General features: G+C 43.0%; 3 protein-coding genes across 7 annotated transcripts in view; all 3 read left to right on the top strand.

Moving 5' to 3' along the window:
- The window catches only part of LOC147027763 (interleukin-17 receptor A-like), a 72,827-nt gene extending 71,448 nt beyond the window's left edge, over positions 1-1,379 (top strand). For both annotated transcript variants that reach the window (XM_085877347.1, XM_085877348.1), the window contains one exon: positions 1-1,379. This exon is cut by the window's left edge and continues 623 nt beyond it. In XM_085877347.1, coding sequence (XP_085733473.1) covers positions 1-535 — 535 coding nt within the window. In that variant the 3' untranslated portion in view covers positions 536-1,379.
- A 24,024-nt stretch (positions 1,380-25,403) lies between these two features.
- Positions 25,404-102,617, top strand: LOC147027762 (uncharacterized). 3 transcript variants are annotated; one of them, XM_085877345.1, is made up of 17 exons: positions 25,404-25,547; positions 37,075-37,181; positions 42,521-42,737; positions 56,352-56,465; positions 67,056-67,151; positions 67,240-67,386; positions 71,704-71,823; positions 74,592-74,709; positions 76,959-77,016; positions 78,687-78,822; positions 81,714-81,821; positions 82,064-82,224; positions 91,532-91,651; positions 93,337-93,448; positions 95,470-95,569; positions 100,579-100,678; positions 101,898-102,617. In XM_085877345.1, exons 1-17 carry the CDS (start codon positions 25,466-25,468, stop codon positions 102,096-102,098), a joined length of 2,097 nt encoding a protein of 698 aa, XP_085733471.1. In that variant the 5' UTR covers positions 25,404-25,465; the 3' UTR covers positions 102,099-102,617. The 3 variants fall into 3 exon arrangements, with proteins under 3 accessions (XP_085733471.1, XP_085733470.1, XP_085733472.1); XM_085877344.1 differs by having other exon boundaries at positions 78,684-78,822; XM_085877346.1 differs by lacking the exons at positions 67,056-67,151; positions 67,240-67,386 and having other exon boundaries at positions 78,684-78,822.
- A 15,436-nt stretch (positions 102,618-118,053) lies between these two features.
- Positions 118,054-120,000, top strand: part of LOC147027761 (uncharacterized) — a 29,469-nt gene continuing 27,522 nt past the window's right edge. Inside the window, exon 1 of one of the 2 annotated variants that reach the window (XM_085877343.1) lies at positions 118,054-118,181. The gene's annotated coding sequence lies outside the window, so the exon portion shown is untranslated. Of the gene's footprint in view, positions 118,182-119,135; positions 119,336-120,000 lie in introns of those variants that run through there. The other variant, XM_085877341.1, reaches the window with a different exon arrangement.

Genomic DNA, 120,000 nt, shown 5'->3' with positions numbered 1-120,000 from the left:
GAGTTACATAGAGCAGAGCCCATCCCAACCGGAAAGATGTATTTTGTCATCTTTACAATCCACAGGAATGATGTCACAACAAGGCATAAGAAGTGAAGCTGCAAGAAACATGTTTTGTATTGATGGACTCCTCTCTGCATCAGAGCTTGCAGCATCTTCTCTGGATGACATGCACATCCATCGAGCACAGTTTGGACCTCGGCTAACTCGGGCAGACCAATTGTGCACCTCTGACCATAACCTTTTGCCTCCTGTATCCCAACCATGCAGGACTTCGGACATGCTACCCAATTCATGTGAACCTTCATACCAATGTGAACTGTTGGGTGAAGATATGATAGTTTCAGCAAGCCTAGCTCAAGCTCAATGTGGTGAATTTCCGACTGAATATGACAGCGGAATGGGAATGAGCATCGAACAAGAAATGACGTCAGCAAATGCTCCCCTCCTCAACCGAAGCTTGTTGAAGGAAGATGTGGAACAAAGGAAAGGCCCAGCATTTAATTTTCATAGTTCTACTGAGATCCACATTTAGACTTTTCTGATCACTGCCTGTAATTTGCAAGGATGTGTACACTGCACTTGACCAGCTCGAAATAGCTTAAGTTAGATACAGCCAGTATTTTTGTGTTTGTACTACTGTAGTTTGGGGGTAGGGGGACACAGATGATGGATGTGTATGTGGGGTAGGGAGCAGGGGGATGGGGGGAGAGTTAGGATGTATGGGGATTGGGGAGGGCAGGGTTGAGGTGAGATGGGATGGGGCCTGGTATGTCAGGGGAGTTAAAATGCCAATTAATAATCATGACTACCTCATACAAGTTTATCATATATTAATTGAAAAATATCTTTTGAATACTTTTATTTTGTCATACTTAACTCTTTTAAAGGAGTTGAATTATTGGGGGAGGATTATTTGACAGCTAAAGGATACAAGAAAATGTTCAAGACAGTGGAAACATAAAAAAGATAAATTGTCTCACCATTCCTTAGCCGTATTTCTATCCTCGCACTCTGGTATACTGCAGGCTGGTACGTAAGAAAGTAAATTTTAAAAACCAATGAAAACGCTGTACAAATTAGAAAATAAAAAGCACTTTTATTCTTTATTATGACTTTTCCAAGCAGGTCATTGCATAATTTTTATTTTGCAAATCTCCCTAAATTATGCTTATTTTAATCCCGAAACTCGACTTGCTCCATAATGGTGTCCTTTTTGCCTTGTGTCCACGAGGAGGTTTGGGCTCATGTAAAATGTCAACTCCCATGAAATAACCGCATTAATTTGTTTGGGATTTGAAAATGTTTGCCTGGCAAGCCGACTTGTTTGAGTTCACTTTGTGCTTGACATTTTCTTTTATAAAAATGCCTATACATTGCGTTTCTGTGGCAAACGTCATTGCGAGGATTTCTTCACAGTCTTTTGGCTATGGTGGTTTGTGGACACAAAGCATTTCACATGTGGAAGTGGACTTAAATTATGCAGTGAGGATGCTGTCACCTGTCAAGCTATTGCAACAGACACATCAGTAAAACAAGATATCTTGTTTGTAAAATAAGGTAAGTTGAGAGAATATGAATGAAAGGGGAAGCTCTTGGTGCAGAAGTTTTGATAGAATTGGGGTTTTGTGAGGTCTCCTTTTAGGGTAAGGGAACCGTCCATTTAAAGCATCACAGCAAACTACCAGAAACCCATCATAAAAATGCCATGATATAAGAAGGAAGCATTTTATTCTTGTGCTGGTTGAAAGAGCTTAAAATTTGCAGGTTACTGTATATATTTCTTAACAGCAAAGAAAAATTTTTTTTTTCTGGGAGTGATCGAGGCTCTGGTCAGTTACCTATCCACCACCAAGGTTCACTTTTGTCTGAAATTTTTTTATAATTTTTGTCTGTTTGGAGAAATTTGAAGCAGCTTTCACTTAATAACTTTTTTTTCTCTCCGAGGAGTGTTTCTGTGTTTCAGGTTTGAACAGACAGACATCACTAGTCCAACATATATATATATATATATATATATATATCCAGCAATCTCTGAGTGTGCGTCTGTCTGTCTGTTTGTTTGTCTGCGACCGCCGTTTCTCGACGACCGCCGGTCTGATCTGATTGAAACTTGCCAGGAATATTGCTGGGGACCTGCAGATGTGCCTTTTTGAGGTTTGATATTAATCGGACGAGCGGTTCCCAAGTTACGGCCATTTATCTGTCGACCAATATCTGCGAGAGAGGGGGACGGGAGAGGGGAGGATGAGAGTGGGGGCGAGATAGAGGCGAGAGAGGAGGGGGGAGAGGAAGGGCGAGACTAGGGGGAGAGAGAGGGGTGGGAGTGGGGACGAGAGAGAGGGGTGGGAGTGGGGACGAGAGAGAGGGGGTGGGAGTGGGGACGAGAGAGAGGGGTGTGAGAGGGGGTGGGAGTGGGGGCGAGTGAGGGGGGGGCGTCACAATTCAAGAGAGGGGGAGAGAGGAGGGGCGAGACTAGGGGGGAGTGAGGGGGCGAGAGAGAGGGGGCGTCACAATTCTTCTTCGTTTGATATGACGTCACGATTGACGCTGGGGACCTGAGTACGTTTCCCAGGTGTTTCCCAAGTTATGGCCATTTATGATACGGTTGGTCCAATCTAAGTGAAATAATGCCCCAATCCAGTCGTCGTTTACGCACCTACGGCTCCGCCCCTATGGGCCCGTACTAGTATATATAAAGTATGGAAAAATAGTGAAGGTGGAAGTTGAGAATTAAACTGTGAATAAAGCCAGCATCAAAATAAAAATGTGTGGCACAATTCAGAAAGAACAAAACCATGACATGTTTGAAACCTTAATGGCAGCATCACACCAAAAACTCTTCTTTCTTTACTTGTTTCTCCCTCTTGCACTTTGGTAGACCCAGCTCTTACCCTGGTGTTGGTGTTGCTGTGCATGTTCATAATTCCCTTCTCTACAGCTCCTGGCCCCCTCGGTCTCATGCTTCATCTCTTTCCATAACAACCTCTTGTTTCTGTGTGTGGTCTACTATCCCCCCCCCAAAACCCCTCCCTCACCATCTATGAGACTTTTTATTTCAGACATGGATTATTTGCTGTCCTCCCATTGCCAGTTCCCTCATTCTCAGCTGTGCAGAATTGATTTGCATTCATACCTGTGGCTGTGAGTCGGGTCTCAAACTGAACTCCACAGTTTTGCAACTAAGGCCTTTTGCCGACCAGCTGCCCTTATTCCATCTGTCAATTTTCCGACTTGCATATTTCCAAATAGCAGTCACTTTTTTGTTGCATTTCGTCATTTCAATCTTCCCCTGAAGCCCAGCTTGTTCCTTCTCTGATGGTCTTTCTTTACGACTCAAGTCCTTGTGAATGTGCTCGTCTTATTTGTGGTCTTCAGAGAGTCTTTGGGTGCTGGCGTATATGGCATCACTAGTTTATCCCTTCATGCCTCCAAATGTTCAACATTCTGATACTTGTATATCATGAGAGAATCCCAAAATAGCGCTTGTGGAAAACAGTCAACCAATGGGAACCTAAAGTTCCTCCGCAAAGCTTCATGCCAGTGTGTATCAGTCCTTCGACAAGGCGCAGCCCAACATCAAGCTGGTCTGCTGTCAGAGTTCTTAAATCTTTCATCTCTCACTTCCTGATAGCAGCTGGGGTAAGTCTGTTTCTGGTCTACATTTCCTTTCTGTAGCTTCATTCCTAAAGGATGGATCCATGTCAGATATGTCTTCTGGGAAAAGCTGAATATCTTGCTATGCTTTACTGAAAAGACAAAGTTCCCCAATCCCTCCTCACTTTCCCACACTTTCCACCAGATTTCTCTCTGCAGTGTGTGGACTTCTCCACCACTTGGGTTGATCAGTTCATCGTCAATCCTGATACCACCTCTTCATCCGGACATGATACCATTTTCACTGCATTCCTCAAGAACTGTGATTTGGCCCTGTACACTTCTTTTTACTGACTATTCTGAAAAGACTTCTCCAGTGATATTCCACCATTACCTTGAAAATGTGAAAATGTCACTCCTCTTCATAAGAGTTCTAAATTTGAAACATTCAATTACAGTCCAGTCTGACTTATCCCCCACCATAAGCAAAGTGATGGTATCTATCATGGCTGCAGACTTCAGACGTCATCTTTTCTTGCACCGTCTAATCTCCGATTACACTGAACAACAAATTTCAATTTTTTTTTTTTACTGGAGATGTGTAAAGTGATTAAGACTAATTTGGGTACGCTGATTTCAAAAATCATAACCGTTTTGCTGTATCACGTCAGGATTTTCAGGAACAGAAATATTCCCATTGCCTAGAAGTCAGGATTTCAATGAAATTTACATATGTCTTTAACATGTCTATTTCGTACAATTGTTGTTAACTTGTGTTATATTTCTTTCTTTCAGATAAAGATGAGTAGGCGTTCCTGTACCAATCATCCTGACAACTTCTGTTATGTCTGTGGTCGGTATACCAAAAAAGATCAACAGCGAAGTATATCTACAGCAGTGAAAATGAAGGCCGCCTACTTTCACTACTTCGGGTGTAAGGTGGGGGACCAAGAACAGAGCTGGGCACCACACATCTGCTGCACAAGCTGTCACACAACCTTGACTCAGTGGTTGGTGGGCAAGCGCGCGAGCATGCCATTTGCGGTGCCCATGATATGGCGTGAGCCGCAGAATCATCATGATGATTGTTATTTCTGCTGCACAAGCATCGCCGGCTTCAACAAGAAGAATAAAGGTCACATCAAGTACGCTGACTGCGTCTCTGCTCGTAAACCTGTGCCTCATGATGACGAGAACCCCGTTCCAACACCTCCAGCTGATCAGAACATAGCTGTAAGCAGTGGTGAAGAGGATGGTGATGATGAACCTTTTGAACCCGACACTCAAGAATCACACCTTCTGAACCAGGGAGACTTAAATGATCTTGTAAGAGATCTCTCGCTGTCAAAGGCGAAGGCAGAGCTGCTTGGATCAAGGCTGCAGCAGTGGAATCTACTTGAACCTAACACCAAGATATCCTTGTTCAGAGCACGTCACAGAGACATGGCTGAGTTCTTTGAGATGGAAGACACGATGACATTCTGCAGTGACATCAACGGTCTGTTGAAAGAACTTGGGTGTGATCACGATACTGCAGACTGGCGCCTCTTCATCGACTCGGGGAAGAACAGCTTGAAGGCTGTTTTGCTCCACAATGGCAACGAGAAACCATCAGTCCCACTGGCTCACGCGTTCGGCATGACAGAGACCTATGAGACTATGCGGCAGCTGCTTGATTCCATCAAGTACAATGACTTCAACTGGCACATCTGCGGAGACTTGAAAGTGGTGGCGCTGTTGTTAGGGCTGCAGTCAGGCTACACGAAATACATGTGCTTCCTTTGTCTCTGGGATAGCAGAGACGACAAGAATCACTGGACGAAGAAAGATTGGGAAGAGCGAAAAGAGCATGTACCTGGTCGACACAACGTGAAGCATGTCGCCCTTGTCGACCCAGCCAAGGTTTTCCTTCCACCACTCCACATAAAGCTCGGCTTGATGAAAAGTTTTGTATGGGCAATGGATCTGAATGGGCGTGGGTTTTTATACCTCAAGGAAAAGTTTGGCAACACCTTGTCGGAGGCCAAGATCAAGGCTGGTGTCTTTGTTGGACCGCAAATCCGACAGATTATGAAGGACGAAACTTTTCCGACAACTCTAAACCCCAAAGAGCTGGCAGCGTGGAGGAGCTTCAAAGCTGTGACGGACAACTTCTTGGGGAACGAGCGCGCGGACAACTATGAAGAAATAGTGCAGCAGCTGCTGGAGTCCTTCAGGAAACTTGGCTCCAGGATGTCCCTGAAAATCCATTTCCTACACCAGCACCTGAACTTCTTCCCTGACAACTTGGGAGCAGTCTCGGACGAGCACGGCGAGCGATTCCACCAAGAGATTTCACTCATGGAGACGCGTTACCAAGGGCGGCACAACCCGAACATGATGGGCGATTTCTGCTGGTTCCTGCATCGTAAAACTGACACAGAGCAGCACAAACGCAAAGCCAAATGCCTAAAGCATTTTTAATTACATTCTAGTGGAGTTTTTCTGTAATTTCTATAATTTTGAAGCATTCATGATGAAATAAATGAATAAATGAATTTTTGTAAATTTCATTGAAATCCTGACTTCTAGGCAATGGGAATATTTCTGTTACTGAAAATCCTGACGTGATACAGCAAAACGGTTATGATTTTTGAAATCAGCGTACCCAAATTAGTCTAAATCACTTTACACATCTCCAGTAAAAAATTTTTGTTGTTCAGTGTTATCAGTTTGGTCCATCTCTGAACATTTCTCATACTTTCAATACCATCCATCTCTCAACCTTGCTCAACAAGCTGTCCACGAATGGTATTCAGGGGTGTTATTGAATGGTTGTCAGATTTATCTCTTTGAGTGGAAAAACAGGTTGCTCTTGGTGTTATTCTGTTTTGTGATTTTCCACTCACAGCACATTACAGCTTAAAAGGCCTTAATCTGAAGATACCACAGAGCGTGAGTCCCCACTGGATGTAGCTGTATCCTTTCTTGCTCCACTGGAGATGATCGAGTCCAAGGTTCGATCTGTAAACTATAGTTAGTAAATGGCAGAAAAAAAGGGAGAGACATTGTCAAAGCTTTTCATCTTGCAGCTCGTCAGGACACACGCAAGAATACAAGATATTCAGCTTCAATGACAACATGTATACGCTTGCAGATGGAGTAGCGATGGGATTACCGTTAGGTCCACCACTTGCATACCTTTTCGTCAGCTTTCATGAGAAGCGTGTTTTCCATGAATTGAACATGAACGTTAGACCTACGGTATACTACCGATATGTGGACGACATGTTTGCAATCTTCAATACTCTCACCGCCTGCACTGACTTCTTTGTACATCTCAATGCTCTCCATCCTGCATTAAAGTTTATGTTTGAGACCGAACAGTCAAATGGACTTCCCTTTCTAGATGTGTTAGTCGAGAAGACTGAGGATGGATTATTGATGACAATCTACCGCAAGGCTACCTTCACTGGGCAGTTCACACAGTGGGACTCCTTTAGCTCAACATGCTACAAGATTGCCCTGATGAACACACTTGTTAATAGAGTGTGGGCCATATGTTCACCCTGTCAACTTGCTGCTGAATTTGAGCGTGTTAAAACAATTCTCGGTGACAATGGCTACCCTGAGCGACTCATCTGTGGGTTCATACAGCACAAAATGGCCAACCAGTCCAAAGACACTGTATTTGGACCAGAAAAGTGTCCGGTTTATCTTAAGCTGCCACGTAGAGGTAAAATCTCTCAAAAGTTTGAACAACAGGTGAAATGGTCAGTTTCACAATGTTAAAACTCTGTTACAACGAGAGTGATTTTTACTCCCCACAAACTGCTCCCCTCATTCCAGAAAGATGTGCTCCCTACCATAAAACTGAACAATGTTATTTATGAATTTCAGTGCTGGTGTGATGCCAGCTATGGAGGTTGCACATCACTCGGACTAGAGGATCGGATCAAGCAGCACATTCCATTGGCAATCCGGAACAACTTGGAGACTGGTCGTACACAACCATCTCGTACATGTAAGAACACAACAAGAATGCCTACTCAAAGTGATTCGCCATTGGTCAGCACCTCCTGAACAATTCCGAATGTTCCCAGGACTGTCGTGCTGAATGGTTCCAGATTGTGGCACGTGCACGTACTGAAGCACATTTACGTGTGATTGAAGCCACATTTATACACACACGAGATCCTGTTCTCTCCAAACAAAAAGAGTATGTGGAAACACTGCATCTGTTCTGACCTGGATCCATAGAAAAATGGCAAGTCACAGGTTCCATCGGTGCCTCAAGGCCATGATGTGTATGTTCGTGTCAGTAACAGTCCAAAGAACCAATCCCCAACTGTCTGAACAAATAAATTGTTTCATTTTGTGTCTGCATACCTGGTATTCTTGTGTGTGTCCTGACGAGCTGCAAGACGAAAAGCTTTGACAATGTCCTTTTTTTTTATTCTATTTCAAATTTTGGATTACCAATCGTTTATTATTGTTGTTTGTGTGTCTCTAAAGGAGGGTGAATCCCAAAATCTGCTTCTCATTCATCACAGGCAGGGAGGTTGACTCTCAATTTTCTATTTCCTCACTGCTAAAGGCGCTGTCACACCTTGACGATTTAGCCAGCAATGGCAACGTATAAAAATGTATGTAACACATTGGCGTACGCTGAAATTTTGATGTTTTTTTTTTTAAGTTTTGGTCGTATTCATAACGTGTTGGTCGTATGCATAACATATTAGTAACGGGCACAGAACGTTTCGTTATCTTATAGATAACTTATACCAACGAATGCTTAGCCTGTTGTCGGCGTTCACAACCTATGCCCAACGATAGTTTAACTTGGTCATAGTGCGCTGCACGTATCGCCGACGAGCTCGTGGCGTTCTCTGTTAAAAAGTTGCCGCACGCCGATTTAAATCATAACCGCCTGAAAATTGGAAGTGTCAACATCGCAGTCACACCTTGACGATTTAGCCAGCGTATTCCGACCTATGAAAAATTTGCCGAACCAAGCTGGCACACGTCGAATACCTAATGGGTAAGTTGTGTATACGTTAAGAGCACGCTAAAAAACGATGAAGTGCGCTGTCATATATCGTGGTACGTCTCATACGTCGTGAAATTTCAAGCATGCTGAAAATTTTACGACGTACTCGACTTATGGCTCACAGGTTCCGCTACGCTGAGAATAAGTTGTCGGCATGATTTGCGATCGTTGACACACGTCGACACAAGTTCCTTGTAAGTTACTCATAAGTCGAAACACGTCGAGGTAATGTTTAGCATACCCGAAACTTATTTTCTCCGTCAAGGCACATTTTCTTTTTTTCTCCTTGGCTCCATGAAGGCACGTGACGAAATATCTGAACTTGTTGTTGTTGTTTTTTTTAGTCTATCATGAATTTTAAAATATATTCGGACATTTGCTTTTAAGTTTCAACGTCAACGTTACAATATCCTCAAACAGAAAATATTCACAGAGGAGGAACGAAGAATAAGACATGAGCAAATTGAAGAGGCAATCGGACGTGACGTAACAGCACGTGACGAAATATCGGAAGTTATTGTTGTTGTTGTTGTTGTTTTTTTTAACGCTGCCAATACGCCATTATACGGTAGCTGTAAATCAGAAACACGTTCAGTAAGTTCTGTGGTCGTCCGGAAGACGTCAATCAAATACGTCTACATACGTCAATATGCGTTGGAGGTACGTTACACATAGGTTCAAAGCACGTTACTCATAGGTTATAAATAAGTTTTGGGTACGCTAAACATTACCTCGATGTGTTTCGACTTATGAGTAACTTACAAGTAACGTGTGTCGACGTGTGTCAACGATCGCATAACGTGCCTCGACATGTGTCAACGATCGTGTAACGTGCCTACAACACGTTACTCATAGGTTATAAATAAGTTTTGGGTACGCTAAACATTACCTCGACGTGTTTCGACTTATGAGTAACTTACAAGTAACGTGTGTCAACGATCGCATAACGTGCCTACAACTTATGGCCAGCGTAGCGGAACGTGCGAGTCATACGCCGGCATAAGTCGTAAAATTTCAAGCATGCTAAAATTTGAGGACAACCACAAAGTACAACGTTCAAAGCCAGCGTACTACGACGTATGGCAGTATTTTTCAGCGTGCTCTTAACGTATACAAACTTACCCATAACGTTTTCAACATGTGTCACCGTTTTAGACAAATTTTTCATAAGTCGGCATACGCTGGCTAAATCGTCAAGGCGTGACAGCGCCTTAACCTCGTTCCATCCTTCTCCTACGCAACCAGGTCGTACCATACATTCTTCCAGAATGGCACACCTCGTTACCCTTCCCAATTCTAAGTTTAAGACACCTCCATCCCTTCATCCCTCATTTTCTCTCATCTTGGAAAGTGACTTCCTGTGTCTGTCTCATGTGCCACCCCCATCTGTGTTCCCCCCTCCAGTCCATCAACAGAGTTTCTCATCATCACTTCTTGCTTTCTCCTGCACCCACCCTTGACCTCTCCTCAAGCTAATCCCTTCTCGCCTTTTTGCCACTCACCCACCAATGTGTGATATCTTTCACTCCATATTCCCCTTTGATTCTGATCCTGATTCTGATCCTGTCAGCCTGTGAACCTGCTTATCTCTGTCCTTAAGATCGTCCATGAGACTACATATCGGTATAAAAAAAGAGCTAGTCAGAGCTAGTATGGTTTCTAGGCTCAAGCTATAGATTCTCTCTGCAAAGTTGATTTCAAATTGTTTATACGAACTGTTTCAAATCCGAGTCCTTAATGTAATTGACTTAATGACCGTTTTTTTACAGCCATTTTTCCCTGCTGTGCAGGGGTTTGGCTTTTTCTTGAGGCAATGTTTTATGGCCGGATGCCCTTCCTGACGCCAACCCTGGTCGCCTCTTACGACACACAGGGATATGGTACACCTATTCTAACCGGGGCATACACCGGCCCAGTACACTGGCACTCATTTCGCCGACCTCGGAAGGATGACAGGCTGAGTCAACCCCCGGTGTTAATTCAGCAGCCAACAGGGCTTGAACTCAGGACCCTGGGATCCCAAGCCGCCACCATAACCACTAAGCCAACACCAGGCTAATGTAATTGACTTCAAATATACATATGTCAAAGTCAAAGATAGTAGCGGTATTCTGATATTTTATTGAAGTCTCAAAGTCTGCTTTATATCTTTATTTGCACATAATGACTGTGTATAATATTAGGATTTTTGTTGCGGTGCACGAAACCAGGATACAAGAAGTGTTTATCATAAGCGATGTAACGATCTATGTCAAAATTGTAATGCAAGTATTTTAAATTACAAACACAGAATTGAGGCATTCAAAATTGTAATGAAAGATCAGAAAGGAAGAATGAGATTGAAGAGAATGTGAAAGTTGGTTCCACAGGTGGGAAAAAATGAGGAAGGAATGAGTGGAGGTGAGCAGTGATCCTGGATTTAGGGAGTTTAACCAATAGGGGATTGATGGTGGACCATGTGTGCCTTGCGAAGAAACCTCAGGGGTTGGGGTGAAAAAGCATAGAAAGAACAGAGGGTGCAAGACCAGAAAGGAGGTGGAAGAAGACGGAGAGACCACCGACCTGTATGTGATGGCATCGTGATCCATAGATTCAGCTTCATCATGGGAGATTCCAATGATCTTGAAGGTCTTGGTTTTCACAGCGTCAAGCTGAGCAGGATGTGAGGCAGGGAAGCCAGCCCAGAGGGGAGAGCAGTACTCCATCAAGCTTCAAATGGAGCCCTTGTAGGTGGACAGGAGTTCAGGTGTGCCAAAGTTCCTCAAGAGGATTGTTAAGAAAGCAGATTTGGGGAGGGGGGTGGTTTTACCAGATGGTCCTTTTGGGGAGAGATGGTGAGATTGAAAGACATATTCCAAGTGATTTGACCAGCTTGTGATTTTTGTCAAGATCTGAAGAGAGGGAAGAGGCTGCAGCCTACCTGTCTGAAGGATGAGGGATGTCACGGCACAGGTTGGAGTCATCAGCAAATAGAGAGAGGATTTCCAGAGATCATTTATGAAGATCAGGAATAGGACTGGGCGCAGAACACTACCTTGGGCCACTCCAGCCTTGACAGCGAGAGGAGATGAAAGGATTCCAGCGAGTACCACACGTTGGCTCGGAGAGTAGAGGAAGTTGGTAAGCCTTGTGTGAAGTTGGCCTTTGATACGAGAGGAGAGGAAGTCGGTAAGCCATGTGTGGAGTTGGCTTTGGATGTCATAGGCAGAGAATTTGGAGAGAAATGCAGGATTCCTGAATGTATCAAAACCACGAGATGTCCAGAGAGACAGCCTGATCTCATGTCTGACATTGAGTACCTCCATCCATTGTTGGCCGAGTAGTAGCAGCATGTCCATGGTGGAGTAACCTGGTCTGAAACCAAATTGGTGATACGAGATGAGATTGTTTGAGAAAAAGAAAGGATTTAATATCAACTGCGATGATGGATTCCATGAACTTGCTTGGAAGTAAGCTCATCGGTCTGAAGTCAAGTGGATCAGTTTTTGCACTTTTTTAAGTAAGGCAGTGATGTTGGCTGATTTCTAAGCAGATGGAAGATGACCTAGGGATAGTGACGGGGTGAAAAGGGCAGAGAGGGGGTGTGAAATAGCAGCAGAGCAGGAATTTAGGACACTTGAGCTGATGCCATCCGGTCAAGTTGCACAGTCAGTCGAGGGTTGAAAGAATCTTCACCTCAGGTGAAAAAGACAGCCCAGCAGCAGTTGGGTTTGACAGCGAAGGATGGGTACCGATAGTGAGGGGTTGGGACACAACATTTGGAAACAAACACGGAATTGAGGCATTCAGCTTTCTCGTGAGCGGAGCTATAATGACTGCAAATGATGCCATTTTGAAGTGAGGAAAGGGATGGAGGGAGATCATATTCCAGAGACAGACGTATAAACGTGCCACCAGGTTTTAGAGGGAAAGTTTGAAAGTTCATTCTTGAGGTTGGACAGATGTTTTTCTGGCTTTCCTGAAAAGTGGACACAGTTGTTGCGGACCTTTTGAAATGCAGAGATTGGCTTCGGTCGGATTTGCCTTTCAGGAAGAGAAGGCAAGTTGTTTCAGAGCAACTGCCTCACCACAGGGTTCAGTATACCATGAGTGCGAAGAGGGGTTGGATAATTTAAGATGAGGTGAGATGGGATGAATCTGTATACGAGACAGAGCAAGATCCTGTGGAAGAATTCCCAGGCTGAGTGAACATCAGGGGCAGTAAATATGGGAGACCAGTCCTGAAGAGAGATTGCTGCTTTCAGACCCTGCCAATCTGACTGAGTAAACTGCCAGACTCGCTGGTGTTAAAGAAGCTCTTTAAGAATAGCCAGGGAGATGTTGACTTTTACGAGGGCATGAACCAAATGGAGCAGAAGAAGAGCAGGAGAGATTTGCAATAAAGTTAGTCATCACCAAGTCCAAAAGGGAGGATTTGCCATTGACAAATCTGGGTTGGAAAGTTCACAGATTGAGTCAGTCCCACGGAGTCACAGAAGTCCTTTACTGAAGTGCCATGGCTGGTGAGAGAGGTAGCAACACACAGCCAATTTGCATGATGACAATTGAAATCGCCACATATGAGGGAGAGAGAGTTTGGATGAGTGATTAAAAGTTTGTCCGAGAGAGAGAGATAGATATATATATATATATATATATATATATATATATATATATATATATATATATATATATATATATATATATATATATATATATATATATATATATATATATATATATATATAGGTAGGTAGAGATGAAGCCGTCACTTTTAGGATGGTACAACGCACAGATGAACAATAGGTGGGAGCAGAGGAGGAGGTCACTGCCAGAGTTACTCCTGGGGAATTGGAGGGGTAAGATTGGTACATGGACAGTAAGAAATTGAGTCCTTGATGTAAAGTGCAACCCCCGCTGCCGGGCGTGGTTCAGGCCGATCTAACCGAGGAAAGTCACAACAGAGTCAGGGACATACTGTCAGAGAAAGAATTCTGTTAAATAGATGATTTCTGGTTTATTGGCAGCATCCTGGATTGAGAGATGTCAGATTAGAGTGGAGACCTCGGACGATTGAGGTCCACACAGTTTGTGATGGGGGGGAGGAGGTGTTGGAATGGTGCACGATGGAGTGACTTTTCAGGGGCAAGGTGAGGCTTTGGTGGGGGAGGGGGGGTGCATGGGAAGGTTTGAGAGGGTGGGATGATGAGGGGGGAGCATTGAGGGGTTGGGATGAGGAGGGATGTCGAACGGGGGGACGTGAAGCTTTGAGCGAGTGGTTTGGCGGTGGGTGCTTATTCTGATTCCAGATTTGCAACTTTGACAAACGGAGATAAAAATCATGGGATGGAAGATAAGATACCTTGCTGAACACATAGAGAAACACAGTGCTGTGCGTGTGGGGGGATGATTGGTGGACCAAGTGCCGAGCATACAAACACTTTTAAAAGAAGAAGAAAACAACAACAACAACGACGACGTGTGTCCGGAGCATTTCTTAAGGAGATACAAGGGTTGAAATGCATTTTCAAGTTGATTTTAAATACTTTTAAAGGAGAAAAAAAGTGTTTGTATTTAATATAGATTCAGTTTGGAGGTATTGAGAAATGAGGGGGGGGGAAATGTACAACCCAGAAGCCAAAGGGAATTTCAAGTTGAAAAAAATAGCACCATATGTCCTGAAGCTCACCTGGATCAGGAGCAACAGTCACTCAAACCCCCTTCAGACTCTCATAGACCCTGAATTTTTTAATGCCGTGTACACACTTTGGTACATCATAGGTGATGAAGGCTGTGGTCAAGTTTCATTGAAATGATGTGTGTAGTTCAGAGAAGTAAGGAAGTACCTGATATATTTTTTTTTGGGGGGGAAGGGGGTAGACTCCCTTAATGAGTGCAAATTCTGATGCAGTCACTATGCTTTAGTACATAATGGGTGATGAAGGTTGTGGTCAAGTTTCATTGAAATGATGTGTGTAGTTCAGAGAAGTAAGCAAATACCTGATTTTTTGGGGGGGGGGGTGGGGGAGGGAAGGGGGTAGACTCCCTTAATGAGTGCAAATTCTGATGCAGTCACTATGCTTTAGTACATAATGGGTGATGAAGGTTGTGGTCAAGTTTCATCGAAATCGTGTGTGCAGTTTTGGAGAAGAGCGGAAATACATATTTGGGGGTGGGGGTCAAACCCTGCCCCGTCGACCCCCTTAATGAGCGCAGATCTTGATGCGGTCAATAAACCTTCCTTAGACATCAGATATTTATCTCTTGGCCAAGTTTCATCAAAATCATATTTTTGGTTCAAACTATAATGACTCGAGTGTTTACGGAATGACTGACTTGCTGACTCTCACTCACTCACTCACTCACCTACGGACACTGCTCGATCACATAAGCTCACCTTGACTAAAGTCCCGGTGAGCTAAAAATGAGAATCATTATGGAGTGAAAAGTCTGTTTTATTTATTTCAAGCGAGGAAAGGAAATAGGAGAATGTTGAGGAGGTAGAAGCAAGATACCCAGGAAAAAGAACACAAAACGAAGAACGCGCAGACAATCAAACGGAAGACCAAGAAGGAGCCTGGAGAAGTAAAGAGCAAAGCTGGAGTCATCAGGAGGAACCTGGATAGGATTTGGATTTCTGCTGCTCCTCCACAACCCTCAAACCCATCCAGGCGTTTTGAGCTTGCTATCCAATCTATCGTTTTGCACAAATAATTTTTGTTGCGCGACTCCTACAGTTCTGGGCCAATTCCATCCAGACTTGCTCCATGTGATCAGCATGACCCCAATTAGTGTATGCTGGTGGTGTTATCTTTGCCGGTGATGTTGGGAGGAGGGGGAGAGACTCAAATCCTCGACGTAAATGTGTCTCATGTGGCATCACCTCCAGGTGGAGGAGGGTAGTACAAGTCTCCACCATTTACAGTACAGTAGTCCTGTCCCCACGTTTTCCAGTACAGTGAGGTGTTTTGAATTATAAGCAGTAGATATGTTTTTGCTTCATGTACGTAACCAGGGTTATATGTTTTTAAGCGGTGAAGCCGCTTCAATGTTTCGTTATGTCCTTTCATCAATCAGTAAAGTCCCAACTGGCTTCGAGCTACAGCTCGGCAATTGATAGTTTGGGAAATTTGGAGTGTTGAGAGCGCAAGAAGAAGAAAAAATTCTTTCTAAATGTTGGTTTAGTACTCCGAAGGGTGTTATAAACTCTGTGGTTACATTAAAAATTGTGGGCACCAGTTGTAGAAACAAACCCTACAGCAGCACTAAGCTTTCACATATCCTATAGGAGGAGGCTAAAAAAAAAAATGGTGAAACAGCAAAAGGTGCTGCTATGTTAAAAGTTGTGCGTGTCAATTGTTCAAGGTGTTGCAGAGAACTTAAAGGTGAATCAAGGTGAAACGGTGAGGGCCTTGGCAGCCAACGTTCCACCCCATGGTCATGGATGATTGTGGACACCAAACATTTAGCAGAAGGACCCTCACTCGCAGCTGCCTTGTGTCCCTTGCAAGAACATTCTCTGGTGTTTCGTCCATTTCCATGTTTGATCGAAGTGACGACGCAACGTCGTACGGTCAGTCAACTTGATGAGCATCAACTTATGCTTGGCATTTGTTTAATAATTCCAGTCTATGGAAACCTAATTCAGCGGAATCGATATATTAGCATCGGCTTCCCAACATGTTTTCATTTCTAACTCTACGGTTGACCATTGTGGTAGCTGTCCTGCTATCAGCACAAAGCAGGTGCTGGATGTGGTTTTCCGTTTGATTTTGATGAATGTGACCTGAGAACACCAGCTTGGCATGTTGGTGAGTCTGGGTCTACATCCTCGTGATCTGAGTCTGAATCCGTGGCACGACTCCGGTGACGAGTTTCAACTCTTGAAAAGCCCTCGAGGATTAGGAACTTCTTCGTTATCAGCTCATTGTCCTCAAATATTGATACAAGGGTTGAAATAATATTGATACAAGGGATATCAATATTTGAAATCAAATATTGATACAAGGTTGTGTGTGTGTGTGTGTGTGTGTGTGTGTGTGTGTGTGTGTGTGTGTGTGTGTGTGTGTGTGTGTGTGTCTGTGTGTGTCTGTGTGTGGTGGTGCCACTCCTGAACCACTGGACAGAACGAGTTGAAAACTGGTGGTTGTAAACGGTCACGTGTGGGTTCTCGGTAAGTTTTTTTTTAAAGGGTAAACAAAAATTCATAGCACCTGAGGTTCAGGGTGGGAAGAGGATCCCCAGGACGAGGTTGCGTGCGTGCGTGTGCCGTCCATCGGTGTAAATGTGTGTCCCGTCTCTCGGAGTTGGTTAGTGGACGTGAAAGATTGCACGTTGTCCTTCATGAAGAGTAGACGAGCTATCGCCGACACCTTGACCAAATTCCTGCTCAAGTCTACAGGGGGCACTGCATCAGCGGCAAAGCTGTGCTCCTAGCCAATGATGCTATCTACTCCCAGCCTTGTGATATATACAAAAGAAGAAAAACCCCCCCGGTACATCGCTACACAAATGTTTATTGTGTATTGCCATTCGTGGGGTTTTGGGGGGGTGGGGGGTTGGAGGGGGATTGTGGGTATTGCGAATAATAAAATGCAGTACCCCAATTCTGGGGGAAAATTGACTCGTCCCGAAGGACAGGTTCTTCGTTAGGACTGTTGCGGTTCTAAGAACCGCATCCCTCCAAAGCAACAGCAACCATCATACAGCGGTCCCTAGACAGTTATTCCATGAATGTACGTTCAGACAGTCCCTTCCCTTTTGTCTAGCAGGACAACGGGACAGTGCGTTGTGTGGATCTCATAGCTACGTCTGTTTACACCACTCGAACTTCATTTCTACTCAATTTTTCTGCTTATTCCTGAGGTAAATCCGAATTTGGGTCCTTGTGGAGCCAACCCGTGCAGCACGTGCCGGGGGAGGGGAATTTGGAAGCTGCGACACCACCACACGAGCATCGACAGCACAGCTGCGAGGATACAGTGATACCCTCGAAGGAACCTCCACCACAAGCTCGAGATGATCGTCTGACGTTTCCCATGATCTGGGATGAGATTGCCGGTTGCATTGAAAAGGCATACGAACGAATATCTCCGAAAGAAGCTGCACGGATGTTGTTTCTCACAACACAGAAGGAAATGACCCAATGTCGGCGAGAGCGGGGCTGGCAGCTTGGTGCCAATAACTACATCGTCAGAGGCCGATAATATAAAAACAACAACCACGCCACGTTGTACAGGACACAAGTGTGCAAGATACGGGCGGTGCGTTCTTTCTAAACCATTTCTGGATTTAATTATATCGGCATCCTCTTTTCCCTCCATTTCTCCATGTGATACTAATACCTATTTTCTTTTTCATTCCAAACCTCCATCTAATTATTATATCCGATCGTTCCCCTCGATTCCCGACAGATCGGGGTTGGCCCCGCGCACACGATGGCAGAATCGGGTGAACGCGAGTGCTGACCACATGGGTCACGGCGGATCCGCGCGTCCTGTACGGAATGTGCTCTATGGCGGCCAAAACCGGTTGCAGCCATGATACCTTATCATCGCACAGAGCAGGGCACGAATGGCACACATCTTGTTCCGGTTTTGGTGTCTTGCCCATCGTTTGTCGGCTCATCCCGTTCTCTGCCCGGCCTGGGATCGATCTCTCCGCCCATCTGCTAACTCCGCCTTCTTCACCCGCCCATCTTCACCCACTCGCTCTTGACTCCGCCTTCTACTCCCGCCATTTTGTCGTCATCGCCTGCGACTCCGCCTCCTCCTCCCGCCCTTCTCCGCCCACATGTCGCTGACTCCACCCACCCACCTGGTCCTGTCAACCACTCCGCCCACTTTCTCTCGACTCCGCCTTTTCCACCCATTCGGCTCCCGACTCCGCCTTCTCCACCCAAGTCCTTCCCTTCATGCTCGACGGTCGCATCTCATTCTCTGGACCGGCGTTAGCTGCACGAAGTGCCATGAAGCAAGAGACGGCGCGCCGGCTGTCAGGGAGGTATCGCCCAGTGGAGCATCCCCCCAAAACGTATTGGTGGCACGATCGGGCAATCATGCAAGGTATTGAGAGACCGTTGGCCAAATCTCCTCTCCTCCTTTTTCTCTTCATTAACTCCTCTTCATCAGGGTGTGTGTGTGTGTGTGTGTGTGTGTGTGTGTGTGTGTGTGTGTGTGTGTGTGTGTGTGTGTGTGTGTGTGTGTGTGTGTGTGTGTGTGTGTGTGTGTGTGCCCGTCTGTTAAGTAGAATCGTTAAGTGCTTGCGGTATTGTACATTGGAATATATCCTGTTGTAATCTGCTCTTTGTCTCCCTTCCCGGTTTTTGCCCATTATTGCAAAAATTAATTCCCCTCTTCTTGAATGTCCCAGCTCATTCCCTGTCATTTCTTTTATTGGTTTAGTACGATGCGAGTTGAGAAATAGCGAGGCAGTAAATTGTCATTTAGACCGACGAGCCTTGGTAACCATCCGCTCGGGTTACACATGGTTCGGGCACGGTAACGGCTCTTCCCGCTCGAGGTCTGTTGAGGGTGTGAATTCCCCGGTAGCTTTACTGCGTGGGTACTTAGGTATATTGAAGTTTGGCAATTGACCCTACCCCACACGGTCGAATTATTGGCCATTCATGGTCCTGCAAGTGACCCATGCCTTTCGGACTTATCCGAAGGTCACGACCTAAATTCTGGGTGTTCGGTGGAGACGACTCAACTGCTCCCTCTCGCGGTCGTGCTCGCGACCGATACCTGGCCCCACAACAATATGTCTCGGGATATGGCTCTAATTTCATGTCCAACATTGTTGGGAGAGCAGAAGCAGCATATCCAGGGCGGAGTGACCTGGTCTGAAACCAAATTGATGATCGGAAATCAAGCCATTGGAGAAGAGGAAGGATATAATGTCTGAAGCGATGATGGATTCCATTACCTTGCTGATGATTGGAAGAAGTCTGATTGGTCTGTAGTTGCAGGAGTCTTTTTGCACCTTTTTTATGCAGGGCGGTGATGTTTGCTGATTTCCAAGCAGATGGCAGATGACTTTGAACAAATGAGAGGGTGAATAGAACAGAGAGAAGGTGAGCAAGAGCAGAAGAGCAGGTTTTTAGGACACGTGGGCTGATGCCGTCTGGACCGGTTGCAGAATCTGAGTCGAGGTTTGACACCACGCTCTCCACCTTGTCAGGAGAAGAGGACACAGAGTGCAGGGACAGTTGTGTGCGACTGGGTAAGGTGGGTACAGAAAGTGATGGGTTTCGGACACAAGACTTCAATGCAAACACCGAGTTTAGGCATTCAGCCTTTTCATGTGCGGTATCAGCAGTGTGGCCATTTGAGGTAAGGGAGGGGATGGAGGGGGAACATACACCTGAAACAGATTTGATTTGATGCCACCAGGATTTGGAGGAGGGAGCGAGGTTTGAGGGTTCATACTTGAGATGAGAAAGATGTTGTTTTCTGGCTCTCCTGAAGGTAGACACACACTTGTTCCGAGCTTTCTGGAAGGAACTGAGATTACCCTCAGTTGGGTTTGCTTTCCATGAGGCAAAGGCAACTTGTTTCAGGACAACTGCCTCACCACAAGCTTCAATGAACCAAGGGCGGAGGAAGGGTAGGACAACGGAAGATGAGAGGGGATAAATCTTTGCATGAGGGAGATCAAGTTTCTTTGAATAAATTCGCAGGATGAGTTGATGTTTGAGAAAGTAGTGATGGGAGACCAATCTTGAAGTTTGATGGCTGCTTGGAGACCCTGCCAGTCAGCTTGAGTGAAATGCCAGATGCAACGGTGCTGAGGTGGTTCTCTGATAACAGTCAGAGAGATGTCCACTTTGACAACGACATGGTCAGAAGAACCGATTGGAGCGGAGAAAGAACAGCAGATATTTTCAGGGAAATTTGTCAAAATCAGATCCAGAAGAGATCCAGAAGAGATCCAGAAGAGAATCAGATTGGTTGAGATCCGGGTCGGGAAATTGACCAATTGATTCAGTCCCAATGAGTCGCAGAAAGCTTTTGCTGAAGTGCCATGACAGGTGAGAGAGGTACCCACACCTCGCCAACTGGCATGATGACAATTGAAGTTACCACATATGAGGAAGAGAGAGTTTGGATGAGAAGATAGAAGATGGTCCATGTTTTTGGATAATGAGGGGAAATGGAGTCATCACTATTTGGCAGACGGTACAGGACACATATAAACATGAGGTGGGAGTGGAGGGGTAGCCGTTGTCAGAGGTATTCCTGGGGATGCATGAGTCTGAGGGCAGTTCATGGAGAACTAGAACGGACACTCATAGAGTGCATACTTTCGCCGCCACTACTTTTTTTGTTCTTGGTATGAGTGTGGGGAACTGGTTTCATATGAATGGTCTTATGACACATACCACATATCTATAATGTCATGACCCCCCCCGACTTTCGGGGGCTACGGACTAAACAACAATCAACTCGCGTCGTTTTGGCGAGTCTTCACTCGCAAGCTCGGTGAATACAACGTTTCAACAAGAGAAGGTAATCTCGTTTGATGCTGGTTTCATGCAAATCGAATAAGAATTGACTGAGTTATGCCGAAAACCGCATATTTTTCAAGGGCGTGACCCCCCCCCCCCGACATTTTACCCCAACCAGTGACGTGTTATGACGTCATTGTGTCACATGATTGGGCATTAAATTCTGAACATTTTGGTGCTGGGTTCATGTAAAGCGGACAAGAATTGACCGTGTTATGACAAAAACCGCATATTTTTCAAGGTCGTGACCCCCTGACCTTTGACCCCTAACCGGTAACAAGAGTATGGGCGTCATTGTGTCATATTGCATATCACAAGATGAGGCGTTGAATTCTGAACATTTTGGCGTTAGTCGCATGCAAATTGAATAAAAATTGACCGTGTTATCGTAAAAAGACGATTTTGACCTTTTCGTGACCTTGACCTTGACCTTTGACCCGAACGATCCCAAAATCTAATCGAATGCTTCCTGGCTAATAACACTGAACAACAAAAATTTTTTACTGGAGATGTGTAAAGTGATTTAGACTAATTTGGGTACGCTGATTTCAAAAATCATAACCGTTTTGCTGTATCACGTCAGGATTTTCAGTAACAGAAATATTCCCATTGCCTAGAAGTCAGGATTTCAATGAAATTTACAAAAATTCATTTATTCATTTATTTCATCATGAATGCTTCAAAATTATAGAAATTACAGAAAAACTCCACTAGAATGTAATTAAAAATGCTTTAGGCATTTGGCTTTGCGTTTGTGCTGCTCTGTGTCAGTTTCACGATGCAGGAACCAGCAGAAATCGCCCATCATGTTCGGGTTGTGCCGCCCTTGGTAACGCGTCTCCATGAGTGAAATCTCTTGGTGGAATCGCTCGCCGTGCTCATCCGAGACTGCTCCCAAGTTGTCAGGGAAGAAGTTCAGGTGCTGGTGTAGGAAATGGATTTTCAGGGACATCCTGGAGCCAAGTTTCCTGAAGGACTCCAGCAGCTGCTGCACTATTTCTTCATAGTTGTCCGCGTGCTCGTTCCCCAAGAAGTTGTCCGTCACAGCTTTGAAGCTCCTCCACGCTGCCAGCTCTTTGGGGTTTAGAGTTGTCGGAAAAGTTTCGTCCTTCATAATCTGTCGGATTTGCGGTCCAACAAAGACACCAGCCTTGATCTTGGCCTCCGACAAGGTGTTGCCAAACTTTTCCTTGAGGTATAAAAACCCACGCCCATTCAGATCCATTGCCCGTACAAAACTTTTCATCAAGCCGAGCTTTATGTGGAGTGGTGGAAGGAAAACCTTGGCTGGGTCGACAAGGGCGACATGCTTCACGTTGTGTCGACCAGGTACATGCTCTTTTCGCTCTTCCCAATCTTTCTTCGTCCAGTGATTCTAGTCGTCTCTGCTATCCCAGAGACAAAGGAAGCACATGTATTTCGTGTAGCCTGACTGCAGCCCTAACAACAGCGCCACCACTTTCAAGTCTCCGCAGATGTGCCAGTTGAAGTCATTGTACTTGATGGAATCAAGCAGCTGCCGCATAGTCTCATAGGTCTCTGTCATGCCGAACGCGTGAGCCAGTGGGACTGATGGTTTCTCGTTGCCATTGTGGAGCAAAACAGCCTTCAAGCTGTTCTTCCCCGAGTCGATGAAGAGGCGCCAGTCTGCAGGATCGTGATCACACCCAAGTTCTTTCAACAGACCGTTGATGTCACTGCAGAATGTCATCGTGTCTTCCATCTCAAAGAACTCAGCCATGTCTCTGTGACGTGCTCTGAACAAGGATATCTTGGTGTTAGGTTCAAGTAGATTCCACTGCTGCAGCCTTGATCCAAGCAGCTCTGCCTTCGCCTTTGACAGCGAGAGATCTCTTACAAGATCATTTAAGTCTCCCTGGTTCAGAAGGTGTGATTCTTGAGTGTCGGGTTCAAAAGGTTCATCATCACCATCCTCTTCACCACTGCTTACAGCTATGTTCTGATCAGCTGGAGGTGTTGGAACGGGGTTCTCGTCATCATGAGGCACAGGTTTACGAGCAGAGACGCAGTCAGCGTACTTGATGTGACCTTTATTCTTCTTGTTGAAGCCGGCGATGCTTGTGCAGCAGAAATAACAATCATCATGATGATTCTGCGGCTCACGCCATATCATGGGCACCGCAAATGGCATGCTCGCGCGCTTGCCCACCAACCACTGAGTCAAGGTTGTGTGACAGCTTGTGCAGCAGATGTGTGGTGCCCAGCTCTGTTCTTGGTCCCCCACCTTACACCCGAAGTAGTGAAAGTAAGCGGCCTTCATTTTCACTGCTGTAGATATACTTCACTGTTGATCTTTTTTGGTATACCGACCACAGACATAACAGAAGTTGTCAGGATGATTGGTACAGGAACGCCTACTCATCTTTATCTGAAAGAAAGAAATATAACACAAGTTAACAACAATTGTACGAAATAGACATGTTAAAGACATATGTAAATTTCATTGAAATCCTGACTTCTAGGCAATGGGAATATTTCTGTTCCTGAAAATCCTGACGTGATACAGCAAAACGGTTATGATTTTTGAAATCAGCGTACCCAAATTAGTCTTAATCACTTTACACTTCTCCAGTAAAAAAAATTTTTTTGAAATTTGTTGTTCAGTGTAACCAATCATCCCACCAAATTTCATGCAATTCGGTTTTATACTTTTTGAGTTATACGAATCACAAGATTACAAATAAATAAATAAATAAATAAATACACGCCGACCAAAACATAACCTTTCGCAGAATGCGAAGGTCATGAGGAATCGAGTCTTTGATGAAGAGAGCAACTCCTCCACCAGGACGAGGCTCAGGTCTGTCGTATCGGCGGAGGGAGTAACCAGGGAGAGATACTTGGGAGTCAGAGACGTCTTGAGGGAGGAAGGTTTCTGTTCGGCAGATTATGTCTGGTTTGTCAGTGTCAACTTGTATGGAAAGATCTGTAAGGTTTGAGCGAAGGCCCTGGATATTTGAGGTTCACACTGTTAATGAAGAGGGAGGGGAGGAGGCTTTGGGTGCAGGGGTGGGGGGGAGGGGAGGGTAGGGCAAGGGATGAGGGGGGGAGGTAAGGAGAGTTGTTGAATGAGTGTGGGGGATTACAGAATAGCTAGGGGAGGGGTTGGATGAGGAGGAGAAAAGGCTCTGTGGTGCTGGGGGAGAGGGGGCAGGTGAGGGCAGAAGGCAGTTGAGGATTTGAGGAGGTGGAGTGATGGATGGAGGTGAGGGGGCAAGGGAAGGAAGCAACTTTATGGATGTGTGGGGGGGCAACTTTGAGAAGGATGAGTGAGGGGTGAATGGTGGGAGAAAGGTGAGTGGGAAGAGTTGAGGGAGAAAGGTGAGGGGGGAGTTTTTTAGAAAGGTGAGAGGGAGGTTTGGAGGGAGAAGAGTGTGATGGTTGCTTTGAGAGGGAGGGGTGAGAGGGGTGAGTTGGCACTGAAGTTGGAAAAAATGAATGGTTGATGGAAATGTGAACATTCATAGAAAACTGGGGGTTTTTTTTAGTTTTTTTTTAGGTTAAGATACGTTTTAAGACGTTTTTTGATGGATGGAATAAAGGCAAATTTAGAGAATGGAGAGAAGAAATGCTGGAACAGTTGGATTTTTTTCGGCAAGGTATGAGGGAGAGGTCGAATTGAGAGCAGTCTGTTTAAATAGAAGAAGAGTGGTGAATTATGATACAGTAATGAGAACCACGCATGTGAGACAGGAAGATGAAGCATTATAAGAGATCGTTTTTACCATTATTATTGTTTGAGAGAGTTTTCATCATATTCGGTCATGGAAAGGTTGTATAAAAAATCGTGAGGTGAATGGTGACTTTGGATCGGAAAACGCAGAGGATGGAAACAGATCACGTGGTTTCGAGAGAAGCACGTGGCTGTGGGAGGTGTACTGCCAAAGGTGGATTTGTTTATTTATTTATTTCAAATAAGGATTGCATAACATTAGGAAAAGGGAAGGTTGAAATCCCCCAAAAAAAAAAAACACGATAAATGGTCTTTTTATGCAATTATAGCTGTGCTTCATTAATATGATCCAAATTTAGTCAATTATAATATAATAAAAAATAAAAAGGGTGTGGATTAAGTTTATATAATTCCTACATTTCGACTAACTTGTACATCTTATCATTAAACATCTGCCATGTTGTCATGGTCACGTATGCTGTGATGACGTCTTTAACACCCAATGGGTCATTTTGTGCCCTTACCTTTCATGTGACCAAATTTGAGGTTTTGTTTCCATCACGTGGTGCTTGGTTGGTTGAAAGTGGGAGGACATTTGGAAACTGTTTAGTTTTGGTTTTGCTCACTTTTGTGATCTCGTGGAAGTTGCAGCTGCGTTATGGCTCGAAGAATAAAACTCGAGCATTGGTTCATTCTTTTATTTTCTGCTTCTTCAATGATTCAGTCAAACATTGCTGCAGGTGAGATAACTATTTTGCTGCAGGTGAGATAACTGTTTAAAAACCTGAAATGTGATAATTTATATTGCGTTTTAAACGATTGTTACCTCCACCACCGAAGGTGAACCGAGGTTACATTTTCACACCTGTCTGTCTGTCTATCTGTCAACAGGATGTGTCAAACAGTTAGGGACGGATTCGTACGAAATTTGGTGGACAGGTTGGGAGAGGGACAAGGAAGAATTGATTCGATTTTGGTGAAGATCCCAATGCGAATCCTCCAATTTTTTTTAATTTAATTGATTCATTACCGTTGAGAGATTGAGCCAAAATGATACATAACATGATATTTCAAAAAGTTGTTGACTGATGATGACGAAACTAGGTGGATGAGTTGGTTAGGTGATAACAACAAGCAGATTAGATTTTGGTTCAGGTTCCGATCCAAATCCAGACTTTCCGTGGATACAAACTTAAACTGTTCAGCCTGGTGGAGGTATGCCCTCTACCGAGTGTTTTATTTATTTATTAATTAATTTGCAAGATCGAAGCTCAGTTCTTATGGATTTTGAGTCTTGTATTTCAAAGCACAGAAGACAACTCGTCGATATTCATTTTATTCAAAATAAATTACATCCCCCATTGTAAATACATTGCATCTGATGTCATGTAAAGGCAAGTTGTATCCTTGGAAAAATATTTTTAACAGATTGTCAACATGTGTTATTGGGGTTGACTCAGCCTGTCATCCTTATGAGGTCGGAAAAATGAGTGCCAGCATTTTGGTATCCTGCGTCGGAGTGGCGACCCATCCAGGGTTGTGTCCAATAGTCAAGGAGACTGCTTAGGCAGCACCAACACTCTGCACAGAGTATGGTCCCGATGGATGGATGGGATGGAATATGGGTTATGGACAAGTGGTACCCTCATGATATTAGTGACAATTTTATTATTATATTCTTATTTGTATCACTTTTAGAGTTGCTTTGGTTTATTCACTTAATGTCCATGCTTCTGTTGCTTATATTTATTCCCCCCCCCCTTATTATTTTACCAACCCTCCACCTCTCCAATATTCAAAATCATTCTCACCCTCACATATGCCCTGACCTCACTCTGACGCAATCTTACCTTATGTCAAGCCTCACGACTATTCAGTCTCACCTGCTCCGATAAAGGCTTAACACTACATCGGTCAACTTCTCCCTGCTTCCCATGGCAGTGAGCATACCTCGATTAACGTTGATTTGATCCATTTTTTCCACCTGGCTGAACCAGTTCAATCGTGTGTGTGTGTGTGTGTGTGTGTGTGTGTGTGTGTGTGTGTGTGTGTGTGTGTGTGTGTGTGTGTGTGTGTGTGATATGTACACACACACACACACACACACACACAATGGCAGGATACCCATCTTTGACAGACTGGAGGTTTTTGGCTTTATTACATGGAAGAACTTCTGGGTATACTGTAAAATACAAGGAAATCAGACACAGGTGGAGGCCATTCAGCTCATCCTGCCTGCGCCACATCAACGCCACACTAATTTATTTATCAACAAAAGATCCAAAGAAGAAAATGCCAAATATATTATTATTATTATTTTTAATCATGTTTTTGTGGGGTTTTTTTTCTTTGTTTGTTTGCTTTTTCATTGTAAAGTTTTTGTAGCTTTTTTTTTTTCCTCCTCAGGGGAGGGGGCATGGGCTTGGTTGAAAAAACACACAACATCAACCACAAAAAACTCCTTGACAAGTTCCCCACCACCAGCACTCCGTACACATGCACACAATCACGCATGAATGCTCAAGCCACTTAAAAGTCCTGCTAACATCCCTATACCCCTCTCTCTCCATAACTTCCAGGTACCTATCTAATTCTAACTTAAACTTATCTCCTGGTTCTGCTGCCACTTCCTTTCCAGGGAGACCATTCCATGCATTAACTATTCTCTGAGTGAAAGTCCCCTGCCTTACTACCATCTTAACTCTTCTTCTTATCTCTCAGGCTATGGCCCCTGGTCCTATCACTGTCTGCTCTGTTGACTAATTCATCTGCACTTATTTTTTTCTATACCTTTCATTTTCTCAAACATCCTTTCTCATGGGTTAATTAAAACACCCCTTTTAAAGATAATTAACGGCAACCTTAATTAATTGTATCCTTCATCAGGCGCATCATCGGTCACCGCTCTCTATGGAGTCTTAAGTCTTATCCTAGGTAACCTCGCCGGGGTCTGACGCCGCCATGTTTTTTTGGTCTGCTCAACCATGCCTTGACTTGTAACAGGCCCCACCAATTTCTTAACGATAAAGTTTTTTTTTCACTTTCCTCACTCATATTATCGAATGCCTCTGCATCATAGCTAGAAATCGCTGTATACATCGCTTTTGTAAGTGCTATAGTTTTTTTAAGAAAGGAGCTTGGAGCAATTTCATGCATTGTATGATGCAATTTTCCACGATCTCCTCTCACAGACTAATTAAAGTACATCATCAAAATATTATTTGGGCTTTGAAGATTGGATATCATCTGGACTAAATAAGTGTTGAAATCTGGAGTGAAATCTGATAATTTAACAACAAAAAACGAATGTGATAACGAAGCCAATTTTCCTATTTCCTTTAAGCAAGCAAGGCTATGGTCCCTCGTTCTCCATACTTATACAAGAAAATGTGAAAAATTCAAAGCATTAGACTTATCCTTCTCTACTGTTTGGAGAATTATATTGAGTGAACAAAAAATTGAGGAATGTGCCCAAATTAACCAGCTTCATTGAGCTGGATGATTTAATGCATTCACTGCTTGACATCGTACCATGTCCCTCAGAGGGACTGCTTATCCATCGTGTCTGCCAAATATGTGTCTATTTCTCGAGGTTTCGCGAGGTGCTCTGCGGGGAATCAAAGCAAATCTGGTAAAAAAACTGACATTTTAAAATAAAGCTATAATGTTTATGTGGACAGCGAACCGATGTACCACATGATGTGTGCATGGACACGCAGGGAACATGGCAAATTATCTGCAATGTTTATTTCAAGGACGGTTAAACTTTGAAATGTCTCCAGGGTTGTTCTATATTAAACAGCAACTCTTTTGTGGATGAAGTAATTATTTGAGCAAATTTATTTGATTTCTTTAACTGCTGCGGGTACGGAGAAGACCGGCTTTAATGTTAAATTAAGGGATCCTTCATGGTATGCAGCCACAGCCTGGACAGCAGTTCCTTGTCAACCATTTAATTGGAGTGCTTGCTTAAGTGCTTAAACCACTTGCTGAGCACCCCATAGTCGATAGCAGTGTGGTTCGTGTCCTGATCGGGATGTACAGTTGGCAGTTGCTGCAAGGTAGTACATGATTTGTGAGTTTCAAAGCAAAATAGATTTGATAACATCCGATTTCCGAGCAGTTTGCTGTATTAACGTGTTTTCTAAATTACAGAGCAAAATTTTTTCCACCCGTCACATGATGATCGGCAGCTGTTTATAAAGATTAACTAGTGATACCCGTGCACATTCACGGGATAGCAGTACAACATATCTGGTGGCAGACGACAGACCATACACGGGGAATGACAAAAATACGCATTGTGTAAAATGCAAGTGGTACGATGGAACGCCAAGACTTCCCAAACATTGTCGGCATGTCCGCTAAGTGCCACAGCGATTTCATAGGGATCGTGTGACTGCGAGCCAAGTTTTTAGTGTGCAAGCTTGGTATTATAATCGAGATGATGATGCACATCTCCTTGAAACGTCTATAATAAAATGTTGTTTTTTATCATTTGTTTACTGAAACTCCTGCAAAACAAGGGTGAAAGATACTCAAGGTTTTGTGTTGTATATAGTCCATACTTCAGTCAATAATAACACTGACTCAAGTCTGTCGATTCCTGAAGAATTGCTGAAGTCGGCCAAGCTCGTGTGTGTGTGTGTGTGTGTGTGTGTGTGTGTTTCATAAAGCATAACATTTTCTATCTGCGAACTCCTCTCCTCCCAACCCACCTGCCTTTCCCTCTCCCTCTCCTCTCTCTGGGCGGGAGTTTGTCTCCGGACATGTCCAGGCGGGAGCTTATCTCCAGGCAGTATTTATCGTATGAACGGTAGAAAATGTATTTCAGACATTATTTTGTTTCCATCTTCACTGTTATTCTGTGCAGAATCATTTTGATGCGACAATATGAATTGTAATTAATGCTCCACCGTACGTCTGCCTTCCCTTCCTCTCACCTCTCACTGCCTTCCCTTCCCCCACTCCTCTTCACTCTCCCTCTCCTTTCTCCCCCCCCCCCACCTCCTCACTCTCTCCCCTCGCTCTTTCTCTTTTTCTCTTCTTCCATGAGAAAGTCAATCAACTCACACCTTTTTGATGTGGGTCAAAAATGCTGTCTCGGGCATCATTCCAGAATATCCCATAAATGCTTGATTGATTGGGTTCAGATCTGGTTACTGAGAAGGCATAAACATACGGATTACGTCAGTGTCATGCTCATATCATTGGACGAACACACTTGCTCTTGGGATGGTGGCATTGTCATCATGTAAGACAAACCCTCCTGGCAGGAAAGAAATGCTACAACATGGGGTGAAGATGATTACTCAATACCATAAAGTAGCAATTGGCATCGACCTTGCCTTCAAAGGGAATGGCTGCATCCAATCCATGCCAGGAGAATGCATCACACAACGTGATAGAACCACCAGTCCTTTTGCTATTGGAACCAAGAAATCAGGGTTGTGGAGTTCTTTAAGTTGGCACCACACATACACTATTTCATTTGTCAAGAACATGCTGAAGGATGATCCATCTGACCATATCGCATTTCTCCACTTTTTGGTATTCCATTGCTTGTGCTCTTTGCACCACTGGACTCACAAACATTAATTGCCAGGTGTGAAAAGTGACTTGTGCATTGTAACCCGATTGATATCCCGCTCTGAGGAGTTATTGGCAGACCATCCCACGTTTAAATTTACCATCAATTGATCTGCATTTCCCGCCTGCTTTGCCTTGCACTTCAAAATTCATGCACGGATATCACGATCCCGGAGTGTGCACTTCCGCCCACTGTTGCCCTTTGTTGATGATGTCTTTCCCTTGGAGTTCCATGCCAACATCACTTGAGACACCGTTGCTTGTGAAACGTCATCAAGTTGGGCTGTCTGTCACTGAAACTCCTTGCCAAACGTGCCCACCAACTAAAGTCAGCAAGCAAGAAGCAGAAACAAGGTCAAACAAGAATCAGACCAGAAATCAAAAGCAAGAAAACCAAAAAAATCAATAAACAGAAGAAAAAAAAAATCACCTTCCCACATGACTAATCCCCATGGCCTCCAGTGGAGGGGGAACAAAAGTGAGGTTGGGGGTCCTTCTCTGAGGAGAGTGAGAGCAGGAACAGGTGTGTCCTTTCCCAGTTTTACCCTGGCCCTGGATGGGCCACCTCGTGCCACACAGGTCTCTTTATCCTAAGTCTTTGTCTGTAAATGGCATCTGCGGCCTTGCCCTGGGGAGCCTTTCCTTTATCCTGACCCCTCCTTCGGGGCTTTTTCACTGTCCATGTGTCTGGATCACCGAGGTCCTTGGAGCCGGAGGAAGAGCCATCACCTTCAACCTCCGGCAATGGAGTTTCTTGAACGGTCGTCGTTTCCTCCGACCCCACCACCGGAGCAACCACCTTTCCATTGTTGTCCTCCTTCCCCCTCCCGCATTCCCCACCGCAGTGGGCCCAACACCCGGCGTGAGCACATCCAGGTCCAAGTTGCTCTCCTCCTTTCCACCATGCTTTCGCCTTCCTCCTTTTCCTGTGGGGGTGGGGGAGGAAGAGGAAGAAACAGGCACATCAATACTGTACTTGTCCCTCGGGCAACACCCCCACACCCACACACAGATGCATGCATAGCTCTGTGAGCAGGAGCGGAAGGTGTGCCCCAGTATGCCACAGAGGTTTCTCTACACTTGGGCAATGTAATGCTCCCTCAAATGTCTTAACCGGCCACGCAGAGCAAAACTGTTCTTTGCACCCATGCGCAATGTAACCTGATTGACCCTACCTGTGACATATTTATGGCAGACCAGCATAATTATCTACCCATGGTCCATCACCATAACAATCCCCTTTGGGATGTGGGTGACTGTGACATCCACATTGACCAGGAACTTCACATGATACTGCCAAGCCCCAGTCCATATACTCAAACCATTTTGGATTAAATGTGATGGTGTCTTAACATCAATATAACGAAACAACCAATATCTACTATCGTAATCTGTTACGGTCTCATTGTAGAGACTGACCATCATGACCCTCTCATGGACAGAGAGGGCCTTCACCGCCCAATCAGCCAGAGACCGAGCTGACTAAGCAGTACTCCACCGCACCTAGTACTCAGCAAGCCTTCCAGATGTCTGGAGGGCCATCAAATCAGTGGGCCAAGAAAATGAGGCAATAGAAGTCTTCTGCCTTGAACTCCAGTATGTCAAACAATACTGTCCGACGAAATACCTTACTTGGCGGAACGGGTCCCTCATTAGCAAATTTGAAATGGACGCAGTTATCGACCTGCTCGCCATTCTGCAGTCCTGGGGATGGCGGGGACAACACTAGGAGAGAGAGAGGGGGGGTGAAGGAAGTCATAGCTGGGAAGTGCAAGGCTCACCATTCAGGAGGAGGATCCAGGGAAAAGCAGAAAGGGAAAGACGAAGAACAAAAACACAAGACTAACAATACAAAAAGTAAAAGATAAACAAATAGAAAAGATGGGGGGGGGGGAGGGGAAAGAAAATTGCACAGAATAAACACAACAGCCGAGCAAGCAGTTTGAAGCAGGAGCTCAGCGCAAGACCTCACACCCTTGCAGCCCTGCCAGCCATAATTGTAGGCAATTAGGCCTGTGCAGCATTTTTACATGTGACCCAAAGCATGCTGGGATGTTATTTGCTTAATTAGCACATGGGCCACACCTGTGTGGAAGCCGTTGCTTTCAATATACTTTGTGTCCCTCATTTACCTAAGTGTTTCCATTTCTTTTGTCCATTACCTTATATCAATGGGTCATTTCAAAACAAGGAAGAAACTTAAAAAAATAATCATATTCACAGCAACATTATCTCTTAAATACAGTCCTTATCATGAACAAATAAGTACAATGGACTTGGAGTCATTGTATTGAAAACTTGTTTGTTGTGTTGAACAACATGGAGATCCACCCCTTCCCCCACCTTTACAAATTAAAATAAATAAAAGGAAGGAAAATCCTCTATAGTTCCGAGTTATTCCTTACAAAATCAGAACTACTCACAGCTTACAAGGCTTGATAAAGTACTGCTCTCCCTTTATAATGGTTGGGACCCCAGAATCATGTCTCTCCTGGATTCTGTTGCATCAAAGCTCTCAGTATTACAAGTAATTCCAATAATGAGACTGAAACACAAGACTTTTGTTGTAGCTTTAACATCACAAACGAGTTGGTGGCTTTTCTATTTTACTGTCTCGGGTCGAGCTCCGTGTGGTCACTCTCTCATCCCTCTGACCCTCCCCAGTTACTCCAGGATACACATGTTCTTCCAGTAGCCCCTTCCTGATTAAACCTTCAAGATCTGGCCTTTTCACCCACTACCATGGTTTTTGGGTGGTCGCGAGAGGCTAGACTACCGTTATTCTCAGATTTTCCGTCTGTCTGTATGTATGTAAAGGCGCTGTTACACCTTGACGTTTTAGCCAGCAATGGCAACGTATAAAATGTATGTAAAACGTTGGCGTACGCTGAAGTTTTGAGGTTTTTTTTTTTTTTAAGTTTTGGTCGTATGCATAACGTATTAGTAACGGGCACAGAACGTTTCGTTGTCTTATAGATAACTTATACCAATGAATTCTTAGCCTGTTGTCGGCGTTCACAACCTATGCCCAACGATAGTTTAACTTAGTCATAGCGCGCTGCACGTATCGCCGACGAACTCATGGCGTTCTCTGTTAAAAACCTGCCGCACGCCGATTTAAATCATAACCGCCTGAAAATTGGAAGTGTCAACATCGCAGTCACACCTTGACGATTTAGCCAGCGTATGCCGACCTATGAAAAATGTGTCTAAAACGCTGGGACACGTCGAATACGGTATAGGTAAGTTGTGTATACGTTAGGAGCACGCTGAAAAACGAGGAAGTACGCTGTCATATTACGTGGTACGTCTAGTACGTCGTGAAATTTCAAGCATCCTGAAAATTTTACGACGTACTCGACGTATGGCTCACAAGTTCCGCATACGCTGGCATAAGTTCTCGGCACGCTCCACAATCGTTTATACACGTCGGCCACACGTTACTTGTAAGTTCCTCATAAGTCGAAACGCGTCGAGGTAATGTTTAGCATACCCGAAACTTAATTTTTAACCTATGAGCAACGTGCTTTGAACCTATGTGTAACGTATCTCAAAGGCACATTGTCGTATGCAGACGAATTTGATTGACGTCTTCCAGACGACCACAGAACTTACTGAACGTGTTTCTAACTTACAGCTACCGTATAATGGTGATTTGGCAGCGTTTAGGGGAATTGGTATATACAAATGGGCTTCACAAGAAGAACCCGTCAGTGTTGCAGACTCCATGTTGAGTAGATGTCAATGTCAGTAGTATCAGTAGTGGTAGTATTAGGTCAGCGTGTCAGTAGTAGTAGTAGTAGTAGTAGTAGTAGTATTGGTAGTAGTAGTAGTAGTAGTAGTAGTAGTAGTAGTAGTAGTAGTAGTAGTAGTAGTAGGTCCATGTCAGTAGTGGTAGGTGAGCGAGATGGGGAGGGTGTGGGTGATGATGGATCCTCGTTGCGTCCACAAATAGGAGACTACTTTGCACCATTGTTCAATGTTCTTTTCAGCTAATTTATTTTTCTCATTCCCACGATGAACTATTTTTTTTGTTTCAGTTTTTTAAGTATTCAAAACGACTTGGACAAATGCATAATGTACTAGTAATGAACACAGAACGCTTCGATAACTTATAGATAAGTTATACCAATGATTGATTAGCGTGTTTTAGGCGTCCACAACCTATACCCAACGATAGTGTAACGTATGCATAGCGTGGCAGCGTATCGTCGACGATCACGTGAGGTTTTCTATTCATACGAGCCTCGACCAAGGTATACAAAAAAACAAAAATAGGCTGCAACTTCACTTTTAATAAATGCCCGTCACTCGCCTATTGTTTTTGGACACTGGTGCTCGGCAATTGAAATCGTTTCCATTGAACGAGTTAAATCGCTTCCACAGCACTGCAGTCACGGCACCAACAGCAGCAGGCTCAGTGCCAGCCTCATGCCAGGCTCAAGCGGATCCCTGTAGAAGGTGTACTGCTTGGTTATCCTTGGACCCACTCTGGCTAGCAGTTCGTCGAACATCGCTGGGGGCATTCGCAGGAAGGTGATGAAGAATGCATGATCCTCGTTCCGGAGTTCCACCATGAGCTGGTCATATATGTTGTTATGGCGTCGCCTCCCGATCCACGGTCTGACCCAGTTCCTTCTCCTCCGTTCACGTATTCTTCTCCCGGCTCTATTGGCACGCAACTGGTGCAGTGTCAACTCGATGAGGTCATGTTGATGTTCGAGTACAGGTAGGTATTGTCGTCTCAGCCTTGCCGGATCCTCCATCTCTCAGAATGATATGGGCATGTACTCACCACGGTCTAAAATAAAGACGGGTTCCTCCTGTGAAGCCCCTTTTTATATACCAATTCCCCGAATCGCTGCCAATACGCCATTATTCGGCATCTGTAAGTTAGAAACGCGTTCACTAAGTTCTGTGGTTGTCCTGAAGATGTCAAATACGTATTTGTGCGTAGGACATGCTTTACAAATAATTCCCAAGCACGTTACTCATAGGTTATAAATAAGTCACGGGTACCCTAAACATTACTTTGACGTGTTTCGACGTATGAGGAACTTTCAAATAACGTGTTGCGAAGTGTGAACAACGTTCGTGTAGCGTGCTTACAAAACGTTACTCATAGGTTAGAAATAAGTTTCGGGTACGCTAAACATTACCTCGACGTGTTTCGACTTATGAGGAACTTACAAGTAACGTGTGTCGACGTGTGTCAACGATCGCATAACGTGCCTACAACTTATGGCCAGCGTAGCGGAACGTGTGAGTCATACGCCAGCATACGTCGTAAAATTTCAAGCATGGAAAAATTTGAGGACAACCCAAAAGTACAACGTTTAAAGCCAGCGTACTACGACGTATGGCCGTGTTTTTCAGCATGGTTTTAACGTATACAAAACGTACCCATAACGTATTCGACGTGTGCCAGCGTTTTAGACAAATTTTTCATAAATCGGCATATGCTGGCTAAATCGTCAAGGTGTGACAGCGGCTTAATGGACAGCTCTGGAGGCCAGAGGAGTCAACCGATTTTGATGAAACTTGACTGGTAGGTTCATACCAGGATCTAGTTGTATGCTTTTGAGCACCGTTGCTATGGACGCCACTGTTGCCTAGCAACGGGACTTTGAAATTTTTGAAAAAATCCGAAAAATATTTTTATATATTTTTTTTCAAAAATCGGCTTCCACGCTTTTATGCGCACTATAATCAACCTTTTTGTCAAATTTTCCAGCCCGATCCGTCAAAAACTGTATGATGTTGTGGATTTTCCCCCCACCCCGTTGTGATCGTTGAAGGATTCTGGGTTGTGGAATCCTATTTAACTTCAGGGCTTAACGTCTAGCCGATTCGGTTTTAAATGTATCCCTCGTACACTTCATTCATGAACAAACAGAACCCCCATTTGTTGCAATATTATTTGGTTCTATTTTGATTTATGTTACTTTTAGTTAACCATAAAACCAACCCGATTAATTCACTTTCCACAGCTTAAGTACATTACATCAGAGAGTTTTATTATTACTTGGTACTTGGTCAGTCCCAAGGAGTACAACGCACTGAGATGCCATACCTCCTCATGTGCTTGCACTCAAACAATTTTACATTTCAAAGCATTTTATACTTTCATGGGAGAGTGGTGGGGGCTGCCAATTCAAACTGCATACGTGTTTTCTAGGTGAGAAGTACACGACGTACATTTCAAGGCAAAGGTTTGCTGTTTTCAGCCCAGGTCACACCGCTCCAGAACAAGACATTTTATCAACATTTAGGGAAAAAGACACTTGGCTAAAAAAGACAACCAATTCGACTTGTAGCATAAAATTAACATTTCTAAAACCCCATTTGTTACAATTTAGAATACATTAATATAATTTTTCCCCCACACGAGTACGCAATTATGTAGCGACCACCCATGTCGCCTACCGGCTTGTGTTTCTCTTTTCTCTCATTTGTGGAACTGCTTTCTGCAGGCAGTTCAATCATACCCTACACCACGGTTTTAAATTCTCCTTTTTGTGTTCGAATTAAAAATCCTCAAAAATATCCTCATATTGTTTATTAAAAATGCAGGATTAACTATTTGTACCTCAATGATAATTATTAATGAAATGTTTTTATTTAAGCTTAGATTTATGAACCTGAATGATGTTCTTTTTATTGTTTTCCCACCCATAGAGATCAAAGTGCTTGCAGGAAATGATGTCAATCTTCCATGCAAGTTCACTGAGGAAACCGAAGCAAATTTGGACATCGAGTGGTCAAAGGATGGGCTCTCCAACCTGGTTAGTTTCTTAAATGGCAACGCTTTGTCTTGATTGTCCTTGGTAATGCATTATTATATGTAGGTAGGTATGGTGGAACTATTACTGAAATGGAAAGTGAGCATTTGCTTATTTGTTCAAACTTTTATACTGAAATGTGGAAAGATTCTTGGTACTATAAAATTCAATATAGACATAAACAGAGACATTTTCAAGGACATTACCATAAAACAAACTAAAAAGAAAACCACAAAGCTTTTCGTTGTGCCTTCATCAGGTGAAATTCACACAAAGTGAATGAAGTAAGCAAGAAGAACAGTATATAGACACCTATCAACAAAGTCAATTCTGATTGGACGTTCTCCACTGAGACGTCATCACCTCCCAACAGTCTTTGTGGGAGGAGCCTGTTCAGTGTTCAGCTCTACAATTGGAGGTTGCAGAGTCTGAGGCGGAGCCACTAAGGCTGTTGTAGAATCCTCTTCATCAACATCTGTGATCGTGAGACGAGTTTGTGTTCCTCTTCTTTGCACAAATAAGGAAAAGCAAGCGGACAAACTTTCTTTGCCGACATAACGTAGGGTCCATGGAATCGATAAATGTCGCTTCTAGTAGTCGGAGATGCGTTATACTTCGTCCTCTACTCAATATCTTGAATGGATCCACATTACACTGTTCAGCACAGTTTGCATTCTCAATAAAATGCTGTACAATAACAGATGCACATGATGTTGGGATTGATGCTGGGACCTTCCTACATGCACGTAATGGCTGTATTCGCATACCAATGGTATTTTTCCTGATGGACAAAGGGACGTGCTGTTTAATTCAGTCAGTCAGAGTCTGAGTAGTTCTGCCTACATACCGAGCATCACATCCGCACTTGAACTCATAAATTATATTGCTAAGTTTTGAGGCAGGCAGAACATCCTTCTTAACTGCAGGAATCAAATGTCGAGAGGTGAAAATCACTCTTGGACGAACAGCCAGATATGTGTTTGAGACGCAACTTTTGATTTGTTCCTCATATCTTTGCGACATTTTCCCTTTCCAAGGAATCTTGATGTAGACGGGGCACTTTTCAGGACCCACCTTCCGTTTATCTATAGCAGTGAGGAATTTGTGCAGAAACCTCCTGATGATATACTCAGGATATCCATTCTCACTGACGATGCCGGCAATCTTGTCCTTCTCTGTCTGAAGCTTGGAGTTGGAACATATCCTTTTAGTTTGACTCACTAATACATTGATCAAACTAATAACTTATCTGAGGGTTGACTTCAGGTTCAGGGGGTGTTTTTTTGTCCATATGTTGGTTGAATCTGCAGTTGCTGCTTCCACCTCAATGAAGATAAGTTTTCCTAACCGGATTTTCGTATTTTTCTGTCATATCTTGGTCCCTGTGTTGCTGTTTGTGTTTCCTTAAAAATTTTCATGTCAAATCCCACCTTGTTGTACTGTATTTGTTCAATTCATTTTCATGTTGTTCAAGGCCTACTTTAGGCACTGAGCCTCTGTGAAAATTCCATGTCCCTTTTGGCTCCGTATTCCTCGTTTTGCTTTTCTTCCCAAATATGTACTAATTATACCTCCTCAACGTTGTACTGTTTCCCCTCCTCACTCAAAAACAAACAAACAAACAAGCAGTCATAGACTGGTACTTACGAAATCGTCAACTTGACCTCTGACCTTGTCTAATAAAAGCTGTCTCTCGAGAAGGTAGCGACGCAAACCAGAAGTTTCTACGATGATTCTGTACCAAACCATCAAAAATTGAATTTTTGACCTCACTGTGACCTTGACCTTTGACCGATTTTGACCGAAATCTAATCAGCACAAGCCATCACCCTCCTGAATTACCTGGTGTAATTTGACATTGGTAGCTTCTTCCGTTCTCGAGTTATCATGCCTACAAACAAACAAACAAACAAACAGAAACGGAAGTCATCAATATACTTACGAAATCTTTAGATTTCGTAAGTAACAAGCCGGTAGGCAGTGATGGGTCGCCGAGCAAGGAAACTGTAAGATATAGAGCAAAATGGATGTCATATAGCGGATGGGGAATCACCTTAAGATTATGCATATCAAATATCATCCAGTTCCATCTACTGATAACTACTCGGTATCCATTTCAATGAAAATACCAAAAATGCGGTTTGAAATCGGGAATCCCCAAAGTTTGAGGGGGCGCTGTGGGTGAACAATGATCTAAATCGAAAATCCGGCTTGATCTTTTGTGCACAATGTATTCCAGACGATTAGTGTGAATTTTCATGACCATTCCACAATAACCCTAGGAGGAGTAGCATTTGGCGCGATGGCACCTCCAGCTCTCGTATATTATCCATTTTTTCACTAATTGACCTTTGACCCCTGACCTAAGCGAAATCGGTCAATATGTCTTGAGGCAAAGTTGTAGTACTCATTGAGTACCATGAACCTGCAAAGTTTCATTTGTATCGATGCACTCACTGGTCGCTCGGGGGCCTTCAATTTTCGCCAATTTTCGCGCATACCCTAATTGTAGGGGGCGCTGCGGGTAAAGTATTCTATATATCAGAAAAACCGGAATATATTTGATAGATCATCTCCGGTAGATCATTCGTGCCAAATTTCATAACCCTACGTGGGATAATGGCTTTCGGAATTGATTTCGCGTGAACGGTACCGATTTTGAAGATTTTTCGGTTGTTTCTAGGGAACCAAAGCGTCCCTATCAACCATCACAATTTCCAAAGCATGAGGTCATAAGATGTACCAACCACCCGAGTTTGGTCAAAATCTGCCCACGTTTACTACCAATTAAGCTGATGACAAACGAATAAACATCCAAACAAACAGACAGAATTACTGACGATAAGGGTCACCTATTTCGGCGACCCAAAAAACAAAAACTTATTTTTCCAATCCACAATGATTTCATTCCACTTGAACTTCGTTCTGCCAGTTCTTCCTGTACTCCATTATTTATCTCCCTTTTCTCTATATCTCCAAACTGAATCGTCATTGAATATAAACACTTCTCCTTCCTTTAAAAGCATTTTAAAACTTTTTCAAATGCTTCACTTACCTTGTTTCTTATTCAGGAATACCGACATCTTCTTCACCAAGTTCTATTCCTCCTCTTCTTTTTCATAAGGATTCATTTCCAAAACTGTCTGTCAACGAGGTGCTTGGTACACCAACCCGACACCACCACCTTTCTCTGTGCCTTCAACAAAAATCCTTACCTCACATCCCATGATCTTTATCTCTGTTTGTCCAATTTGGGAATTTGCAATCAGCATCCCTCCACTTTCTAGCCCCTCTTTCCACTTCACCAACCTCATCCCACCCCCTCAAAGGTTCACGTGCCTCCCTTTCTGCATGCCTTCTCACTCCACCCTCTTAACACCAGCCCCCAGGGCATCGCCAACAGCTCTGTGAAAGCCCTTGCATTCCGTCTCTTCAAGCCACTTGGGCTGGGAGTGGTTTATTTACAGAGTACACGTCGTGCTAGCATCCTTCAACCCTGTGTGGCCCTTTCCCATTGGTGCGCATCAGACGGGAGGATGGCAGGTGGTGCCAGCAGTGGAAATCCCACGTCATGGTATGGAGATGGCCCATCTCTGCGCGGGTACAGCGGGGAAGCGCCCCCGCTCCCACCCCCACATGCAAACAGTCCTTTGTACTGTTCGTATGTGTGAGAAGCATTGACGCGCATGACGAATGCAAGAGTGCAGAGAGCAAGAATGTGGGAAGGTAATTTGACCGGTCTAGAGGATCAATTGTTTCTAATGGTGAGGGACAGGTGGTTGGTGGTGAATAATAAAAGAATGAATTTGGATGACTGGTTTGGTTAATTGTGAACAATACAATAATGAGTGGATCGAGTGGTGAAGGGAATTGATACAGACGGACCGAAGGACTCAAATAAACTGACTGCAGGGTTGAAAGAAAGACTGACAGGATGAAGTAGGGAGGAGTTGTTGAATTGAGGTTTGGTGAAGTGGATTGTTTTTGGATTGAGGAGATTAAAAGCAGGTAGAGAATGGGAAGATCACATTAGGAACACACAGACTAACCTCAACACATTTCCCCCCCAAACACTTGAACAAGGCGCAAAGGTCTACCAACCACATCAACTAATGAAATAACTCATTCTGGGGAGCTCCACATACACATGAATGCTCTCCCCCAGAGTACATTCCCAAAACCATAACAATATATTTGCTGATGACTCCACCCTCTGCTGTGACATCCCTCATCCTACAGATGGACAGGCAGCAGCCTCTTCGCTTTCTTCCGACCATGCCAAAATCACAAGGTGGTCAAACACAAGGAATATGTCTTTAAATCCTGACAAATCTCACACTCTCACTCTTTCTCTCTGAAAAGACCATCTGGCAAACACTCCCATCACCTCTCTCAACAATCCTCTTGAGGACGTTGTCACTGAAACTCCTGGGTCTCACTGTCAGCCTTGATCTGAACTGGGCAAACCACATTTCAAAGTTGGCCTCCAAACCCAACCGCTCAATTGGCATCCCCCGTCGTACAAGGTCCCTCCTTGGCACACCTGAACTCCTACCCAGGCAAAAATGCTGCAGTTAGAACGATAGGAAATGAGAGTCTGCAGAGAATTACTACAGGAAGGGAATGTTATTCGTGCCTGGGTTATACATCCACAAGGCCTTCATCTGCAGCTGGATGGAGTACTGCTCTCTCCTCCGGGCTGGCTCCCCTGCCTCACATCTTGCTCAGCTTGATGCCATGGAAACCAAAGCCTTTAAGATTATTGGAATCTCCCACGATGAAGCTGAATCGATGGGCCTATCACTTCGCCATTGTGGTCAGGTCAGTGGTCTCTCTGTCTTCCACCACCTCCATTCCAGTCTTGTACCCTCTGCTCTTTCCCTGCTTATCCCCTCCCCCCCCCACCAGGTTTTTTAAGGGCTCACACAGTCTACCATCAACCCCTTTCTGGTGAAACCACCTAAATCCAGTCACTGCTCACCTCCACTCATTTGTTACTCTTTTTTTTCCCACCTGTGGATTAAATTTGATAGTGTTTGCTAGTCGTAAAGTTGCTAACAGACAGACAGACAAACAAACAAACTGGACGATTACAATATCCCACTCCCTCCCTCCAGGGGGTGGGATAATAATAATAATAATAATAATAATAATAATAATAATAATAATATAATGGGAATAGCTTCTGCATTTAATGAGAAACCCGAGGAATACGAAAATAAAAAAGTGGAAAAAATGAAATGAGAAATATTACATTTGGTCTTAATGAGAAAAAGAATATTCTAAATTGTTCTCGTATTAAGATAGAGAATATATCTTCACTTTACTTCTGTTGTTTACAGATCTTGTGGTACAAAACTTCCGATCCACCTGTGTATACCAAAGAAATCTCCAGCAGCTCCCCTGTGAGACTGCAGAACAAGAAGGACCGTAATGATGCAAGCATACAGATTTCAAGAGTGAATGCAAATCATACAGGGAATTACACCTGTAGGGCGCTGATCAAAGCTGAAAAAAAACTGGTCATGAAAATGGAATCTACCACCCTCTTGGTGCAAAGTAAGATGAGTGGAAGATGAGATGCGTCACTGATGATGATTTAAAATGCAATAATTGTTGGACACAACTTCAATGTTCATAATAGATGGCTGCTTGTGGACGCTATAACCATAACAAAACACTTCTGATGGTATTGTTTGTTAGAAATCGGGAATGGGATATATGTAGCCCCAGGCAAAAATGCTACAGTTAGAACGATAGTATATGAGAGTTGTACTTTCATATACTGTAGTTGGTAACAGGTCCTACTACAGTAGTCGGCAGAGAATTACTGCAGGAAAGGAATGCTATTTTTGCCTGGGAAGTTTTAGGTTTTTCAGCCCTGGTTGTGATGTTTACATATATATATATATATATATATATATATATATATATATATATATATATATATATATATATATATATATATATACATTAGGGTTAATGTAGCCACGGTGCGGTTGTAACATTGGTCCTAACAAGCTAAGGGGAAAATTGGGGGGGGTTTAAATATAGGAGGCTAAATAATAAGCTTAAATTTAATTATTAATATCTTATTGATATCTAAACAGGTAGAACCTGTGTTGTTGTTGTTTTTTTTTAACCTTGAGATGCATCATCGGCTCTTTCACATAATTAAGCAATTAAAGAAATCCAGAAAAGACGACCTATCTCAAGATTACCGAAGCTATTGTCAACAAACCTTTTTCAAATTGTATTTATCTGAATATTTTATCTGGAGACCGCGACAATCTCCCTCCCTGCATACCCGCATCCTCTACATAGAAAAGGTGTCCAGGGGTGTGTTCCATGAGCATGGAGCTTGCTCTCGCTTGCGAAGCCAGCCATTCCATCCCAACCACTTTGAAAGCGGTAAGCAAGCCAGTTGCTAATGGAACACACCACCAGGGGGTGCTTTGTTACCTCTGTCCACCAACGGAGGTTATGTTTTCACCCCGGCTGTCTATCTGCTTGTTTGTCCGTGAGAAGGATATCTCAAAATGTTGTGGACTAATTCGGCCGAAATTTGGTCGACAGGTTGGGTTTGTGACAAAGTAGAACTGATTCGATTTTGGTGAAGATCCAAATCCAGATCCAAGAGTTTTTAACATTCCAAAGTGATTATGTTCACCATTGAGAGATGGGGCCAAAAACGATGTATCACATGATATTTCAAAAAGTTGCGGATGAGTTGGTTAGGTGACAAGAACAACCCAATTCGATTTTGGTTCAGGTCCGGATGCAGATCCGGCCTATCGGTGGGATGCAAAACCTGAACTGTTCAGCTTGGCAGAGCTATGTGCTCTCCTGAGTGCTATTCTAGTTAATAATATTATTGAAGAGGTGCAAGCCACTTGCTAACGGAACAGTATTCCATTAGCAGAACAGGCTTGCTTGATTCAAAGCGCTCGAGCAAGCACTCCAATTCAACGGACTGCTCAACAACGCTGAAATACAACATGGCGGTCTCCATGTCAACAATGCTCGTAAAATGCCACATGAATAACTAATGAGTCAGAAGGTAACAAGGGAGAGGGAACAGAGGAGGGAAGCATGGCTTGTTGGCGTTTTGATTGACGTTCCTTTCTGGACTCCTCTGGACCACGTACGATTTGGAACACTATCGTGGGACTCGAGCGAATGCTGTCCTGGCCATCGTTTTCAGTTTCATTCAATTGTCTTGTGACAACATCTCCAAGTTAATGTAGTATTACGTTAGCAGTGGCTACAGAGTACGAGGAAGAGGGAAAGAAAGATAAATAAATGGGGAGTCAGGAGGATGACCCCCATGGCAAGCTTATCAATGGACCCAACTACTGTGAATTTGGGGGAGGGGATAGAGGGGTTTTGCATGTTTTGAGATCTTGAAAAATTGGTATGAAAAGTAGAAATCACAATTAAAGTATGAAATGCACATTTCAATCATATTGGAGTATGAGTACACATACAGTAACGGGGATGTGCTTCTGAACATTTCATTGGTTGTGTTATCATTTTGAATCCGACTATGGTGGCCAGTTTTGTTAACATGACAAAGCATCTCCTCTCTCTCTCTCACTCTCTCACTCTCTCACTCTCTCACTCTCTCACTCTCTCACTCTCTCACTCTCTCACTCTCTCACTCTCTCACTCTCTCACTCTCTCACTCTCTCACTCTCTCACTCTCTCACTCTCTCACTCTCTCACTCTCTCACTCTCTCACTCTCTCACTCTCTCACTCTCTCACTCTCTCTGCTTGCCGAGCAGTTGATATGGAATGACAGGCTTGGCAAGCAATAGCAAGCTGAATGCTAATGACGCACACACCCCTGGTGTGTTTGAAGCCAAGCAGAGTGAACCTGTGTTCACACATGACTGGTAGCATGAGTCCTTTAACCCTTCAAGGACCAAGGGACACATTTTTACCTCCACCACCTCACCACCTGTACAGGATGTCTCAAAAAGTTGTGAACTGATCTGGATGAAATTTTGTGGACAGGTTGGATGTGTGACGAGGACGAACTGATTAGATTTTGGTGAAGATCTGAATCCGGATCTACATCTGATGGTAATTTTTTTAAGTGATTCTTCACCGTTGAGAGATAGGGCTATACTAATGTATAGCACGATGTTTCAAAAAAGCTATGGACGGATTCCGAAGAAACTTGGTGGACAGGTTGGGTGTGTTATAAGGACGAATTGATTCGATTTTTGGTGAAGATCCGAATCCGGACCTGGATACGAGAGTTATTTAATTTCTAAGTGATTCTTCACCATTGCGAGATATGGCCAAAAACGATATATAGCACGATATTTAAAAAATGTCTTGAACCCGATGTGTTCTTGTGGATCAGGCATCGCATTGTGGAGGTGTGCGCTCTCCTGAGTGCCCTTCTCGTTTAATTTTTTTTTAATGAGATTTCACCCACCACAAAGGCAAAGGCTACTCAAGGTGGGGGCGACATCAAGGAAAGTATAGATCTTAAACAGAAAGGAGGAATCGGTTGACATTCCTCTTTAATTGAGGTAGGTTGGGATTGAGGGGAAAGCAGGATGCAGGTAAGCTGTTCCAAAGTGATGCAGTGTGTGGAAAAGATGAGAAGAATACCTCATAGTCCTTATTCCTTGGAACAGATCAAATGTATGGATGGGAAGAAACTGCCAAGGTGGAACAACCTGCGAGAGACCCTCAGAGCACATTCCGTGGTATTATTTATGGAAAAGGCTCAAAGAAGCAACAGAGCAGCAGACTGAGTGGTTCCAAGGATGATGCCAACTCGTGTCCCACTGGAATGGCAGCACGTCGCTGATTCTGTCAATGAGAGATAGGTGACAGGCTGGAGCACCAGCCCAAATATGGCAATGATACTCCATGACAGGTCATACAGTGGCCTTGTATCGATGGAGTATGGAAACTTGAGGAACGTGTCACCAAGCACAAAATAAGCAGCCAAGGCACTGGGAGGCTCTTTTAGCTATACCAGAGATGTACTTTTCCCAGCTGAGGTTTGAGCTAATATCCAATCCAAGCAAATGGATGACAGGAAGTTCCTGCAAATCTGAAGAATCCATAGACGAGGTTGGAAAACAAGGTGATCTTGAACTAGACACGGATAACAAGTGGGTCATTGTTTGGTTAAAAGTAACAAGCCAGTCTTTTTTCCCCAGTTAATCACACTCTCTCGGTCCTGATTGAGAGCGGTACTGGCGTGGGCGAGGGAAGGAGGAGACAAGGTTCCTGGGTAGGTGGTATACAGTGTTGAGTCATCTGCATAAATGCTTAATTGATAAAGAACACAAGCAGGCAGATCATTGATATATCACACAAATAATATTGGACCCAACACAGACCTCTGAGAAACACCAGGACTCGTATTATGGACAAGGGACGACCGACACTCACGTACCACAGAGACTTGATGATTTGCAAGGAAGTCAGAAATTGTATTAAGTAATTTTTCAGAGATGCCATGTGATTTTAGCTTATGGATGAGGCCCTTATGTCAAAAGGGAAAAATATGGAACTTATGCCACACTTTGTTTAGGGACTTGTGCCACACTTTGTTTAGGGACTTGTGCCACACTTTGTTTAGGGACTTGTGCCACACTTTGTTTAGGGACTTGTGCCACACTTTGTTTCGGGACTTGTGCCACACTTTGTCAAAAGCATTTGAGATGTCAAGAACAACAACCCTGGCATATGTTCCTAAACAAGGAAGTTTTGTATCTGCGATATTTTCCCTGCAATTTTAGATGAATTTGTGCTTGTGCATTGGTTAGCATAGTAGTGAACACTGGGTAAGAGCTTTTGGTGTTTCCATTTTTTGTTTTTTGTCGAGTATAAAAACTTGTATTTTTCGTTATGCATACTCTTGAATTTCAATTCATATTCGTGATTATTGTTGCCAAACTAATAATTAAATTGGACTTGTATATTAAAAATTATTTTCAAGATGCTTGTGGTCTTCAAAGGGATAATGGGATCATCAGGAGAAATCCATCATACAGTCAAACACTCTCTCCAGTCTTACTGAACAACAACAAAAAAAACATGAAATGGACAACACTCGTAAATTGTAACAAATGAAACTCATTTTATCAGCAGCCATTTGATTAATGGATCCAGACCAGCCGAGTTGGTCAAGGCGAATCATCTGGAACCACCCATCACGGAGTGGGGTGTAGCCTTCCAACCACCAGTTGCAGCATTTTTATCAATGCCTTGGAGGTGGCAAGTTGTGACGTCACTGCGATACAAAAAAAAGTGACGCCTTTTTGATTGAAAAGCTATCTCTTAATCCAACAGCTTTTATATCATTGAAAAAAATTTCCCTCGTACATATCTGCCGAATGGGTTGATTCCATTTTTTTCTGCACATTTGCTGATGGCTGTTCCTCCATACATCACCCACGTCATGATAAACTCCCACTAAAGCTTTTCGCAAACAATGAGGACGAGACGATTGTTCACACACATGTTGGCTTTCATCTGCAATCTGGTCCAACACATCAGTAAGTCAAACTCGAAATGATATTTTCAGACAACTCCATCATTGCACATATTCTTAACATCAGCAACACGAAGAATGTTGGCAAGTCAAGCACAGTGTTCAGCTCATACGGTTCTGCGATGACCAAGATAGTCGTGGTTGCAATACCTCTGATTCCTTGCTCATTTCGTGTTGTGTGTCTGCTTGTTCGCAACGTGGACCTTGTGTTTTCTCCAAAGCTCCAGCTTACTTTCCGTAGGAAATTTAGAGCAACAACTCTGATGCCATTTCATCTCATCATCGCTCCAGTCTGGAATGCTATTCAACCTCTCTGATTGAAACAGCCAATTCTGAGTCAAGGTATTTCGTTCTCTCTCTCATTTATAAACCTCATCAATCGTTTTCAGCTCTGATCTCTGGAAGATGCGACGTCATTTGACATCGTTGCTTTGCAAAACACACAAAGCATTTGATAGCAATCTTGTTATAGGTCGAGATGTCTCTTATGTTTTGGAATGGAATAGGAAATACACCAGGCTTTACCACCACCGTTTATTGTTCATTTGATTACAGCAACATCCAACATGAAGAAGGAAAATAAAATATCTCCCTAATTGCAATTATCAGTCTTGGACTGTAAAAAATAAAGGGTCTCAAGTTTTTGATTCCCAAATTCTTTGGAATAAAATGGGAGAGGAGGGAGAGGAAGAGCAACAGCAACATTTTCTATTGACAACATTTTCTGCTGTCACGTTTCTCTGCTTTGCAAATAATTAATTATTGGATTTGAAGATGGTACATCAACTAAAATAATGATGGAACTAATTTAACTCTTCGTAGAATGAATAACTAGTGTTGTTCTTGAAGGCAGTTGTCGATCTGTTTCATCGTACAGGTGGATCAATGCATGGAATCAACAAACCGTTGGGAACGTTGGGAATCATGTTAAACTAACCAGAAAGGGGCCAAGAACTTGACGTTCTCAGCATTATCCCTTCGTTGGAGCAAAAGAGGCCCTTTTGCTCCAACGAAGACTTGATGCCTGAAACTTCAACTTCTCCTTGCTTCCCACGGTGGTTAGCATACATCAATCAGTGTTCTGTTGCTTCTATCATTACCCTATACCTCTTAATTTGATGAGAAGGCCTTCGGAAAGCTGATTTTTAAAATTTGGTTTAAAATAATTGTTTTGAGCTCGTTTGACCCCCAAAAAATTGACCCCATTTCGTCTTTATTTGGTACATTTCCGTATAGTATCCATCTCTGCACAAAAGCTTAACCCCCATTGAACTAAATTAGGATCTATAACCGTTTCAACAGGGCTGAAAGGATGGCCTAGAGCCCTGATCTTCATTGCAAGGCCCGCGAACCACTGGCGGCCATGGTGGCCCAAAGTGCGGCCCCTGATGTGCGGCTGATAATACACAAATGTGAAAAGGCACCATCATAATCCGCCATAAATGCCATCAACATGAAAACATCGTAGTTACAGTATGTTCCTCATTTTCTTCGTGTTGGAACACTAATTTGAAACATCAGGAAACGCATGTCAAATCGATGTGAGATTGAAAACGCATGTACTTTTTTTTCCGAAACAAACAACCTTGGAGAGCGCTCGCCAAGTGTCTTCAGCATTCAGACAAGCACTCCAACAAAGCGGTCGATATGAAACGGCTCCCTTGGCACACAATTGGCAATCACCGAGCCGTCATATTAAACGTACACCTCGCGGAGACGCCTGAAATGTCACATATGTCTGAATTGGACAAATGAACACAATTCTCGGAGTCAGAACTGCTTGTAAGTTCGATTCTGGAGCTTAAATTTTTTAATTCGTTTTAGTTTAAGGATACTCGTGGGGAACGCATATGCGGAAGTGAAATAAAACAACGGACGCTGACATCTCGGGTGTTTGTTAGCATTGCAATGTACCCAGCGATTCATAGCTATGATGAACAGCTTGTTCCAAGTTGCGGCCTGTTCCAGGTCGAGGTAAGGTTGAGCAGGTCAAAAAACATGGCGGCTTCAGACCCCAGTGAGGTTACCCAGGAAACGCCTTAAGACCCCAGACAGCGAGGTGGCCGAGGATCGCCTGATGAAGGATAATATAATTAAATGAGGCTGTTAATTATCTTCAAAAGGGGTGTTTTAATTAACCCAATCACCAATTTTCACTCTTGCACTTCTTTGGAGTTTTCTTTGTATGCGTGCAAAGTTTCAGGATGCTCGGTTTGATACACTACTGGTCAAAAGTTTTAGAACACCCCCATTTTTCAGTTTTTACTGAAATTTAAGCAGTTTAATGTTTCAATGTACTCTGAAATTAAAGCAAAGAACAAACAAACAATTGCAGATAAAAAATAAATCATGGAATCGTTTTGGTGAACGAAATTTAATATAAATTTTTGACTCATCAAAGTCGCCACCTTTTGCAGATATAACAGCTGAACATACTCGTGGCATTCTTTCCACAATGGAAATCAAATATTGTTTGGAAAGTTCTTCCCAACACTGTTGCAGAAGTTCCCACAAATGTGTTGCACTTGCAGGTTGCTTTGCTTTCACCCTTCTGCCCAGGTCATCCCAAACCAGCTCGATGGGTTTAAGTCTGGAGACTGTGCTGGCCATTCCATGATTTGAAGCCTACCGTCTTGTTCTTTTCTTCTAAGGTAGTTCTGACATAGCCTGGAGGTATATTTTGGGTTGTTATCTTGCTGTAGGATGAACCGCTGACCAACGAAGCGGAGAACAGAGGGTATTGCATGGCGCTGCAAAATGTGGTGGGAGCCCTTTTGGTTCAGGGTAACAGTCACTCTGTGCAAGTCGCCGACTCTGGATCCAGCAAAAGAGCCCCAGATCATCACGCTTCCTCCTCCATGTTTGACAGTTGGTGTCATACACTGATGATTGATGAACCATCCTTTCGCCAACTCAATGGTGTACAAAAATCCTGCATGATGAACTGAAGATTTCAAATTTTGATTCATCGGTCCATAAGACCTTCCAGTTTTCAGTAGTCCACTGGCAGTGCTTCATGGCCCAGGCAAGCCTCTTTTTCTTACTTTGCCATCTCAGCAATAGCCCTCTTACTGCCACTCGACCTGTCAAACCTGCAGCTCAAAGTCTTCTCTTCACAGTTGAAACTGAGACTTCCTTACTTCGACCAGTGTTAAGCTGTGCTTGAAGCTGCTGTCCTGTGAGCCGCCGATCACGCAAGCTGTTGACTCTCAGAAACTTGTCTTCTGATTGTGTTGTGGTTTTGGGTCTGCCAGACCTCTTCCTGTCAGAGTTTCCTCCAGTTTTCAAGTGCCTTTTGATGGTGTGGGAAACTGTACTCACTGACACCTTGGCTTCCTTTGCAATTTCTCTGAAGGAAAGACCTACACTTTTTGGGGTTATAATGGTCTGTCTGTCTTCCATTATTAATTGTTTTTTTCTCGCCATTATGATAGCAATATACTACTTCCTGCAGTGCAGTGTTGTCCAAATAATACTTCAGAGGGTGTAGCAACACATTCTGTTCCAACACTGCTTTTATACAGACAGAGGGTTTGTAACAAATCAACAAAAGTTGTGACACCAGTAGGAATTGTTTGCATCAACTTTCAAGGCTTAATTTACTTCCATTGCTGCAGAACAGCTGCAGTTGCTAACCCATTACTTGTTTCCTGAAAAGTGCCTTTTTTGAAAAACTATGAAATTTACATGATTTTTCAGCTTTTGGTGATCTCAACTTTTTTTATTGAACCTCTGGCAGTTTACCGCTGAGCTTTGTACCATTTTCAGGTTATTCACTGGACTTGAACTGCTTAAATTTCAGTGAAAACTGGAAAAATGGGGGTGTTCTAAAACAGTTGACAGGTGGTGTGTACATATACATACATACATACATATGCACACTGTATATAGATTGTTTCGGCTTTATAAACTGCATGCTAAAATTGAAACGCACACAGCACATCGACTTTTACAATAGTTTTCTCCATAATGAACGTTAAGAATAGCTCCTTCCCTTTGGGGGTTATTATATTATAAATGTGTTGTGTTGGGAGAATAGAGGGATCAACACGTGATGACGTGTGCCGTGACAGCCATCATCACAGGGCGTGCATGTTTTATTGCCCTGGTGTTCAACGTGTGCTACATCCACCAGCCTTCTGGAATGCGCACCAAATTCTCCCATTCACCTTTATTGTTTAAAGCCCACAAAGTCTTTGTTTACCTGTTCGTCTGTATGGACGTTTACCCTGAAATGTAATTTATTTCCGTCTTCCTCTGTACTGTATTTCGTTTCCCGAATCCCCGTTTATTCCCCTCCACCTAAAATGACTGGCAAACAAATCAAGACATGAGCAGCTTCCTTGAAATGATTGTTCCATTCCCTGGCTTTGTGACATGAACATTGTTGGATGTTTGGGGTTTGCCCCAGAAGCATGGGGGTAGAAGGGATTCCCCCCATGTTCAGTGCAGAGCTCTGTTCATGTCGACAGCCAGAATGACCAAATGACTGAATATCCGGCTGGGTGGCAGAATGGGTGGGGCTGTGGGGAAACCCTCCAATGACTGGTCCCAGGCCACTTCAGGGGATCTGATGTGTGGCTCTTTCGCCCCGCCTGCCCCCAGGGCTATAAAGCTGTGCTCGACATGCTGATTTGTGCTCTCTCTCATTGCCCCCGAGCTACCTTGGTCCTGGTTGCCGGTTGCCGCGCTCTATTTCTTTTGCCTTGAGCTATCACGTCCTGATAGTGGCACACACTCGTTTTCTCTCTGTCTGGGTCGTCGCACTCATTTCTTCCATGGTCCTGGACGTGTTGGTTCATGCTCCCAAAGGAGCTAGTGGACTCTTGGTGGTGGAGAGCAGTGTTGGGGCCATTTTGGAGAGCGGTACCAAGTTTGGGAGGGTGACGGTGACGTACATACTCGTCCCAATTTGTCTCCCCATGTGTGTTTGGTCTGATGGGTACCCTGTTTTGTTAGCCAGTAAGTAAGGCATAGGTTTAGTCTGCAACTTGTACGTTTGCTTTCCCTTTTTATAAATACATCCCTTACACTCTTTTTATTGCATTTCCCCTTTTCCTGCCCTGGTTTCTCTTTGATGCCATTAAAGCCCTTAAGTGTGTTGTGTTGGGTGTAGCATTCCTCCCCCCCCCCTCCACACTCCTTCCCATACCCCTCATCACTTATTGTAAATAAATTATTCTTGTTATATTTCCAATCTGCCCATGGTTTTCCTTTCTTCAATTGATCCAGCAATGTCTGTATGTAGATGAGCCAGTAGGTTATAATTCCCCACTAATGGGTTCTCATATCAGTTCGTCATTGTGCTTGCAGAAAGCTCGGCGGCATTCATCACACTCCAATAAAGCTAATGGCGCGATTCCCCGATAAGGAGATAACATGTTTTTCACTAAACTGTCAGACTGAGAATCCTAAGTCACGTGGTCAAGTGATTGGCGTTAGTGGTCATTTAGCGAACCGCCACGACACAAAGTTTTTCGTGTGTGATTGCCTGGGATTCCCGGTGAGTCAGGGGAGAACCAAGGATACCTCACCCACTTCTAGGACCTCCGCGGCCCCGGTTCCGCAACAACATATATATATATATATATATATATATATATATATATATATATATATATATATATATATATATATATACATATATATATATATATATATATTGTTGGGGGTCGGGTGAGAAGGCCACTAAGGGGGGGGAAGCTGTCTCGGCTCCCACCAGACTCCCCGGAATTGTAGGTCATCGCACATGAATAATTCTGTGACGCGGCGGGTCGCTAACCGACCGTAGATGCCAATAACTCAACCGCGTGACCTTGGGTCCTCCTGTCTATGGGTTAACAGAGTTACCTAAAGAATCACGTGATTTAATTACCGGGGAACATGCCCTCGTTACACCTTGTCCGAACCGGATCACTTTACCAGATCGGATGCAGCCGAGCGACACTGCTAAGGACGTATTGGCTAAAAGGAAAGGATCGTTGGGAATAAAGTCCCGGCTATGCTAGGATTCGGACCATGCTGGATTAAGGCAAGAAAAGACAAAAACGACCTGGGAACATTTCTCATAATTTATTTACAAGCGAGGAAAGTTATGTGGCACAGGGAATAGTTTTATTGGGGTGTGTAATGCAGGGATAGAATGAACAGTGAGAGATGCGGCAAAATTACAAGCAATTTATGAAAGCAGACACAGAGCAGACTTAACGAGAAATAATAATCTTCTGCAATCTTAACTTATGGGGATAGGTGCCAGGACAAAACACACACACACACACACACACACACACACACACACACACACACACACACACACACACACACACACACACACACACACACACACACACACACACACACACACACACATACACACAACCTTATGTAGAGAAGTTATTAAAGCAATAAGGGGAAGGAGTTAAGGCTGCGGTCTCTCTGTACCTTCTACAATTGATTTCCCAAACACGCCACCAATACGTTTGGGGAGCTGCTCCATGTTGCGATACCTCCCTGATAGTTGGCGCGTCGTCTCGCTTCATGGGGCTTCGTGCAGCTAACGTCGAGACGCGACTGTCAGCGTGAAGGAGAGACTTGAGCTGGGAGAGCAGAGTCCAGGCGATGGCGACAGGAGGGCGGAGTCCAGGCGATGGCGACAGGAGGGCGGAGTCCAGGCGATGGCGACAGGAGGGCGGAGTCCAGGCGATGGCGACAGGAGGGTGGAGTCCAGGCAATGACGAAGTCCAGCGCGCACGGGAGATGAAAAAGGGAAGAGAGAGAGAACAAATGGCCCCGCTCCGACCTTTATAGGCCCCGCGGCGCGAGGCAGAGCGATGCTTCCTCACCCAAATCAGGTGCTCTGATTGGTCCCATCTGCCTGCCTGCCCAGCCGCAATGGCCGGAAGCAGCAGCATTTGACTTCTGGCAAGGTGGCCCCCAAGCCGTGAAAATGTCTCGCTCCAACCTCACGACATGATATGAATCGCCCACACTGAACTCCGCATCATGAATTGCCTTGCAAGAACCCCCAGGCCATGTCCTGACTACCGGGCGAGGGTGGCGTCCGTCCCGCATGCCTGCCCAGTTGCCTCCGATTAGCGCTGAACAATACCTGCTCCATGATGCGTTATGCGGCCCGAGCGATCAGGACTGCGCAGCACGCCTCAGCTTGAACGCGGCTTCGCTGGCCGGAGAGGGGTGGAAACGTCCGCCATCTGTGGGTAACACCCGTGGCCGCCAGCGAGGACTGACGGTAAAGTGTTAGGATAAATCCATACATCTTTTGCGCAGTACGCGCAGATCCGCCATGGCCCACGTGCTCAGCGCTCGCGTTCGCTCAATTCTGCTATTGTGTGTGCGGGGCCAACACCGATCTTTGTCAGGATTTTAGGGGAACAATGGGATATAATAATTCGATTGAGGTTTGGAATGAAAAAGGATACAGATATATGTGTGTCAGATGGAGAAATGGAGAGAAAAGAGAAATCCGATATAATTAGTCCAGAAATGGGTTGCAGAGAACGCGCCGCCCGTATCTTGCACACTTGTGTCCCGTACATCATGGCATGGTTGTCGTTTCACTATTATCGGCCTCTGACGATGTAGCTATTGGCACTAAGCAACTATCCACGCTCTTGCCGATATTGCGTCATTTGCTTCTATGTTGTGCAAAACCACATCCGTATATCCTCTTTAAGTGATATTCATTTGTATGCCTTTTCAATGCAACCAGCAATCTCATCCCAGATCATCAGAAGCTTAGAGTCGATCATCTCGAGCTGCCGAGCACACTGTATAACTTGTCACAAAAGTTGGGTTGAGAGATCGCTTGAGGACGGGAGCTCTGTGCTGTGCCGCGCTCGTGCGGTGCCGTCACAGCCTTCCAATACCCCTCCCCCAGCTGCGCACGTGCTGCATGTGTTGGCCTCCACGAGGACCCAAATTAAGATGTACCACAGAAATAAGTAGAAAATAAGAGTAGAAATGAAGTTCATGGTGTAAGCAGACCTCGCTTGGGGATCCCCACAATGCACGTCCCATTTGACACACCAGACAAGAGGGAAGGGACTATCTAAACGTATATTAATGGAATAACTGTCTCGGGACCACAATGTGTTGGATTCCATTGCCTTGGAGGCATGCGGTTCCCAAAACCGCAACAATATATATATATATATATATATATATATATATATATATATATATATATATATATATATATATATATATATATATATACACACACACATCACAATATCTCAAAAAGTTGTAAACGGATTCGGATGAAACTTGGGTGGACAGGTTGGGTGTGTGACAAGGACAAAATGATTCGATTTTGGAAAAGATCCAAATTCCGAACCGGATATGAGGTTCATTTAATTTTGCGAGTGATTATTCACCATTGAAAGATTGGGCCAAAAACGAGATGGAGCATGATCTTTCAAAAATGTATTGGGTCCGATATATTCTCGTGGATCAGGCATTGCATGGTGGAGGTATGCTCTCTACAAAGTGATATTCTAATTTCATTTGAATTTCTGGCTCAAATTTTTCTTACCATTTTTTCTATCATCTCACCTTTTGATGTTTTGCTTTGACATGTATGGGCCTCATTCTCATCCTTTATTTCTCTCTTCCCCATTTTTCGCAGCACCTCCATCTGTTCCTTCATTCGCCCTGGAAGGTGATATGCTTAGATGCAACTCCAAAGGAGATGAACCAATGACCTATAGATGGGGGAAAAAAGGAAACCTTCTCGCAGAAGGTGGGGTTTTGAACCTTTGTCTTATTGCTTCCTTACAAATATTTGTTATTTTTCAGGCATGTTCACAATAAACCTTTCTTTCACTTTACTTTCTTTGTTCCACGAACTGAGAAAGTTAATCTCGTTCTTCACTCCTTTACAAACCATTCGTTCACTTCATCGTTGATGCTCTTTTTCTATTTGCTTCTTATTATTCGAGGAAATCAGCTCAAATGTAATGAACTTTCATGAAAATGCATCTTAAAGGATTTCACAGCCCATCAGGATGAAGGCTTTGTGTCTCATGTCTTTGATCTCTTGTGTTATGGCACTTGTTTCTTCATTATTTTGAATGTAACTCGTTTTTAGCTCACCTGGATTTTAATCAGGTGAGCTTATGCGATCAAGCAGTGTCCGTAGGTGAGTGAGTGAGTCAGTCAGTCAATCAGTCCGTAAACACTTCAGTCATTATCGCTTGAACCAAACACACGATTTTGATGGAACTTGGCCACAAGCTTCATATCCAAAGCCTAATGAAGGTGTATTGACCGCATCAAAATCTGCACTCATTAGTAACACCCCTTACAGTAACAGTAGTAACATCAACACCATTAGTAACATTAGGGGGTCGAGTAACACCCCAAAATAGTTACTTGCTCTCTTCTTCGAAACTACAGACATTATTTTAATGAAAGTTGACCACAACCTTCATCACCTGTGATGTAATAAAGTTTATTCACGGCATAAGAAAAACAATCAGGATTGCTAGGGGGTCTGGGGGTGGGATGTGAGTGACTGTTGCTCCTGATTGAGGTGAACTTCAGGACGTGCGGTCCTATTTTTATTCCTGAGGGATAAAATAGGAATACAGCCTTGACTGACGAACTGCTTTCCGTATTTCTACATTCAATTCTAATTTTAACTTTACATTTGCCTTTCCCAATTTAATCCTTCATGCTACATTTGTGATGGTTAAGATAGTTTTGTTTCTAAACATGAGCAAAGTCGAGCAAGGGATGCTGTCACAATAAATATTTATTATGCCACATATTTATTATGTATACTCCAATATTCTGAAATCTCCAGCCCCCCTCACTTCCTCTCCCTCTTCCACATGCAAAGTGACCGGATGATGCAAGGATATACATGGCACTTTGACGCAGGTGGAGACCATTTGACCCATCATATATGCACCACATCAACACCACATGAATTCAATCCACCAGTCTATCAAATTAAATTTGGGGGTGGGGGGTGGGCACGTTAGGATGGAGAGATGATGTAAACAGTGGGGTGAGTGGGGCACAGACATTACAGTGGTGAAAAGAAAAAGAAATAATGTGTGTGGATCTGCATACATGCACATATTTATTTATTTATTTATATATATATATATATATATATATATATATATATATATATATATATATATATATATATATATATATATACATATTTACATTTAGATATTTAAATATATTTATTTATATTTTTATATGTATGTATTTATATTGATATATATTTTATTTATATATATATATATATATATATATATATATATATATATATATATATATATATATATATATATATATATAGTTGTATTTCTATTTTATATATTTAGTTATTTATACATTTATATATAAATAAATCTATCTATAATTCCAGGTGTGTGTGTGTGTGTGTGTGTGTGTGTGTGTGTGTGTGTGTGTGTGTGTGTGTGTGTGTGTGTGTGTGTGTGTGTGTGTGTGTGTGTGTGTGTCCCCGCTGTTTCTCGGCAACCACTGGTCCGATCTAATTGAAACTTGCCAGGTATATTGCTGGGGACCTGAGGATGTGCCTTTTCAAAGTTTGATATTAATCGGACAAGTGCTTCCCAAGTTATGGCCATTTATTTACCAGACCAATGACAAGACACGTTGTTGCGTGGGCGTGGCCGATGGGGAAGGGAAGCTCAGCCGCGTTCCCCATTACGGGTTACAACGTACGGACTTCTGGATAATGATGACTTCGTGTATTCTAATAATTTCTCGATTTCTTATGCACATTTATAGATAAACACAATGCCCCAAGTTATGATCGTTTTCATATTAGATGGTGTATAAATTTCGGTAACATCAGAGTGCTGGTATGCTCCGAACCAGGAAGTAATTTTTTTTCTCTCTCTTCTCTTCTCCTTTTGTTTTTCCTTGCCACGACATGGCGAAAAGGTAAAATACTTTAGTTTTAATACCCAATTATTCAATTAGCGCCAAATTGCGAATAATCGTAACTGCGAATAATATGCGAACTTCTGGGTCACGCATGTCCGGGCACGCGAGAGCGAAGAAACGGCCTGTGTGGTTGTTGTTCGTTGTTCGCGGTTTGAATATTTATTTAATTTTTTTTTTTTTTTTTACGGAACGCACTAGTATATATAAATATATGGATATATAAGTATACTCGTGTGTATATATAAATATATGGATATATAAGTATACTCGTGTGTATATATATATATATATATATATATATATATATATATATATATATTTCCATATATATTTGTGTATATGTAAATATATATTTCCCAACCCCCCTCCGTGGACCCCAACTATTCGCCACATGAGCTCTGCCATGAGTCACGAGTCCCACACGTGCAACTGGGACCAAACCGACGACCTTTGGCAGGTGCCGCACTACAGAGCACGCTTTCCCTCTGACGACCAGGAACCCACCAAACTCTGACCCCCAGCTTGTCTCTCTTCACGGCTGCGAGGGTCAAATAAAGACTCTGGGGTTTCTATTCTTTTTGTGGGTGTGTCTGCGTGTGGGCCCGTCTTTAAGTAGAACTGAGTAAGTGTTTTTGCTTATTGTAAATATTTCCCTGCTTGCATATTCGTGTCAAGTCTTGCCCTTTGTCTTTATTTACTGTTAATAAACTTGTGAGAAATGCCCCCATTTCGTTTCCGTCCCTTCTTGCATTGGTCCAGCATGGTTCGGATCTGAGTTTAGCCGGATTTTTAAACCCGATAATCCGTTCATTCCAGCCGGCATGGCTTTGGCAGTTTCCGCTCGGCTGCACCTGAACCGGAGTTGGTAGTCGGTAATTGGAACTCTACCGCAGTCGGTAGAGTGACCCGGTTTGAGCAAGACGTGCTGAGGGTGTGCTTTCCCCGGTCGTCGAAATCGTGGTTAATTCGTTAAATTGGTAATAGACAAATAGACCCTACGCTACGCGGTTGAAATATTGGCGACCACGTCGGTTAAACGACCCGCCGGCACGCGGAGTTATCCGAGCAACGGCCTACAATTCCGGGGAGTTTGGTGGGAGACGACGCAAACCTCCCCCACCTTGTGGTCATTCTCGCCACCGACCCCCGGCCCACAACAATATATATGTATGTATATCTTTGTATGTATATATGTATGTATATCTTCTTCTTCTTCTTTAGGCTGCTCCCTTTAGGGGTCGCCACAGTGAATCATCCGCATGATCCGCATTGTGATTTGGCACATGTTTTACGCCGGATGCCCTTCCTGACGCAACCCTGGTTGCCTCTTACGACACAGGGATATGGTACACCTATTTTAACCAGGGTATACACTGGTACTCATTTCGCCGACCTCGGAAGGATGACAGGCTGAGTCAACCCCCTGGTGTATTAATTCAGTGGCCCAACGGGGCTTGAACTCAGGTCCTTTTGGATCCCAAGCCGCTGCCCTATCCACTGCGCCAACACCAGGCTCATATGCATGTATATATGTACTGTATATATATATTTGTATGTACAGAATATATGTCTATATCTTTATATGTATGTATGTATGTATGTATGTATATATGTATGTATATGAAGACCACAAGGGGAAAACCAGAGATGTCACTTTTTAGAAATTTCAGGGTTATTGCACCTGCCAATAGTTGGCAACATAAGGTTTCCTCTCACAATATTACTTTAACAAATAACCAGGGGTGTCACATAATTTATATGGTATAAAGTTTAGTCGTGCAATGAAAAAACAAGTGTTGTCAAAGCTGAACAAGTAGAAACCCAGAGTTGTCAGTACTTTACTCCTGGTTATCTCCCTTTCATTCATGTTAACTGTTCCACCATAATATTCAGAGTTGAGAAACTAAAAAATGAAAGGTTGTAAAACTTTCACAGCATAAACTCTAAGCACTACAATGGCCTATTTGGTTATATCATGGGCTCCGTAGTTGGTGCATATCGTGGTTCAAGCCTGGTCAAAACTTTATTGTGACTTTATGGGACCCACGCCGTGGCTTAATGGTTAGCGCGTCTGAGTACCCATCCTCATTCGATGTACCCACCACCCAATCAACCTGCTTAGGTATATGAGGGAGTAACATGAGGTGACTTCGACTATCGCGGGGATGGTTTATCCTTGGTTTCCTCCCGGTTTTCCATCATATTAAGTAGTACGGAGTAAGAAATGGAGAATCCGTCGTCATATAAGCGAAATACCCTTGAGTATGACATTGAACACCAATCAAACAAAAAAACAATGACCGTTGAATGTTGAAAAAATAATCTGTGATCACCAAAGTCATGTAATGTATGCTAATAACCAACAAGCATGAATTTGCTACACATCCTGGGTTAAAATTGCATGGCAATTATTAAACAAGGGAATAACCAGTGATGTCAGTTTGCAACATTGATTCGTTCTTTGCTCTTAAATTAAATAACACAGAAGCTTGGCAAATGCTACATGCTTAATTTGATTGGCCAATGATCACTCTTCCTTTTACTGGAAAATAAATCTATATGACAGTTATTAAACAGTCCACCAAAGTCTTGAAACTTTGTTTTTCAGTTTCTTCAAAATTGACTTATCCTGACGTCTCTGGTTTTGCCCTTGTGGTCTTCATACATGTATATATATATATATATATATATATATATATATATATATATATATATATATATATATATATATATATATATATATATATATATTGTTGTGGTTACCAAATTCGCAAACCACCATTCAGGTCCCTTAGGTGAGGTATTTCGGTAAGTACATGTGTAGTTAGGCCCAAACCCGTTGTCTAGTGGGAATACATGTCATTTATGCGTGCTGCGACTCTTCAGGATAGCCGTTTTTCTTTTGCTATCTTTATTTTGGACCAACCGCCATGATTACCACCACAATCACAACATCAACCACCAACCACAACGCCGCTTCACCACAACCGCCACGACCTTCCCGTCACACCTCGCAACCGTCGCATCGGGCGTCGTGTGTTGGAGTCGGAGCGGAGGGGACGGAGCTGTGGAGAGGCGGCGAGGGCAGACGAGGGGGTGCTCGCGTCGTGCAGGGAGCTGCACCCCAGGGAGGCCGACAGCGCGACCTGGCCGAGGTGGAGACGCTCGTCGCGGGATAATAAAAATCCTCTATACCCCGAGCATCAGCAACCCCCTCCTGTTTCCCCCCGCGCTGAGATAGTGCGACCAAGGGGGCCCCTTTCCCACCCCCTACCAGACACTGTCCGCGAGGCCCGCGGAGTTGAGGCACCATCGCCGCTCCGCGTCTCATCACCAGACGGGTAGGCGCGACCCGGTCTCGGCCTCAGGCCCGCCTCATCCTTGAGGGTATTCTTTTCCTTGGTTTTGGGTATGTGTTGTCGGCGCCGTCTGTGAAGTAGAATTGTATAAGTGTTGCCGTGTGCTCGGTAGTCGGTATTAGCTCTGCATTGTGTTTTCGCTTTTACATTTGCTTTTTGTGTAAATTACATTGTGTCTTTTCTGTGTGCATTTGGTGGAATTGTATATGTGTGCTCCCGTGTGCCGCGAATAAATGTGCTTTGTGTTGAACTGTTTCCCGCTTCGCTTCGTCTTTTCCTCTATTGAATCCCCATCTTGCTTCACGTAAAGGGTTGGTAGTGGGCTGAATACGCCCGATAATTAATCGAACCGTCGAGGTCGACGATAACACCGCTCGGTTATTCTGATAGTACGGAACGGGTCGCTTAAGTGGCCCGTGTCCGAAGTCGACCTGCGGCGAGGTGCGATCGCCCGGTCTACCCTCCGCGTGGGTACTTAGGTAGGTCGAATTTGGCGAGCAACCCTATCCCACGCGGGGGCTGATTGGCTCGATCGCGGTGAGACCGAAAGGTCCACCCGTGACTGGTTCCCGGCGTTAGTCCGAGAGGGTCACGACTGGATTGTCCGTCCGGTGGGCGACGTGCCGCGATTCGAGTTACGTGGCCGTCAGCACGCCGGCGGGCGCGAATACCGCAACAATATATATATATATATATATATATATATATATATATATATATATATATATATATATATTTGTAGATGTATATGAGGAGCCGCGAGGAGGAGTGATGTAAGGGAAACTTTGGCCATTTTGGAGTTGATGCCATATAGCACTATTTTAACCCTTACCCTATCATCCGAGCCTATCATCATTATATCATTAAAAAATGTCGCTTACATCACTCCTCCTCACGGGGCCTCATATACGAGGTGTGTTCAAAAAGTATCCAACCTTAATTTTTCGTGCGTAAACAAATGAAGCTAGGGAGGCGTGGTTTGGTGCACGTATGTAGGCGATCCTAATTCGTATGCGTGAATATTTTCGCGTCTGCAGAAGCTGTCAGTCGCCGACAGACCGCCGATGAGTGAGGAAGTGTAAGTGAGCGCCGTCGGATTTTCGTTTTTGACAAAATGACGGAAAAACTTGAACAATGCTACTGCATCAAATTTTGTGTAAAGTTTGGCGATTCCCAAGTGGAAACGATCCGCAAGATTGAACAGGCCTTCGGGAACGAAGCAATGGGCACCACGCAGATAAAAGAGTGGTACAACCGCTTCAAAGATGGTCGCACATCAGTGGAAAGTGAAGCACGTTCTGGTAGGCCCTCAACATCCCGAAATGAGATCGTCATTGACCAAGTGAGGACCCTGCTGATGCAGGATCGTCAAATCATGATCAGAGAACTTGCAGACGAGGCGGGAGTCAGCATTGGATCCATTCATTCCATTGTGACTGAGGATTTGGGCTTAAGGAGAATCTCAGCGAAGTTCGTGCCAAAGCTGCTAACGATCGAGCAAAAGCAACTCCATTTGGAGATAGCACAGGGCATGCTGGAGACTGTGAACAGCGATCCCAACTTCGTCAACACAGTGATCACTGGCGATGAGACCTGGGTTTATGGGTACGACCCAGAAACCAAGTTCCAGTCATCACAATGGAAGCATCCAACATCCCCGAGGCCAAAAAAAGCAAGGAAGGTCCGCAGCAATGTCAAGGTCATGCTGACCGTCTTGACTCCAGTGGCATGGTTCATCACGAGTACGCACCACACGGCACGACCATCACCAAGGACTATTACCAAGAGGTACTGCATCACCTTCGTGACTCTGTGCGACGCAAATGGCCAGACCTGTGGGCAGCGGTCAATTGGCAGCTCCATCACGATAACGCACCTGTCCATTCTTCACATTTGATACAGAGTTTCCTGGCCAAACACAACACACCTGTGCTTCGTCAGGCTCCCTACTCTCCCGACATGGCTCCGTGTGACTTCTGGCTTTTCCCCAAGCTGAAAATGCCCCTGAAAGGGACCAGATTTCAGTCCAGAGAAGACATCATGCAGAATGCAACGGACCAGCTGCGCGCCATCCCAAAAGAGGCGTTCCAGCACTGCTTCCGACAGTGGCAGAACCGTTGGGAGAAGTGTGTGGCAGCCCAAGGGGACAACTTTGAAGGAGATTAGTGTAAGTTTGTTGTATCTGGATACCAGTATTTTTTTTATGAACAAAGGTCGGATACTTTTTGAACACACCTCGTGTATATATATATATATATATATATATATATATATATATATATATATATATATATATATATATATTTTTTTTTTTTTTAATGTATACATATATATATATATTTATATTTATATTCCCGGTGTATGCCCCGGTTAGAATAGGTGTACCATATCCCTGTGTGTCGAAAGAGGCAACCAGGGTTGGCGTCAGGAAGGGAATCCAGCCATAAAAAACGTTGCCTCAAAAAGCCCAACCCCTGCACAGCAGGGGAAAATGGCTGTAAAAACGGTTATTTTTATTATATTTATTTATGTTTATATATTTTTACATATTGATTTCTATATATATATATGTATATATATATATATATATATATATATATATATTTGTATTTATTTATGTATATAAATTTGAATATACATATATATATATTTTGTATTTGCATATTTATTTGTATATTTTTATAAATTAATACAATTTTTTTATATATATTTATTTTTACACATATATTTTCTATACAGCACCAATGCTCTGTACATAGAGTACGGAACATTGATATTTACAGTGACCTGTAAAAGTATCCCCCCCCCCCCCAAAGCTTTCCCATTTTGATGCCACCTGAGCTTATTTCATGATGCTTTCAAGTGAAACTTAATATGTGGAGTCTTCATAAACTACTGCAAAGAAGCGAAAAAAAGTGAAAAAGTTTGATTAACAGTGAAAATCAGATGACTCTCAGTTGCATAACTATTCAAACGTTTTTCCTCATTAACCCAAATCACATCAGGAGCAAATTATTTGTTGGAAAGGTGACAAAATAAGTGTAATAGGTTTCACCTGTATGTAATCAGTGGTTTATGAGTGCAATCTATATTTACATATAGATATGTATACGTGTGTATATATATATATATATATATATATATATATATATATATATATATATATATATATAAAAATATATGTATATGCATATGTGTGTATGTATTTATATCTTACGGACACCACATCATGGAGGACTAACCCGTACTTACATTATACTTGCAAGTTCCAAGTTTGAGGAATGGATATCCATATTTTTTTGCAGAGACAGCGGTTGATAGATCAATGATGATTACCTGAATAAGAAAGAGTAACTGAAAATTCCTATCCACCGACAAGGTCTTCATCCACAGCTTGCTGGAGTACTTCTCATTTCTCCCCTCTCGGCTGGTACTCTTACATCACTCCTTGCTCAGCTTGACCCAGTGGAAACTCAAGCCTTCCAGATTATTGGAATCTCCCATGATGAAACTGAATTTACGGGCCTATCACTTTCCCATTGCAGACAGGTCGGTGGTCTCTCTGTCTTCCACCATCTCTTTTCTGGTCTTGCACTTTCTGCTCTTTCCATTCTTTGCTCCCCCAGCTTCTTACACAGGGTGCACACTGTGCACTGAAAACCCCCTTCTTGTGAAACTCCAAAAATACAGAATCACTCGTCGCCTCCACTCATTTGTTCCTCTTTTTCCCCACTTGTAAGAGCTATTTCTATGTTCACTTCAATTTCACTTTCCCCTCCAGGTCTTCACTCTTCAAGATGGCTGTTCACGTGAAGCACCTCAGATCATCCACAATCCAAAACTATTATCTTTTTTACCCTGGTGGTTAATTCACCCCCCCCCCACCCTTCTCCTTCCAATTTTCCACTTTTTCCTTCCTGAGAGTCTCCTTCTGAATCCATACTGTCAACCCCATGCATGCCCCCCTCCCCACTCCCCACACCCCACATTCCTCCCCATACTCATTGTTTAGTCCAAGTCTCCCTCTATTTTGTCCTTCAACTCAGCTGTTCTGCTCTTTCCATTCTTTGCCCTCTCCCTCCCCCAGAGGGGCAAAGAACAGAAATGTGTGTCAGGCTCCTCTGTTGGTCGGAACCCTTGCAGCAAATTCTGGTGTGGCACAGGATTTCACATTCAGTTTACCATTTCAGTGAGGGGGTACTACTATATGATATATAATGTGCCAAAAATTTTTTTTTTCTGCTCCTACTATCTTTCCAGGTAGACCATTTCGTGCATTTGCTCTGAGTGAGACCCTTGCTGTACGATTGTCTTAACTCTCAGGCTATGACCTCTGGCCCTGTCACTGTCCATGCTGCTAAAACAAAAATACTCTTCTGCACTTGTTTTATCTTTATCCTTCATTATCTTGAAAATCTCAAACAAATCCCTCATAATGGCCTCCTTTCTCATGTATGAAGTTTTTTTTTTTTTTTTAATGCCTCTGTCTCGCCAAGTCCAGGATCAACTTAGTTGCTCAATGCTGTAACCATTTCTGTGGCACCTCTGTACTTTCTCAGATGTGGTGACCAAAAATATTCAAGATGAGGCCTCAGTAATTACTGTTCAGTGTTTACACTCTGTCTTGATATCTCATTTGCTTCACCTACAGCAAACCTTCACCTACTTCACCTTCACCTTCACCTACTTCACCTTCACCTTCACCTTCACCTTCACCTTCACCTTCACTCCCCCCATCCCCCTTGCCAATATATATTACCACCCTTGAATCCTTCTCCTGTGTGATTGTCTCTTGCAAGACTGTGTGACTGTCCAAGACTGTTCCTTGCATTATGTAATCTCTATTTTCATTATTCTTACCTGTCCACAGCACCATACACTTGTTTCCATTCAAGTACAACTGCCAATCTTTTGCCCAATCTCGAGAAGTACCTTGACTTTCCTAATCAATAATCTGATGAAAATAATTAAAATGCCTTTCAGAAAAAATAGTGTTACATGGAGGGAAATATAACCTGCATTGATGATTTTACACACAGGACCAACTTTATCTTTGACCAAGGTGAAGGATGCAGGAGCTGTTCTGTGTTCAGTAAAAAATGAACATGGGAACGAAAGTAAATGGCTTCTTCCAGGTATTTTACTACCAATTTCATGAGCAAATAAAATAAATGGAGATAGTTGAATGAATTCTCAACATTTTTCTATTTCTGATTCAATCAGGTCTTCCTGTTCCGAGCTGCAGCATCACGCAAACATTGAACTATTCAGTTGCAAGGTTTTCTTGCAAATTTACTGGTGACATCCTCAAACCATTTGAACTTTTGATTGAAGTGGATGGGAAATCACATTCATTCATGGATCGTCACGGTTTGTTTTTCTTTCATTCCTTCGTAGGATAGGTTTAATCGATGTTTGCCATCACTGTCATCATCATTAAATCCATAGTCTTGCTTTTCTTCTAAAATTATCAACCGATTTTAGTGATGTCAAAGTAAAAAAAAATTATTAAATCTGCCATAAACCAAGACTAATTTAGTTTAGTTTTATTACTTCCTGCTTAACTACAATTGTGTTCACCTTAGCTGTTAAGTGGGCCCCTTGTCTGAACTGCAAACCTTTACAAACTCCGAACCATTTTAGAGCACAATTATCCGAGAGGGATTTACTGTTATTGATCATTGTTTTAAGGGATTTACTTTTATTTGTCAGTGCTTGTGATGTTGGCTACTTTTCAAACTCAATTCAATCCATCTTTATTCAAAATTACTGTATTCATATTGTTGTATTGCCAACAAAAAAGCAATAAATAACCTAGTCCACGGCCGGTCGGTGGCGAGAACGACCGCGAGGTGGGAGAGGTTACGCCGTCTCCCACCGGACTCCCTGGAATTGTAGGCCGTCGCTCCGGATAATTCCGTGAGCTGGCGGGTCGCTGAACCGACCGCGAACGCCAATATCTCAACCGCGTAGCGTAGGGTCTATGTGTCTATAACCAATTTACCTAATTAACTACGCAATTTCGACTACTAAGGAAACCACACCCTCGGCACGTCTTGCTCGAACCGGGTCACTCTACCGACTACGGTAGAGTTCCAACTACCGACTACAATCTCCGGTTCGGGTGCAGCCGAGCGGAAACTGCCTAAGCCATGCCGACTGGAATGAACGGATTATCAGGGATGAAACCCCGCTTATACTCAGACCCGGACCATGCTAGACCAATGGAAGAAGGGACAGAAACGGACTGGGAACATTTCTAATAAATTTATGAACAGTAAATAAACACAAAGGGCAAGACTTGACACAAATATGCAAGCAGGGAAATATTTACAATAAGCAAAAACACTTACTCAGTTCTACTTAAAGACGGGCCCACACGCAGACACACCCACAAAAAGAATAGAAACCCCAGAGTCTTTATTTGACCCTCGCAGCCGTGAAGAGAGACAAGCTGGGGGTCAGAGTTCGGTGGGTACCTGGTCGTCGGAGGGAAAGCGTGCTCTGTAGTGCGGCACCTGCCAAAGGTCATCGGTTTGGTCACAGTCGCACGTGTGGGACTCGTGGCTCATGGCAGAGCTCGCGTGGCAAATAGTCGGGGTCCACAGAACTCCTCTCCCCATAACAGCCACCGTGAAGAACGAACCAGACTGCTCACAGCCACCGTGAAAATTCCTGACCCAACCACTGTGAAAACTCCTCTCCACCGAACTCTCTGCTGTGGATCGCATTGTAACTTTTATGGACCTCCCTCAGCGGATGGTGGGGCGGGGGCATTGGTGTAACTGACGTCACTGTTCGCCCCGATTGGATGGGGCTTCCATGGGTCCACCCTTTCTGGGTGGGATTTCGGCCATACCAGGAAGCCCGCCCACTCCACACGTGCGGACTCGCCCAAAAAGGTACTTCACAAAGATTTTGCCTCGAAACAGCAAGTCGCCGGTGGGGCGGGTGAAGCGCTTGTTCAGTGGTGTTGTCGGTTTGTTTGTTGGATGGTCTTAGATGATTTGTTCCATGGTCTTAGATGGTTGTTAGGATGTTTCGTTGGATGTAAAGATTTAATAACCTCACTAAAAGAAGTTGCAATGCACGTTTTTGATTCTCCCACCAGACAAAAGGAAAGGGATCTGACTACACATATACTTAATGGGATAACTGACTTTTTGGACCTGTATGTTGAATGCAAATGGTTTCCAGATCCGTAACAATATTGTTGAAGCTTTACTAAATTTCATTCTACTAGAAACACCAGCTCCCTGTTGAAGTGGCAAGAGGGCAGCCATGTTATTACCAATTCTTATTACTATTATTATTGTAAATAATATTATTATGCTATTATTACCTCTGCCACCAAAGCTTGATGGAGGTTATGTTTTCACCCCTCTCTGTCTGTTTGTTAGTCTGTCTGTGAACAAAATTTCTCAAAAAGTTGTTGTCAGATTCAAACAAAACTTTGTAGGCAGGTTGGGTATGTAACAAGGAATAATTGATTCGATTTTGGTGAATATCCCAATCTGGATCCGATAATTTTTTAAGTAATTCTTCACCATCAAGTGATTGGACTAAAACGAGATATAACACAATATCTCAAAAAGTTATGGATGGATTCAGATGAAAATTGGTGGATGAGTTGGTTATGTGACAAGAACAAGCCAATTAAATTTTAGTTCAGGTCCAAATCCAGATCCGGCCTATCAGTGGGATACAAAACGTAAACTAATCAGCTTGAAGGAGGTATGTCTCTACCGAGTGCCCTTCTAGTTGTTGTTATTACTTTTGTTTTTGGTATCGGCCTTGGAAAAATGCCATGCACGCTAACATGGAACGATGCTCAAGCTGCTTTCTACACACCATAACATGGCATTTTTCCAAGGAGGTAAAAAGCAATAAAACATGGGAATTTCTCTGGATTTTTTTTGCGTTCGAGTCTAAAGCAACACAGGCTAAGCGAGTGCGAAAATATGGCAAAGGCCAATTGCTCGTGACATAATTGAGGGCTCTGAAGGGTCACTCGTTATACCCTCTCCCACCACCACCATGAGTGGCGCTATATGCAGTACACATTTACGTAGAAAATTTGCATTGGCCCCACCTTCGGAACCCCTGGGGAGAGTGGCTACAACCTTTGTCTTATGACCCCGAGTCACCCCAGGCATGTTTCGTTGAGATTGGACAAGTAACGACCGAAAGCATCGGCCACAGACATGCAGACAGACAGTTAAACACCAAATTGCATATTTTAGTATGAAAATAAATCATCTGTGTAAGTCGCCATCATCATTATCAAGTGGCTTGAAATATACTGGGTATTGTATACTGGATGACAAAGTAGTGAATTATTTTTTTCAATTGATTGAAAAAAAGAAGGAAATTGAGGATAAGAGAAAAAGGCAAAGGGAGAAGAGTAGGGGAGGAAATTAGGGGTGTCATGAGGGAAGGGAATGGAAAAGAGGTTGAGAGGAGACTAGAATAAGTGGAAGGATTGGGGATGTGAAGTGTTGGGGCGTGAGGTAGATAGTGTAAAAGTGGGAAATTTAGTGCATGTAATATGAACAGTACAAAAGCTCCGAGAAAAGCGTTCTGCCCAATTTAAACCTTAAATTTATGCATCATTATAATTCGTGTTGATATCAAGTGTTAATATATAAGTTTTCGCTCTTACACACAGCCCTTTAATATTTACCCTCTCCGAAGGAGAGTTAATTTGTTTGTCTGTTTGTTTGTCTGCACAGAACTTTCATGTTTTTCTCTGCAACCGCTTGTCGGATTAAGACAAAATTTTCACCATTGGTGCGGCGACTCATGTAGAATATTTTGATGATAATTATGATGTTATCTGTCACGTGGTATGGCAGCTATATTGAAAAAATGGAAAAACTTTGGATCTCTGTATCTCTGAAACCACATCAAAGAAAAAATTTAAACTTGGCTCATAGCAAGTACTCCTCATGGGGAGAGTGCAATTTTTTATAATCTCATAGGTGCCTTCGTTATGACGTTATAATTGCATATGCAGAACGCCACATCAAATCAGTTTGAAAAATTTTGTGGGTCATCTTGGGATAAAATGGTACACAGAAAACAAATTGATAATGTCATCGGTCATGTGATTCGGCAGCCATATTGGGGTTTTTTTAACCTTCAAAAATCTTCTTCTCTGAAGTGGTTGAACAGATCGAGGTGAAACTTTAAACATATGACCGTCTGTCCGCGAGGAACAAAAGGTTCATACATATGATGTTACAGATCACATGGTTTGGCAGCCATATTGGATTTACCCTAAAACCTATAAAAAAAAAATACACACTCGAAAGAAGTCCTGGTGAGGGTCTGCAATCTCTGATTGCTCTTTTTCTTGTTTGTTTTGTTTTTTGCTTTGTAGTTGTTTTTTCAACATTTTTATATTTTTGTATGCTGCATATTTTAACATTATTCTCTCCAGTTATTTCTTTTCACCAATACATTCGGGCTGGTTTTGGAGAATAAGTTTCTCTTTATTGTTAATATTGCAAGGATATATGTTTCTACTTGAGGTACATGAATGTTGTATTGCCCTTTATTAATGTTTTCCTAAATCTCACAATTATGACCATTATGTTGATGCCGTCTTATTGATGTGTACTATTAGTGTATTAAATATTTACAAAGTGAATAATCACTCATTACTCCCTTGTGGCTTTCTCACAGAAAGATCTGTACTGTTCAACCTGATGGAGAACAATGTCCCCGGTCACGAGTGCACGTGCAAAGTAAAAAACAAACTTACCGAATCAAAGCCATGCATCGAGACATACAGCAGAGAGAACGGTGTGTTATTGTGTTTTTGTACATACCACTTTGCCATTATAAGATTAATTGGTGCATCAACTGAAGAGTATCACAGTGACATAAAGATGTGCACACCCAATTCATTGTGGCATATGATCCCAAGCAAAAGTTTAATCTTGTAAATATTTTCAAGTGTTTGTACGTTTGTGTGTCATTTATGTGTTTATACGTTATTCTTTCACGGCCGAACCATAACATCTGGAGGCCCCAAATTTTGGGTATAGGTACTTCAGAATATTGGCAAGGTTTTAAGCAACCACAATTTGGCCTCGGTGTCTGTTTTGAGGCTACCAAAGGCCATTATAAAGTGTTTTTTGGGGATTTGGGTCAGGCAGTATTGCCACTGGCCTGCAGGCAAAAGGTAACTATTCATGAGGCCAATAACTGCATGGCTTTTCAACGTCCAACATGTCCCACCCAAAAACACTGCCGGAAAAATCTCTCAGCCGGGCAATACCGGGTATCCCCACCCTGCCCCTCATCAGCACCAGGTAGCCCATGCTATTTATATTATACATCCCACTATGCTCAAGATCGTTCTTCACTAATTGAAGAGCAGTAGGTTACTCCTGTACTTAATCTTTTAAAATTATTTTCCCATTTCTCTTCCACAAGTAAGCTGAGGGTTTAAGGAAAAATAATCGCTCACATAATGAAGTTTTTGATTTTTAACTCAAACGTCATGCAAGAATGTTTCATGCATACATGATGATCACATCATTCATGCATACTGTATGCACCACATGGTGGCTGGTCTGCACCGTCTCCAGTAGTGCAGCTGTTACACTGGTGCAGTATTTCCTTTAGATCGTTTATGTGGTGCAGGAATTTAGTATATCACCAGGTTTAGAGCCTAAAATGACCTACTTTCATGTGTAGCTTAAAAATATGCGATGGGAGCAGATGTTAAAGTCAGTTTAACTCCCTCTCCAAAGGATGGCATACTCACTGATACAACATGCTTCCTGTGAAGCATCAGGATGATAATTTATAGTCAGGGAATGCACCAAACTCCGAATAAATGGCTCAAAGGTGAGTATCGAAACTTCTGAGCTTTGTGGCCATCCTGACCTGACACCATCAAATATAAATCTTTAACAAATACGGTAGCCAATTGAAGTATGGTTTCAAATGATGATAGCACTGATGTACCATGGCAAATAGGCTCCACTTTATCTACCAAGTCTATGCATAGTTAGGACTTTAAGATACTCTAACCATTGAACCACCAGACGTTGAGGCTTTATGGTTAGACTGTAAGGGCATCCACTTTGTGTCTGTGAGGTAGGTGGTATGAACCTTGACTGAGTAATAACAAAAACTTTAAAAAGGTCATGGGGGGGGGGGAGGGGTTGTAGTGAGCTGTGTTAAAGTCCTTCCAGCTCTCTCACCATGAGCTATGTCAAAGATAAGTTATTGATGGATATAAAATGAAGCTTTTCATACTTGTCTGGTCATGTGAAAAGCAAGTTTTACACAAATACAGTACAAGGAGTCCTCGGGTTACAAAGGGATTCAGTTCTGACCAGTCGTTCAATAAGTAAGTAAATCGATTGGCCGTTGACTCAGTATTATTATAAATGGTGGTTTCAGCACATGAATGGGGGCTATACTCCCCCGGTGATTTAACAAGCTCAGCGGGAAGTCAACCAGTACAACTGTTACCTGTGCTCAGGTAACACATTACCTTGGTATGGCCAGGAAGGAGGTACAGGAGGTTTTAACTTTTAACCTCAGCACCATGTGAGCAATAGAGTTTTCCTTTGTACTCATGGCTGTTTCTAAAGCAATTGGTTCTTTTAAATGAATCAGGTGTGCTTTAGACAGGTTATGTTGTTTCTCTTTGAGTTTCAAGCAAAATTCATTTGATAACACTGAATTTCCAAGCCGTTCACAACATTAACATATTTTCCAAATTACCGAACCAAAATTTTCTTTTCCCGTCACACAACGATTGCCGGCTGTTTATAAAGAACAATGTTCAGGCACATGTCCTTGAAACGCCTATAATTTGATGTTGTTTTTAATTTGTTTATTGAAATTCGCCCTAAACAGGGGTGAAATATACTCGAGGTTTTTGGGTTGTATACAGTAGCCTACTGTACTGAAACCGGTAAATGCCACCTACACTGACTCCAATCGGCTGATGCCAATTGACAAACAAAATGCTGATATCAGCCCAGCACTCATGGGTAGTAGTGGCCATTGTTAAGGGTCCATCCGTGGGTGGCGATGGTTTATGTCTACAAACCCCATGAGTAACCAGAGTGCAGGGGCCGCAAAAAGTAGGAACAGTACACATTTAAAAATCCATTAGTAGCTGGGTTACACGAATTGTGAATCCACAAATGTCATTGTTTTATGGTACATGCAATCAACATTGGGTAACACATGAAATATGTAATGTTTTTTTTGGGGAGGGGGGTTGGGTTTAATCCCCGGTTCATGCCCCCAGTGGATGAGGATTTGGGGTTACAAAGGTCAAAATAGGAGGAAAAAAACCCTCACAATTTGATATTGGATCATTCCTGGTGGAACGTTTTGCCATCTTTTAACTTTCTTTAGGTGGGAAGTGTGGGGATTTGCGATGGCACGCCATCGATTTCACTCTGGTTTTCTTTTATTTTAGGAAATGTCAGTAGTAATCAAAGACTTTATATTGTACGTAAAACATGTTTTAATGTTGTTGTTTTTTTTAATGGTGAGTTGCTTATATTGTGATCCTGTGTGCTGTGTGCTGTGTGCAGACATCAGGTCCTATCTGTTGTACTTGATAGCAGCTGGAGCAGCGTTACTCCTCATTCTCATCATACTGATCATCTGCTTCATTTGTTGCATAAGAGCAAGAAGGAATCAAAGCAATCCGTATGCCTGATTTTGTCCATGTTCAGTTCCCTGTACATATAATTCTCTAAACTCAAAATATATAGAGACGGCTTTAATTGGCAAAGAGCTTGCCAAGAGCACAAAGAGCATCGATTGAAATCCCTTGTCTTGTGTTGATGAATCCACAGTGTCATAATGTGCTTGTCATTTGCATAATTATATGCAGTGTGTATAAACATTAATAGCTCTCCAAAAAAAATATAACAATTTTAAATATCAGTGTAATGTTTAACCCGATTATATTTAAGGAAAATAATTGTGTAAACATGCTCACTGTGGCTCACCCAGGAATGAGACAAGGCAGCCAGCTTGGTTTCCTTGGAACAAGGAAATTCAATTCACCTATCAACATCTGACGCACATTTTGTCAAACAAAAGAGTTGTTTAAACCAGCTCAAAAATCCTTTCAATTGTAAAATTTCCTTTCAAAAAAGTAACAAATTACTAATTCTACAATGCAGCAGCTCCTCCATGAAAGTAAAGGAGTCCTTCTTCTTCTTCTTCGTTTAAAAACAGCACCTGGCTGTGGGCAACATCATTTGCAAGGTGTGCTGCTGATGCAGTGCCCCCTTGTATGTTGGAGCAGGGATTTGGAATTTGGCCAAAGAACCGGTGATAGCTTGCCAGCTCCTCGCGACTTGCCAACTCTTTGGGATCTCAAAAATACACCACTGATCAGTGCTAGCAGATGGGACACAGCACCCAGCTTAACGTCAATCCGAGGGACGAAACAAACACTGACGCCTTTCTCTACCTGCAAAGCACCAGGTTGACAGTTTATCGCTGGCAAAAAAGTGTGTTGCATAGCTTTACACTCAAAATCTGAGCGTCCATCTGAAACTAACCACAACTTCCTCTGTCTAAGGTCAAGGTATAAATCTAATTGCAATTGCTGCTGGCTCTTCTTGTGTTCCGGTGCGATTGACAGCTTAATGCAATTTCCCCATTGACAGGGAGCAAGCTTTCTGCTTGGTAAGATTGTCTGTGCAGGTTCAAGATCAATGTGTTGGTCTGTTGGTGTTCCTATCTGAACTCCGAGGTCATGATGCAAGGGAAGGCAGGTTCAAATCCCATATTCCCGATGCATTCGTCCATTGTCAAATTATGTCCTTTGTAATTCATGTAAAAGTACATTACACTGACGTCTACTCATGTCTTTGTCTTCCTTGAGACTCAGATCATTATAAAACAAATAAAAATAAAGGAATATCCCCATTGCTAGATGACAACATGAAGTTGTAACTGCATGGTTGGTTGAGATTTCCTCCATTGAACAACAATTGGCATACTTACACGACTGTCAGCTGGAGCCAATTGAAATGGATATGTTAATGGCCATTAGAAATGGTAAAAAATTTCATTGATGGGGATTAATTCAGTAATTTGTTTGCTTATTTCTCAGTTGGAAGTATCACTAAGGCTGTGGCCACACTTGGCAATTACAACCTGTGTTAATTTGATTATCCTTTACTGCAAATTAAGCTCCACTCAGATCTTCCAATTACTCAAGAACCCGTAATGTAATGCAATAAAATGAAAGAAAACAAAAGGTTTTACCTGCAAGCAGTACCAGTGGACTTTGGAGAGCCGTCGTTGCCGTCAAAGCGTCTTTTTCCAAGCCCTCCATCATCCATCCATCCATACATACATTGGGACCATACTCTGTGCAGAGTGTTAGTGCTGCTGAAGCAGTCTCCTTGGCTATTGGGCACAATCCTGGACGGGTCGCCACTCCGACACAGGATACCAGCAAGCTGGTACTCATTTTGCCGACCTCGGAAGGATGACAGGCAGAGTTAACCCCACCTGGTATGAATTCAACAGCCAAGGGGGATTTGAACTCAGGACCTTAGGATCCCAAGCCCACCTCCCTAACCGTTAAGCTAACACCAGGCAAAAATAGCATTCCTTTCTTGTAGTAATTCTGTACAGGCTACTGTCGCAAGACCTGTTACCAACTATAGTATATGAGAGTCCTACTCTCATATACTATGGTTCTCATTGTAGCATTTTTGCCTGGGCTCATAGCAGATGTTGATTTCATTAGTGCCCTTATTGAAATTGTTGATTTCAAATTGGTGGGTATTCGAACTGGCGAGAGTTCATTGTACCCATGTCTGTTCTTATTCTTCAACTCTACTTTGGAAACTTTAATGAAAGAACTATCGATTTGAATATTTCATGGTGGAATGAGATGATATTGTATGAGCTACGTCAATCTTTTGCAGATATTACACGGAAGAGCTACTTGCAAACAACCCACCATTGACTGACATCATTGAGGAGGTATTCTTCTGTCAGTTTTATTTGCTTCCCGTCATCTGACCAGTCATGTTATTTATTGCTAATTGGCCATCCTTAACCCTCTACAATCATCTTGTTGTATAAGATTTAGCATCATGATTCTCGAGGATAGAAAACCTGTGGCTGAAACGTTCTGAGTGAGAGTTCAGTTTTTAATATTGTTTTCCCACATTATTGGCACTTTTGTATTTTTTGCAATTTAGCATTCTGTTGTATTTCTCCCACCCCCTCACATTTTTGCTACTTACATGTGCCAATTGAAAATTTATTGTCACGTGACGCAATAGTCCAAGAAATGGCAATTCTTTTATTTCTTTATGTTGAATTTAATGACCAGACTCGGTGGCGTAATGGTTAAAGCATCCACTCCGAGTCTGGGAGGTCTACGGTTTCAGCCCCTGCCGAGTCCTACCAAAGACTTAAAAAATAGTATGTGCTGCTTCCTTGCTTGATGCTCAGCATTTAAAAGGACAGAGCACAAGCAAAAAAGCCATAAGTTAGTAATAATAGTGTAGGCTTTGATGTGCCCAATGACCTCCTCCTGCGTCGAAGTTCCTCGGAAGGGAACTCGGATCATTATTAATGAGGTTTACTATTTTAAATAATTCATATACATTTTCTCATTGCTAAATGAATAAAACATTGCCAACCATATGCCTAATCTCGTTTTGAGAACTTCTTCAATGCCCCCAATTGAGCAATACATTTTAGAATGAAACAGTCCACCAGGAACTGAGACTTCGGAGTGGCTGTTGAATGTTAAAACAAATGTTGAAGGGTTTCTGGAAATCAAGTGTTTTGTCCTATAAACAAATCCAACTTCTTATTTCTGATTTTTTTTAAGAAAAAGGTAATGAAGTTGTTGCTGTGTTTGAGCCTGAGCAGTTAGAGTAACTGCTGAAATCTATCTGACCGGGTTCTCCCCGACTTCTTTGTTCTTTGTTCGTTTCACATTTATTTCTGTTATTTTGTTTTTCACAATTCTCTTTATTCATTCTAATTCTTGCTATTTCTTCTCTTTCATCTCTTTTCCTCTCTATATCTCTCAAAGGAGAAGTGAATTCTTGCAGAAACATTTTCTGTAAGGCTCACTTGGCTGTGCCTGGATGGGTTTGAGGGAAAGGGAATAGCAGCTATGCCTGGTGATGGCTTAATGGTGAGGGTGGTGGGCTTGGGATTCTAGGATCCCGAGTTCAAATCCCACTCGGCTGTTGAATTAACACCAGGTGGGGTTGACTGCCTGTCATCCTTCCGAGGTCGGCAAAATGAGTGCCAGCTTGCTGGTATCCTGTGTCGGAGTGGCGACCCGTCCAGGATTGTGCCCAATAGCCCAGGAGACTGCTTCGGCAGGACCAACGCTCTGCACAGAGTATGGTCTCAATGGATGGATGGATGGAGTAGCCACTGAAACACAAGTGCTATCCAGGTTCGTCCTGATGACTCGATCTTTGCTCTTTACTTCTTCGGGTTCCTTTTTAGTCTTCCGCTTGATTAGTCACAATGTTAGCAGCACCAAACTTCCACTTTTGCCTGATAAAAGGGTGCGTTGTGAAATAGCACGACTTCTTGTACAATATAATGTTTTCTACCTGATTTTCTTCCACTGTCTCCCCATGTACTCCCTTTTCCCCACTCCCTCTCACCTGCAGCAGAATGAAACGATTCCCACAATACTTTGGGATGACATTCAGTTGAATCGTTGCATACAGAGAGGAGAGAGATACGATTTGTACAAGGCTGATGTCTCAAACTTTCCGAACCAGGTCGTCGTGGTGAAACGTCTTCGTGGTATGCTCTCATAAAGTCAGTGGGTTGTTCTTACATTGAAAGGGGACTATAAAAGATGTAATACGATTTCCATCACTTTGAAAATTTTTGTAAAATGCAGACCGAAGAAAAGTATTATTTTTGTAAGCATGAGGAGGTAGTCTAAAACATTTATATTTGTGAAAAATAAGATTTGGGCTCGCTGTTTATCATGTTTTCATCGATGATTAGGGGCAGAGGGTTATGGCTTATGTGGAGGTTGAATATATTGTTCTGGAAATGGCCCTTATTGGACTACTAAATATAGGATTAGCTCAGATCCCCCATTAAATGCATGTATAGATAGGTTGTTTGGTAAAAAGGACGTTATATGTGTGTCGGGAGGTGTAAAAGGCTGTCTGTTGTCTGAGCGGTGGTGGTGGAACAAGGGCCCCCTCCTCTTCCTCCCCTCTACGGACGATAGGCCCCTCCAAGTCGGCTGAGGGGTGTGGCCTGGAGAGAGGGTGTTGCCAGAAGGAGGAAGTGACGCGGAGGGAGGAGTTTGTCGCCTTCGCCGAGAGAAGGCATCCTCGTGTGTCAAAGCAAGCAAAACGAGAGAGAAACGAAGGGGGAGAAAGAGAACTGTGTGTGGAAACCAGTCGGGTTTTCGAGGCATGCTCGGAGTGGCTTCGAAGTGAGAGAAACGAAGACCGCAGGTTCAGGTTGAGTTTGGCAGTTTGGAAAACTGCAGGCGGTTGAGAGGATGCTCGTGTGTCGAAGGAGCGAACGAAGTGAGCGAACGAAAGCTTCGTGAAAAGAGAATAGTGTTTGGAGAACAGTCGCTCTCGAGAGGGTGCTCGTGTTTTGAAGCGAGCGAACGTAAGAGAGGCTGCCTGCACGTCAAATCGGCGATCGACTCTAAGGAAAGAAAAGGTGATTCGACAGAGAGAGGAACTGAGAGGATGAAGCGGAAGTCAGGCTTCGAGGCGGGAAGGCAGGAGAGGAGACGCCGGAGCCTCTGACGGTCTGCTCACACCAATGGCTCGTCACGTTTGCCGATTCGCTTGCCGGAGCCCGGCACTTCGATTTGGGCCTTGTCTGGAGAACAGGCCAGGCCTGGATTTGTATGCTGGACCTTGAGAGAGATCGGCTGAGGCCCATCGTCGACATTGCGTGGGGCCGGAACACGCTGAGGAGGGCGTGCGCACGCGGTGACTTGAGAAGGAAGAGTACGGCACCGTCATCTTGCCATGCGGCGCGTTCGAGCTGGGAGTTCGAATCCGTGGACATCCGCCTGTTGCGAGCAACATTCGCGCTTTTGACACCGTCCCCTCGTCCATGAGACATCACCAAGTACTCTGTCTTGTCTTGTATGCATGCTGTCTGTCTGTCTGTCTGTCTTTGTCTGCATGTTGTTTAAGGCATATTTCGGTCCTGTAGTCCGTGGTTCCCGAGTTAAGAACGGATTGAGGATTGTTAATAAAACCATTGTCGTGAATTTTGCTTGTGTTGTGATCCCCAAGGTTCCCCAATAAATCTGGTTAATTCTTATGAAGTTGCCGCTATGGATTAATTCGTATTGCGTCGAGGAACGATCCATTCGATTGGCATATAAAACCAAAATGGTTACAGACTGGCAGAAAACGCTCAGCATCTGACAAAACCAGTCTGTAACCAGGGGTTCTATTTCCCCAACTGGCAAGGTGCAAGGATTGCGTTGGTATCGCGATTGAAGGCGGCGCGTGACCCGAGGCCTGTGCTGAGCCGGCCGGCGTTATAAACCCCGGAGACGGCGGTGGTGAGGGTGGTGCCAAGGACCGGGTGAGAATCCCGACACCCCGGATCCATAACAATATATATATATATATATATATATATATATATATATATATATATATATATATATATATATATATATATATATATATATATATATATATATATATATATACGAAAAACATGGTGAGTCGGTGAAGCCTTCCGTCAGTCCATGAAGACTATTTGCCGATTAATCATGTCCTGTTTCATTGTTAAGACCCGAAGGACCAAAAGACCCCGAAGTCCCAAAACGCACCGAAAGCTCCAAGGACCCAAAAGACCCAGATAACCCAAAAGTCCCCGAGGACCCAAAAGACGCCAAAGACCCAAAGATCCCCAAGGACCCAAAGACCCTGAGGACCTTAACACCAGTTAGACCCCCTTACACCCTTCAGACAGATTAGACTGCTTAGACCGTTGACCATTTAGACTACATGGACCTTTTTATATCACAAAAAAATGTTTCAATATATATAATATCACCAATATTACAAAAATATTTGTACAAAAGAAGTGTTTGTATTATGATTGGTGTCAATCATGAAAACACAGCAAATCTGTGACGTCAATCTCTGCAACGACGTGTGGAGAGGCGAGCATTGTGAGCCGATCCCTGCCTGTTGAAAAGAAAATAATTAAAATTAGAAAAGTATGGGAGAAGGGAAGGAGGATAATAAAGGAGAAGTCTGCTCCAGCCATTTATAATGAAAGAGAAATGAATGCAGTTTCCTTATTTCATAGTTTTGAGATAAATGTGAAACATGAGACTTTCTTTTGAAATAATCACAACATTTTAACCATGTAATGTAATGTAATGGTTCGACTCGGTGATGTAATGTTCAGAGCACCTGCTCTGTGTCTGGGAGGTCAGTGGTCTGAACCCTGGCCAAGTCATACCAAAGACTTTAAAAATGGTACATGCTGCTTCCTTGCTTGATGCTCAGCATTTAAAAAGGATAGAGCATGGACAATCATACGTTCACAACCAGAGTGCAGGCTTTGATGAGCCGAATGGCCCCCTCCTACATTGAGGTTCTCTTGAAGGGAACTCAAGTTTCTCCTCATTTTTGCTTAATTGTTGTCTTATTAAGAAATGCTTTTTTTTCTTTTTACAGATGACAATGAGAATAATATATTGATCTTTAAGGAAGAGATTCGGATACTGACACAAGTAGGATGTCATCCTCACATCATTAAAGTCCTTGCCAAGTGCACCACACAAAGTGAGTAACTTTAATAATGAATGATAAATTCTTGCATACTGTCTTTTATATTGGTTTTATTTGGCTCACTTGAAACAAGGTTATGCTGTCTTCTGGAGATTCGGTGATTGAAATCTGCTGAAGATTGTGATTTCATCCATAATCAGCAGAGTACGCTGGGTGTGCAGGACATTATTCTGCTTTTTCATGTACAGTACGTAGAAAGCACTTGTCAAAATTTCATTGAACTGTCCTCCTCTCAGTACCCCTGATGTATATAATGGAGTCTGCAAGTGGCTGTCTGAAGCAAAAACTCATGGCAAGGCGCATGGAACCTGGCAGGAATTCCCTCAGCCTATCTCGTGAGATAATGAGCTCAGCGAAATGCATGGCCCTTGCCCTTGCTCACTTACATAGCCTAAAGGTGAGTGAGACGTACACTTCAAAATCCTTGTGGTCAGGACCCTTGCAGTAAATACTGGTGTCACACATGGGTCCAGTCACCATTTGGGGGCAAAGTCACCGATAATGTCCAAGCCTGTGTGTGTGTGTGTGTGTGTGTGTGTGTGTGTGTGTGTGTGTGTGTGTGTGTGTGTGTGTGTGTGTGTGTGTGTGTGTGTGTGTGTGTGTGTGTGTGTGTGTGTGTGTGTCATTTTGATGAGACAGTATGAATTGTAATTAACGCTCCACCGCACATCTGCCTTCCCTTCCTCTCAACTCACACTGTCTCCATTTTCATCTCCCCCTTTAGTATCCCCATTTACAAAGTGATGGGTGATATTTCCTTGTATAAAATATATAGGAAAAGGAAACCCTCTCACCTCCTTAACGAGAGGGACCGTACTATGAGATAAAATACACGCATCTATATGTATGAAAAGGTATGGGTTTTAAATGCTTATGACTTCACTCTGTAGTAGTTTATAAGCCTATCGTTGTGTCTACATTTGAATGGGTGGCCATTTTTCCCCGTATCATCCCACGACAAGGAGTACGCCGTACTCCATGAAAACCGAAAAGCATGCTGAGGCGGTGGAGCCGTGAAGCCGTCCGTCAGTCCATGAACACTATATGCCACTTAATCACGTCCTGTTTGAATGTTAAGACCCCTAAAGATCCAAAGGACCCAAAAAGACCCTGAGGACCCAAAAGACCCGTAAGCCCCTTTACACCCCTTTGACCTTAATTCCATTAGACCCCTTATACCCTTCAGACAGATTAGACAGCTTCGACCCTTGACTATTTCGACCACTTGGAGCTTTTTATATCACAAAAAAGCCCGTGTGTGTGTGTGTGTGTGTGTGTGTGTGTGTGTGTGTGTGTGTGTGTGTGTGTGTGTGTGTGTGTGTGTGTGTGTGTGTGTGTGTGTGTGTGTGCGTGCGCATTCCTCTCTCTTTCTCTCTCTCCCTCCCTCCCTCTCTCTCTGGACACATCCGGACGGTGGTGATGTCTGGACGGTGTTTGTCTCTGGGCATATCCAGACGGTGTTTGTCTATGGACATATCCAGAAGGTGGTTATGTCTGGACGGTGTTTGTCTTGAGACATATCCGGATGGTGGACATGTCCAGATGGTGTTCGTCTCTGGACATATCCAGATGGTGTTCGTCTCTGGACATATCCGGGTGGTGTTTGTCTCTGGAAATATCCAGGCGGTGTTCTTCTCAGGATAGGTCCAGGCGGTGTTCTTCTCAGGATAGGTCCGGGCGGTGTTCTTCTCCAGACATGTCCGAGTGGTGTTTGTCTCCGGCCACATCCGGGTGGTGTTCATCTCCGGACACGTCCGGGTGGTATTTATGTCTGGACAGGAGTTTGTCTCCAGGCCGTGTTTATAGTTTGACCGGTAGAAAATGGATTTCAGACATTATTTTGTTTCCATCTTCACTGTTATTCTATGCAGAATTATTTTTATCAGACGGTATGAATAGTGATTAACACTCCACCGCACGTCTGCCTTCCCTTCCTCTCACCTCACACTGTCTTCCCTTCCCCCACCCCTCATCGTTCCCCCTCCCTCCTCTCTCCTTCCTCCTCCACATCTTCACTCTCCACGCTCTCTCTTCTCTTCTCCTCTCTTCTCCTCTCTTCTCCTCTCTCTTCCTCTCTCTTCCTCTCTCTCTTCCTCTCTCTCTCTCTCTCTCTCTCTCTCTCTCTCTCTCTCTCTCTCTCTCTCTCTCTCTCTCTCTCTCTCTCTCTCTCTCTCTCTCTCTCTCTCTCTCTCTCTCTCCTTTTTTTCCCTCCTCCATTAAGTATTACCATTAGCAAAGCGACGGGTGGAATTTGCTCATATATATATATATATATATATATATATATATATATATATATATATATATATATATATATATATATATATATATATCTGGAAAAAAATAAGAGACCACTCCAAAAAAATTTAAATCAGCATCTCTCCATGTATGGCAGCCATTCCATTCCAGTGTCTGTTGAATTCCATCACAGGAACACCTCCTTCTACTTAGTGAGGTACTGATTAGGTGATCACCTGAACCGATTATTATTTAACAAGGAAAAGTATAAAAACCACTGCTGTGGTCATCACTATCCTCTTGCAATAGGACCATCTGGATGGCAAAAACATTGCTAGTCGTACTTCAAAAGTAATTGGAATAAAAAAATAACTATTGACCATGCCAAAAGAGTTGAAAAGAAAAGTTTTGAGTGAGCAAAAGAAGGGTTCAATTCTGGCTTCACTGGCAGAGGGATACAGTGAGCGTCACGTTGCTTCCATCCTTAACATTTCAAAGACGGCGGTTCATAAGAACAAGGTCAAACAGCAGACATTAGGGACAACAAAGCTACAGACTGGCGGAGGGTGAAAACGACTTTCCACTGACCGGGATGACCGCCAACTCATTAGAATGTCACTCAACAACCGTAAGATGACATCAAGTGACCTACAAAAAGAATGGCAAACGGCATCTGGGGTGAAGTGCACGGCGAGGACGGTTCGAAACAGGCTCCTCGGGGCAGGGCTGAAGTCGTGCAAAGCGAGAAAAAAGCAAGTTCATATTCATTTTTCATATTTAGAGCCAGGCTGAGGTTTGCAAAACACCATAAGGATTGGACCGTAGAGGAATGGAGTAAGGTCATCTTGTCTGATGAGTCCAATTTTCTGCTTTGCCCAACACCTGGTCATCTGATGGTTAGACGGAGACCTGAAGAGGCCTACAAGCCACAGTGTCTCGCACCCACTGTGAAATTTGGTGGAGGATCAGTGATGATCTGGGGGTGCTTCAGCAAGGCTGGAATCAGGCAGATTTGTCTTTGTGAAGGACTCATGAATCAAGCCACGTACAAGGTTGTCCTGGAAGAACACTTGCTTCCTTCTGCTCTGACAATGTTCCCCAACTCTGAGGATTGGTTTTTCCAGCAGGACAATGCTCCATGCCACACAGCCAGGTCAATCAAGGTGTGGATGGAGGACCATGAGATCAAGACCCTGTCATGGCCAGCCCAATCTCCAGACCTGAACCCCATTGAAAACCTCTGGAATGTGATCAAGAGGAAGATGGATGGTCACAAGCCATCAAACAAAGCCAAGCTGCTTGAATTTTTGCACCAGGAGTGGCATAAAGTCATCCAACAGCAATGTGAAAGACTGGTGGAGAGCAAGCCAAGACGCATGAAAGCTGTGATTGAAAATCAGGGTTATTCCACAAAATATTGATTTCTGAATTCTAACGAAGTTAAAACATGAGTATTGTGTTGTTTAAAAATGAATATGAACTTGTTTTGTTTGTGTTATTTCAGGTCTGAAAACACTGAATCTTTGTTGTTATTTTGACCAGTTGTCATTTTCTGCAAATAAATGCTCGAAATGACAATATTTTTATTCGGAATTTGGGAGAAATGTTGTCAGTAGTTTGTAGAATAAAACAAAAATGTTCATTTTACTCAAACTCATACCTATAAATAGTAAAACCAGAAAAACTGATAATTTTGCAGTGGTCTCTTAATTTTTTCCAGAGCTGTATATCTACGTATACATATATATATATATATATATATATATATATATATATATATATATATATATATATATATACATACATACATACATATATATATACTGTTGTGGCCTCGGGTACCAAGACACCAGCTTGTCACACAAGGGGATTAATCCCCGGTTGTCCTTGGTAGAGCCAGACCTGGGGCCACCGCTCACAATTAACGTTGTGGTATGGTGGGTTGTTTTAGAACCACGAATGCCACCCAGTCAACCAGGAGTTCCAGTGTCCATCTAATTATTCCGTTTAACTAGAGGTCACGTGGTTTAACTAGAGGTCACTAGAGGTCACCTGAGCGAGGAGCGCGCCCTCTGCAAAGCACCAATGATATCTCGATCAGAAATTAGGGCGGCCGAGCGTTTTAACCGCAGGTGCGTGCCGACGATTTTTGGTCAAATCTGTGTTAATTAGGTCCCATTCTATGTCGGTTCGGACAGTGCAAGACCAATGGAAGGAAAGGACAAACACGGACAGGTTGGAAATCGACAAATGATTTATTAATAATAAAGTTAATAAATAAAAGGAACTTTTTATTTTCTAAGGTAAATAAAGAATAAATTTCGAAGCAAAATCAATCAAAATGCCAGGAAAGTGACAAAGAGCAGATGCTTATCGGGGGTTGACTTACTTACAGCGAAACACAGACATATGGGTACCCAACAGATCATTGAGTGGGGGAGGGGGGGAGAAGAATCGTCTCGCTCACCAGAAAGTACTCGTGAAAACGTCCTAAAATGGGTGCGTGCATGTCACGTCTGTCGCCAGCTCCCAGCCTTGCCATGCACCCTCTCGCGAACAGCCCCGGATGCCAGTCGACGTCTGGAAGGCACCGAGACCGTCCGTCGCGAGTTTAGACCCTGGTGTTGTTGGTGACCGACCCGTGCCTCACTTGTTGGCGGCACTGCTCATGCCCACACGCGCGCCACACGCTCGCCTCCTTATCCTCTTTTGCGCGCCTACACCCACTTCTTGCCCGCTTCTCAAGCTTACTTATCATTCTCATCTCCCTCACTGGCTTTCTTTCGCCCCACTTTCTTTTGCCCCGCTTTCTTTCGCCTCCGTTTTCCTCTCGCCTCAGAACGGACCTCCCTTCATTTTATATCTCCGGGCCATCTCCGTGGGTGCAATCCGCCCCAAGCTCACCCCGCCCCACTTGCGCACAGTTACCATGATGACCCGTGCGCTCTCAAAAAAGGCGGGCGTCGGAGCTCGTGAAAGAATGTTTCTGAGGAAGAATGAGGGCGGGCTTTAGAGTTAACGAAAGAAATGTGTGTAAGCGTGTCTGTTGTAAAGAAAAAAGCTTCCAATAAGAGAGGGGATCTATTCTTTGCCCTTCTCAACGCATCTCATTTAAAATCACATTAGACATGGGGATGGGCCTAATTTATACATGCATTGACGGAAATAACTGTCTGAGGACCTGGATGTGTGGATGCATTCATCAGAACGGATTCTGAAATCCGTAACAATATATATATATATATATATATATATATATATATATATATATATTATACAAAAGCAATGTACACAGTGATTCATAGGTGTGGAGATAAGGCATTCGATGATATGAGTGAGGAAAGTGAAAAGAAAACATTTTGAGTGCTTTATCGTTAATATACTGTTGCGGCCTATTCCAATTCAAGGCATCGTTGAGCAGGTTAAAGAAAATGGTGAATTGAGAACCAAGTGAGATAAACGAGGATGCACCTTAAGCCCCCCAGCAGTCCTCCCCTGATGCGCGAACTCTCCAATACTTCCTCCCCGCACATGCAAACATTCCAATGACTTGGCGGCCACTGGCTGTCTTGGCATTCCTTTGCGCACGTAAATGAAACTCTGTACTGTGAGTATGTGAGAAGTGTTGTCCTACATGACGAATGTGGAAGTGCAGGGAAGGAAGAATGAGTGACAGTTATTCGACTGGTGGTTATGGGAAGGGAAGGCAGCGAGAGGTGAGAGGAAGGGAAGGCCAACATGCAGTGGAGCATTAATTATGAATCACACTGTCTCCTCAAAATGCTTCTGAAATAACAAAATATATATATATATAAATATATATATGGATTTCAGACAAAATAATGTCTGAAATCCATTTTTTACTGGTCTCATGATAAATACCATCCAGAGCCAAACACTGCCAGTGCATGTCCAGAGACAAACACTGTCCAGACGCGTCTGAGGAAAAAGACCACCCTCGCGTGTCCGGAGATAAAACACTGCCCCAACGCTTCCAAGACAAACACTGCCCCGACGCGTCTGGAGGCAAACACCGCCCGACGCGTCCGGAGGCAAACACCGCCCGACGCATCCGGAGGCAAACACCGCCCCGATGCGTCCGGAAACAAACACCATCCCGACGCGTCTGGAGACGAACACCGTCCCGACACGTCTGGAGGCCAACACCGCCCGACGCGTCCGGAGGCAAACACTGTCCAGACGCGTCTGAGGAAAAAGACCACCCTCGCGTGTCCGGAGACAAACACTGCCCCAACGCATCCAAGACAAACACTGCCCCGACGCGCCCGGAGGCAAAAACCGCCCCGACGCGTCTGGAGGCAAACACCGCCCGACGCGTCCGGAGGCAAACACGCCCCGATGCGTCCGGAAACAAACACCATCCCGACGCGTCTGGAGACGAACACCGTCCCGACATGTCTGGAGGCAAACACCGCCCGACGCGTCCGGAGGCAAACACCGCCCCGATGCGTCCAGCGACAAACACCATCCTGACGCGTCTGGAGACGAACACCGTCCCGACACGTCCGGAGACGCACACCGTCCCGACGCGTTTGGTAACAAACACTGTCCAGATATATCCAGAGACAGAGAAGAGGAGAGTGAGAGCCATGTGAGAGGAGGGTGCTGCACTATCGGGATAGTGTCGAGCAAGGATAGGACAAAAAGAGAGAAGCATGGGGTGGGGGAGCTCACAAAGAGAATATGGTGCATGCTTTTTATGAACAACAAACATATACACACACACTAATGCCTGACCGATATCGGCAATTTTTCGGGAATCAGCAGGTTGGATTCAGTGTGATTACTGACTATAGTACACACTATATGCAACCCAAAAAGCATGAGTAGCTTCAACCCAAAAACAACGGTTGCAGGGATTACAAGAAAATTATGCACAGGAGGAGGCCATTCGGCCCATCATGCCTGCACCACACCATTACCAGATTTAATATATCTGTCAATACTTCCTCTCTTGTGCAGCCTTTTGGTTGCTACAATGGTACTCATTTCGCTGACCTCGGAAGGATGACAGGATGACTCAAACCCCTGGTGTTAATTCAGCAGCCAAGGGGACTTGAACTCAGGATCCTGGGATCCTAAGCCACCACCCTAACTGCAAAGCCAACACCAGGTTTATAAACGTTGCATTAATTTACTCATTTCAGTGATATGCTCACCAACATTAATCTTTTTAAACAGCTGAATATGGTGGAAAAAAAAGTCTGTCTCGGGAATTCAGAAAACGTGCAAATACGGCAATGGCTTGGAAATCGGGTGTTATTTCAGAACTCGCTCAGAATGACAGAGCACAAACAAGTCGCTCAGAAGGACGGAACACGAACAACTCGCTCAGAAGGACTGCGCACGAACAACTCGCTCAGAAGGACTGAGCACGAACAACTCGCTCAGAAGGACTGCGCACGAACAACTCGCTCAGAAGGACGGAGCACGAACAACTCGCTCAGAAGGACGGAGCACGAACAACTTGCTCAGGACGGAGCACGAACAACTCGCTCAGAAGGACGGAGCACGAACAACTCACTCAGAAGGACAGAGAACGAACAACTCGCTCAGAAGGACTGCGCACGAACAACTCGCTTAGAAGGACGGAGCATGAACAACTTGCTCAGGACGGAGCACGAACAACTCGCTCAGAAGGACTGCGCACGAACAACTCGCTCAGAAGGACGGAGCACGAACAACTCGCTCAGAAGGACGGAGCACGAACAACTCGCTCAGAAGGACGGAGCACGAACAACTCCCTCAGAAAGACTGAGCACGAACAACTCGCTCAGAAGGACGGAGCACGAACAACTCGCTCAGAAGGACTGAGCACGAACAACATGCGCAGTATGACGGAACAGGAATAACATGCTCAGTATGACGGAGCACGAATAACTCTCTCATGTGAACAGAGCATGAACAATTCTCTGAGGTTGACGGAGCATGCACCACTCGCTCACAATGATAAAGCACGAACCACTTGCACAGGAGGACACAGCCAAACCACACACTCAGGACGACGGAGCACGAACCGCTCGCTCAGGATGACAGAGCACGAACCGCGCGCTCAGGACGACGGAGCATGAACCTCTCGCTCAGGATGAGGGAGCACGAACCTCTCGCTCAGGACAATGGAGAACGAACCGCTCGCTCAGGATGACGGAGCACGAACCGCTCGCTCAGGATGACTGAGCACGAACCGCTCGCTCAGGATGACTGAGCACGAACCGCTCGCTCAGGATGACGGAGCACGAACCGCTCGCTCAGGATGACGGAGCACGAACCGCACGCTCAGGATGACGGAGCACGAACCGCTCGCTCAGGATGACGGAGCACGAACCGCTCGCTCAGGATGACGGAGCACGAACCGCTCGCTCAGGATGACGGAGCACGAACCGCTCACTCAGGATGACGGAGCACGAACCGCTCGCTCAGGATGATGGAGCACGAACCGCTCGCTCAGGATGATGGAGCACGAACCGCTTGCTCAGGATGATGGAGCACGAACCGCTCGCTCAGGACGACGGGGCACCAACCACTCGCTCGAGACGACGGAGCACGGACCTCTCGCTCAGGACGACCTCAAAATCATCAAACATCCGGACAATAGACTGTGCGTGGTATGCGTTTCCTCGCATGTGGTTGTGCGTTTTCTCTTTGTAAACTCAACATTAACACATAATTTACAAATGACAGCTGTTTGGTGCTTCAATAAATTTCAATCGTGTTTTATTTAATAAATTATTAGCTCACCTGGACTTTAGTCAGGTGAGCTTATGCTATCGAGCAGTGTCCGTAGGTGAGTGAGTGAGTGAGTAAGTCTGTAAACACTTCACTCATTGTCACTTGAACCAAACACGATTTTAATGAAAAAAAAAAATTGGGGGTGTGGGGGGGTTGACTCCCCAAAATAGTAATTTGCTCTCTTCTCCAAACTACACACACAATTTGAATGAAACTTGACCACAACCTTCATCACCTGTGATGTATCGAAGTTTCTTCATGGCATTAAAATATTCAGGGTCTGGGGGGTGTTTGAGTGACTGTTGCTCCTGCTCTCGGTGAGCTTCAGGACTGGTGGTCTTACTTTTTGTAGCATTTGCCTCTTCCTTTTTCACTGCATGGAAAAAAATTGGGGGGGGGGGGTCGGTGGTCCTATGGACCACCCCACCCCCTCCCAAAGGGATTTATGCTCATGTGTGGGATAGAAATACCTCGACTTGGATTCGTACTCAATTTTCAGCTTCGCTTCACATGTTGGTGAAATGTGCAATTCAGAAAAGAAATTGATTCTTGATTGTAAACGGGGTAAAGACTCCATCAAGTTTAGAATACTAAGCTTACCTGGTTACTGACATCAGCAAGAGCCTGTCTTTCAGTAATTTATTGACAATTTTTATAATAAATCGCAGTTGACAATTTATTGCCAAGTTATACTGCAGTTGATTGCGTGCTTGTAGATTTGCCACTGGGATGTGGCAGCTCGTAATGTGCTGCTGGAGGGACAACAGGAAATATCCAAGCTTGCAGGATTTGGAGTGGCTGCAGAACGTGTGCTCCATCATAGTCCAGGAGATAAGGTATTTACACTAATCATAATGATAACTGGATTTATTATTATTATATTTACTTGACTTGCAGATGCAGTTTCTGAAATAGAAGTATTATTTCCATTATGCTCGTGTGGCAATGGAGTAGAGGTGGGAAAAGGAGTGGGGGAGGGGATGTGAGACATTTAGAAACATGAACAACATAAGAGGAATGACCGGAATGATAAATGGCTCTACCTTTATTTCCTTATTTCAGTGCCCACATTGAATGGATTAGTAACCATCTGTTCTAAATAATCTTGCAATGAAATTACATAATATTGCCATTAACCCTAGATGGAGCTTGTGGCAAAGTTTTCACAAAATAATGTATCATCATGAAGCCCAGCAATGCCTAACCAGAAGCAGTTTTGACCCTCATAATTATCTCCTCTTGCAGTTATATTGTTACGGATTTCGCAGCCATTTGCACACAGACAGTCAGAGTCCCCGCAGTCCAGTTATTTCGATAAGTATGTGTTTAGAGTTAGAATCCATCCCCTGTGTCTAAAAGGAATTTCATGAGTGCGCTGTGGGTTTATTTTTAGTTGGGTTTATATCAACTACAACAACAGCGGACCGTCGCTATTACACACATGGCCTTAGGTGAGGAGGTAGGCAGAGCTACAATTGCCTCAGCTCGCCTTCCCTCTGAGCTGAAAGGTCAAATAAAGACCCAACGGGGTCCATTTCTTTTGGGTGTGTGTGTGTGTGTGTGTGTGTGTGTGTGTGTGTGTGTGTGTGTGTGTGTGTGTGTGTGTGTGTGTGTGTGTGTGTGTGTGTGTGTGTGTGTGTGTGTGTGTGTTGCAGTCCTGTAAGTAGAAACTGTTTAAGTGCCTTGTACATTGTAAATTGCATTTCTTATCGTCGTGATAACTCTGCTCTCTGTGCTCCCCTGCCCCATTATAAATAAACCCCCAATTGTTCAATGTACCAGCTCGTTGTCTGTCGTTTCTACCATTGACCCAGCACAGTGCATATTGAGAATTAGGGTGGCCATGTGCCGTAAGTTGTCATTTGGACCGACGGACTCTGGTAATTCCGCTCGGTTACACCGGACCGAGGTCGCTAGAGTGACCCGGTTCGACAGAGTCCGTCGAGGGTGTGACTTCCCCGGTAATTTGACGGCGTGGGTACTCAGGTATATTGAAATTAGGCAATTAACCCTACCCAACGCCGTCGAAATATTGGCGACCACGGTCTGCTAAGGGACCCGTGACCTTTCGGACTTATCCGAGAGTCACGACCTAAATTCCGGGGTGTTCGGTGGAGACGACCCTACTGCTACCCCTGGTGGTCATTTATCGCCACCGAACCCAGCCCACAACAATATATCAGATGTAATGGTCATGGAAATGTCCACATAGCACAAGAATGTATCCACCAGAGCTCGTACTACTTAGCAACCGAACCTTATTTCAGGGAGAATAATGGCAGCACCTACTTTTTGTGAATTGCAGCTATGCTGATAGCAGAAACATAAAAAAGTGGTAGCCTCACTTTAAGATGTAAAAAGGAAGAATATGGCTCATAACAAACATTCCTAATTTAAAAAAATGATAATTGAGTAAATGGTTAAATGTTGCTATGGTTTATGGGAAGCCTTTCCTGGTTGTTTGTTAGTTTGAAGTAATGGTTGCAGTTGATGCTTGAAGGAAAGAACTCTGTGTCCTCAGGTCCGAGTGCCTGTGCGCTGGTATCCTCCTGAGTATTTGGTGGCAGAGAGCTTTGGAGAGCCTGGAGAGGTTTGGAGCTTTGGAGTCTTACTGTGGGAGATGATTAATTTGGGTGAGTAAATTTGGTGAAGTGCTGCAGATGTTTCTTTCGAAGTTAAGTGCAATCAAGCTATAGGAACACTGCAGGTTGGAGAGAGTGCATTGACTGTTGCAAACATCTTCGACATGCATGTGTCACCTGTTTATCATCTGCAATAGCATTTCACTGCCACAAATAACACCGATGACATGATGTAGTGGGTGACCACACAACATTGAGGGAGGCACATTCATTGCTGACAAAGGGAGACGACGACTGGCAGACAAGAATCCCTGATATGAATAGCAGCCCAATGACTGATCCTGACGGCTTGTCACCATTGTGGCAGACTCCATTGAGCCCAGCTTTGTATCAACTGTAATTTTCTTAATCAATGAGAGCCAGTTTTACCTCAATGCTTCAGACGGGAGAGCAAGAGTTGCCCAATTGCCAAAATAATGGCTTCTAAAACTTGTAGAGGCTGACTGGTACTACAGTTAGCAGTGGGCAGTTTTTGTATCTTTCAACAACTGCAAATAAGGTGGAAGTTGATTTGTAACTTTATATAAATACATGTATTATTTTATTTGGGTCGTTGAGTTTGCCGGATATGTATGTCTTTGCTAAAGTTGTGTGTGGTAAGGTGGCTGGCTTGGGACCTTAAGGTCCTGAGTTTGAGCCCCTGTTTTTCCGTTGAATTAACACCAGGTGGGATTGACTCAGCCTATCATCCTTCCAAGGTCGGCAAAATGAGTACCAGTGTACTGGGGTAATAACCTTTTGGGGTGACCTGCGTCGGAGTAACAATGCTGTACTCCTTGCCAATTAAACTACCTTGGCAGCCCTATATGCCTTTATGGCATGAAAGCAATGGTATTATTGGTTCATGAGCGCCAGCCAGTGACCACTATATTCGTTATGTCTGTGTGTCTGTCTGTCTGTCTCTGTGTGTCTGTCTGTCCAGAGCATAACTCCGTGGATTTTGATCCGATCTTGATGAAACTTGGTTTTGTGTTCGATATCAATGTCTAGTTGTGTTTTCCTGGATGAGGGTGTGCTATGCCCATTGTGGGCGGAGCAACACCCCAAAAAATAGCCATTTTTAGGGGGTAGTCCGATTAAAAAATCTATCTTCTCCTAGGGATATAACTGAATGGAATGGGATCTTCGGTATTTGAATAGCAAAATGAATTATCTAAAACTTGTTGTCCGATTTTTCATTTTCATCCCAAGGTCAAAGTCACAAGGTCAAAAACTTAGAAAATTGCGAATTTTGACAAAAAAATCATACGACCGCCCAAACTTTGAGAGCAAGGATGACAATATTTTTTTATGCATAATCTTGAGGTCATTCATCACCTAAAGTCTTGAAACCATTTTGCTCTATCTCGAACACCTTGCCCGTGGCGCCTCCTTCAAGTTTGTTTTTTATGCTGATTTCATCAAAGTATGGATAATCCGAGGAGTGCGAAATGCCACATAGCCTATATGACGTTATATTTTTCCTGGAATGTTCCAGAGGAAGTTTTGCACCAAAGGTCATAATCCTTGACCTTTGACCTTTAAAGTTCACAAAGGTCAAATTTTCAAAGTTGTGGGAATCGAACCGGGTTTTCGACCTTCTTCGACGAACTAACTCCAATAAGCTATAGCACGTATCCTGTTTCCTTATTTTAATGTCCACAACATTGTTTTGTGACCTTTAAAGGTTATGCAAAGGTCAAATTTTTAAAGTTGTTCAACGAAACCGGGTTTTCGACATTTTGCAGCTAATAACCCGTCACCCGTACCACATCATGTTGATCATTTTTATAACTTGGTCAAAAATTATCACATTGTCTCATCCTTGACTTCTGAAACAATCTACATCGCCAAATACCGTTCGTGAACCATTGTCGTCTTCAGACTTGTTGTTGTTGTTATTATTATTATTATTATTATTATTATTATTATTATAGGTGTGTGTGTGTGTGTGTGTGTGTGTGTGTGTGTGTGTGTGTGTGTGTGTGTGTGTGTGTGTGTGTGTGTGTGTGTGTGTGTGTGTGTGTCCCCAGGTCAGATTCCGTATCCTGACTTGGTTTCAACCCAATCCGTATCAGCTTTCATCAAAGCAGGGAAGACGATGAACAGACCACCTCATTGCAGCACTGAGCTGTATGTATCTGAACTTGTAGTATGCTGCCCACAATGCTAATCTTTTGTTAAACAACCATGCCATGTACAAAATCTATAAGAGAACACAATTTTAAATTATTACACTGTTCATCTGCAATACTCGTTTGATGTAAAGTATATCCCTTCCTATACATTTATCATACACTCTCTCACTGAAAGCAGATTATAGCAAGTCAACTTCCTTCTCTTACTAGAAATTTGGCATCTGCCAAGGTTATTCAACTTTGGAAAAAATGAAGTATGCTGGAGTTTCTGCTTCTAATATGTGAGAAATGAATGGATGCACTCCATCTCAAATAAGAGTTTAAGTCTGTCTCACTTGACATCTTCCATTAATTTGATTATGTCTGGCATACCACCCTGATTTCCAAAACTGTCAGCTAATGGTATCCATGTTCCCTTCCAGAGTGGCTGTCAGATTTCCTGTGTGCGCACAAGCAGCAGGTTGTTTTGGATGAAATTCTATCTCATGCTGTACCTCTCGAGGCCCGTGTCTGAAGTTAGTGTCCTGTTCTGGTGTACATCAATGACGTATTGCATCACTTTACAGATGACTCTGATGTATGTAGGAGAGGTCTGCACTGCTCCATCAGGCAGGCAGTGACAACATCTCTCTCTCTCTCTCTCTCTCTCTCTCTCTCTCTCTCTCTCTCTCTCTCTCTCTCTCTCTCTCTCTCTCTCTCTCTCTCTCTCTCTCTCTCTCTCTCTCTCTCTCTCTCTCTCTCTCTCTCTCTGCAGATCTGGAGTAAATATGCAACAGCTAATTTACCTGGAACCTGTCTTTAGTGCAAGAAAGACCTACATTCTCACGTTGTCTCTCATTAAGGACTGGCAGGCAAATCCTGAGATTTATTTCTACGGAGTCACTTTCGAAGAGAGGTGTAGTGTCGGTAGCTCCTGGGATTCACTGTCAGCTAGAACTTGTTCTGGGCAGATCGTATATCCAGGATTGCCCTCTTCTCCACAGGGCCACAGCCTTCCACTGCCATCCTCTGTACTAAGTAAAATTATAGCTGGGTACAAACCCTTGTGTTGTGGATGAAAGCTCACTCATGTAGACTGGTACTGCTGCTTCCAATCTTACTCTCCTCGAGGCCCTGCAATCTAAGGCCCTCTGTGTCTCAGATTGGGAAATTTTGGAATCAGGATGATTGGAATCTCATATCGGGAAGCTCAGTCTTATCGGTGTGCTCATAAAAAGCCAGAAACCAGAAGCAGAAGTTAGAACCAACCTGAACCAATGTCGGAACGATGAATGGCCATGTTATGCTGAGATATTTTTACAATCACATTCAAGTAGGTTTTTTTTTCTAAACAATGCATGTTTGGTCCATTCAGTAGCTGTATAGTCTGTAGATACATATTGACTTATCATTTGTTCATGCACTTTATTTAAGTTCACCGTACGGGAAAGAGATTGGAACATGAAACCGTGCCTTCATTTCCTCTACTTTCTTTCATGATTGTTCCAAGCTGGATACGACAGGGTAGGCTGATGATTGGATCCTTCTAAGATAGACTGAAAGCTGACACCCTGATTGACATAGCTTCTCCTTGCTTCCCACAGCAATTCGCATTCCTCAACGTTCTGTTGATATTTTCATTGTTCTACCTGTCTGCCGACACAGATTGACAATAGCCTTCATAAGCAAGACTAGTTCTTCATTCTTTTGACACCCTGATAAACTCCAGCGTACGTAAAAAAAAATTTCTTCTGTTTATCCATTGCCCCTTGTTGCATTGTTCTTATATGATACCTGCATAAAGATTAAAAGAACAACAACTAGTAAGCAGCTGAAAATGCAAAGCCCATCCACGTCTGCTTTGTACTCGAACTAAACATGATGAAAACACAGTTTAAAAAATTGTTCATTTTTGGTTCACGAGTGCCAGCCAGTGACCACTATATTCGTTATGTCTGTGTGTCTGTCTGTCCTGAGCAAAACTCCGTGGACTTTGATCCGTTCTTGATGAAACTTGGTTATGTGTTCGATATCAATGTCTAGTTGTGTTTTCCTGGATGAGGGCGTGCTACGCCCATTGTGGGTGGAGCCACGCCCAAAAAATAGCCATTTTTAGGGGGTAGTCAGATTAAAAATCTATCTTCTCCTAGGGATTTGATTGAACGGAATGTGTTCTTCGGTATTTGAATTGCAAAATGAATTATCTAAAACTTGTCGTTGCCCGATTTTTCATTTTCGTCACAAGGTCAAAAATTTAGAAAATTGCGAATTTTGACATAAAAATCATATGACCGCCCAAACTTTGAGAGCTAGGATGACAATATTTTTAATTATAACTTGGTCAAAAATTATCACATTGTCTCATCCTTGACTTCTGAAACAATCTGCATCGTCAAATACCGCTCGTGAACCATTGTCATCTTCAGACTTGTATTCATTTGTGTTCTCTACAATCTCATAATAAAGGTTTGTTGATAATTTGATGACAAAAGCTCAATTGGTAAAAATGTTATGGCCTGGACGTACACACTGAATCTCAATGATAAACAAGGATTTTGATTAAAACATTTATGGCTGATATACCACTTCACCAATGACATCATCCTTACAATCCTTTATTCTCCATTGAGAGTAGAATGAGATGTGCCAAGTTTCAAGTTTTTCTGATCAGCAGTTTCAGAGATATAATGCTGAATTTTTTTGCATTTAATCCAAAATGGCTGCCATATCACATGATCGGTGACATCACAATTATAATTAAAATATTTTCCATGGGGGCGGGGTCACTCATACCCTGAAATTTTGTGTCAATCGGACAAGTGGTTGCTGGGAGAAAAAATGTTAAAAAATAATAGAGCAAAAAGTGGTCAAACAATAATAATAACAATAATATTTTAACAAAACTATTAGTTTGTCTTCTCCATATTCTCATAATAAAGCTGTTGAAAATTTGATGACAAAAGCTCTAATGGTAAAAAAAATTAATAAAAGTTACGGCCTGGACAGACACACAGAAGTGATTGCAAAACCCCATTTTCCGCTGTATAGGGAATGGACCAATTACCCAGGCCATATCACCACACTGATCTATAATGTATGAAAATTTTAAAAATAAAAACTACAAACAAAAATTCTAAACAGTTTCTCTTCCCTTCTGATTCATCTCGACTTTTCCTCGTGTTTTAGTTTTTCTATATCCCGTATTGCCAACACGCTTCCTGTTTCATTCTTGTGCATAAAATGATTGTTTCACTCATCTTTTTTTTGAAGCATCTTTAATTTAAAATTTTCAAAGACAAACTCTTCAAAAGTTAACACCCTCGCTCGTTTGTTGACACACATTGATGACATCGATAATATAAGAAAGGGTCATTAAAGGATCATTTTAACTCCACGAGCCTGACAGGGCTGACAGCAAGGTAATCATTTTCATGTCCTTCATTTTCATGTCTGATAAATGGAGCATGTCCTTCAATCCTGAAAAATCTCAGTCTCAACCTGTCACTCCAGAAGGATTGTCAAATTAACCTATCTATTTCCATTGTTAACCACTGAAAACGGTTCAGACTATTGAACTTCTTGGCCTCACCACAAGCCATGACTTCTCCTTGGGTGACCTACAAAGCCTGTTACTTATGAGGCATCCTCTGGCATTCTAATGAATTTCTTGAAAATCAGAATTGCTCTCAGCCAATAATGTATTTATCCAAAGCTGAATGGCATTGTGCTCTATCCAAATGGCATTGTGCTAGTGTATAGTTGTTTATCCATGCTCTAGCCTTTTTAAACGTTGCGCATCAAGCATGAAAGTAGCATGTACCAGACTTGAAGTCTTTCGTATGACTCGGCCGGGATTCGAAACACCAACCGCCCAGACTCGGTGGCCGCTATGGGATTAGAGCCCCAGTATCACATTTATCTCTACTGGATTTTGTGGAATTTAAAGCTCTCAACATTGAATCTCTTATGATGAGTTTCCTGATTTCATATCACATGCAGGTTGGTGGCCTATCTATTTTTTTTTTTGAACCACCTCTCTGGTTTAGCTTCTGCTCTCTCAGTCCCGTGACCCTCCCCAACATTTGGATGTGCGCATTCCTCCAGTCGCCCACTCCTGGTTTAACTTTCAAAATGCAGGCTCACTGCACACCTCAACTCCTCTGTTCCTCACTTCTCCTGTAAGTGCAACTTCTTTCCAGCGGCTGTGCTATCCCACTCTTAATGGGTTCAAGCAGACAGTGCACTGTCGTCTCATGTCATCCCACATACTTTCCCACAATCTTTATTACCCCCATTAACCCAACCCTCTTACTTTCATGTTGCAGTGCTTCCTTCTTTCCCTCTCTTCGTGTGTGTTCATTCCTTTGCTTACTGTGCCCACGAGTTGCCATACTGCCTTAGTGTCGATTCAAACCCTCTGTCACCTTGCTCTCCCACGAGTCTCGACCTTGTAGAGATAGAAAAATAACTTAAATTGGTAGTGCTTTGGGGAACACCTTAATGCAGTTCTTAATTCTGAATTTATTTTTTTAACTCCATAAACCTTAACAACTCAAATGGTTGAGTGAGAGATTTAATAAAGTCACTGTCTTATTATATTTATGATGCATTTTCATTTGTATCATGTAAGCAAATTGAAATGTTAAATCCTCACATTGAAAAAAAAAAAAAAAAAAAAAAGAGTCCAGCAGCACCTTTGAGCTGTCCAATCTGAGTATGATTTTCGACCGACAGCTCTGACAGACACTAAGTTCTGTGTCCTGTCTGCTAACAATAGCTGGTGGACATTTAAAAATCCCACTGTCTTTCAGTGAAAAGTGGGTAAGTTGTTGCCTGCATCATGCATGAACGAATGATAAATTATTGATCTATCCTACAGGGGGCACTGCAGCATCAGCAGCACAACCATCCTCCCAGCAGTCATGCAAACATGCAGCCACATGTTTCGCACAGATGAATGAATTCCACACAAAAAAAGACATCGTCATAAATTGAATAATTCATTCTTTTCTCCATATCTTTCAGCTTTTCTGTCATCGAGGCATGCTGGAATCAGAATCCGTCCGAGAGGCCGAGCTTTGAGGATCTCAAAGAGATGATCCACGGCTTGCTCATATCTGGGAAGGTTTGTTCCTTCAAAATTGCATTTTTATTTTTCATATAAAATGCTCATCATGAGGCTGTCATTGAGACAAATAATACGTGGTCAATGCAGTGAAATTAAGGGAATTCATTGTCCTGTTCCAATGAATCGGAAACCGACTCTGGTTTCAACTGTCATCCATTGCTGAAGAATAAATATATAGAATTGAGTGTGGCAGATGACTAACATTTCCCTCATAGCATTTGCCCTGCTGTCATTAACGCTACATAAAAGCAATGAAATGATAACTCGCCTCTAAGCTGTCCAGCTTGGGTTTGAATCCCGACCCAGCTATAAACTGCTATCCTGGTGTTTCACAGGCAGGGTGATTCATCAATGTGTGTGCTGTCCCTCGGATGGACGTTATACTGGGTGGTCCACCTGCCGGCATTACTTGGTGGACATTAAAGCTGTTAGGGTAAAGCTAACAGCTTGGTGTCCTTCGCGAAGAGTAGACGAGCGATCGCCAGCATCATTAACAAATTACAAATTTGTGCCCGAACCTTCGTTGAACATCAGGCCTGGACAGCTGGTTCGTGAAAGACTTGAGTCCAAAGCATTCCCTAGCCGAACCCACAAGAATGTCGGAATAATTGGTGCCATCGAGAAGGTAGTAGTATATGCAGTAGTTGTAGTACTAGTCGTTGGTGTTTGTGATGGTAAAATAATATATGACCAAATGATGAGTATCATAGAAATCAACTTAATACAGATTAGATTACAGGATTAGAATTGGTAAAGAAAAATGCACCAGTGGTCTTAGGTTCGTAAAGGGGCTTGTCTATACATTTCTTGCAGGACAACGACACAAATGCACTTTTCCATTAATTACAAGGACGTGAATAATATATGTTCCCTTTCAAGGAACTGCAACACAGGAGGAAGCCATTAGGACCATCAAAGCCTGTGCTAGTGTATCGTTGTTTGTCCATGCTCTATCCTTTTTAAACGTTGCGCATCAAGCAAGAAAGCAGCATGTACCAGACTCGAAGTCTTTCGTATGACTCGGCCGGGGTTCAAAACACCAAACGCCCAGACTCGGTGGCCGCTGTAACCATCACACCACCAGAGGATGGATAAAATAATAGGATACGGAATTTGAACCTGGGATCGTAGCATCATGTGCTAAGTGCTCAGATTGGAACTTATAAACAGGTGAGCTTGGGCATGTGAAAGTCTTTCATTTTTCTTTCTTCCTCAGAGTCAAATGGAGATGAACCTCTTCATGGAAGAATGTGGCCCATGGAATGAACCTGATTACCAATTGTATCCTGTTGCAGGCCCTAATGCCCGTGACCTTTCAGTCATTTCATCAGTCCCTGACATTTGCAGTAGTAGTGTTGTGACTACCCCCCTTCGCACCCCTACATTTTGTCGTCCACCTTTGCTTCCTCCATATTAGACACCCACCTTTCCTTCCTTGTATTCTCACTATTTTGCCACTGTGTCCTGCATAAAATCAAGTCACTACCTGTGAATTTTGCTGATTGGAGCCACTTGAAAGTATTCAAGTTTGTTCGGGTGTATAAATCCATAAACTGTTCTTGTCGATGCCCAAAGAGTTTAAAAGGAATTTCATTGTAGTCAACCATCTCCAACCTATCTTCCTGTAGAGCATGCATCTATGTTGCCTCATCTTTCTTGCCAGCAGCATCCTTCCCTACTATACTCCAAGAAAGTACTTTGCAAATTTCCGTTTTTTAGCTCGCCTGTTCAAAGAAGATAGAGCTATAGCGATACCCCCGGCGTGGAGGTGAGCATCAGTGTGAGCATGAAAATGTTAAAGTTTTTGGTGCAAGTTATTTAGAAGCTTGCCATTCATTTAATATGTGTACTAGGATACTGATATTTGGCATGGAGGTTCCTTTGGGGTATACTATTGATGTAGTGAAGTTGAAATTATAAAATAATTTCAATTTTTTCTTAATTTTTTTACCTGTTTTGAACTTAACTTTTTTGAAGCACATCAACGTTAAAGTTTTTTCCTTTCTAATGTTTTTATCTACCACACTATTTTTTACTGATTACAACATACAAATACATATATTGCTTTGAAATTATTTGGATCAGACTTCACTGCAATGCTTTATAAAAAAAAATATTATTAGACTAGTCTTTTAAAAACGATAAATGTATAAACAGGCTTTGTATATATATATATATATATATATATATATATATATATATATATATATATATATATATATATATATATATATATATATATATATATATATATATAGATGCAGTACTACTTTGAGGAGGTGGCTTTGACACCAACTCTCTGGTTTATGCCACTGCCATCGAGGTCACTGGAGGTATTATGTTTTCGTGTTTTCTGCCCTGCTGTCCGTTTGTCTGTCCGTCTGTTTGTGATAGATATGCGTTACCACGATAACTTAAGAACGGCTGAAGAGATCTATTGTCAAACTTGATACTGGTATTATAATGATGTAATAATATGGGCAGAGGCATACCAGTTGACGTCGGGCGTCGAAGAGGTGCCATTATAGTGTACGATGTCAAACAATTATGAGGTACTTTTAATATCTCAACTTCTATTTTGTACTGGATACGTTCATTTGCACCTCTTCTTAATTATTCAAGGTAAGTTTTATCCATGAAGATACTGTACTTTATTATGGTGATCGTAAAGGTCTGGGCCTGGAAGACATGAAACATACTCTTTAAAAACATACTTACAGTCCAGGAGCTGAGTGGGTAAAGTAAGGCCAACCCACACTTATATTATTTCCATGGCATCCCTTGACAAAATATCAAAAGTTCATTCAAACATAATTTGGGGAACATCCCTTTTTTTCTTTATAAAATACCATTATTTACACATATATATGTATATACATATATTTTAGCAAAAAAAACTTTTTTCACTGAACTATGATGATATGTATAACAAAACGTTAAGCTATTTGCAGATCACTTTGTTTCTAATTCTACCGTCAATGATCAGAGAAATCCTCTTCCTGATTTTCCATCTCGTACAGACTCTGGTATTCCTGTTCCATTTATCACTCCTAAGAAGGTTGCCAGAATTATTCGTACTCTCGATACCTCAAAAGTGACTGGTCCTGATGTAATCCCTATGAGTGTATTGAAGATGTGTTGTCCTGAACCGTCACTGATTCTTGCTATTCTATACAACCTGTGCTTGTCTGCTTCGGTGTTTCCTTCATCCTGGAAAGTGGCTTCCGTTGTCCCTGTTTTCAAGGGTGCTGGTGAGCATTCTGAGCCAAGCAACTTCTGCCCCATCAGCCTGCTTCCTGTAATAAGTAGGGTATTTGAATGCTTCATCAATCAACACTTCTCAGCCGCCTGGAGGACAATAGAACTTCTCATTGACTGCCAGTTTGGCTTTCACCATTTTTGCTCGACTAGTGATTTGTGATCATGAATTACTTATCATTTCAACAGGGGATTGTAGGTCAAGAGTGAAGTTTGATTAGTTGCTTTGGATGTCTTGAAGGCCTTTGACAAGATGTGGCACAAGGGTCTGCTACACGAGCTTCAATCATGTGGTATGTCTGGAGTGATGCATTTGATTGTTTCAGCTTTCCTAACAAGTCACAATATGAAGGTGGTACTTGAGGGTCAATATTCTCCTACTTGCTCCATCAATTCTGGTGTTCCACAGGGCTCTGTCCTTGGTTCCACTCTGTTCCTTGTCTATATCAATGATCTTCCTGATAATGGTCTGTCTCAGCTAGTTATGTATGCTGATGACTTCTTACTTTACTGTAGATCTGCTGATTCACTCAACAATACTCATAATGAGGTTGGAGTTTCACTGGACAATGATTTAGAGAATATGTTCAAGTGGAGGCATGACTGGCTGGTAACCTTCAATGCAAAAAAAAAACTAAATTGTTGTCCATGTCTCACTCCAGAAACAGGTCTTTCCCTTCTGTGAAAGATTTATGATGAAAGATATTGGGTCTTCAACCTTACAAGAATCATCTGAACTTTGTCTTATTTTTATTGACATCTCCCTTAACCTCTGTTGGGACAAGTACATTTCTGATATTGCTGAGAGTGCTTCCAAGCAAGTTGGTTGTCTGTCAAACACGTAGGTGTTTACCTCCTGATGTTGTCTTGTACTTGTACACGACAACTATACGTCCCTTCATGGAGTACTGTTACCACAACCCTGGCCTGCCACTTGCCTTTACTTGAAAGGCTCCAGAAATGCATAGTGAACCTGGTTGGTGTCGAGATGGGTTAAACTCTTCACCGTAGGTTAGTTGCCACTCTGTTTGTTGCACAGATATTTTCATGGCAAATGCCCCACCGGCCTTTCTGAATTGGTTCCTTCCGTACTAGTGTTTGGGTGCATTACTCGGCTTGCCATTTCTGCACATCCATACCCGGAAAGCCAGTACCAAGTGCAGAATGAAATGCTTGGCAAATATTTTTTCCCCCTTATGCTGTCTCACTTTGGAATTCACTTCCTGCAACGTGCTCCCCATCATCCTATGATCCACACAGCTTGAAGAAAAATATCAATTTCTACTTCCTACATCTTTGAAGTTTCATCCTATTTCACCAGACCTATGTAGTTGAACTGTCTATTTTTACCTCCACCACCGAAGGTGAATGGTGTGGTTTTCACCACTTTCTGTCTGTCTATTTGTCTGTCTGTGTGCAGGATATCTCAAAAAGTTGTGGACAGATTCGGATGAACCTTGGCGGACAAGTTGGGTGTGTGAAAAGAAAGAATTGATTAAATTTTTGGTGAAGATCCTGATCTGATAATTTTTTTTTAAGTGATTCTTCACCATTGAGAGATTGTGTTAAACTGATGGAGAGCACGATATCTCAAAAAGTTGCAGACGGATTCGGACAAAACTTGGTGGACAGTTTGGGTGTGTGGCAAGGACAAATTGATTCGATTTTGGTGAAGATCAGAGTCCGGATCTGGATACGATCATTATTTAATTTCAAGAGTGATTCTTCACCATTGAGAAACAGGGCCAAAAACGATATCGTAGTGTATAGCATGATATTTCAAAAATGTATTGGGCCCGATATGTTCTCATGGATCAGGCATTACGTGGTGGAGGTGTACGCTCTACCGAGTGCCCTTCTACCTTATTCTTTGTTTTGTATTTCAAGGTGGTTGCTCACCTTCGTGAGACTTGGCATTGCCATCACCTCTTTTGTGACTGGTTTTGTTACTTCTATGGTTGTGTATTGGATGGTTTCTTCTTCTTTTCCTCTTTTTCTTTTTATTTTATTACCCTCGCCAAAGGAGAGGGTCTTGAATTTGGGTCCGTGTGTCTGTCTGTTTGTCTGCACAGAATGTGAGCGTTTTTCTCTGCAACTGCTCGTCTGATTGAAACAAAATTTTCACCACAGGTGTGACTATTCATGTAAAATGTTTTATTGATAACTATGATGTCATAGGTTATGTGGTGTGGCAGCCATGTTGGATAAAATGGAAAAATTTGGACCTCTATATCGCCAAAACCACACCATGGAAAAAATTGAAACTTGGCACATGGCAGGAAGTCCTCATGGGGAATAAGTGTGATATTTTTTTTTCTTGAATGATGTTATCGGTGCCTTCATTATGATGTCATAATTGCATACGTAGAACACCACATCCCCTCAGTATGAAAATTTTTGAGTGTCATCGAGGGACAAATTGGTCCACAGAAACAAATTGATGACATGATCAGCCATTTGGTTCGTCAGCCATATTGTTCTTTCTTTTAAATAAAAAAAACCTTCAAAAATCATCTCTGAAACGGCTGAACAGATCGAGGCGAAACTTTACAAGTATGACCGCCTATCCATGAGGAACAAAAGGTTCACACATATGATGTCATAGGTCACATGCTTTGGCAGCCATATTGGATTTACCGAAAACCTACAAAAAAATCTTCTTCTCTAGAACGGCTGCACAGATTGAGGGGAACCACACAAATGTTCCCCAAGCATTGGGAATACCAGGGCATTCATGAATAATTGATAGGTCACATGTTCTGGCCGCCATATTGGATTGAGCGAAAATCTTTTTTTTTTTTAAATTCTCTATAACTGCTTCATCGATCAAAGTGGAACTCAACAATTATAATAAAGTAGTGATGTGGAATATATGTTTTAAATTTCAACCTGATCAGATGCATGGTCTGGAAGCCAAAAAAAATTTTTTTTGTTTGTTTCTTGTTTTTATTTTTTATTTTAAAATAAGGATCACTTGGCTGTGCCTGGATGGATTTGACTGTAGAGGAGTATCATCTGAAATGTGAATCCTAATCCTGAACTTCATTTTGCTTTTTTCTTATTTGGGTTCTTTCTGATTACTCCAATGCAGGTTTGTACCTATTTGGTCTTCCATTTGGTTTTAATTGAATGTATTTTAATCCCATTCTAAATTCAATTGAATAAGAATTAAAAAAAACGTCATGGGTCAGGGTCAGGAGTCCCATGAAAGCGGGGTTGCATCAAAGTGGGACATCTTGGTTCCCGGTCATCACTGCCAGCAGTTATAAAGTGGCAGTTCTGGTTATGTCTATTATTAATTACAGAACCCACTAGTACACAAATAACACACAAAATACACTACATAAAACAATACAAACACCACACAAAACAAGTCCTCTCAAGTGAGGATCTACAATCTCTGCTTTTTTTCTTGTTCAATTTGATTTGCTTTGTTATCTAACTTTCCTGTAGCCTCTTCCCTCGAGTTGCTTTGTACTTTGTTTGGGGCAATTTCCATTTAAAAAAGACAGTCTCTGACCACCATAATCTATTAATTGATGTTGCAACTACTTTTGTATTAAAATTCGATAAAAGCACAGATTTTAAATATATTTTCTCAATGCAAAATCCATTTCACGTGGATTGATATGATATTCCATTCGGATAATTTGATGTGTAACATGATGTTGGTGATGTTTATTAACAAGCACAATTATTTTGTCTGTACTTCACTTGAGTATTGATACTGTACATACGAAATAAAGTATATAAAAGCAAAAAAGATCATCCAGGCAAATGAACAATATATTTCTTAATGAAAAGAAGATGGAGAAGTTCTGTGCAATCTGCCAGTACTCTGCCAGATGCAGACTGTGGAACAGATCATGAACTCCTGGTGGCAAAACGACTGAACAAATTGAAAAAAGGTGAAAAATTCAAAAACTCTCACCAGATATGACCTTGAAAACGTATCGAAATGATGTGCAATAAAAGTTAAAATAAAAAAAAATTTTAAAAAGCTTTTTCAGAGCCGGATTTGGTTGACAGAATGCCAAACGAATTGTGCCAAGAAGTTGAAGACATTGTAAAAGAAGAGGCCAAAAACAACATCCCAAAATCAAGAAGAAAGAAGGCAAAATGTCTGTTGGAAGATGCAATAGATATTGCAGACAGAAAAAGAGAGATGAAAACCAAAGGCACATCAAGAGAGGATATCAAGCGGCTAAATGCTGACATCCAACAAGCTAGGAAAAACAAAGAGGTATTTCAAAGAGGTATGCAAAGAAATAGAAAGTGACAACAGAGCAGGAAAAACAGATCTTTTTAAAAAGATCACAGAGGTCACAACCTGCAATATATAATGCAACCTTCAAAGAAAGAGAACATGGGCAAAAACCAATAATGTTAGAATGTGGGGTACGTAGAGAGTTGAAACAGCTGGAAATGTAAAAAATTCAAATCGAGATCTTTAAAGTAGTTGCGAAGGAGGCAATCAAAATTTTAACAGCTATCTGTATACAGCTATGGAGCAGGGTGGTACGACCCAAAAGATTGGAGCACTCAGTTTACATACCATTGCCAAAGAAAGGGGATGCGAGAGAATGTTCAAATAACTGAACCATTGCCTTGATTTCACATGTTAGCAATGTATTACTAAGGATCATTCAACACACAATAGAAGACTTTAAGTGAGTAATGCCTGTTGAGCAAGCAGGTTTCAGAAGAGAAAGAAGTACCGAGATCAAATCACAAATACGCGGTGGATCATGGAAAAGCAAAGGAATATCAAAGGAAGGTTCGGGATGTGTTTTTTTTCCATTGGTGCACGAGGACGGTTGGGTGGCGAGCTCTCCTATCAGTTCTTCTAAAGCTAAGTTTTCCGGACCATTTACGTAGTTTTGCTGTTTCGTTTTAGTTTCTGTTTAGGAATACATGTTTTTTGTCAACTTTTCTGTCCCGAATCGTGTCCTGCTGTGTTGAATCGTTTGGTTCGTCTCTCGATCTCAGTCGGGCCGACCTTTGATAGTCGGGTGTACGTGCCCTCCATCTTCTGCATCGTTCTCGCTTCCTTGTTCTAGTTGCTGCTTCTGGACTGTTGGCCTAGTCCTTTTCCCCCTCTGCCCTCAAAAATTAAAGCAAGGTGTATCTACCACTGCTTCACCTCCCCCAGCAAATAAAATATAATATAAATAAATTACCAACAACTGTCGATGTCACTTCCTGGAGTTCACAAGAAGGTAAGCTTGACCAGAACAAACAGGAGTGGTTTTTTTGTGTGTTGTTTTGCTGATTTTGTAATCGTGATTTGTATCGGGGGCTGTGGAACTATTTATAAAGCTGTATTTGTGTTCATAGCAGTTTTAGCAGGTATTTGTGTTAGTTTATTGAAAGAAGCAGGGGGGGCTCGAATTACATTTAGCGTTGTCAGTTGGGGCCTTGGGAGTATGGGGATAAAAATGGTATAAATAGAGACCGGAGGAAAAAGGAAGATGAGTTCATAAAATGTAGTGGTTCCTCAATGTGGGTCATATCAACAATCGGGGAAGCAGATGGTTCTTACTGTTGCAGGAAGTGTGAGGAAATAGCCCACTTGAGGATAGTTCTTATGAGGTTGAAGGAACACTGATAATTTGCAGCAAGTAGCAGAATGCGAGAAATTTGAAGATAATAGTTGATTATGGTTGTGGAGTGAGGTTGCTGAGCATATTGGAAGTGGTGACGGGGCAGGTAGTGGTGACGGTGCAGCGGGTGCAGGTGGTGGTGGAGGTGCAGCAGGTGCAGGTGGTGGAGGTGCAGCGGGTGCAGGTGGTGGTGGAGATGCACTGGGTGCAGGTTGTGGTGGTACAGCGGGTGTAGGGAGTGGTAAAGGTGCAGCGATATAAATTGGTAGAAATGAGGTCTGGGAGAGAGTTTTTGTGAGTGATGAGACAATTAAATATGTAGATTCTTCATTCTGCAGGAAGGATTGTATTCATAAAATTATGTGCAGTTTTGAAGGAGCAGGATTTTGGGACATTGAAGGAAGGATAAACAACATCGTATCAGATCACGGAAGGAAGAAGTTGGTTGTGGTACACCTTGGAGCGAATGATTTAAGGAAAGTTTACTCAGATGTTTTGAAAAATAGATACAGGATATTGGGTAAGTGGCTGAAAGCAAAGGGTTGTGAGGTCATGTCTTCTGGGATTCTCCCAAGATTAGGAAAAAATATAGAAATGATGAGCAGAGCAAGCAAGGAGAGAATAGGAGGAGGAGAAGCAATCTGGGTGAAGGACAAAATCGCATCAAGAGAAAGGGGGTGACATTAAGGAAGGAATTAATGTCACGAATTCTGTATAGGTAGAGATTAGAGATTGTAAAAACAGTAAGATACTGGTAGGATTCTTTTATAGGGCTCCGGGTGGGAAGGAAGAGGAGGGAGGAGGAGTACATGAAGAATTAAAAAGGGCATGTGGTAAGGGAAGAGGATTGATGATGGGGGATTTTAACTTGCCAGGGATAGATTAGGTCCAGGAACAGGGAAAGGGTAGAGCAGATGAGGATGTCCTAGTTTTCGTCCAGGATTTCTTTTTAACCCAGTTTGTAGATAAGCCCACAAGGGGGAGTACAGTGCTCAGCCACCTCCAGCAATACTCTCGGTTGCATATTATCTAGCCCCAGAGCCTTATCTTCTCTTAGATTACCTAACTGTTCCTTACATCCTCCACTCCAACCTGGATCTTCTGTAAAAGCCCTTTCTCAGATGTACACTATCTCCTGACTCCTTGATAGATACTATCAGCTTTTGGTAATTCTCCTGACTGTTCTTGTGGAAAATTTGAAGCAAAATACCTGTTTAATAAGCCTGCCATCTCACTTTCATTACGAACCACTTTCCCGATGATATTCCTCAATGAGCCCAGATTGGTCCTAACCAGTTCTTTTCCCCTGATATACTAAAATAAAGCCTTGCTATTATGTTTACTACTTTTAGCCATGTTCTTCTCATCCTCTCTTTTGGCTTGCCGAGTAATTTTCTTAACTTGCCTATGTTTACTCCGATGGTGATATAAATCTAACTCCAGTCCTGTTATTTTAAGCCTTATAAATGCCTTCTGTTTCTCCTTTAAAACATTCCTTATCTCACTACTCAACCACCCTGGCCTCTTTCTGCTTCTAGTTTTACACCTCTTTGGAATGTACTTATTCTGCACTCCACACATTCGGTTTTTAAAGGTTTCCCAATTCTCTGATGCTAATTATCCTGGTGTTAGTTTCTCCCAATCTACATCACCCAATTCTCTCCTCACACCCTCAAGATTTGCTTTCCTGAAATCTAATAGCCTTACCCTACTATCCTGAACTCTAACCTTTAACAGAATCTTTGCACACACAATGTTGTGGTCACTTGCTCCTACATGCTCCCTGAACTACACCTCCTCCACCATATTGGGATCGTTCCTAAAAAGGAGGTCTAACACTGCACTCCCCCTCGTAGGCTTATCTACAAACTGGGTGAAAAAGCAATCCTGGACTAAAACTAGGAAATCCTCATCTGCTCTGCCTCTTTCCCTGTTCCTGGACCCAATCTATCCCTGGCAAGTTAAAATCCCCTGCAATCAATCCTCTTCCCTTACCACATGCCCTTTTGAATTCTTCATGTACTCCTTCCTCCTCTTCCTTCACACCCAGAGCCCTATAAAAGCATCTCACCAGTATCCTACTGTTTTTACAATCTCTAATCTCTACTCATCCAGAATCCTCAACATTAATTCCTTCCTTAATGTCACCCCTTTCTCTTGATGCAATGCTGTCCTTTACCCAGATTGCTTCTCCTCCTATTCTTGTCCTCATATTCTCCTATTAATCACACCGATACACCTTGGAGCCTTCTAATCCTGTCCTCCAGTTACTATCCTCCTTAAACCGTGTCTCACTCGCTGCAACCGCATCGTATTCCTCGCTATCCACTTTGGCTTCAAGCTCTTCTATTTTATTATTTAAACTTCTGGCATTGGTATAGAAATGTTTACTTTTTCCCTTCCTGAAATTTTATTTTCTTGCCTGGCCTTACTCATCACAATTACATCATCCATCCACTCCTTCCTCAATACCTTCACCCTCCACTGACCTAAAAAGCCTGGATTTCTTCCTCAATTCCCACTGCAAACCTTGCTGCCCCTTTCCAGTTTAATAATAATAATAATATAGCATTTTCTTCTTTGGATCTTGTGTTGATAAATTAGTGTGGTGTTGATATCATGCAGGCAGGATGGACTTAAATGGCCTCCACCTATGTCTGATTTCCTTGTATAAGGTGTATCGCTGTTTTATGAATTCCACGCAAAAGTACCTGTCTCCAGTGACAGGAAAAGCAAGCAATTTAATATTGGTTTTTTTCACCAAATGAAAAAAAACCCATCATACCCAGGTGCACACCTTTGTGGTCCCCTTCGTATGCATACAAAATTTGAAATTTCTGGCTGTCGTCGTCGTCATGGAGCTAGGTGCTGACACATCTACACACAGACTATTTTATTTGTAAACATAGCAAAACCTTCAACTGTGGTGATCATAATTGATGTGGATTATGCTGAGAGAAATGAGAATGCTGGAGCACCTGATATTGTTGCGAATCTGGAAGCTTACTGCACTCAACATTCAGAGTCCCTATAGATCAGTTATATCGGTAAGTATGCATTTCTAGTTAGGGTCCCGTCCCTAGTCTAATGGGAATTAAATGTTCGTGTGCTGCAGAGTTATTTTGATAGTTAGGAATTTTACATCAACGACAACAACGCCCAACTTCGCTCTCACAACAGCAACACTCCGCTCGCGGCATTCTATGCGAGCTCGCCAGCAAGCGCGCATGTGGGCAGAGTCTAACATAGGCATGGGGTCCCTCTTTAGCCAATCGGCAAGGAGCGGGCGTCTCACCCCCCCCCCACCGTTTTCGACTCAACACGATCGCCATTACGCACGTGGCCAGAGGTGAGGTGGGCGGAGCCACAACCGCTCCCGATCGGGACTCCGCCCAGAAGGGTGGGGGTTGCCCCATCTACCGCGGGCCTGTCCAATAGAGGACGGCCAGGGAATCGCGCGATGGGTCGGACCAATCAGGAGGCAATTGGTTGGGAGAAGAAGCCCTCCATCTGAAAAAAAGAAGTGTGGTGGTGGTCGGGACGAGGGAAAGGAGGAGAATTGTGCCCCATCTGCTCTCATCTCACTGGAGCTGATCTCGTCTCATCTCGCTGGCACTTTTTCTGGCATCGTCCTGTCGCCGGCGTCTGCTCTCGTCTCGCCGCCGACGCTGGGCTGGTCTGGTCTCATCAAGAGTGCTGGTATGGTCTCATCTCGACGTGGCTGGTTTCATCCTGGTTCGCTCGTCTCGGCCAAACCGCACGAGGTGGGAAGGTCCATTTCGTTTTGGGTATTTGTGTGTGCGTGTGTGTGTCCTGTGGGCCCGTCTTTAAGTAGCAACTGGTTAAGTGCTTTGCTGTTCATTATTCGCATTCCTTATAGTCGGTTTTACTCTGCCCCTTATGTGTCCCTTCCCCCTATGGTAAATAAATATTCCTTTTGTTGAATGTTTCAGCTCGTCTTTGTCCTTTCCTTCATTGGCTTAGCACGGTGCATGTTGGGGAATTAAAAAGGCCGTTGTTGCCGTAGTTGTGTACATTTGGACCGACGGGACCTCGGTAACCATCCGCTCGGGTTACACACGGGTCGAGCACGGTTATGGCTCGTCCCGTTCGAGCTCCTTCGAGGGTGTGAATACTCGGTAGTTGGCCATGTGGGCCTCTAGGTATTTTGAAGTTTGGCAAATAACCCTGTGCCCAAGCGGTTTATTTATTGACGATTCACGGTCCTGTAAGGGACCCGTACCTTCAGAGTTATCCGAGGGTGACGATCTGAATTCCGGGTGTTCGGTGGAGCCGACTCTACTGCTCCATCTAGCGGTCGTGCTCGCAGCCGATACCCGGCCCACAACAATATGTCTGTACACTAAAACAAGAAGCTTCAGTAAGAACAGAGTATGGTGAGACAGAATGGTTTGGAATTGGAAAAGGGGTCAGACAGGGGTGCATTCTCTCCCCTTACATGTTAAATATGTATAATGAGTACATCATGACAAAATCAAACTTGTATGACATAGAGGCTGGAGGCAGGATTAGAGGACGGCAAAAAAATAGAGGACTTGATGAAACTGCTCCAGACAGTGAAAAATGAAAGTGAAAAGGCTAGTCTTTATTTAAACCTAAAAAGACTAAAGGCCCGGTCACACCTTGACATTTTAGCCAGCGATGGCAACGTATTAAAATGTATGTAAAACGCTGGCTGACGTTGAACTTTTGATTTTTTTTTTTTAAGATTCGGACGTATTCATAACGAGTTGGTCGTATGCATAACATATTAGTAATGGACACAGAACGTTTCGTTGTGTTATAGATAACTTATACCAACGAATGCTGAACCTGTTATCGGCCTACACAACCGATGCCCAACGATAGTCTAACTCAGGCATAGCGCGCTGCACGCATCGCCGACGATGTCGTGACGTAGCCTATTAAAAGGCTGATGCACAACGATTCGAATCATAACTGCCGTAGAAATGGAAGTGTCAACATCGCGGTCACACCTTGGCGATCTTGCCAGCGTATGCCGACCTAAGAAAAATGTGTCTAAAACGTTGGGGCACGTCAAATACGGTATGAGTAAGTTTGGTATACGTGAGTAGAATGCTAAAGTACGCTATCATACGTCGTAGTAAGTAGAGTACGTCAAGAAATTTTAAACATGTTCAAAATTTTACGATGTACTCGGCGTATGACACACGTTCCGCATGCGATGGGGATAAGTTTTACACCCGATATGTGGACGCTTACACACGTCCACAAAGGCTATTTATAAGCTACTCATAAGTCGAAACACGTCGCGGTAATGTCTTTTTTACGTGAAACTTATTTCTAACTTATGTTTGACATGCTTTGAACCAATTCTTTACGTAGTCCCAACACACATCGACGTATGTAGACGTATTCCAATGACGTCTTCCGGTCGACAAAAAAAAAAAATGAACGTGTTTCTAGGTTACAACTGCCATATAAAGACGTGTTCCCAGCGGTTTTGGGAATTGGTATATAAAAATGCTGCTCATAAAAGGGGAACCCAACAGTGTTTTCGAGTCCTGTTTGAGTCGATGTCCATGTCAGCAGTAACAGTATCAGTAACAGTATCAGTATTAGTATTAGTATCAGTATTAGTATTAGTATTAGTAGTAGTTTGTTCATGTTGGCAGTAGTAGGTGAGTGTGAGGGGGAGGGTGTGGGTTATGATGGATCCTCCTTGCGTCCGCGTGTCCACGGGTAGGTTCATAGGCTGCCACTCAACGATTTAAATGGCTGCATCTCCACTATTGAAAGTAGACGCTTGCGCTCAACAATTGGATTTTTTTTACACTCAACGACTTTTAAACGGTACCACTCAGCTATTTTCATTGTTTACAATGAACGATTTAAATTGCTGTCACTCGCCTTTGTTTTTTTGACGCTGGGGTTTGGAAATTTGAAGCGTTTCTTCTGAACGTGTTAAAACGCTCAAACTCGACTATTTTAAATAGACGCTGCCGATGGACAATTGGAATCATAGCCAAGCTAGACATCGAAGTGTGAACATCCTCGTCATGCCGAAGAAAAGTTTGAAGAATGCTGCAAATAAGTGTCCTGGCCGTGGCCGTGGACGCTGACGCAAGGACGATCCATTATACCGACGTCTTTCAGCCTATGAGTAACTTAAAAGTAACGTCTGTCGATGTGTGGCAACGATCGCGTAACGTGCCAACAACATGTTAATCATAGGTTAGAAATAAGTTTCGGGTACGCTAAACATTACCTCGGCGTGTCTCAACTTATGATTAACTTACAAGTAGCATGTGTTGACGTCTGTCAACGATCGCAGACCGTGCATACAACTTGTGGCCAGCGTAGCGGAACGTGTGAGTCATACGCCGGCATACGTCGTGAAATTTCAAGCATGAAAAAATTTGAGGACAACCGAAAAGTACAACGTTTAAAGCCAGCGTACAACGACGTATGGCAGTGTTTTTCAGCGTGCTCTCAATGTTATCAAAACTTACCCATAACGTATTCAACGTGTGCCAGCGTTTTAGAAAAAAAATTCAAAAATCGGCATACGTTGGCTAAAACGTCAAGGTGTGACCGGGCCTTAAAACTTTGTAAACTTAGAAAATCGACATGTTCAGATTTTCGACGAAATCGTGGAAATCGTTGAAAGTTTCATCTTCCTGGGTTCCAAGATTGAAGTGAGTGGAGAATTGGGAGCAGAAATAGACAGTTGGTGCTGGAAGGAACAGCAATGTCAGGATTGAAATATATCTGGAGGGACAAAGATGCGACAACATAACGCAAGGAGGCAGGTGAATGCTCTGGTTTTTCCAGTTGCAATGTATGGATGCAAGTCGTGGACAATGAAAAATAAAAAGGAAGAAGATTGACAGTTTTTTTTTGTTTTTTTTTAAGGGAGCCTGGTGTTGGCTTCGTGGTTCGGGTGGCGGCTTGGGATCCCAGGGTCCTGAGTTCAAGTCCCGTTGGCTGCTGAAGTAACACCAGGGGGTTGACTCAGCCTGTCATCCTTCCGAGGTCGGCGAAATGAGTACCAGTGTACTGGTCCCGGTGTATGCCCCGGTTAGAATAGGTGTACCATATCCCTGTGTGTTGTAAGAGGCGACCAGGGTTGACGTCAGGAAGGGCATCCGGCCATAAAACATTGCCTCAAGAAAAAGCCAAACCCCTGCACAGCAGGGAAAAATGGCTCTAAAAACGGTCATTTTATTTTTTTTATTGACAGTTTTTTAAATGTGGAGTTGGAGACTAATGTTAAAGATTCCACGGGCTACAAGAAGGACAAATCCATCAGTGCTTGAAGAAATGAGATCACCATGTACATTCGAAGCAGGGGAAGAGGCCGGGAAGGGGTTGGTTGGGAGGAGGCAGGGGAAGGGGTAGGCATCCAGAGAGAATGGGGTGTGGTGGCACACTGCCAGATTAAGCCTCAGCTGGTCCGAAGGCACATTTTGAAATTTTAGAGAATGGCCTGAAAATTTTAAATTAGATCTCAGGCTCATGGAAATGGACCCCAGACAAAAGATGAACTGATTCAAGAACAAAATATTTAATACAAAAAAGACAAATATTTAATGTGAAAAGAAAATAGTTTATTTAATCCCTCTATACAATTTGCAGTGTATGAATATAAGCGTGACAAAACACGTACAGATTTGGCACTTTGCTTTACAGTTTACTAGACCTTAGATTGCAACCTTGCGTGCTTTTACAACTGCAAACTCTTCAATTACGGAACTGAAGTCCAGTTCTCGGAACAAATCACTTTCAATGCACAAAAGGGCCAATGCACCAGTATATGAGTTTATCATAGCCGATAATGCGATATATTACTCGACCAATAAGAATTGTATGTAAAAAAAAAAAAAAGTTGCCTACATTTTTGTGGCCCGAATTTTTTCGCTGGCCCTAAGGCACATGACTTGTCTGCCTAATGGTTGATCCAGCACTGGTGGCTTGAGGGGGGGGAGGCGAAGCGGTGCGGTGGGATTCCGGAGGGAGGAGGCTGGGCGGGATGAAGGAGGGGAGGGGGTGGGAGGATGGACCTGCCATTGCCTGGTAACACCAGGTATCTTTTCTCATAGAAAATTAAAATTGGTGTTGATAAGGAAAGTGCATTCAATGCTTAAGTGCTCAATAGCTCTGCAGGGGTAGCACCTTTCTCCAAGCAAAGTGGAAATAGAGCCTCTTCTTGAACACTTGTCCCAGGAACAATTCCACTGTTCAAGACTGTCCCACAATCTGCATGTGGTGAGCCTGCTATGCTGAGTGGGGCAGATGTAGGAGAAGAAAGCCGATTTTAAAACGGGGCCAGTCAATGCCCTTTGTCTTGGTCAATATGCGGCTATGAGATTGAACTCCAAATTCAAATCCCTATTCCTGCAGGTTGGGGGTTATCGCCATAGCTGACTATCCGGATGTAAAACACTCAGGCTAAAACCATGAGCATTAATTATTCAAAAGAAATTGTGAACGGTATGAAATGCACCATTTCCATCGGGGAGGCGCCTTGCCCAGCGTCGTTGGTGTGTCGGAGCAGGCACCACCAGTTTGACATCTAGTGACTGCAAGCAGGGCTGGTGTGGGTGAGCAGACATCATCTTGTCAATTGACAACCATTCAAGTGGCTCGGTGGATGGGTAAGGGGAGGTTCAGATTTGGTTAATGGAATGTTGGTAGTTCGAAGAAATGGTGTCAAGATTATAGATGTTCTAATCAGAAGAATAGTGCAGGTGGGGGAGGGGGGAGGCTGTGTGTGCTTGTTTTGTTTGTGTGAGACCAAATGCACATGAATGAGTGTAAGGGATCTCGGTTAGGGATTTAAGTTTGTCTGTGATAGAGACTGCAATCGAGGGCAGGCAATGCTCTGATGCAATGCAGTTGCAAAGGGAGAATGTGACATCATTACAACCAAGCACACTTAGACAGAGATTGCACAATTTATCCAACCTCGCCGGTTCAGTTCATGGATAATAAACAAAGAAACCGTGGAATATCAATAATTTGATAACATTATGAACGAAACCGATTTAAACCCTGTTTCCATTTCAAATCCCATCGAACCATGTCTTTGTTCATTATCTACTCATGTCCTTATTCATATTAAAGTATGGTGATGACTATTAATGTCTCCTAGTCCCGGCCGAGTCATAGCAAAGACTTCAAAAATGGTATGTGCTGTTTTCTTGCTACGTTCAGCATTTAAAAAGATAGAGTACCGACCAACGATGGGAAGGCAATGGCAAACCTTCCAGGATAACGCTTGCCAAGAAACTGCGTCGGCAGCACCAACACTCTGCAAAGAGTACGTCACATCAAATAAACTAATGGCTGTCTTGCATGGAATAGGTGTAAAAGCTCCTCCATGAGTCTTTGGTCAATGTTTAAAAGGTTAAAGTAACAGATTCGAGGCTTGTATAATCGATGTTTTAACTGCTTTTGCAACTGAGATTTTCTGATGGAATTGCAATGCAAATTTATGTAAGGAATTCTTGAGGATCAGCCAGCTCCCAGGAAAGCTGAAAGGGCGAATTATTTCTTACAAAAGGGATACGGGCAGAGAAAAAGGGGGTGTAGAATAAAAGGATCAGCAAATGGAGGAAGGGGAGCTCAGGAATGTGAATTGGTAAATTGCCCCGAGATAGGTGTGTTATCCTTTGCAATGTGGAGGCTGAAGCAGAGCAACAGGTATAAAAGGACAGAAGAATGTGAGTGCCTGTGACAGAAAGAGTGAGCATTTCTGCTTTTCACATCCTCTACACCACTATCTGCGCTATTCCAGGACAACGAAACGGTATTTATTCATTTACTTTTTCGATATTCATGTCATACCCTTTCCCTGGTGTAAAACTAACTGTTCCTATGAGCTTAATGTACATCTTTTCTAGTCGTTTACTTAATAAGCTATGGTTTAAATTGTGGTTATAGTTTAGTCTATAAATATTTGTTTAAACCACTCGGTTAACTGTTCATTATATCTATATTTCGTGATTTTTTTTTTGAAGGAATTGGAGGGAAAGGTGAAGAGATGTTTTTAAACTTTTCCTTTGAATACTATCACAGGTATATCATATTCGTAATGCTCGACAATTCAACCGATGTTGTTATGAAAGTATGATAAATGACGGAAGGAAAGTGAACGGAGAAAACCAGTAAAGATGGGCAGGATTCAATGGATTAAATAACTAAATAATTAATAATAATAGGAGAGAGGAGGTCGGAAAAACTCGAGAGAGAAATAAATGAAAGAGCTTGAGCAAGTGGCAGATATTCCGAAGATATTATACAAATTATATACTTACATATCCTTATCAGTTATCATTTTTATATTTACTTCATATTTCTGATTATATGTATAATATAATTTATACATATAATATAATATAATGTATGTAAATATATAATATATAATCTTATGTATATTATATATATATATATATATATATATATATATATATA

This window comes from Eptatretus burgeri, chromosome 4 (genome assembly GCF_056783735.1).
Source record: "Eptatretus burgeri isolate ZD-2024b chromosome 4, Ebu_testis_v1, whole genome shotgun sequence".
In the NCBI taxonomy this organism is placed as follows: domain Eukaryota; kingdom Metazoa; phylum Chordata; class Myxini; order Myxiniformes; family Myxinidae; genus Eptatretus; species Eptatretus burgeri.
Note: the sequence above shows the minus strand (reverse complement) of the source record. Positions and strands in the feature narration are given on the sequence as shown.

What these genes read in the sequence shown, in the direction of transcription:
- LOC147027762 (XM_085877344.1), top strand. Translation starts at nt 25,466, where the DNA reads ATGGCTCGAAGAATAAAACTCGAGCATTGGTTCATTCTTTTATTTTCT. An exon ending in AAGTAAATGGCTTCTTCCAG is followed by an intron (nt 67,152 to 67,239) that starts GTATTTTACTAC and finishes TGATTCAATCAG; the next exon opens with GTCTTCCTGTTCCGAGCTGC. An exon ending in ATCATAGTCCAGGAGATAAG is followed by an intron (nt 91,652 to 93,336) that starts GTATTTACACTA and finishes CTGTGTCCTCAG; the next exon opens with GTCCGAGTGCCTGTGCGCTG.